Source organism: Callospermophilus lateralis, chromosome 3 (genome assembly GCF_048772815.1).
Source record: "Callospermophilus lateralis isolate mCalLat2 chromosome 3, mCalLat2.hap1, whole genome shotgun sequence".
Lineage (NCBI taxonomy): Eukaryota > Metazoa > Chordata > Mammalia > Rodentia > Sciuridae > Callospermophilus > Callospermophilus lateralis.
In genome coordinates, this window is record NC_135307.1 from 55345065 (window position 1) to 55489243 (window position 144179).

At 35.4% G+C, this 144179-nt stretch overlaps 2 protein-coding genes across 3 annotated transcripts; one reads left to right on the forward strand and one right to left on the reverse strand.

Moving 5' to 3' along the window:
• Window positions 1–853: 853 nt before the first annotated feature.
• On the forward strand, window positions 854–67653 carry Fancm (FA complementation group M). 2 transcript variants are annotated; one of them, XM_076848255.2, is made up of 23 exons: window positions 854–1355; window positions 2017–2189; window positions 4734–4811; window positions 14045–14203; window positions 17623–17754; window positions 20242–20374; window positions 21050–21175; window positions 21881–21967; window positions 24738–24922; window positions 26325–26531; window positions 29681–29894; window positions 33842–33996; window positions 35000–35152; window positions 36326–38216; window positions 43743–43834; window positions 43945–44007; window positions 45244–45372; window positions 45923–46079; window positions 48491–48597; window positions 49677–50234; window positions 63826–64195; window positions 65820–66111; window positions 67518–67653. In XM_076848255.2, the coding sequence occupies exons 1-23, from the start codon at window positions 854–856 to the stop codon at window positions 67651–67653; spliced, it is 6099 nt and encodes a 2032-aa protein (XP_076704370.2). The 2 variants fall into 2 exon arrangements, with proteins under 2 accessions (XP_076704370.2, XP_076704371.2); XM_076848256.2 differs by lacking the exon at window positions 4734–4811.
• A 3455-nt stretch (window positions 67654–71108) lies between these two features.
• On the reverse strand, window positions 71109–100512 carry Mis18bp1 (MIS18 binding protein 1). The gene is made up of 16 exons (XM_076849320.2): window positions 99972–100512; window positions 96180–96284; window positions 95430–95908; window positions 93100–93173; window positions 90652–90782; window positions 87694–87781; window positions 86834–86991; window positions 86454–86593; window positions 85446–85542; window positions 82230–83100; window positions 79301–79473; window positions 78499–78659; window positions 75409–75557; window positions 72930–73017; window positions 71369–71420; window positions 71109–71212 (listed from the first exon to the last, which is right to left on the reverse strand). Exons 1-16 carry the CDS (start codon window positions 100510–100512, stop codon window positions 71109–71111), a joined length of 3411 nt encoding a protein of 1136 aa, XP_076705435.2.
• Between the last annotated feature and the right edge of the window lie 43667 nt (window positions 100513–144179).

Here is a 144179-nt window from a genome sequence, read left to right on the forward strand (position 1 = left end):
AGAAATTTGAATAAAGAAGCTGTACTTTAGGCTGCGACTTACTGATGATGGGTGGCATTATTAATGCTTATAGCAGCTACGTGGTGTATTTGTACTTTTCATCAATACAAGAGGGAACAAATTTTGTAGATTAAGTTATTAGGTTTAAAGTAGAGAAGCCAGGAATTGCATCCAAGTCCAGGTAGGCTATAACTAACGGTAGAGTAATCGCAAATCTAAAGTCACTGCTCTAAATCTGTAGTAAAGATGAAATAGTGGAACTTCAGAATACCTTTTATTAATTTTCTAACGAATAACGGGACCAGCCTACATTCACTTTCCTCAATCCCTACACAGTGAAACAATCAAGCAATTTTCTTAGTCTAGAGAGAGGAATAAGATATATCTTTAATTTTATCCACGCTATTTTGATTTTCACCACATCACCTGATTTAAGTGCTCAATAACGTTAATTTCACAAAATTATGAGCATTCCATTGTCTCCGGGATCTCAAGGTCATTTATTTTAATCATTGTAAACGGTATCACGTTCGCAATGACTCGCAGACACCTAATCGAGGGAAACGGAACTCAAATTCAGAGTCTGCTAAAACTGTGAAGGGGACTAAATTTAGAGCAACTCCTTAGCAATGCGCATGCGTCTCCAGGAGGTCATGGAGTATTTCCGGGAAGCAAGCCAATCGTATTCCCAACGCAAACTCAGCGGCGGCATTTTCAACTGGATGCCTGGCAGTGGTTCCGCCCTCTGGTTCCTTAGCTTTGTGTGCAGGAAACTGATGGGGCTCGGAACTGAGCGGGTAAAACCGCTGTGGATCTCGGTTCCTGAACGAAGCTTTTGGTGGACGTCGGCCTCATGAGTGGACGGCAAAGAACGCTTTTCCAGACGTGGGGCTCAAGCATTTCCCGATCGGTTGGGACTCCTAGTTGCAGCTCCGGAACTGAACGGCCTCAGGCCGGCTCAGAGACGCGTTTACCTGCCGCGGCTGCGTCTCAGCCGGAGTCAGACGATGATGTGTTACTAGTCGCGGTGTACGAGGCTGAGCGGCAGCTGAGTCTAGAGAATGGCGGGTTCTGCACCTCAGCGGGTGCCCTGTGGATCTACCCCACTAATTACCCTGTGCGGGACTACCAGCTGCGCATCTCCAGGACCGCTCTCTTCTGCAACACTCTGGTGTGTCTTCCTACCGGGCTGGGAAAGACCTTTATTGCCGCCGTGGTCATGTACAATTTCTACCGCTGGTTTCCTTCCGGCAAGGTTGTTTTTATGGCCCCCACGAAACCCTTGGTGACACAGCAGATCGAGGCTTGCTACCAGGTGATGGGTATCCCGCAGTCCCACATGGCCGAAATGACAGGTATTTGAGAAAGGATGGGTTGATTTGAAAATAAGAGCTTTATTTCTAGGGATGAACATACGTTGTGGTGGAAATAGAGCTAAAGAAATTCCTGATGCATGTGGAATACTTACTAGATCCGAATATTCTCATCTTACATTCTTTCGGAATGTGGTAGGTCCAGCACTGATGAACAGGATTGTTTATTAAACCTTCAGAGAATCCCTGTGGTTTGTCAGTATTTTGAAGCATTCGTGTATTATATCCCTTGGGCATTCTTACTAAGAATGATTTCTCAATTGAAGAATTTGCTTCGCTTCTAACATTATGCCATTTTGCAGGAATTATAAGGACAGTCTATTTAAGTGATGCTCTTTGACATTTGGGGCAAATCAGAGATTTAACATGTAGCATTCCAATGAGTTGTCACATTGTTCTCCACTTAAGCACATTCCTAAAGCATGATTACATTTTGAAGATAGGCTAGACTGTTTTTGTTTTAAAAATATCAGTCTGGGGCTGGGGATATAGCTCATTTGGTAGAGTGCTTGCCTAGCATGCACAAGGCCCTGGGTTCAATCCCTAGCACCACAAAAAAAAAAAAAAAAAAAAAAAAAAAAAACAAACAAACAAACAAAAAACAGTCTGGAGTTTAAAATATAGACTTTCACTTTATTTACAGGTTCCACTCAAGCTTTCACCAGGAAGGAAATATGGTGCAGTAAGAGAGTTCTTTTTCTTACACCTCAGATCATGGTAAATGACCTTACTAGAGGAGCTTGTCCTGCTGCTGATATAAAGTGTCTAGTTGTTGATGAAGCTCATAAGGCTCTTGGAAACTTTGCTTATTGTCAGGTAATAATTTTGTAAAATTAATATTTAGTAGTTTACCCATATTGTTAAGGAATATTTTGGGGGATAGTTATTAGTAGTGGAACTTACTGATGGTACTTAGATTTATTTATCTCAACAAATGGTGATTGTAAATAATTTTCCTTCTCCACTCAAATAAATACCTCTACTCTGATTTTTTTTTTTTTTTTTTTTTTTTAACATTAACAAGACCACTAGCGTGAGATGTAGATTTTGAGAGCCTGGTTATGGTTGGGTTGGTGATTTAAAGTAGGAGATGGGTGATAAATTACATGCATGTATGATTACGTCAAAATGAACCCAACTTTTAGGCACAACTGTAACGCACTAGTTAAAAAGTAAATAGATAAAACATAAGGTAGAATCTGTATGGTGTTTGGAAACTCAGATAATCCAAAGATTGGTAGTAGATTTGTGGGGCCATTCTTTGGCAACTGGATAGGATAATACTTAACATCATTTTTCTAAGGATTAAAAAACATAACGTATGCAGAATGCCTAACAGTGCCTTCCACTTGAGTACTATAGGGATATAAAGTATAAAGGTGGAAATGGTGGAATATGGTTGTAAAAGTTATTCATCTCTTTCACTAAATGAAATTAACCTTCTGTTTACCTCTTTTATTGAGGAAACTTTGCTTCTTCTGTTCTGCTTAAGGACCACATTGTGAAGGCATTTGATAGTTTGAAAGCACTTAATAGGCCACTGGGGATATAAATGGTAGATACTCATTAAAAAATGTTTAGCTGAGGTGATATAATTTGTGAGATTGGAGGGGTGAAGGCTAAAGGCAGAGTATCTGATGTGAGATAAGAGGAAAGTAGGATAATTCCCAGGTTTCTGACTTGGAGAACTGAATATGTGAAAGTTCTGGAGGCAGAGCAGATTTAGGTGAGCATGGAAAGCTCTGGAGTGCCATCTTAAATGCATTGATTTGGAGGTGTCTCAGAAAAATCCAAGTATAGATATCCATTAGACAGTAGGTGATAATATGGATCTCAGTGGAGAGTTTTGAGCTAGAAGTATTTGGGAATTATCAGCATCTAGGTAGTAACTAAAATTTTTGTAATAGCTGCCAATATTAGGAAGAGGGTCTAGAGTAAGAATAACAAAGGGAAAAATTAGAGAAAGTTTACTTCATTTAATGTGAAAACGTGATTTCACCTGCTTTTGTGAATTTGTAGTTTCCTTGCAGACTTTATTATTGTACTCTATTTCTAATATCCTGAAGAAAACCCTCATCTTTCTTATATTTGATCTTTTAAAATATATCCAGGAAATGGATATGTCTTTTCTATTATATATTGAGATTTCCACTTTATAAGGATATTTTAAAAAATTGTTATAACTATATGGGATTCATTTTGTAAGTTATATTTGACTTATTTATTTTCAAAAAATTTCTAGGCATTAGGTGTTTTTTTCAAACTGCCAGCTTTATGATTTTATTGCATACAATCAAACGTGGATTTGAATTTGTTAATAACCAAATAGTCCTGAGTTTATGCTACGTGAAGATTCCAGAGTTAATTTGCAATAGGCACAACAGCTCCATGAAGCATGTAGCTTCCTATGTTGAGAAAACACAGCACCATTTCCTCTTTTCCAAGATGGCTTAAGAATCCCTCTTGATAAGAAGCAATGTATTTGGCCTATTTTTCATGTGTAACAATTTTGGAAAGTCTGTTGGTACATGTAGCATATTACAATAAAAGTATTTCATTCTGAACTGCCAGAACTGGTTTATAATCTGAAAGAACATTTTGAATTCTGGCTATCATACAAAAGGATTTTTATTTATTTATTTTTTTTTTAAAGAGAGAGTGAGAGAGGAGAGAGAGAGAGAGAATTTTTTGATATTTATTTTTTAGTTATCGGCGGACACAACATCTTTCTTTGTACGTGGTGCTGAGAATCGAACCCGGGCCGCACGCATGCCAGGCGAGCGCGCTACCACTCGAGCCACATCCCCAGCCCCAAAAGGATTTTTAAAAGACACTAATCCAACAAGTGATCTGTTTAGATCATCTTTCTTGTTGCATTTTTTATCCTTCAGTGATATCTGAGGACATCACTTATCACTTCTGGCACCAAGGATATTTGTGTTCCAACAGTTTTTTTTTTTTTTTTGGGGGGGGGGTCATGCTGGTGATTGAACCTAGGGCCTTACATATGCTAAACAAGTGCTCTGCTACTAAACTAAATCCCCAGACCTTACATCAGTTCTTAAGTAGAATATTTCTACTTAGGTCTCTGTTGAGTATAATGTTATTTCTTCATATGTAATCTGGGTTATGTTAAAAATTTCATAAATATTACTGAGTCTTAATCAGGATTCAGAATGAGTCTCATTAAACCTAAATCATTTGCTTTTCAGATAATAGACAAGTGGTAGTTCCACTCTGAACTATCACTGCCATTGGAATAATGATAATAGACTAGATAGAACAACTTTATTTAGCAGAACTACTATTATTTTTGCATTGGACTGATGAAATTAAAGAATTTTTTTTTTTTTTTTTTAGGTTGTAAGAGAACTGGTCAAGTACACAAATCACTTTAGAATCTTGGCTCTTAGTGCCACTCCAGGTAGTGATATGAAGGTAAGTAAAATGTTTTTCCATTTATTAACATTTAATAAGAATTTCTGTATAGGGCCAGATCATTTTTTCCATTCTAATATTTATATAGTCTGACTTTAGTGTCTCCTCTAACAGGCCTAACTTTTCTTCTATGTATTGCCACAGTCTGGCTGGGCACAATTCAGGAGCCACTTGTCAAAAGAAACTAACTTTATTTTTAGAACCACACACGATAAACAAAACAGCTCCTCAGGAAAAAACCCTCAGAGCCCAACTGCCACCACCGGCTTCCCACAAGCCACACACCCCAACAACCTCTTCCTCCCACAATCCTCCTGCTCTTGAGGCCGATTGGCTGGGTCGCATGGGTGGAGCCAAAAAAGTCCCCCAATGAGCAGCTCCGTGGTCTGAAAGGGCAGGGAAACAGCCCAATGAGCATCACCGCAGAGGAGCCAATCAGCTAGATGTTGCTGGGGCCGCTGTGAGCCAATCATCAGCTGGCAGTCTGAAAGTTTGCTGGGGCCCCTTCGGCTGTGGCTCTCAACATCTCCCCCTCTCTGTTTAAACAACAAGCATGTGGCTTAGGGACCGTGTCTGCCTTAGGTTGTCCAATAGTACATATGGTCCTTACCCATTATCGGATGAGCTGACCTCAAGGCGTCAGCCTCCTGTCTTAGGTTGGTACCATAGTAATTGGATCTTACCCGTCATTGATTACCAGTCCAGTATACAGCCACACCTGTGTAGAGGTCTTCGTACCAGTGATGGCTATTGCAGAAGCTGTAGATTGGTTTTATCTTTGTCTTCATGCACTGGGATGAAGATAGGAATTCTGGCAATAATGGCTAAAGAAAAAATTATGTAACATTCCAGAAGGCACTAAAAGAAAACAATTTTCTTAACAATTTACGTTGTCTTCACCGGCACTGGGATGAAGATAGGAATTTTGGCAATAATGGCTAAAGAAAAAATTATGTAACATTCCAGAAGGCATTAAAGCAAAACAATTTTCTTAACAATTTACATTGTCTTTAAGAGAATTATTAAATATAATGAAAAGGAAAGGTGAAAGTAAACAAACAGATCTGTTAACCTCCTTTTTTGTTCACATTTTAAAACAATCTTCAACAGCTGTTTACCCAATTTAAATTAAACCATTTAAATCACGTGAATAAAAAAAAATTATTTGGATCCATTTTTTCATGAGCGCTCATCATATATGACATATGGACATACGTACATTCAAACACAGAACACAAGTGTGCACACATAATACGTACGACACATAACATAATAGTAAAGGCCTTATAACTTTTTACAGGTGAAATCTCCATTGCAATGTTTAAAAACTCTATAGTCAAAAAATAGAACTGATCAGCAAAACATTAACCTAGGTCTGTATGAGCTCAAAAAAAAAAAAAAAAATATGGGAAAGGGCAATAATAAAATAGATATTGAAAAAAGCATTCTGGTTCTGTCGCAGATGTAAGAATAACCAAACTGGAGTTCTGGATATCACATCTTCTTTTTGGTCTGTAGAAATCGCTTTAGTTAATCTGTCTGGAATCCAAATCAGCTGCTGTTCTCCCTGTGGAAACACATAAACAGACCCCCGATTCCAGGCAATCACTGGGTCAGGACCTTAGTTAATCTCTCTGGAATCCAAATCGGCTGCTGTTCTCCCTGTGGAAACACACAAACAGACCCCCGACTCCAGACAATTACTGGGTCAGGACCTTTCCATTGTCCTGTTAGAATATCCTTCCAAAGTACCTTGGGCTTATATACATTTTTTGGACACATATGCCTTTCCGCAGCACTAAGCCCTGATGAATCCAAATTTAAAAAGTTTAGAGTAAAAAGGGTTATTTTAAGTTTATCTTTGGGGAATATATACCCCTTCCCAATTTCTTCTTTTTGCTTTAATAAGTACATTTTAATAGTTTGATGAGCTCTTTCAACTATGCCTTGTCCCTGTGGATTGTATGGGATTCCTGTTATATGAGTAATGCCAATTGATGAGCAAAATTGTTTAAAAGAGGTAGAAGTATAACCAGGGGCATTATCTGTTTTTAACTGTTTTGGAACGCCCTCAGTGGCAAAATTTTGTAAGCAATGAGTTTTTTCTCCGGCATGAAGGGAGCCCATCAAAAATCCAGAAGAAGTATCAACTGTAACATGCAAATATTTTAATTTTCCAAATTCTGGCAAGTGTGTGACGTCCATCTGCCAAATATGGTTAGGTATCAATCCTTTAGGATTGACTCCAAGATTAACTTGTGGTAAAAAGGTCACACAATTTTGACATTGTTTTATTATTTGTCTAGCTTGTTCCTTAGTTATTTTAAAACGCTTTTGTAAAGTATTAGCATTGACATGGAACTTTTTATGAAAATTTATAGCTTCTTCTAGTGTAGAGAAAATATGTATGTCATGTGTAGTTTTATCTGCTAAATCATTGCCCAAACTAAGGGCTCCAGGCAATCCTGTATGTGCCCTGATATGTCCTATAAAGAATGGATCTTTTCTGTCCCAGATTAGACTTTGTATAGTGGAAAGCAAAAAGAAAATAGTAGAGGAAGGGGAAATCCTACCAGCATCTTCAAGGGATACTATAGCATTAACTATATACTGACTATCGGAAAATAAATTAAATACAGAATTTTTAAACATCACAAAAGCCTGTAATACTGCCTTAAGCTCTACCTTTTGAGCTGATTGTTTGGGTACTAAAAATGTAAAAGTTTGATCAGGTGTAACTATTGCTGCTGTACCATTATTTGATCCATCAGTGAATATATTTGGAGCATTCCCGATAGGTGTTTTTCTTGTCATTTTTGGAAAAATTACAGGATGCGATGACCAAAAAGACAATAAAGGATTAGATGGTAAGTGGTTATCAAATGAAACATTAGATTTGCACATGATTATTGCCCAAGTATTTAACTCATTAGCTAACTCATCAATTTGATTCATAGTATATGGTATTATTAGTAACTGTGCTATTCTATCTCCTGGTGAAATTACTGATATACCATTTGGAGAACTGGCTATAATTTTTATTTCACCTTCATAATCGGGATCAATTACCCCAGGACTTATCATAAGTCCTTTTAGAGTAGAAGAGCTGCGTCCCAATAATAAGCCTACTGTTCCTTTGGGAAGAGGTCCTTTCACCCCTGTGGGAATGATTTGAACTCCCATCTCTGGAGTTAGTACTGATCTGGCGGAGGCACAGATGTCTAGCCCTGCGCTCCCTCTGGTTTGTCTGATGAGGGATCTGATGGACAATGTGTCCTGGGCACTACCCTGATGGGGTTGCTGGGTTCCTCCAATGCTCCGTATATTTGTGGTTTTGGGCCCAGGAGCATTGGGCCCCCCTGTCCATTTTTTGGCAATGGAGCCCAATGCCTTTCTCCACGATATCGTGGATAAACACTTGGTCCTTGTTCATTTTTTGATAATGGAGTACCCTCTATGGTGGTTTGAGAATGACATTCATTAGCCCAATGTCTCCCTCTACGGCATCGTGGGCAAATACCCGGTATTCTACTCCTTTGATACCTAGTTTTGTTAAACCCTCCTCCTATGGGGCAATTCCTTTTAAAATGTCCTGTTTGTTCACAATTGTAGCATGTTCTTGGCCTGGAATCTAAAGCCTGTTTTACTGCAGCTGCCACAATTTGCCCTTGTTCATTAATGTCTCTGGCATCTAAAGCCTATTTTACTGCAGCTGCCACAATTTTCCCTTGTTCATTAATGTCTCTGGCATCTAAAGCCTGTTTTACTGCAGCTGCCATGACTTGCTCTTGTTCATTAATGTCTCTACATAATTTAATATATGTGTTTAAATCTTCATGTTTCCATGGTCTAATGATATCTCTGCACCAACGATTCGCTTGGTCATAAGCCAGTTGTTTTATTAATGGCATTGCTTGTTCTGTATTCCCAAAAACTCTGGTAGCTGTTTGAATAAGCCTATCTACAAATTCAGCATAAGATTCATTAGTTCCTTGTATTATCTTAGATAATTGACCTTGTAAACCTCCATGTCCTTGTAAAGTCTTCCATGCCTTAACTGCATCTACAGCAATTTGTAAATATACACCAGGATCATATGCAATTTGTTGCTGCTGATCCTCATAAGGTCCCTTTCCTAACAACATATCTAGATTTCTCTGAGGATAACCAGCTGCTGCATTTCGCCTAGCCGTCTCCTTGCAAAATTCCTCATTGGCAACCTTCCATAACAGGTATTGTCCTCCATTTAGCACAGCTTTACACATATTAGCCCAATCTGCTGGCGTCATGTTCAAGTTGGTAATGGATTCGACCAAGCTTACAGTGAAGGGTGCTTGAGGACCATAGGTTGTTACAGCCTCTTTTAGCTGCTTCACTGTTTTGAAATTTAAAGTATGGTAAATTCGCTGCCCTCCTACCTCAAATACAGGGCATGTTAATACTTGAGATCCTGTCTCAGGATCTGAACTATCCACTGCGGGGGTTGGGGGCCTCTCAGCATGTGGAGGTGGCCTTGTCAGTTGGACACTTACGTCCTCTGGTGATAGAAAGATGTTAGTAGCAGTCTCCTGTAGAGGTGGTGCTGCTGGTTGGACACTTAAGCCCTCTGGTGATAGAAAGGTTTTAGTAGCAGTCTCCTTTTGTAACTTTCCCCCTGATGGCTTTTTCTGCTCTAAACTTTCTTTCTCTGTCTGATTAGCTCGAAAGACCTTCTCTTTTACTTGAATCTTTTCCTCTTTCTGACTAACTTGAGAGACCTCCTCTTTTACTTGAATCAATGTGTCTTCTCCTTCCTCTACCTTTGTCTGAACTGAAGGCTTTGGACTAAGAAAACCAGATACCAATGCCCACAATGCCAATGTGCCAGCTGGCAGAGTTCCTGGGCTGTTCTTTTCTATTCTTTTTAGATCTTCACCATGATGGTTCCATTGTGATATATTTAACAACTCCTCCTTAAAAAGCCATGGGCTACATTTTTGCATTGTATCAACGTATGCCCTGACTGTTCTTGATTTTACTGAGATGCCTTCTTCCTCTAACAATTTACTTAACACTCTTTCAGTTTGTTTTTTACTAGTTTCTGATCCCGTATTTCTACTATAATACAACCCAACAAGATAACACCAAACAAAACCGAGACAGAATGAAATAAAAATGGAACAACAAAAATTCATTATAGCCTTTCTCTCCTCCTTACATGTGCATCCGTCCTTTCTCCCTATCTGTTCCTCAGACGTAAATAGTTTTTCCTCAGAAGTGAGCAGTTTTTCTTCCGTCTCACTCATCTCCAGGGACAGGCAACTTAAAACAAAAATGAAGCAAAACAAAAGAGGAATCTTAAAATGGCTCCCCATCCTCTCACCCTGCCCTCAGGGGCGAGCGGTTTACTTACCCTCAGTCGCTCCCCGTGCGAGCCACCAAATGCCGCAGTCTGGCTGGGCACAATTCAGGAGCCACTTGTCAAAAGAAACTAACTTTATTTTTAGAACCACACACGATAAACAAAACAGCTCCTCAGGAAAAAACCCTCAGAGCCCAACTGCCACCACCGGCTTCCCACAAGCCACACACCCCAACAACCTCTTCCTCCCACAATCCTCCTGCTCTTGAGGCCGATTGGCTGGGTCGCATGGGTGGAGCCAAAAAAGTCCCCCAATGAGCAGCTCCGTGGTCTGAAAGGGCAGGGAAACAGCCCAATGAGCATCACCGCAGAGGAGCCAATCAGCTAGATGTTGCTGGGGCCGCTGTGAGCCAATCATCAGCTGGCAGTCTGAAAGTTTGCTGGGGCCCTTCAGCTCATCAGCTGGCAGTCTGAAAGTTTGCTGGGGCCCTTTCGGCTGTGGCTCTCAACAATGTATGTAGGTATTTCTTTAAATCAGTCTATTTATTTATTTATTTATTTTTGAGATGGGGTCTGGCTGTGTTGCTCAAGCTGGGCAACAAACAATCTTCCTGCTTTATCCTCTAGATCAACTGGTACTACTGGTATGTGCTACTGACCCTCCAGATTAGTACTTTTCTGAATTAAGTGTGCATAAGAATCACCTAAAGCTATTTGTTAAAAATACTGAATTTTTCAATAGTAGCATTTATTTGTTTTTGGTTTATTTTTTTGGTTCCAGGGATTGGACCCACTGAGCCACATCCCCATCTCTTTTTTTACATTTTATTAGAGACAAGGTCTTGCTAAGTTGCTCAGGGCCTCACTAAATTGCTGAGGTTGGCTTTGAACTTTGGATCCTCCTACCTCAGCTTCCTGAGTTGCTGGGATTACAGGTGTGTGCCACTGCACCTGGTTTAATAGTGTATTTAAAAAAATTGTTAGTGTTTTTAGTTCTTTTTAATTAAAGCATAACTTTGCAATGACTTCAGACGTCCAAAAAATTTGCCCAAATTGCAGTTTTTATATCTCCCTTAATTAGCCTCCCCTAATGTTAGCATTTATATAAGTATAGTACAGTTATCAAATAAAATTAACATTAATATGTTAGTAATTCATCTGCCAGTCTTATTCAAATTTTGGCCGTTTTTACAACCATTTCTTTTTCTACTCCAGCATACAGTCTAGGATCTCACATTACATTGGATTGTCATGTCTCCTTACTCCTTTCCAATCTTTTATAATTCTTTAGTCTTTTCTTGTCTTCCATGATCTCCATGCTGTTGTATAGTAGGTACTAGTTATTTTGTAGAATATTATTCAATTTGGGTTTGTCTGATATTTCTCCTGATGGAGTAAGGTTTTACATTTTTGTGAGAATATTCTAGAAGTGATGTTGTACTTTCTCAGTGTATAAGGGAACACATGATATTGATTTGTCTTATTAGTGATGCTGCTAATCCTGACTTGGGTAAGATGATGTTTTTGGGTTTCTCAATTGTAAAATTAATTTTCCCCTTTGTGATTAATAAATATCTTGTGGGGGAGATATTTCGAGACTATGTAAATATCCTGTTTTACATCTACCTAAGGTTTTCACTGCTAACGATTACTTCTGTGGTGTTTGCTTAATCATTGGTTCTTTTTTCCATGTCTTTTACATTCTTACTTTGAATTCTATAATGAAGAGTTGTATTTTTTCTCCTCCAATTATAATTATTTTAGTTCTTTATTTATATCCACAGAGACTAATGGATATTTATTTCTTCTATGTACTACAATCCAACACTATTTTAAAAAAATTTTTTGTGGGGTGGCTGGGGATGTGGCTCAAGCGGTAGCGTGCTCGTCTGGCATGCGTGCGGCCCGGGTTCGATCCTCAGCACCACATACAAAGATGTGTCTGCCGAAAACTAAAAAGTAAATATTTAAAAAATTCTCTCTTTCTCTCTCTCTCTCTCTCTCTCTCTCTCAAAAAAAAAAAAAAATTGTAGTTGTAGATGAACAACTTGTTTATTTTTATGTGCTGCTTAGGATTGAACCCAGTGCCTCATATATGCTAGGCAAGCACTCTGTGCTGAGCTATAGGCCCAGCCCCTACAATTCTACACTATTAATAGCAGTTTTGTTTTTCAGATTGTTTCAGCTTTGACTATTGGGAGCTCCTTCAAGATGGCTCCTGTGTCTTTTAGACATGCTCCTTTCCCACTAGTTAAAGTGCGTCCTAACTTTCTGGCATCACACGATATTTTATTATAGTATTTTTCCTGTCTCAGCCATGGAATCAACCATTTCTCTTGGGAGCTCTTGTTTCCTTTATTTGGAGAATGATAAAATTGCAGATTTTTCTTTAGTAGTGGGGTTGAACTAGGCCTTTGTACTTGTTAAGCACACATTTTACTCTGAGCCATATCTCAGCCCCTAAGATGCAGAATTTTGAGCCGTATTCTATATTATCTTGGTTGTAGTACTTCTAAATGGTCTTCTGTTGTACCCCTGCCATGCTGAAAGACTTTTCCTGCCCATAGCCTTGATAATGTTTTTAGAAATTTCTTTTACCCCTTGTTTAAACATGCTTAATTGTTTTTCAGTCAGATACTAAATCTCTGCTTAAATTTCATTCCTTTAAGAAAGATCCACTTTAAGTTATCAAAAATCAGTTTTCCCTATCTTGTTATTTTTTCTTAGGCATTTTTCATAGCCTGTCATTCTTTTGCCCATTTTTTTTGTGTTTGTGTATTCCACTAAAATGTCAGCTACATGAATGTAGTGGTTATGACTATTCTATTTTTAGTTCTATTACTAATTTAGTGGCTGGCCTGTGGGATTACTTGAACGTTGGTCGAATTAATGATTTATTGAAAATATTGAAATTTAATTTTGTGAAATAGTAATAAATGCACTCTAGATTTTGAATGTATTAGATCCTCAGTAACTGTAGTGTACTATTTTAGGCAGTGTGGTAGGTGTTGTGAATACAAAGGTGACTTGAAATATGATTCTTGTCCTAGGGTGGTTTTTACTTAAACTAAGCTCCTGAGGCATTCTAGTGTTTAAAAAAAAGTACCTAATTTCTAGACACTTTCAGGATCCCTTTTCTTTTGTTTGTTTCTTTTTTTATGACTTTTAAATCACATTTTCAATGTTATAGTCTTCTGATGTTGTAGTTGCTTATACGTAAACGTTATATCTTTTTTGCTCCAGTTCCCTGGTTTAATAATTGAGTTCCATTATATGCCCAGAAATATATTCACAGCACTTACATTAATTTAAATGAAAAATTTCTACTAATTTATTAAAAGTTGATATAGTACATGCCTTCCGTCTCAACAAGTCCATTTATAAACTATTCCTAAGATACATTGGTTTCCTTTAATAGTTCTCTCTGCTTTTCCCATAAAAATATCAGTAGAAAAAAAGAATTATGCCAGGTAATGAGGAAACCTGTGTTCTAATTCTGGCTCTGAAATTGACTGTGTTTTATAAGCTTTTGGGGATTTAGTTTGGTAATCTACAATTTTGGTTTTGTCTAAAACTTTTTTTTTTTTTTCCCCATTTGGAAAGTGCCAAAATACATTTGAGGAACTTGTTGGACATTTACTAATATTCTTATTTCTTGGATGCTTGGCTTGAAAGGTTGTGGGGGGAAAAGATGTTCAAAAGTATTTTCCCTTGTTGTGCTACTTGTGATATACTTGGTTAATAGGCTTGTCTTTTTTCTTTTCTCTTTGAAATTTAATGATATGAATTTCTAGTGCTTCTTTCAACATTTTATTGCTATTTTATTAGTAAGTTAAACCCCCCAAATTTAATATGATATAATTTATAATCATACTTCATTGGTTTTACATAGGCAGTGCAACAGGTTATTACCAACCTACTAATTGGTCAAATAGAGCTTCGTTCTGAAGATTCTCCAGATATTTTGCCATACTCTCATGAAAGGCGAGTAGAAAAGCTTGTTGTTCCCCTTGGTGAAAAACTTGTAGCCATTCAAAAGACATATATCCAGGTAAGCCGTTTTTAATCACAATTCGGGTTTTTTGTTTTGTTTTGTTTTTGGTTTTTTTTTGGGTGCCATGGATTGAGCTCAGAGGCATTCAACCACTGAGCCACATTTCCAGCCCTATTTTGTATTTTATTTAGAGACAGGGACTTACTGAGTTGCTTAGTGCCTAGCTTTTGCTGAGTCTGTCTTTGAACTCAGGATCCTCCTGCCTCAGCCTCCCAAGCCACTGGGATTACAGGCATGCGTCACTGTGCCCGGCTACAATTTGGGTTTTGATGGATGAACTGGTATTATAATTATTTCAGAATTTGGTTGTGAGATATACAGTGTCTCATTGTATATTATTAACATGTGAGAATTTTTTTTTGGAATGAGCACCATGTTTTATATGTGCTAACCAAGTATTATGTTAAAGGGAAACATAAGAGACCATTTCTAAAGCCAATTGTAGCTTTTTTTTTTTTCTCTTTTCTTTTTTTCTTGTTGTACTGAGGATTGAACTTGGGACCTCACACATGCTAGGCAAGTGCTCAACCACTGAACTACAATCTCAGCCTCCAGGTTTTTTTTTTTTTTTTTTTTTTTAATATTTATTTATTTTTTTAGTTGTACACAATATCTTTATTTTTTTTCTTTATTTTTATGTGGTGCTGAGGATAGAACCCAGGGCCTCACATGTGCTAGGCGAGTGCTCTACCAGTAAACTACAACTCCAGCCCCAGGTTTATTATTTTAAGTAAATATTTTAACTTTAGTATGAAACACAGACCTATCTACAGAGCAGTCTACACAAAACTTAAGTGAGTTGTTGAGTGAATTTTCACAAAGTGAACATACTCATAACATACACCCAAAATCAGCCAGAAGTTTCCTTGTAATGAGATATATTTTTAATATTTTTCTTCCTGATCCTTTGTATAACAGTTCTCAAGTGAAAATGATTTTGCCCATTTGGTGACATGGCAATGTCTTGACATGGATTGGGTTGTTTTGGGTTGTTATAACTGGAAGCCACTAAACATCCTATAATGGACAGGATAACCACCTTACAATGAAGAAATTTCTGGCCCAAGTATCAATATTGTAGCTGTTGAAAAGCTGCTTAGACAGTTGTTACTTTAAATAGGAGAAATCTGAGGTAAGGCATTGTTTTTCTGTAGTTCATAATTAGTCTCGTAGTAGGAGAACAACATTTTTTCACATCTACATAGGCAAGGATTAAAGGTGGCTGCAATTTATTTGCCACTTCTTGCCCTGAGAGACGAGATAAAATTTCCCTTCTCTTAAATCTAGGCTGGCCCTGTGACTGACCTATATAGAATGGGATGACCAAGTTAGCCATAACCAATCTCAAGTTAGTCATTTTGAGAGGAAAGCAGGAGCAAATCGTTAGGTAAAATCAAGAATCCAAATATATGGCTTCAGTCAAATTACTTCTTATTGCCAGTTGTCTGAGACACCAGACAGCAAGGAACTGAGACAAGTGTTCCCTATTATGCTGTCTCTAGGGTTTTTTTTTTTGTTGTTGTTGTTGTTTGTTTGTTTGTTTTGTTATCAGGGGTTAAACCCCAGAAAGGTTAATCACTAAGCCACATCCCCATTCCTTTTTTTTTTTTTTTTGGGAAGTTGTAGATGGACAGAACGCCTTTATTTTATTTATTTTTATTTTTATTTTTTAATATTTATTTTTTAGTTGCAGTTGGACACAATACCTTTATTTTATTTATATATTTTTATGTGGTGCCAAGGATCGAACTCAGGGCCTCAAACATGCTAGGCAGGTGCTCTACCGCTGAGCCACAACCCCAGCCCATTATTTATTTTTATGTGGTGCTGAGGATTGAACCCAGTGCCTCATGCCAAGTAGGCCAGAACTTTGCCGCTAAGCTACAGCCTCAGCCCCCCAGTCCTTTTTATTTTTTATTTTGAGAGAGGATATTACTAAGTTGTTTAGGGCCTTGCTGAGTTACTGAGCTGCCCTTGAACTTGTGATCCTCTATCTCAGCCTGCAGAATCACTGGGATTACAGGTGTGTACCACCTGCCTGGCTAGAGTACTTGTTTAGGCAATGTGATTAGAAATGCTGGAAGGGAAGAAGAGAAATCTACTAATATAACTATTTATGAAATAAAAATTAGGCAAAATTTAAACAATTACATATTGCTGTAGTAGGTCTTCATTTGAAAATCTCTTTTTTTCTTCAGTGTGCCATAAGCTTATTCCTGTCTCAGGACTCCTGGTCTGCTATTTCTTTTCTGGAATGCTCTATCTTGAAAACTCACAAGGTGGACATACCTCATTATTCACATGGCAACTCAAATATTTTGTATTCAAAGATTCTGGAGCATTATTGTGTTTTAGAGTCTTAAGAGCCTTTATCATTATCAATATTACCTACTTTAATTTTTCAGTTTTTTTTCCCTCTCTAGTATTGGGGATTCAACTTACAGCTTTGAGTATGTCAGGCAAGCACTCGACCACTGAACTATATCTCCAGACCTGTTTCTGTTTACTACTTCTTTTTTTTTAAATTTATTTTTTAGTTTTAGGTGGACACAATATCATTATTTTTTTTTTTAATGTGGTGCTGAGGATTGAACCCAATGCCTTATGCATGCCAGACGAGCACACTACCATTTGAGCCACATCCAGAGTCCTCTGTTTACTTCTTTATTTTTGCTTCCATCCATCCTTTACTTCTTTATTCTTTGCTTCCTTCCACTGAAATGTAAACTACATGGGAACAGCAACTTTTTTTCTTTTATATAGGGGGTTTAACACAGGGGTACTTTACCACAGAGCTACATCGACAGTCCTTTTAGTTTTAATTTTGTGACAGGGTCTCACTAACTTGCTGAGGTTGACCTTGAATTTATGATCCTTCTGCCTTAAGCTGAGTCACTGGGATTATAGGATTTGCCTGGCAGCAAATTAAGCACAATTTACAAGAATGCTTTTTATGTAATAAATGCTTAATAAATATTTTTGAAAGAGTAAATCAATGAGTGAAACTAAATATACTCAAGACATTTCAGTTTGTTTAGTAGGCTACAAATATTTTTTGAAAAGTTATGTGGTATACTTTGTTCTGGGCGCTGATGATGCAACAGTGAAGAAATCTAAGGCCCTCCTTTCGTGGTACTTAGAGTGTGTAGGTTGACAAGGAGATGAGTAAATAAATAAATATGTTCTTAAAATGTAGCTGACAAAGTAATTCCTTATGTTGACTTGTGGATATTATCTGGGGTTGCATGTCAGGTACTTCTAAATTTTGTTACCTTTGCTGGGTTTACTTAAAAATTCATTTAAAGACAAACTATTAAACTTATGATTCCTATTTTAATATATGGTGAAATGATTGTATTTGAAAAAGGACTTTAAAATAAGCTTAAACTAATTTTATTATCATTTTTAATTTATAGATTTTGGAAGCATTTGCCAGTTCTTTGATTCAGAAGAATGTTTTGATGAAAAGGGATATTCCCAATCTAACAAAATACCAGATAATTCTGGCAAGAGATCAATTTAGGAAAAATCCATCTCCAAATATTGTAGTAAGTATTTTAAAATAAATTTTGATGTTTGATTTAATTTTTGCTCAGAGCCAGGATAAAATGTAAATGATGATTTTTAAGCATAGAAGGACTTAGATATGATTTATATAGTCTGTAAAAGTCTAACAAGAATACAATTTAATGATTTGAATTAAGATAAATTTATCTTTTAACTTTTAATAAAAAATTGATCTTTAAGTCCATTTCTATTTTGTAAAGTCATACATCCTTGAGGTGGTATATGCTAACTAAACTTGAGACCCAGAGCATTTAGTCTTTACTCTTTTTTTTTTTTTTTTTAGTGGTGCTGGGGATTAAATCCAGGGCCTTGTGCCTGTGAGGCAAACACTCTACCAACTGAGCTATATCCCCAGCCCTAGTCTTATTCTTTTATTTATTTATTTATTTGTTTAGTTGGAGATGGATAGCATGCCTTTATTTTATTTGTTTATTTTTATGTGGTGCTAAGAATTGAACCCAGTGCCTCACATGTGCTGGGCAAGCACTCTGCCACTGAGCTACAGCCCCAGTCCCAGTCTTACTCTTAATACTAGTGTTGTAGGGACAAACAAGGCAAGGCACCGAAGATAGCAGGAAACAGTTTTATTTGGCTTCAGCCAGGTTCAGAGGGCACAGCTTTTGCTGTAATCAATCTCCTGAAACCCGAGTTCAGGGAGCTTCAGAGTTTTATACCCAGCATGTAAGGGGAAGGGCTCAGAAGTTCAAAGTCTGCAGAAGTTCACATAAAAGCAGCTTTATCTTTCACTGTTCTGGGCAAGTTAACTCTTCAAGGACAACACCTGAGAAGGGGAGAGCTTCTTCTCCCTTTCTATTTTTCCCCTGCCAGCTATTACCATGGAGCCCATTTGTAACTTATCTTAAAAATGCAGACATCTCTGTGAAGCCCAGCTCAAGGCCAGAGGCCTTGTTTGCACATTTCTTCAAAGTACTATACTGGATACATTTGTGAAAAACTAGTAAGGGGGTGTCCAGTACCTGGAATGCTGGTATCTTCTTAGCCAGTGGCCAAGTAAAACAGGGCGACACGAAAATAGGAAGTCTATCTGCATTGGACTCTTTCTCAGAGACTCTTTTGCTGACAGTCCTAAAATCAGCCATGGTAGAGAAAGGGGGTGCCACTTCACTAGCAGTTGGGGAAAATATCACAGCAAGTTTCTTTTTCCTAATCTTCATAGGAAAAAAAGTAGATGAATAGAAAAATATCCATCAAGCTAGGTTCATAGTCAGAGAGGCTGACCAGCCTAAGAAGGCAATGAGTCATTCTTGAACTGGGAGGTGATTCATGTACAAAAGAACAGAACCAATTAAAAGAAGGCAGTGATGTGTACCCGTAATCTCAGCAACTTGGGACACTGAGGCAGGAGGATCATAAATTTGAGGCAAGCCTGGGCCTTAACAAGACCCTCAGCAAACTAGTGAGATCCTGTTTCAAAGTTAAAATTAAAAAGTTCTCCTGGATTCAATCCCCAGTATCAAAAATAAAGGATCATTTTCTGTGAAATTTTAGTGTTATATAAAACTTTAATAAAAAGGTTTTAATTTCTGCTAGGATTTCAAAGTTCATTGAAATTTTAAATAATGCTTTTATAACTGTTGAACTTGATCTTATTGGTAAGGGTTTATATTTTATAGAAAGGTGGATTTGCTTTTTTTAGGTTAATTAGGGTGCCATTTTATTGCTGCCCTGGAAACATTTAAAATGACTGTCACTAATGTTAAATATTTCTAAAAATGTAAGGTAAAACAGTTTTCATCTTGAATAAAGTAAAATAACTAAAATATATTCTTAGTGGACTTCTTTTAAAACTCTCTTATGTGAGTACACCTGCTGCACACTCCCATGAAAGGAATGTAGGCTACATTTTTCCATAAGGGTAAGTACTGATTGAAGTACAAGGCCTATTGACCAAATTTCCTGGATTTAAGTACTAACTCTGCTACTTATCACTTTTTTGAGCTTTCCTTTTCTGTAAAATGAGTATAATAATAGTACCTACTTCCTAAATATTAAATTATTTTGTTTGGGTAATATACTTAGAACAGTGTTTAGTGCTCTGTGTCAGATATTATGATGACATGTATACCTGGTATTAAGCCTTGGTCTTCAACAGTCTGATAAATAGAAAGGACATGAATCTATAAAGGACTAGTAATTTATCTGTAAAGAGAAATAATACGATAAATGTTTTTCTCTCTGTTTTTCTTTAAAATGTAAAGTTTTCAGTTGAATTAAAGACAAAGTAAGGGGGCAGATATTATATGGAAACTTCAGATTTCATATGGAAAGTATACTTTTCTGTACAATGCTGTTTAATAGAACCAGTAAATGTTAGTCTAGCATGGAATAATTATTATGATCATTTAAATTTTATTATAAATGATATACTGACTGTTGGCCTGATAACTTAGGCTTGGAGGATATATCTTCATTTCTTTGTTTAAGTTGATATGTGCTTGTTTTTCTAGGGAAAACAACAAGGCATAATTGAGGGAGAGTTTGCCATTTGTATTAGTTTATATCACGGTTATGAATTATTGCAGCAAATGGGAATGAGATCATTATATTTCTTCCTTTGTGGAATTATGGATGGAACAAAAGGTAAATTATATGAAATTATTTAAAGAAATAATGCACGTGTCATTTTGGTTAAAGACAAATTAACCAATTTGAGTGTCTTAAAAATGCTTTATTAAAAGCAGGGGGCTAGTTATGTAATAAATGGCTGTATTTGTTTTTGAAAATTACTGAAAAAGGAAAGTAATTTATTAATATACATGTGAATATGGAGTTGGAAAAAATTGCTGACTTTCTTTTTCTTTTTCTTTTTTTTTTAGAGAGAGAGAGAATTTCAATATTTATTTTTAATTTTTTTTAGTTTTCGGCGGACACAACATCCCTGCCTACATGCGGTGCTGAGGATCGAACCCAGGCCGCATGCATGCCAGGCAAGCACGCTGCCGCTTGAGCCACATCCCCAGCCCAAAAGTTGCTGACTTTCATGTTTAAATTTGATAAGGTTGGGGCTGGGGGTTGTGGCTCAGAAGTAAAGTGCACGTGCGAGGCCCTGGGTTCGATCCTCAGCACCACATATAAATAATAAAAAATAAAAAGATATGTGTCCAACTACAACTAAAAAATAAATAAATAAATAAATTTGATGAGGTCATTGTTTTAAAATTTGCATTCAATGTTGAAGTTTAATTTTTTAATAAATAATAAATCTGACTAGATTGCTATTAAGTTTATTTGTAATTTTTTTTCTAAATTTTAAAGGAATGACACGGGCCAAAAATGAGCTTAGTCGAAATGAGGACTTCATGAAACTCTATAATCATCTAGAGAGCATATTTGCACATATGTGTGATACTTCAGCAAGTGATGTTTCTGCTATCCAAAAAGGTCTGATTTAAAACAAAAATTATATATTGGTTTACCAGGAGTGGTGGTACATGCCTGTAGTCCCAGCTACTTAAGAAACTGAGGCATGAGAATTGCATTAGCCCAGCTTATGTAACACAGCAAGACTATGTCTCGGTATAAAAAGCCAGTAATCATTCATATATATATATAAAATGTTTAAAATTAGTTTATAAATTAATAAATATATATTAAAATTAATTTTGAAATTTTGCTCTGTTGATGTAAACGTCTATTTGTATTTATGTAACAACAGGTTTAAAGATTTTATTCTGTTAGAATTAATGTAGTCAGCAGTATACATAGTAGATATTAGTAGTGGTTACTAATAGTGAAAATTCTCAGAACTGCCAAAAATTGATTTAGAGTTTGACTAAATATGTACTCTTTCCCCTTTTTCAATTTGGATTCTCTTTTAGAATATAAGTTTCATAAAAATTCCAATATTTTCTTCTGATATGCTTATGTGCTATGTAGATGCTACTTACTGTTTAAAATGAGAATGTAGCTCAGCAGTACAGAACTTAGATAGCATGCTTGATGCTCTGGGTTCAATCTCTGGTACCACTAAAAAAAAAAAAAAGGAAAATTTTAGCATATGTAATTTGAAAAGGATATCTTCATATATATTAGAATAATTAATATGGAAAAATACTAAGAGAATGTTGATTTTTTTTCCCCCCACAGGAGATAAAGATAAAAAGTTTTTCTATAGTCATCCAAAGTTAAAGAAATTAGAAGAAGTAGTAGTTGAACACTTCAGATCATGGAATGGTAGGTAATAATTTATGGTTCAAGGAAAGTTTTGAAAGAACTAAAACTAAATTTGAAGTTGTATTAACTTTTCTTGAAGAAGGTGGATTTTAATTATTCTGGATAATGAATATTAAAAGCTCTGAGAAAGTTTGGAAGGGTGGGAGTAAGGGAAATGATGGTAATGTTAATTAATTATTCTATGAAAAAATTCGGTTTGGTGCAACACAGGGGAAGAAGGCAATGAAACTTTGTATAATATAGTGGCAGGGAAATGTGAAGTAGGAAAGGAGAGAGAAAGAGAGGGAACATCATGGATGAGAGTTATTTTATAGGGCGACTAGAGAAGACCTGCCTCTAGAGTGATAGTGGAGCAAACCTTCAGAATTTCTGGGGGAGGATCATTCTAGGCAGAGTATAGCAGATTCAAAGATCTTGAGGCAGTAGGGTGCTTGGTATGATGATTAAGGACTAGTAAGCAGACCAATGTGGCTATAGTGGTGTGAATGAGGATGAGAATGGTATAGGTGAGAGGTAGCAAAGGCTAGATCATGCATGCATGGCTGGTAGGCCAACTCAAAACTTGGTTTTTTAATCTATGGCTGTTTATGGTTTTTGAAACCATCACTAGCAGCAAAGAACAGCAAGGATAAATATGTAAGGTAGCACATATGTTTATTAGCTTGATTTAACGGTTCAAAATGTATGTGTGTATGTATATATACGTATGTATATAAAGTGTATATCATAAATGTATTTTCACTTGTTAATTAAAAAATACAAGAACAACATAGAGAGGAAAGAGCAAACATGTTAAGATGGTTCTGAGTCATCCAAATAGAAATGTCAAGTAAGCACTGGACAAATAAATCTGGATTTCAGAAGAATGGTCTGGGCTATTTTTATGTCTTTGCATATATATGAATAAATTTTGGAGTCATCAGCATAAAGATAATATTTAAAGTTTCAGGAATGGATGTGATCACCAGGAAGATAGTTTGGAGACAGAAGAGGGTCCAGAATGGTGTCCTGAAGAATAACAGCATTTAGAGTTCAGAGAAAGAAAGCTACCAAGGATCTTGAGGAGGAAACCAAGTGAAGTATGATAGAAGCTGAGGGAAGAGACTATATTAGTAGGAAAGCGTGAATAATGTTCAATTTTGCTGAGAAATGTGGTAAAATGAACTGAAAAGTATTCATTGAATTTGGCAATATGAAAGTTGTGGATAGCTTTGGTACAAGGAGCTTCATTGAAATGAGGGTAGAAAGGCAAGCTCCAGTAAGTTGGAGATAGGCTTTGTGGTGAAAGTAGCAGTGTATCAGGAGTTAACAGATACAAAGGCTTGATGCAATGACAATTCAAAGGAGGTTTGTCTAAAATAATTTTACTTGTTACAGCTGCTTCCTGCAAGTCCTACTTTTTGCTTATTGTGTTTATTGCTTGTATGGATTCTGAACTTGGTTTGTTGCTTAAGTACTATAATTTATATGCATTAGATTAGTCTTTAGGGTTGTAGTGAAGATTAAATTAGTTAATATAAAATATGCGTACTATAGTCTTTGGTTAATATAAGTCATAAAAAACAAAAAAGGGCCAGACGTGTGGCACACCCCTGGATTCCCAGCAGCTTGGGAGGCTGAGGCAGGAGGATCAAGAGTTCAAAGCCAGCCTCAGCAAAAGCAAAGTGCTAAGCAACTTAATGAGACACTGTCTCTAAAGAAAGTACAAAATAGGGCTGGAGATGTGGCTCAGTGGTTTAGTGCCCCTGAGTTCAATCCCTACCACTTACAAGTTTTTTTTACTTATTTTTAAATATACTTCAGAGCGTAACTCCCCACCACAAAAAAAAAAAAAAAAAAAAAAGGATTGTAAAAGTCCTAACCAAATTCATAAACAAAAGAAATAATAATAAGCTGTGTGTGGTGTAATCCCAGCAGTTTACGAGGCTGAGGCAGGAGGATCACAAATTCAAGTTCAAGGGCTGGGGATATAGCTCAGTTGGTAGAGTGCTTGCCTCACAAGTTCAAGTTCAGCCCTAGCAATTTAGTGAGAACTTAAGCAACTTAATGAGACCATGTCTCAAAATAAAAATAAAAAGATTTGGGGATGTGGCTTAGTAGTAATATGCCTCTGGGTTCAATCCCCAGCATACTCTCTGCCACCGGGGGGAAAAAATTAGCCTTTATTGGACAAAAAGAAATAATCACCAAAACATCCACTCAAGTTGTAATTATGAATCAATTATTATGTGCAAAAAACTATTTTTTACTTCCTGTTAATCATCAATCTTTTTTAAATAAGAAGAAACTAAACCTCAAAGAAATTTAATACCTTTATTTACAATCACCCAGAAAGGAAGTGGCTCAGCCACAAAAATCATGTTCTCATTAGCTTATTTACTGTCTCCCAAGCGTAGAGACATTGGGAACAGCTTTGGAATTGACTGTAGAGTGAGTATATTCTGCATTTATGTTTAGGAATTTCAAGTATAGCAGATTTTGGGATGCATGGCCTATATTAAATTAGTCTTTAGTAAACAGAAGGGCTGGTCAAAAGTGATTCTGATAATTCTTGTGTGATTTATTTAGTATTGTGACAGCCAATGAGAAATAGGGCGCCAGCCTTATTAAAAATTACTAGAAAATATAATAAAGAATAGTTAAAATATAGTTAAATATTTTTTAAAAAGAATTATTGTTTATTAGTATATAGTTTCAGACTTGTATTTTGACTAGTTCTTATCTAAATGTTTTTCAGAAACTTTTAATTGAAATATTTTCTGTTATATAGCTCAAAACATCTCCGAAAAGAAATTTGGTGAGACCAGAGTTATGATCTTCTCTTCATTTCGAGATAGTGTTCAAGAAATTGCAGAAATGTTTTTACAGCATCAGCCAGTTATTAGGGTAATGACTTTTGTTGGCCATGCTTCAGGGAAAAGCATGAAAGGTTTTACTCAGAAGGAGCAACTGGAGGTAAGTATTTTTGGTGGTGATGAAATAAAAATAAAGGTGTCCTTTTTCACCGGAGAAGGGAAAAAATGGGCCACAGTGCAAGAGGTAGAAAAATGAAAGTGTTTAATATAGTCAATAAATTAATAAAGGATGTTAAGGGTCAAAATTTAAAGTATTACTTATTTGCTAGGATTGATCTGTCATTGAATATTCACTTCTGTGAACTTTTCCCATGCATTCAAGACATATATTCAATTGTATATTCAACATCACTACTGGATATTTAAAACAGTGCTACTCACAGTGTGATCAATGATCTGTTTATACTGTGCCAGCCTGTGAACTATTTATTACTGGTTGGCAACAAGTACAAAAATTGAAAGTAATGGTTTAGAAATTTGACAGAATAAGTTTTATATTTGCTGACTCTAACGAAAAAAGTAAAACAGACTATAGCTTTGGTTTTCATCAGGTTTACTTATCTAGCAATTCATTTTTATTATATTCTTCAAAAGTATCAGTTTGTGAAGCAAGTGGAAGGAAATAAAGTGGTCATTATCAGTTTTAGAAAAACATTAATCTAACAGGCCTGACACAATTAACATATCCAAAACTAAGCTCCAGATACTCTCTCCAAAACCTGTTTTTACTGCACTCTATCCATCTAAGTTGATAGTTATCTCAGCTGCTCAGACAAAAAAATCTGGAATCATCCTAGGAGTTACACTTAATATTCCTTTATCTCACATACTATTCTAATTTGTGGATAAATATTGTCAGTTTGACTTCTGAAATATACCTCAATTCATTCATTCATTCATTCATTCTTATACTATTGTGGTTTCATAAAATAATCAGAGAGAAAACCTGAAATGACATTATGAAAAGGTATGATATGAATTCTGGGAGTAATAATTTACCTAATCATACATTTAGGTCTAAGTTGTAACAAGTAGGGGTAATTTCTGTAGGCTATTTACTTCTCCTATGCCCCTTTTAGTGATGCTAAAAAATAAAATCAGGGGGCTGGGATTGTGGCTCAGCGGTGGAGTGCTTGCCTAGCACAGGTGGGACCTGGGTTCGATCCTCATCACCACATAAAAATAAAGGCATTGTGTTGTGTCCATTTACACCTAAAAAATAAATGTTTAAAAAAAATAAAACCAGAACCTTCTCCTTGAGTGAGAAACTGTTAAAATTGTTGACAATTCCTTATAGAATCATAATTGGGACTGCTCTTTCCATTTTATGAAAATTTCTTTTGCTTAGATTGCCATTTTATGCATTTTTTCATGTTCTGTGATATCATTAAAGTTGATTTTTAATCTGAATTCACCATTTTGTAATGAATGAGAACAATATGCCTTGATCTGCAATTCTCTTTCATTTGTATCTAGCAGTTTTTAAGTCATTTTTATTTTAGGTAGTGAAGCGGTTTCGTGATGGTGGTTACAACACATTGGTTTCTACCTGTGTTGGTGAAGAAGGTTTGGATATAGGAGAAGTTGATCTTATAATATGTTTTGATGCCCAGAAGAGCCCAATTCGTCTTATACAACGAATGGGTAGAACTGGCCGTAAACGTCAAGGCAGGATTGTTGTTATTCTTGCTGAAGGGCGAGAGGAACGTGTAAGTAGACATATAAAAACATGATTTGACATTAGAAATTTGATAAATACAGTTGAAAGACTATTGCCAATAATTTAGCATTCTAGGTCCAAATAATCTGTAGGTAATTGTAGTTTATTTTTTTCCCTTTGTGTTGGGTTTGAAATGTTCTTTTCTTATAATAAGAATTTCTAACTAGATTCAGTTTCCCATTTTTTTTGTGTGTGTGGTGCTGGGGATTGAACCCAGGGCCTTTGAAGCCAGCCTGGGCAACTTAGCAAGACCCTGTCTCAAAATCAAAAAGTACTGGGGCTGTGGAGGATCCTTGGGTTCAATCCTCAGTACTGCAGAACAAACAGCCAGCCTCCCACATTTTAGTATTTCAGCATTAATTCAGAGACAGCTAGATGTAATAACCAGGATATACTACTTTGTTTTACTATTTCCCTGTATTTCTAAGATTTGTTTGAATTTGTTTATCTTAGTTCTTTTTTTTAAACTTAAAAAATGGAGAATGGTTTTTGATAAAATAAATACCAAAGAATATGCACCAGAGACAGTATGTATGATCTGCAAAACCTGGCCTTTTATCAAAATTTATTGACGTGTATTCTAAGTGATAAAGAACTTGAGTTATATTCATACTTTGCTATAATGTTGGATAGAATTTCCTAAATATTATATATGATATCTTGCATTTGTTACACTAAAGTGTTAACAAACTTTCATTTTATTGGGGCAAGTTCAGTGTCAAGTATTTGGTTTCCTATTAAAGATATTCTCAGTTATGATAGTTTTTAAAATATGATTTTATTTTATTTAATTATTTTAGTACTGGAGATTTAACCAGGGGTACTTTACCACTTAGCTACATTTCTAGCCCCCCCTTTTTTTTTCCCAAATTGAGTCTCACTACGTTGTTGAGAGTGGCCTCATACTTGCTATTCTTGTCTCAGCCTCCTGAGTCGCTGGGATTACACGTGTGTGTCTCTGTACCCAGATAAAAATTGAATTGAAGTGTTTTATATTTTCTTTAAAATCAGACTAAACAATTAATTCTTTTCCCTTAAACTTTCCTTGTGATTATAACACCTTTGTTTATAACATTCAGTTTATCTTTAAAATGACCTTTATAAATTTAATGTTTGGTAGCTTGTAAAATGTCAGATATTATTAACAAATGGAACTGAGTTTTAATTGTGTCACCTTACACCTATGTGACCTTACATTTTTTTGTAATTATCTGCCTTATTCAAAAACAAACAAACAAAAAATAGATTTCCTTTGTGTAAGATTGTTGCTAAGATAGGCTTTTATAATAACAGTTTTTTTGGGGGGGAGGTGTGTACCAGGTGTTGAACACAGGGATGCTTAACCACTGATCCATATCCCCAGCCCTTTTAATTTCTGTTTTGAGATAGAGTCTCACGAAGTTACTTAGGGTCTCACTAAATTGTTGAGGCTGGCTTTGAACTTGCAATCCTCCTGCCTCAGCCTCCCAAGCTGCTGAGATTACAGGCATGGTCCACGAACTGTAATAATAGCTTTTGAAATGATTTTCATCAAGGATTCTTTTTTAAAATGTGTCCTTTTTAGTTATACATAACAGTAGAGTCTATTTTGACATATTGTACAAACATTGAGTATATCTTATTCTAATTAGTATCCCAGTCTTGTGGAGGTATGTGATATTGAGATTCACTGGTATATTCATAGGAAAGTGATGTCAGATTCATTCCACTGCCTTTCCTATTCTTAATAATCCCAGTTGAGGCTAATGCAGGAAGATGGCAAATTCAAAGCTAGCCTCAACAACTTGGTGAGGCCCTAAACAACTTAGCAGGACCCTATCTCAAAGTAAAACATAAAAAGGGCTAAAGTGTTAACAAACTTTTTTTGGTGTTCCCTTCCCTTCATTCCCTTTTGTATAATACAATGAATTTCTATTCACTCCCTCCCCCTTGTTGTGTTTTAGTATTTGCATATCAGAGGGACCTTTTGACCTTTGGTTTTGGGGGATTGGCTTATTTCATTTAGAATGGTAGTCTCCAGATCTTTCAGTTTAACATCAAATATCATTAGGTCATTATTCTTTTTTTTTTTTTTTTTTTTTTTTTACAATATCTTTATTTTATTTTTTTTATGTGGTGCTGAGGATCGAACCCAGTGCCTCACGCATGCCACATCCCAAGCCCCAAGGTTGTCATTATTCTTTATGACTGAGTAATGTTTTATATATATAAATTATATAACATTCATCTGTTTAAGGCACCTGAGTTGGCTTAGCTGTTGTGAATTGAGCTGCTATAAACATTGATGTGGCATGCTTTACTGTAGTATGCTGATTTTAACTCCTTTGTGTATATACTGAGGAGTGGTATAACTGGGTCAAATGGTAGTAGCTTCCTAGTTTTTTAATTAATCTCCATACTTTCCATTGTGGTTGTACCAATTTGCATTCCCATCTACAATGTATGAATGTATCTTTTTTTCTACATCCTCACCAACATTTATTGTTACTTGTATTCTTTTTTTTTTTTTTTGTGGGGGAGGTGGGTGTGGAGTGGAGTGTGGTACCATGATTGAACCCAGAGGCACTTAACCACTGAGCTAGTTCCCAGCCCTTTTTATGTTTTGAGACAGGGTCCTACTAAGTTGCTGAGACTGGCTTTGAACTTGCCATCTTCCTACCTCAGCCTCCGAGATGCTGGTATTACAGGCTTATGCCACTGGGCCCAAACGTTACTTGTATTGTTGATAATTGCCATTCTGACTGGAGTGAGGTGAAATCTCAGTGTAGTTTTGAGTTTCTCTAATTGCTAGAGATATTGAACATTTTTCCATATATTTGTTGATCGATTGTATTTCTTCTTCTGTGAAGTGTCTGTTTAGTTCCTTTCCCCATTTATTGGTTGGGTTATTTGTTTTTATGGTATTAAGCTTTTTGAGTTCTTTGTATATTCTGGAAATTAACACCTCATCAATGATTATTCTGCTATGTTTTAAAATTTGGGGCAATAGAAATTTTATTCTTTACACATTTAAGTGAATCAGGATTTAGTTTAATATTTATAATAAGCCCCAACTAATAGAATAATTGCTTATTTTGGCTGAGTGGTTATAATAAAAATAATGTGATTTGACATTTTATATATATATATTTTTTTCAGACTTACAACCAGAGTCAGTCCAACAAAAGAAATATTTATAAAGCTATTTCAGGTAATAGACATGTCCTTCATTTTTACCAAGGAAGTCCACGAATGGTTCCTGATGGAATCAATCCAGAATTACATAAAATGTTCATCACACATGGGGTGTATAAACCAAAGAAGCCCTCTCGGAAGGTACAGCGGAACTCATCTCTGTTTTCCTGTAGAAATGGTAAATGAAGTTTCCCATTTGACACATGCTTCATTCACCCCCTTATTTTTATCTTGATAAGATAGGTCATATCTTGATATAGTATTTCTTTGAAAATCTCAGTATATCTTCTAAGATGTTTTGAGTGTTCTCTTTGGAAGAATAAGAAATTGTTCATGTGGCGAGGGAAAGACATATTGTCCTTACCGAGTGATAGAAATGCAGCGCTGGGGAAAATTGAAAATAATATCACCGACCCAGAGAATCCTCTCCACAAAGTATTGAAAAGAAAATCATTTTTTATATTGAATAAGCATTAAATTAGATTACAGTGTGAATTATGGGCATCTACTAAGATAATACGAAGACAGAAATTCTCCCTGTGTATATCACTGAGTGATTATAATCCTTTACATATGTTCTTAAGATTAACAGTAACTTGTCCTCATATACTATACATTCTTTCCTAGTTTATCCTAAATTTACCTGGTAATTGAGATAACTGTTTGTGTTAGTAATTGCCTTTATTCAGAGGAATAATAAAACTTCTCTTACTTCTATGACAATGAGAGGTAGACAACTTCCAGAAAGGTGCCTAAGCTAAACTCTTATGGTGATTAAAAGGTAGGGACACTGTCGGTTCCTTGATGTTTGCATTTTAAAGAGATAGCGCCTCAATTCTTAAGATGAACATTTTTTATTTGAAAAGCTGTGTAGCAGCTCCTTTATCCTTTATAAATATTTCCATATATGTCAAAGGGTTAAAGAAGGACTTGGAAACATTAAGTGCCTCTGGAAATGTTCTAAGAAAGGGAGAGGGAACACCTTTCCTTTATTCAGAGGGAAGAAACCTAAATATTTACCCTTAGAACAGATAGTGGTTAAATTTAGACAGTTACTGGTAATATTGAGAGAGTAAAAAACAAATAATGTTTTGAAAAAAATATTTTTGCCAAGAACACAGTAATGAGAATCACTAGCTTAGAAACTGTGGAGACTTTGCTGATACCAAGAAAATTACCCGCCCCCACCCTAGAGATTGAAATTAGGGCCTTCCACATGCTAGGCAAGTGCTCTACTACTGAGCCATATCCCCAGCATCCCCCCAAAATATCTTGAAATATTTGCACTATGAAAATTAGAAATAAAAAAGTTTATTTCTTGGATTTTATTAATCTTAAAGGGACTTTTAAAGAATCATAAATACATAATAGTAATTTAAGATTTGGAAGGAATCTTAGGGATCATCATTATTATCAAGGTAGGAATGTTTATTACAACATCTTTTTAAAATGCATACCCTGCCTTAACTTGAATATTTCTGTTAATAGAAATTTTACTTCTTCCCTGTGCCTGGTAGCCTGTGCCTATCATCCCACTATCCAGGAGTCTGGGTTAGGAAGATTCCTTGAGCCCAGGAATTTGAGGCTAGCGTTTGTAATATAGATCCTATCTCTTTAAGAAAAAAAGAAAAATAGATTTTTATTCCTTTATGAGAATTCTTTTTTTAAAAAAAAATTTATACATTACAGCAGAATCTAGTTTGATGTATTTAAACAAACATGGAATATATCGTATTCTAATGAGGATTCTTTTCATTGTTGAACAACTGTATGTAATTGTGGAATATTATACCTTATGTTGAAAAATCTGTCTCTGTATGTTTTTCCAGATGACTTGATTTTGTCTTCTAGATAAAAAGTATAGCTTTTCACAGAGAGAATAGATGTTTCGCAATCTCAATCATACATGGAAACTAAAAAAGTTTTATGTATCTCAGATGTAGAAGGTACAATAGTGGTTACCAGAAGCTTGAGGAGGGATGTGGATGGGAAGAGGTTGGTCAGTGGGTAAAAAGTTGCAGTTAGGAAGAATAAATTTTGGACAACTATTGCATGATAAGATAGATAACAAAAATGTATAATCATCTCTTTGTGTTTGTTGGGGATTGAGCTCAGGACCCCACCAGGTATGTTCAAGTTTCTTAAATACAATGACATAACATATGTATATATCTTAGGGACATCCTTTCATATACTTTAAAAAAAAAAAAACAACATTTTTAGTTGTAGATGGACACAACACCTCTATTTTATTTATTTCTTTATTTATTTTTATTTGGTGCTGAGGATAGAACCTAGTGTTTCACACGTGCTAGGCAAGCACTCTACCACTGGGCCACAACCTCAGACCCCTTTCGTATACCTTAAATCATTTCTACTTTGCTTATAGTACTTAATACAATATAAATGTTATGGTAATTGTTGTCATATCGTATTGTTTAGAGAATAATAGCAAGAAAATAAAGTCTACATGTTTGTACAGGTATAATCCCCCTCACCCCGAATATTTCCAGTCTGAGGTTGTTTGAATCTACAGATGCATTCTCATGCATAGCTTCTTTTGGACTTTTTTTGTTATCTAAAGTCTGGATGAAATATAGTATGAAAACTTACAAGTGAAAACTAGTGTGATTGTATTGTAGCAGTTTTAGAAAGTTTGAAATTTGAGGTAGGGATAAAAGCTAAAACTAAAAAGGTTGTAGGCTTAAACTTTTAAATAGGCAGTGGGAAAAGAGAAGTAAAGTGCAGGGGGAATAGGCCTGGTACTTCCAAAAATGACATAATAACACTAACTAAAATTAAAAAAAAAAAACACCTATAATAGAAAGATCAGGAGGATAGAAGGAAGGATGTATGGAGAGGGGAAGGGAGGGAGGGAAAGGGGAAGTACTGGGTACTGAATTATCAAATTTCATACTTTTATAATTATGTCAAAATGAATTCTAATTATGTATAACTAAAAAGAACCAATAAAAAGAAAAAAAATGACATGATAAGTTGGGCGTGGTGCACACTTGTAATTTCAGCAACTTGGAGGCTGTGGCAAGAGAACTGCAAGTTAGATCACCCTCAACAATTTAGGGAGACCCTATCTCAAAAAAGAAATAAAAGGACATGGGATGTGGTTTAGCAGTAAAGTATTCAATCCCCATACCGGAAAACAACAACAAAAATGAAAAACTGACATTACAAAAAATAAATTAAAAAGCTTTTAAAAAGCTGCATAATAGGTTGGGCAGGTAGCAAGGCCTGTAATCCCAGAAATTCAGGAAACTGAGGCAGTTCCAGGTCAGTCTCAGCAACTTACCAAGATGCAATAGGTTTTGAGCATAAAAACAGAGTTGAGCTGGGTGCATTCCTGGTTCCCTGTGATTTGGGAGGCTGAGGCAGGAGGATCACAAGTTTGAGGCTGGCTTGGGCAACTTAATAAAACCCTGTTTCAAAATAAAAAATAAAAGGGCTAGACATATAGCTCAGGGTAGAGTGCCCCTGGGACAATCCCTAGGACTAAAATAAATAAGGAATTGCTGCATAGAAAATTAATTGTTCTTGGCTTCTGTAATCTCTAAAGGAGAATAATGAAGTCATTGCTAAAGGTTAGTTCCTAGACAGAGTACTTTAAAAGAGATGAGAGAAGTTTAGAAGATATGTAGAAGCAGAAAGTGATAAACAGATTGCATTCCTATAATAAATTATAGTTTTAAGAAATTGAGGGCTGGGGATGTGGCTCAAGCGGTAGCGCGCTCGCCTGGCATGCGTGTGACCTGGGTTCGATTCTCAGCACCACATACAAACAAAAGATGTTGTGTCCGCCAAAAACTGAAAAATAAATTAAAAAAAAAAAAAGGAATTGAATTACTTAGAGGAGGGCTAGGGATGTGGCTCAAGTGGTAGCGTGCTCGTCTGGCATGCGTGCGGCCCGGGTTCGATCTTCAGCACCACATACCAACAAAGATGTGTCTGCCGATAACTAAAAAATAAATAAATAAATATTCAAAAAAAAAGAAAAAAAGAATTACTTAGAGGATGTGAGTAGACAAAACAGTTTAAGTTGATATTTATATATTTTGTGTTTGCCTTTGCAGATTTTTAAAAATTGTTTTTCAATAATTTTTTCATTTACAGGAATAAGGCAAAATAATTCAAATAACTGGTTTTTATCAGAGGAAGAATTTAAGTTATGGAACAGGGTCTATAGATTAAGAGACAGCGATGAAATTAAGGAAATAACACTACCTGAAGTACAGTTTGTATCTTTACAGGATGGAGAAAACACATCAGTAAGTTGATCATGGTTTCAGATATTCCTTATAATGATTATGCAGTAGATTTGTGAGTAATGAGTGATGTGATTGGAGTTATCAACTTACTTTAAAAAGTAAGAATGTAATCAGTTTAAAAAGAAAACCTAGACTGTCTTTTAAAAATTACTAATTTTCCTATTTATTATATATATGTAAATGTAACTGATATTTTTGCATAAGTTCTGTTTTTTCTTCCATTTTTTACCCCACCATATAATTGTTTCAAAATAGGCACATATTTGTCATTTTACTCTGTAATACATGTAGTTTGCTCTGCTTTTGTTTCCTTTTGTGTTTTGGGATTTTTTAAATATTTAACATAAGTGTTGTTGTCATGTACATTTTTATTTTTACAAATTATTTTGATTTTTGTTTTTAAAGTATAGTTAAAACTTTAAATTGGGTGTTACTTGTTTTTTTCATGTATTATGAACACATTGATAAGCTTAATGAAAGTCAAAAGAACTGATCAAAGTTTGCATATATGTAATTGCTATAGCTGGAAAAACAACCTCAGAAATGATTTCTTTCAGAAGATTTATAAAGCCTATAAGATACAGCTGTTAGAATTTATTTTATTCATTAAAAGGAAGAGTAAGGAATGGAAGCAGGCATGAAAAGTTGGGATCAGTATCACGAAAAGATTATGAATGTTTCCTTGTTAGATTATAATATAGACCGAGCAAAATAATAATTTTGAAGCCAAAAATATTTGCTTAAATATTTGCTCTTAACATGAAACTATATAAATAGGACTATGGTCAAATTGTAACTCATATAACAATTATTTAAAAATATGTTTAAAGGAGCAAATTTATATTAAATCATTTTCCTTGAGATTTTAGTTGACAAAGACTAAATGAATTCAAATTATTTGTTAGGCTTTTTTGCATATTAAGTGTGTTTTTTTAAATTAGTTTGAAATCTCACTGTGTGTCTGTTTTTATCATTTTTATTATTATTTGAATCATTAATCAAGACTCTACCAACTCTTGGGATTCATCAACTCTCTCTCTCTGAATGGAGAGTGTGGCAGGATCATCCTTTTCCTATACATCAAGTTGACCATTCAGATCGATGCCACCATTTTGTAAGCATTATGCAAATGATAGAAGGAATGAGACATGAAGAGGTAGTGTTTTATATAACTTTCTTTTGTTACTGTGATAAAATAAAGTACCCTTTATTTTTCTTAACTTGAAGTTATAATGATAAGAAAAAGTATTATTTATATTTATTGAGTAATAAGTATTATCATTTTATCTGCCTCAGTTTCATCTATGTAATAGGAATAATGATAATGGATACTTCATAGGGTTATTGTGAAGATTAAATGACAATACATGTAAGATACTTAAAATAGTAATTGGCATATAATAGGCACTCAATAAATTGTGGCTGCTATTTTTATTATAGTTATTGTTTGAGAATATTTGTAAATAAAGTAATTAGTTGTTTATTCCAGAAAAACAATGTCATCAAATTAACATGTGTTTACAGAGTTCCAGCCATATGCCAAATTCTGTTCCAGGCCTTGTGGCCACATCAGTGAATGAACTAAATAAAACATTCTGTGTGGAGCATATCTATTGGCAGGGAAACAGACTGCTTATTTTAGTATTTATTGTATTTATTATTCAAAAAAGTGGGGCGTTAACTGCTCAAATCTGTGAGTAGGGGAGGAATCCTGAGTAAGTAGCATTTGGGAAAAGAAGAGGGATGGTGAAAATTGTAATTTTAGCTTAATGGCTGAGAGAGAAGTAAAGCTCCTTCCTAAATTCACTTTACAAGTTCTTGTTTGGGGATTTTGTTAAAAATAGAAATATATTCAAAGCTATAGTTTAATAGACATACATGTACCATTTTTTTAAGAGTTTCTAAACGCTGTCCTTAATTTACTATTGTTGAGAGAATAAATTTAACATATGTATGTGATTTTCACTAATGTATATTAATTTCTTAACTTTTAGGAAGTTAGAACATTATTAAATTAAATGTTAGAAGTGGAAAAAGTCAATATTTTTATTTTTATATATTCATTAAATTTGTTATTTGTATAACTAGCTATCATGGGTCCTTTGTTTATTAAATGTGAGGAATAAAAGAATATAATGATTAAAGATAATTTGATTATTTCAGTCATGTCATTTATTGTTTTGATTTATAAGAGTAATTTTTAAGACTTAAGATAATCATTTAAATAATGAAATATTGTTTACAATGTGTTTAATATAGAGTGAAATATTTCATAGAATTATAATTTTGTTTTGTTTTTCTGTGACTTTCTTATGTTCCTTATTTACAGGATGAATGCAGCTATGAATTGGAAATGAAATCTTATTTACAAATGGAAGATGTTAGCTTGGCATTTAGCATTCCCAGGAATGACTGTAATAATCTTGCCAATGATACCTTAACTACTCACAAGAAATCTTCATTTATAAAGAATATAAATCAAGGCAGTTCATTTTTAATGACAGAATCTGATGAGAAATATGCTGAAATTTTTAAAAAAACTCATATCAAACCTACTAAAATTGTTTCTGCAAATAAAAAAACTTCTAAAGAAACGAAGAAAGACTGGCCTAATAAAGAAAATTGTGATGATATTAATTCTTTAGATACTGACAGAAATTCTACTGTTGAAACTGTTTTTCAGGTAGACTTAATAAATGGTAAAAAGACAGATGGAATTTCTGCCACATGTACTATTAATGAAAATGGTGTCAATGAGCCAGGTGTCTTAGTAACAGAGGGTCAGTTTACAAATAAATCTAGTTCTTTTGCTGGAAATTTTTTAGATTCTGGTTATAATAGTTTTAGTGATGAGAAATCTCTTTCATCTAATTTGTTTCTTCCATTTGAAGAAGAGCTTTATATAGATAGAACAGATGATCAATTTTATAATTGTCGCTCATTGACAAAAGAGGTACTTGCTAATGTGGAGAGATTTTTATCTCATTCTCCTCCACCTCTCAGTGGATTCTCAGACTTGGAATGTGAAACTGCTAAGGGTTTTACATTTGAGAATTTGCTTTCCCTACCCTATGCAGAGCACATACTAAATTGTAAGTCCACCTCTTTGATGTCATGTTCAGCTATGAATTCTCAACAAAAATTAGGATTGGATTTACTTAAACTTATCAATCATTCTTCGGAAAAAAGTTGTCTCTTTGATGCACCTAATGATAAGATTTCTGATGAGTCATGCTTCCGTGGCTTTGATGATAAAGTACATAAAAATATTAAAAATGAAAATATAGTGACTAACAAACATGTTCAAATATACATAGATCCTGCGAAGAACTTAGTTGATGGAAATAACTGTGATATTGTTAAAAATGACCTTCCAGTGTTAACTAATCAGGATGAGAGTTTATCATTATTTGAAGAAGGTAATGAAGAGTTTAATGACGTGAGCCTTTCTCCTTTGAAGAGTGATTGCAAATCTTTATGTGTGTCAAAAAAAACTGTTATAAGTGAAATGGCTCCTATCTCGCAGTTTTTAATTTCTGATGAACATTTATGTGATAATTCTCAATCCCAAGATCAAATTATTAGTAGTACTAATAGCTGGAAATCTCATGAAGATTTGAAAGATATCCATGAGGAAAAACGGAAGAGTGATCAATATGCTTTTGATTGCTCTGGGGATTTATTTTCCATTACCTTTGATTTAGGATTTTGTAGTTCAGATTCTGATGATGAAATATCAGAACAGCCATCAGATACAAATAACAGTAGACTTCAAGATGATATGTCTGGAAGAAATGTATGTATTAAGGAGGCAAAGGATACACATTATGTCTCAAATCAACCAAGAGATCATGTTGGAAAATTTACCAGTGGAGCCATACCTATCCCATCAAGTGAAGATATACACAGTCCAAATTTTGTACTTTTTCCACTGACTGCAGCAAAGGGTAAAGAATTTGTATCTCCTGGATTTTCTGAGTTTTCTTTGCCAGTACGAGAAAAAGTTATGAGTACACCCCTTTCTAAAAACACATTGAGCTCACTTTCTAAGATAAGAGAGGATATGCTTAAGACGCCAGATTCTAATAAGGAAGAAGTAAATCTACAACATTTCAAAGAAACATTGGATTCAGTTTTTGATGGTTCAAAATTTTCTCCAGAAAAGGCTAAAAGCAGTGATCAAATTTCTCTGCATCAATTCTGTGATTATTCTGCTGAAGGTAAGATTCTATATTTAGGGTCTGCAATTGTGGCTCAGTGGTAGAGCACTTGTGTAGCATGTGTGAGGCACTGAGTTCAATCCTCAGTACCACATAAAAATAAATAAAGGTATTGTGTCCATCTACAACTGAAAAATAAAAAAAGATTCCATCTTTATAAAAACCTATGACTCTAGAATAGTCTAGAAATATGCCTGTAATTTTTCCACATGTAACTTTTCAGTATAAAGGGTATGTGTGTGTGTGTATATATACATGTATATTTGTCAAATTATATTTTTCTTAAGATGATGCTTACTAATATAAGATTTTTATATGCATGCCATGGGAAAAGTATTATGCTAGGGACTGTAAAATATACAAATAAATATAAAGTTTTGGTTGTAAAACACATTTATATAGCATACGTTTGATGATGTCAGTAAAATGTGGAAATTACCATAATAACATAGTGGCTGTTTAGGAGGTTCAGGAGATGACAAACTTTTGAGTTATATTGGAAAGCCTTCATATGTATGTTGATTGTCATTTTATCTCCTCAGAATTTCTTAAATTTAGATTTATTGAAAATAATAAAGAATTTATGTGCAATAAGATGATGAAACAAAGGAAAAGAAGGAAGGTAAAGAATTTTGTGGGATAGTTTGAAGTAAAAGGATTTATCCAAAAATATTTGAGACTTTGACCATATTTAGAGGATAGAGGGTAGACCATAGAGTATCCAGAAAATTTCTGTGATCTGAGTTAATAGCTACAGAAAAACTAGAGAATATACTGCTAAATATTTGGTATTAAAATGACTTAAGTATTTTTTAAATTCTATAGATCACAACTATAATTTATTTACAAATTATTTTACCATTTATGAATTTTATTCCTTATAACTAAAGAAAAAGAATAGTTGTAGGATAAAATGAGAGTTTCCTCTGTAAAATATTTTCGTTATGTTATTCTCATTAGTATTGAAGGCATCATTCATGAATATTCTATGTAGGATGAAAGCATTTTTGAGGTGAGTTCTGGAAATAGGTTTAATTTTCAAAACATGACTGTTCTACATAGTTTGAGGTGTGTCCTGACATATGTATTTTCACTAAGTGTATCTTGCCCCTGAGCTTTCGATATTTGCTTTAATGTGACTGTATTAAGTCTTTGTTAATGGGTGAGGTTATTTTACTGTTTCTGTGTTAGATTTATGCTAAAATTTTTTTTAGCATTGTACTTAACTACAATGATGAGCAATATAATCTTGCATATATATATATATATAATTTATTAGGGACTATGTCTTTATTCCCTAATATACTTTATTTCCTAATATATACTTTTCATTTCATCTATTGAAGGATTTAAGATCACTTACCATATTATATATATTAAAAAATAGCTCATTTAAACAATACTAAGGTAGTTAAAAAGGAATCCTTCTATAATTAGTTCTTTACTGTAGCCTAGCCCTTCATTTAACTCTGACTTCCTTACAAGGTAATGAAAAAAGGAAAAAAACAGATTATGTAGTGCCCTTCCCCCAGTAATTTCATCATTAGTTTATTAAATCATTTTCTATATTTTGGTCACAAATATGTGGTTTGTTCATAGAAGTTTTTTTGTTTTTCTTTTTTAGTGCTTCTTTGCAAAAAGGAATCATTCAGGTTTATCTGTCTGGGTAGATGTTCCCTAGCACAGAATGTGAGGAGAAGCTTATTGTGTGGATTTGTATTATCTATTGCTGTGTTACAGAATACCACAAAATTCGTGGGGTAAATGTTAGAATAACATTTATCTCAGTTTTCATAGGTCAGGAATTCAAGAATTGCTTAGCTAGGTGACTTTCTGGCATAGGATTTCTCATTAAATTGTTAATAGTCAGGATTTTTTCTGGTTGCAGACATCTGAAGGCTTGAATAGGCATGGAGAATCTACTTCCAAGATGACCTGTTCAAAAAGGAAGCTAGGCACAGGGGCACATGCCTGTAATCTTAGCTGCTCTGGAGGCTGAGACAGGAGGATCGCAAATTTATCCCCAGCCTCAATAAGAGTTAAGTTGCTATGCAACTTGGATCCTGTTTCTAAATGAAATACAGGGTGGGGCTGGGGGTGTTGCTCAGTGGTTGAGTACTCATGAATTAAATCCCCAGTACCAAAAAAAAAAAATAAAAATAAAAAAGGGTAAGGGAGCAATGGAAGGTACACAGGAGTTATTAGTCCATAGCGACTGAAATCCAGCAGGGCTAAAACTGGAAATTCCTTGATTAGGGCTCAAAATATGGGAATATTCTCTGATTCTTGGCTCCATCCTCTGAATATTTGATTTTTTTCTTTAAACAGGTAACTCCTGCCTGCTGCTTTTTGTTATAAATTTGGAGTCAGAGTTGCCTTTTCAATTTATACTGTTTATCCCTTTCAATTGCAGCTGGCTATCTATCTTCCAATATTATTTCTTTTAAGTCTTGATGAGCATCTTATAAATCTTCTTGGAGTCCATTCCATTATATATTGTCAATTATCTATGCCCACAAATCTTTTTGGGGAAGAAAAATGTCTTTCTTTACCTTAGACTTTGTGTGTGTGTGTGTGTGTGTGTGTGTGTGTGTGTGTTGCTGGTGATTGAACCCAGGGCCTTTTGCATGCAAGGCAGGAATTGTACCAATTGAGTTATATCTTCAGCCCCATACCTTAGACTTTTGCTGAGATATCTAGAAGATAATTTCTTAAGCTTCTTAAAAAGTCTTGTTATTTGAGAGAATCTCTGAGGCGCATCCTTAAAATATTTAAGGGACCTTTTGTCTGACTGAACAGTATTCTGAGGCATCACCTTATTTTAGTTTGTTTTATTTTTACCTACTGGGTATTGAACCCAAGGGGGTTTTACCATTGAGCTACATCTCCAGCCCTTGCCTTCCTAAATTGCCCAGGTTGACCTTGAATTTGTAATCCTCCTGTGTCAGCCTCCTGAGTTGCTGGTATTACATGCATTTACCATTGCATCAGCTTGAGGCACCACCTTTGATTTCACTGGGCCAGTGAGAGTATTGGAAATAAGACACACACACACAAATATAGAGAAAATGGGACTTGGTGGACCAACTAAACTCCTGATGGGAAAGAGACTGATCACCTGCAGGTTCTACATCAAAAGGATTCACTTTGAGAAAGCTTCTTCAGGATAAACAAAGTTGTGAGTGGAAACAGCCTAATTGGGGCTTATCAGCTTACACCCTTCTCTCTTCTACCTCCAGGCAGTTTCTGTTTGAACACAAGTCCATGAACCATTAAGTTCTGTGAGTTTTACAGAACCCCCTTTGAACAGATGTCACCAGTGACTAAGAAATCTCAATCAGTGCCTTTCCACTGAGAGTTCTGAGAAGGGCATTGCTTCTGCGTTGGGACTTTCCGAGAAACCTGTAATTCATTCATTGCTCCCAACAGTTTGATTAGAAAATTTACTAATTTTAGTATTGTCTGCCACCTGAGGATGCCTGGAATTTTCAGAAGCAGCATGTTCCACCCATTTTATGTTTTGTTTTGTTAAATATATTTTTAGTTGTCAATGGATCTTTATTTTTTTTACATTTATTTATATGTGGTGCTGAGAATGGAACCCAGTGCCTCCTACATGCTAGGCAAGCACTCTACCACTGAGGCACAACCCCAGCACCCGCATGCGCCCCCCCCACTCCCCGTTTCATGTTTAATAGTTCTTTTTTTAGTTTATTTTCTCTCTTGTTTTTTACTTTAACAGCAAGAAGCAATAAGTGATATTGTAAACATTTGTCTAGAAGTCTGTTTAGTGAGATCACCTCAGTCAGTAGGTACATATTCTACTTTCCATGTTAATTACAGTGTTTCCACACTTTCTGGCAATGTTTATAAAAGATTTTCTTTCATCCTATTTCCAATAAGTTCTTACCTGTGGACTCCTCAAGTGGCATTAATATTCTTATGAACAATGTCTCTGAGGCTCTTCAAGGCTTCAAGAAAACTTAAATCCTCTCAGTTTCTGCCCACTATCTAATTCCAAAGTTGCTTCCCCATTTTAGGTTTTTCTTATGTCAATTCCCTTTTGAGGTACCAAAATCTCTATTAGTTATCTATTGCTGCCTAATTAGCTACTCTCAGAATATAATGACTTAAAAGAGAACTGTTTATTTTCTCAAACTTTTTATGAATTAGAAGTTTAGGGTAGTTTAGAAAGGTTCTGGCTCAGGATAGTTTAGAGGTTGTAATTTAGATATTGACCATGGCTCTGGTTATCTGAAAGCTTGAATAGGTTTGGAGGATCTGCTTTTAAGTTGATTTACATTACTACTGGTAGGAAACCTCAGTTTGATGTGTGGATTTCTCCATAGGGTCCTAGATATGTCCTTAAAACAAAGCATGTGGTAGCTGGGGATGGTGATGTATGTCTGTAGTCCCAGCTACTCAGGAAGTGGAGGTGAGAGGATTGCTTGAGCCTAGGAGTTAGAGATTAGCCTGGGCATCAGAGCAAAACAAACAGCATCTGGCTTCTCCTCATGCAGGTAATACAAGAGAAAGAGCAAGGATGTAAACATAATTCCTCTTATGATTTATACTTGTAAATAATATGCCTGCAAAAGAACTTGCAAACATATCTTAAAACTCCCACAGGGCTATTGTAGAAGGTTTCATGAAGAATCAAAGGGTGTTTTCAATCAAAATTTTTTCAAAATGTAGAAACAGAACTTTAATTAAGTACTTAAAAATGTGAAGTAGTTGATTTTGCGTATGAGGACTTTGTTTTTGTTTTCTTTTGGTGCTGGGCAGTGAACCCAGAACATTGTTCATGCAAAGTATGCGTTTTTACAACTGAGCTACGCCACAAGCCTGAGGGTTTTCATTTTCACGTTCCTTCTGACCTTGAATATGTAATGCTAGTTACATTTTGGTGAATATCTTACCTTTTTTTTTTAAATTAAGATGTTGAGGGACCTTTATTTTATTCATTTATTTATATGTGGTGCTAAGAATCAAACCCAGTGCCTCACACATGCTAGACAAGTGCTCTACTACTGAGCCACAACCCCAGCCTGCATTTTTAAAATCTTCTGCTTAAACGTACATGTTCATGTACACATATGTATACAGAGAAATAAAAAAGAATCTTTTAATACATAATTTTGTAGACTGTATTTTAATGATTTCATTCATTCACGAAAGAGGATAATAAGTGCAAGGGACAAAAAGACCATAATTGGTTTAGAGATGAATTCTAGACTAAAATTACATCTTGCTTTCTCTTGTTCTCATTTCATGCAATGTATAAAGCTGAATCTCGTTCAGGATTTATTATCAAAGTTATTGTCCCTATTTTCCCCATTGGCACTGTTTATTTTTCTCTCTCTTTCCAGGCTGATTTTTTTTAGCCAAACTTTTGAAAAACTTTTTTAAAAAGTAAATAAATGTTGAGATTGCCAGAAATATTCATTATTGTAACCATTTGTAAGGTATGTAGTTATGATTGGGTAAACTCAAATCTCTGACTGGATTTTTTTAAATAAATTACAGATGAACCATTACTAGTAAGCAATGAAAGTGAAGATGATGAGATTTTCCTAAGAAGTAAAAAACGAAAAGGAAATGTTTTAGAATCACCTGAAGTGAGTCATTCAGTAATTACAATAATGTAATCATTAAAGAATATTTTCTTCCCTTGAGGATTTTGTATAACCTTTCTCAGTTTGTTTATCCATTTGCTTACTTTACCTAGGATCAGAAAAATAGTGAAGTTGATTCTCCAATTCATGCTGCCAAAAAGCGCAGGTTTCTTAGAGTAAGTAAATAGATAATGTATAATAATTTAGATTCTTTTAGAATAAATCTTAAATGTATGTATAGGTAAATATAGTTATATTTTCTCTATAGGTATATGGGTAACAGGAAAATTGATACTATATCTGATGTGATTAAAATTTCTACCTTTGTTGGGTGCGGTGGTACATGCCTGTAATCCCAGTGGCTTGGGAGGCTGAGACAGGAGGATCACGAGTTCAAAGCCAGCCTCAGCAAAAGCCGTGTGCTAAGCAACTCAGTGAGACCCTATCTCTAAATAAAATACAAAATAGGGCTGGGGATGTGGCTCAGTGGTTGAGTGCCCCTGAGTTTAATCCCCTATACCAAAAAAAAAAGAAGAAGAAGAAGAAGAATTTCTACCTTTTAGTTTTCAGAGCTGTATTTATTGTAGACTTTTCTAAGCATAGTACTATGTTAAGATGCTGGGGATATTATCAAGAATATATTCTGTTAGGCATGGTAGAATGTGCCTATAATTCCAGTGGCATGGGAGGCTGAGGTAGGAGGATCCTGAGTTCAAAACCAGCCTCAGCAATTTAGTGAGGCTCTAAGTAACTCAGTGAGACCCTGTTTCTAAATAAAATACAGAAAAAGGCTGGGGATGTGGCTCTGGGTGAACACCCATGGGTTCAATCCCTGGTACCAAAAAAGAAAAAAAAGCTAAGTACTGAATGCTAATGATCAATCTGTTTTAAGTTAAAAATTGTTTCTGTGAATTGAAATTATTTTGATAAACTATTGATTCTTTTGATGGGCTTTATATTATAAGAGATGTAGTGGTAGGTCTTGGAGTCAAACTTTGTTATTGTTATATTGATTTCTTGGTTTCAGAGGATTCCTGTATTTTCTAACAGATTTGATTAGTTTTGGGGAAACTCTCAAGGATATTTAAAGGAAATTAAACTGAAAATAAGAGTTTATTAAATAATTTGATGTGATACTAAATTGAATAAATATATATGCTAGTATTATTTACATAACCTGGTTTGGTAATTAGCATGTAGTATTATTTAACTTATTGGTTTTAAAATTCTTCAGTATTATGTGTTTATAACAATAATCTGAGTTGTGAGATCAATTTTATTTTCCTAAGAGAATATTGGGCCAACTACTTAAAAAGAAAAATATGAAAATGAAAGCAACAGTCCTTGAAAAATGTAAGATAAAACAATTCAAATATTTTTGCTTATGTCAAAATTTTGTTGCATTTTTATAGTCAGAATTATCATCTAGTGATGAGGGTGAGAATTTTCACAGACCACATTCACAATTAGAAGATTTCAAGGACTGTAACAGGAATGCCAGAAGAGGCACCAAAGTCCAAAAGACACAGAGTCACCTAAAGGTAATCTTTTCTTTATTTTACATATACATATTTTATTAGTAAGGATCATTGGCTTCTATATCAAAGTAAGTAAATTTTTTTTAATAGAAAGATGCCACAGTTTCTTTTTCTTTTCTTTTCTTTTTGTACTAGGGATTAAACCAGGGGAATTCGACCACTGAGCTACACCCCCCAGTCCTTTTTATTTTTTATTGTTTCACATTTTGACAATATCTAATTAAGTTGCACTTGCTGGTGCCTCAGCTTTCTGAGTCACTGGGATTACAGGCGCATACCACCATGCCCCACAGAAAAATCACACAATTTTTTAAAAAGTATTTTGCTACCAATCTTCTTTTTGTTTTTTTCCCTGGAATTAAAATCTCCAAATGTGATATATTTTTTCTCCTTTGTGTTGGTACTTTGTCTTCCAGTGTTGCATTACTTTAAATTTAGTACAAGGCCCTGGGTTTGATCCCCAACAAACCCCTCCAAATTAAAAATCTATTTTTCAGAAATTAAACCATGAAAAGAAACTATTTTCTCAAGGGTGTTTTCTAATTTATTTTAGCATATAGCTAGGAAGTTTTTCGATGATGAAGCAGAACTTTCCGAAGAAGATGCAGAATGTGTTTCATCAGATGAAAATGATGAGTCAGAAAATGAACAAGATTCCTCATTACTAGGCTTCTTAAATGATGAAACTCAACTTTCACAGGCTATAAATGGTAAGTGTTATAATGATGCTTTTTAAAAAATGGTCTTTTAGCCAGGTGTAGCGTGGTGCATACCTGTAATCCCAGCGGCTTGGGAGGCCAAGACAGGAGGATGGAGAGTTCAAAGCCAGCCTCAGCAACAGTGAGGCACTAAGCAACTCAGTGAGACACTAAATTAAATACAAAATAGGGCTGGGTATGTGGCTTAGTGGTTGAGTGCCCCTGAGTGCAATTCCCAGTACCAAAAAAAAAAAAAAAAAATCTTTCAATGTTTCTAATATCATTTAAATACTTTAATTCATTTTCAAAGAAACTAGACATTAAAGGGAATTAAATTTGGTATGTGCGTAGTATTGGTCATTTTAATTTAAATTCTGTTAGTACTTGCTTTATTTTAGACTTGTTTGTTTATAGGCTTCTGCCTATTTAGAATAATTCTCCCCGGATTGATCTTGATGGCCTGTGTGTCAAAGGTTCATTTACCTAATATTTAATGTTTGGTAATATGAGGCACTTGGGAAAGATGGCAGTGAACAAGGGGACAAAAAATTTTCTGTATTAAACATATTTGAATGGAAGGAGATAGAATATACATAACAACTAAATTACTCAGTGTATTGTAAGATGAAAAATTTACATAAAAATAAAAATATAGGAAATTGGACTGGCTGGGGTTGAAGTTGTTAATAATGGACAAGTTGCCATTTTAAATAAAATGATGAGGAGTAGGCCTTATTGAGAAGATGACATTCGGTTAGTGACTAGAGAAGAGGGATTGGGTCTGGAGAATATAGCTCATTTGGTAGAGGGCTTGCCTAGTATGCACAAATCCCTGGGTTCAATCCCCAGCACCACCAAAAAAAAAAAAAAAAAAAAAAGAGGGATTTAGCAATGTGGATTAATAAAATCATCTGAGAAAAAAAAAAGCTAAACTTTACTGAATTTGCCAAGTAAGGGAGATTTGGTTTCAGAAAACATGTCTTCAAGCAGTGCCTTGAGCATATTTTGTATATCAGACATTTTGAGTTAACGATTAAAACTGGCTATAACAGAAGTGAGAAATACTCTGATACGCTCTTCAGTATTCTGGTCTTTCACAGATGTTGTCCTTTATTCTGCTCATGCAATCTTTGCTAATGATTTACAAAAGCAAAGTTTCCCAAGTTTAAAGAGAAAGAAGTATAAAGTTCTGATTATCCTTAATACTAATATGATTTACAAAATAAGATTTTATGCCTTTCATGCTCATTAATCTTAACCAATGTGGTTTTTGTAGGTTTACACCATAATCTTGGTGGTAGAATGTTGATTCAAAGATAAGAAGCCAATTCCCTGAGGCATGTGTATGCCTAGCATTGTGACTGGTATTAGGTGGAAGGCAAGAAGTAGCAGTGAGATCAGAGACAGATCTCACTGTAGTCAGATCATCATCTGACATATTTGAGTTAAAATCTCTCTAGGTTCTATATTGAGAATGGCCTACAGGGCAGTAAAAGTAGGGAACCATCTAGGATGCTGTTGTAGTAAACCAAGCCCAACTGAAGAATAATAGTGACTTCTGCAAAGATAGTATTGAAGAAGTTGAGAAAGATTAGATTTTGGATAGGTAAAGCTGACAGGATTTTCTGATGGGTTAGAAAGAGAAGAGTCAGTGGGCTAGAGCAACAGCATGGGTATAGTTGTTATTTGATATTGAGAAGAGTGCAGATGGAGAAATTTGAATGGAGAATGGGGAGAATCTCCATTTTAGACATAGTATATTTTATTTTATTTATTTTTTTAAAGATAGAGAGAGAGAGAATTTTTTAATATTGATTTTTCAATTTTCGGTGGACACAACATCTTAATTTTATTTTTATGTGGTGCCCTGCGCATGCCAGGTGAGCGCGTTACCGCTTAAGCTACATCCCAGCCCAGTGTATTTTAAATATATGTGATTTCAAAACTTAAAAAAATATATGTGATTTCAAAACTTAAAAAAAAAAGGTATTCATTGCTATAACTTTTAAAACTGATGAGCATAAAAACTTGTATTTCCTAATTTTTACTTAACTGTAGATCATAAAAATTGGCTGTAGCTTTTAATGTTTCTAAATCCAAGTTTTCTTTTCTACCTGAATTTCATTGTGTTTTTTAGAATAATTATATAAATCAGATACAGTCCTAAAGTCTTTGTATCCATTTGTTTTGAATAGAAAAGCACTGTCTAAATCATGTTCACCCAACTAGATGTCTGATTTCAGAAGCAAAAGTCCTGAATTTGCATTTTTGAGTAACTATTTTTCAACATATTTTGTTATGTATTACTATCATTTGAATAAAATGTTTTCACATTGTTTGAATCATTAAATTTGAAGTCAAAGTTAAATACCAGTTTTTATTTAAAATAATTCTATTTTATCTTAAATTCTTACCTTTTACAGATTCTGAAATGAGAGCTATTTATGTGAAATCTTTGCGTAGTCCATTGATGAGCAATAAGTACAAAATGATCCATAAGAAACATAGTAATGTAAACATTTTCTCACAGGTATGAACTATAGAAATAATAATGGAGAATTTCTTGATGCTGATGTTGAAATAAATTCCTGTTAATGATCCCTTAATTTTGTTCCTAAAGCTGGGCTATTAAGGCTATTCAAGATTTCTGCTTAGAGACAGGAAGGTGGACTAAATTAGTTCTCAAGGTCCCTTTTAGGCCTTATTAAAGAATAATTTGATCCAATTAGAATATACTTTGAAGTGGCCTGGGGATATAGCTCAGTTGGTAGAATGCTTGCCTCGCATGCACAAGGCCCTGGGTTCAATCTCCAGCACCATTAAATAAAACAAAACAAACAAACAAACAAAAACCAACAAGCTGGTTGTGGTGGTGCACACTGTAATCCTAGCGGCTCAGGAGGCTGATGCAGGAGGATCATGAGTTCGAAGTCAGCCTCAGCAACTTAGCAAGCTGCTAAGCAACTCAATGAGGCCCTGTCTCTAAATAAAATACAAAATAGGGCTGAGGATGTGGCTCAGTGGTCGAGTGCCCCTGAATTCAATCCTCGGTACAAAGAAAAAAAACCCAAAGAATATATTATGAAAATTTTTTCTAATTAGGAGAATGTTTAAGGGAAGTGAGTAGAAATGTATCATCTGCTATTTAAAATTTTGATTCTCATATATCATGTTTCTCTTAAAATATTAATTTTTTTCATAAAATATATTCTAAAATCTATAGGTCATCTTTGACTTATGGATAACATTTCTGTATTCATAAATTGTCATATTTGGTATGATAATATGATTATTCATATCTCTATACTTACCATGTGAGTATACATACATTTATCTCTATGCACACATTTATGGTATAGCACTCATTACATTTTTATTATTGGTTACTTTTCTGGCCACCCTCCCTAGACTATAAATTTCTAGAGGGTAAATCAGTTTTTTATACCCCAAGTTCTTATTTTCCTTTATAAAGAATGTATGAGTATGTGTTAGTTGAATAAATTACTGAGTTAAGGAATATGTGAAATGAACATTCATGTTTAAAAGAATATGTAAATACGTGCTGATTATATGAAATAAATTTTATTTTTATTTGTGTTTTTCTTGTAGATTCCTGAGCAAGATGAAACCTATTTAGAGGACAGTTTTTGTGTTGATGAAGAAGAGTCTTGTAAAAGCCAGTCAAGTGGAGAAGAAGTTTGTGTTGATTTTAACTTAATAACTGATGATTATTTTGCAAATGGGACTAAAAAATATAAAACCAGACGTGCAGTAATGCTAAAGCAAATGAAGATGAAACAAAATTGTGCACGCTCAGAAAAGAAATTATCCAGAATTATTTTACCAGATGATTCAAGTGAAGAGGAAAACAATGTAAATGATAAAAGAGAATCTAGTGTTGTGGGTAACTCAAGCACTGTTAACAAGAATAAACAGGATTTGAATTTAGAGCCTTCTGGATCTTCATTGCAGCTCCAAGTTCTTCATAATACTATAGTAAATCAATCACCAAAGCAGAAACAAAGGACATCACTTAATTCAAAGGATACAGTTTCTGAAATATTGGACTTCAGACCTCAGAGCCAGAATCAAATCAAATCTACCTCACCACCATGCACTACTGTTGCATCACAGAAAGAATGTAGATCATTTCCAACTCAGTTAAAGGTATGGATCAAATTAAAGGAAAAAACCTTCATATGTTTGCCAGAAATGTTTTTCTTGGGTTTATCTTAGTTTTGTTGTTTTTCTGGTTTTTTTTTTTTTTCTTTTTCTCTGTTTTGTTTTAAATAATTAGGTCAAGAAAAATTATCAACAATATTTTGAAGAAAAAAATTTCAAATTAGCAAATCAGATATTAAATTATATTAATAATTCAGAGAATGCTTAAGTTTTAATTTTTAAGTATATTAATAGTTTTCTTAATAGTACTCTGCCAGAAAACTTGATAATTTTATTAAAAAACATGTAGAAAAATAGGGCTTCCTATAAGGTGAAATGAATAGAAATTATGTGTTCAGAACTTGTTACAAGTTTAACTTTTCCCCAAAAGACTGTGGGTACAGAACTTTTTATTAGGCAGAGGGGTGTACAGTCAGTACCTGGTTTCTCCCCTTTATGTTTCTTTTCTTTTTCTTTTTTTTTATTGTTCAAAACATTACAAAGCTCTTGACATATTATATTTCATACATTTGATTCAAATGGATTATGAACTCCCATTTTTACCCCGTATACATATTGCAGAATCACATTGGTTACACATCCACTTTTTTACATACTGCCATACTAGTGTATGTTGTATTCTGCTGCCTTTCCTATCTTCTACTATCCCCCTCCCCTCTCCTCCCCTCCCCTCCACTCCCATCTTCTCTCTCTAACCCATCTACTGTAATTCATTTCTCTCCCTTGTTTTTTTTTCCCCCTTTCCCCTCACTTCCTCTTATATGAAATTTTGTATAACCATGAAGGTCTCCTTCCATTTCCATGCAATTTCCCTTCACTCTCCCTTTCCCTCCTCCCTCTCATCCCTGTTTAATGGTGATCTTCTTCTCATGCTTTTCCTCCCTATTCTGTTCCTAGTTGCTCTCCTTATATCAAAGATGACATTTGGCATTTGTTTTTTAGGGATTGGCTAGCTTCACTTAGCATAACCTGCTCTAGTGCCATCCATTTCCCTGCAAATTCCATGATTTTGTCATTTTATATTGCAGAGTAATACTCCATTGTGTATAAATGCCACATTGTTTTTATCCATTCATCTATTGAAGGGCATCTGGGTTGGTTCCACATTCTAGCTATTGTGAATTGTGCTGCTATGAACATCATTGTAGCAGTATCCCTATAATATGTTCTTTTAAGGTCTTTAGGGAATAGTCCAAGAAGGGGAATAGCTGGGTCAAATGGTGGTTCCATTTCCAGCTTTCCAAGGAATCTCCATACTGCTTTCCAAATTGGCCGCACCAATTTGCAGCCCCACCAGCAATATACAAGTGTACCCTTTTCTCCACATCCTCTCCAGCACTTGTTGTTGTTTGACTTCATAATGGCTGCCAATCTTACTGGAGTGAGATGGTATCTTAGGGTGCATTTGATTTGCATTTCTCTGACTGCTAGAGATGATGAGCATTTTTTCATATATTTGTTGATTGATTGTATTTCCTCCTCTGAGAAGTGTCTGTTCAGGTTCTTGGCCCATTTGTTAATTGGGTTATTTGTCATCTTATTGTTTAATTTTTTGAGTTCTTTGTATACTCTGGATATTAGGGCTCTATCTGAAGTGTGAGGAGTAAAATTTGTTCCCAGGATGTAGGCTCCCTATTTACTTCTCTTATTGTTTCTCTTGCTGAGTAAAAAACTTTTTAGTTTGAGTAAGTCCCAATTGTTGATTCTTGTTGTTAACTCTTGTGCTGTGGGTGTCCTATTAAGGAATTTGGAGCCCAACCCCACAATATGTCGATTGGAGCCAACTTTTTTTTCTATCAGACGCAGAGTCTCTGATTTGATATCAAGCTCCTTGATCCATTTTGAGTTAACTTTTGTGCATGGCGAGAGAAGGGGATTCAGTTACATTTTGTTGCATATGGATTTCCAGTTTTCCCAGCACCATTTGTTGAAGATGCTATCCTTCCTCCATTGCATGCTTTTAGCCCCTTTATCAAATATAAGATAGTTGTAACTTTATGGATTAGTCTCTGTGTCCTCTGTTCTGTACCATTGGTCCACCCGCCTGTTTTGGTACCAGTACCATGCTTTTTTTGTTACTATTGCTCTGTAGTATAGTTTGAAATCTGGTATCGCTATACCGCCTGATTCACATTTTCTGCTTAGAGTTTCTTTTGCTATTCTGGGTCTTTTATTTTTCCATATGAATTTCATGATTGCTTTATCTATTTCTACAAGAAATGCCATTGGAATTTTGATTGGCATTGCATTAAACCTATAGAGTACTTTTGGTAATATCGCCATTTTGATGATGTTAATTATGCCTATCCACGAACAGGGTATATATTTCCATCTTCTAAGATCTTCTTCTATTTCTCTCTTTAGGGTTCTGTAGTTTTCATTGTATAAGTCTTTCACTTCTTTTGTTAGGTTGATTCCCAAGTATTTTATTTTTTTTGAGGATATTGTGAATGGAGTGTTTTCCTCATTTCCATTTCAGAAATTTTGTCACTGATATACAGGAATGCCTTTGATTTATGCGTGTTGATTTTATATCCTGCCACTTTGCTGAATTCATTTATTAGTTCTAGTAGTTTTTTTGTAGACCCTTTTGAGTCTTCTAGGTATAGAATCATGTCTTCCGCAAATAGTGATAATTTAAGTTCTTCTTTTCCTATTTTATGCCTTTAATTTCTTTTGTCTGTCTAATTGCTCTGGCCAGTATTTTGAGAACTATATTGAATAGAAGTGGTGATAGAGGGCATCCCTGTCTTTTTCCAGATTTTAGAGGGAATGCCTTCAATTTTTCTCCATTCAGAATGATGCTAGCCTGAGGCTTAGCATAGATAGCTTTTACAATGTTAAGGTAAGTTCCTGTTATCCCTAGTTTTTCTAGTGTTTTGAACATAAAAGGATGCTGTACTTTGTCGAATGCTTTTTCTGCGTCTATCGAGATGATCATATGGTTCTTATCTTTAAGTCTATTGATATGGTGAATAACATTTATTGATTTCCGCATATTGAACCATCCTTGCATCCCTGGAATGAATCCTACTTGATCATGGTGCACAATTTTTTTGATGTGTTCTTGTATCCGATTTGCCAGAATTTTATTGAGGATTTTTGCATCTAGGTTCATTAGAGATTGGTCTGTAGTTTTCTTTTTTTGAAGTGTCTTTGTCTGGTTTCGGAATCAGGGTGATGTTGGCCTCATAGAATGAATTTGGAAGAGCTCCCTCTTTTTCTATTTCCTGAAATAACTTGAAAAGTATTGGTATTAATTCTTCTTTAAAGGTTTTGTAAAACTCTGCTGTATACCCATTCGGTCCTGGGCTTTTCTTGGTTGGTAGTCTTTTGATTGCTTTTTCTATTTCATCCATTGATATTGGTTTGTTCAAATTGTTCGTATCCGTCTGATTCAGTCTGGGCAAATCATATGACTTAAGAAATTTATCGATGTCTTCACTATCATCTATTTTATTGGAATATAGGTTTTCAAAATAATTTCTAATTGTCTTCTGTATTTCTGTAGCATCCGTTGTGATATTGCCTTTTTCATCCAATATGTTAGTAATTTGAGTTCTCTCTCTTCTTCTCCTTGTTAGCATGGCTAAGGGTCTGTTGATCTTATTTATTTTTTTGAAGAACCAACTTTTAGTTTTGTCAATTTTTTCAGTAGTTTCTTTTATTTCAATTTCGTTGATTTCCGCTCTCATTTTAATTATTTCTTGCCTTCTGCTACATTTGCTGTTGTTTTGCTCTTCCTTTTCTAGGGCTTTGAGATGAAGTGTGAGCTCATTTATTTGTTGTTGTTTTTTTTTTTCTTTTTTTTTTTTGAAGAATGATCTCCAGGCGTTGAATTTTTCTCTTAAAACTGCTTTCATTGTGTCCCATAGATTCCGATATGTTGTGTCTGTATTTTCATTTATCTCTAAGAATTTTTTGATTTCCTCCTTTATGTCTTCTGTAACCCATTGATCATTCAGTAACATATTGTTCATTTTCCATGTGATGTAGGATTTTTCCTTCCTTCTTTTATCATTGATTTCCAGTTTCATTCCATTATGATCAGATAAAATTCATGGTATTATCTCCAACCTTTTATATTTACTGAGGGTTGCCCTATGGCATAATATATGATCTATTTTTGAGAAGGATCCATGTGCTGCTGAGAAAAAGGTATATCCACTTGATGATGGTTGATATATTCTATATATGTCAGTTAAGTCTAGGTTATTGATTGTGTTATTGAGTTCTATAGTTTCTTTATTCAACTTTTGTTTGGAGGATCTGTCCAATGGTGAGAGAGGTGTGTTGAAGTTACCCATAATTATTGTGTTGTGGTCTATTTGATTCTTGAACTTGAGGAGAGTGTGTTTTATGAACGGTCACAGCACCATTATTTGGTGCATAAATATTGATAATTGTTATGTCTTGTTGGTGAATGGTTCCTTTTAACAGTATATAATGTCCTTCCTTATCCCTTTTGATTAACTTAGTCTTGAAGTCGATTTTATTTGATATGAGGATGGCCACCCCTGCTTGCTTACGAGGACTGTGTGCGTGGTATGTTTTTTCCCAACCTTTCACCTTCAGCCTGTGTATGTCTTTTCCAATCAGATGTGTCTCCTGGAGGCAGCATATTGTTGGATTTGTTTTTTTTAATCCATGTTACCAGCCTATGTCGCTTTATTGGTGAGTTTAAGCCATAAATGTTTAGAGTTACTATTGAAATATGGTTTGTACTTCCAGCCATGTTTGATTATTTATCTTTTTTTTAATTTTAATTTGGTTTGTTTTCTCCATGATTAGCTTTCCCCCCAGCCCTCTTGCTTTACTGAGGTACTTCCCACTGTTGGTTTTGGTTATTGTTTTTCATTTCTTCCCTTATATAGTGTTTTGCTCAAGATGCTTTGCAATGCTGGTTTTCTGGCTGCTAATTCTTTTAACTTTTGTTTATCATGAAAGATTTTTATTTTGTTGTCGTACCTGAAGCTTAATTTTGCTGGATACAAAATTCTTGGTTGGCATCCATTGTCTTTCAGTGTTTGAAATACATTGTTCCAGGATCTTCTTGCTTTCAGCGTCTGTGATGAAAAATCCATTGTTAACCTTATTGGTTTACCCCTGAATGTAATCTGCCTCCTTTCTCTTGTAGCTTTTAATATTTTCTCTTTTTTCTGTATATTGGATATCTTCATAACAATGTATCTTGGTGTTGGTCTACTGTGATTTTGTATGCTTGGTATCCTGTATGCATCTACAATTTGTACATCCATTTCCTTTTTTATATCTGGAAAGTTTTCTATAATTATTTCATTCAACAGGTTGCTCATTCCCTTGGTTTGAACCTCTATACCTTCCTCTATCCCGGTTTTTTTATGTTATCCCATATCTCTTGGATTTTTTTCTCATGATTTTTTATCAGCCTTTCTGAATTGGCTGTCCTGCATTGTTTGTACTCCTTTTCTTCCTTGCTTTTTCATGCTGCTCATGTTACTTCTTGTTCTGTTTGACTGCTGAGTTACTATTTACCCTTATAAATTTATTTGGTTTTGTGTGTCTCTGGAGTCTCTCTTTTGTGATGGGAGACTATGACTAGAGATGATGAGTTTTGTTGCACTTTAATGCAGATTCATTCATTTCCTAAACTGTGTACGGATTCTGATGGCATATAGCAGTCTGCGATTTGGTCTTGGGACTTATATTTAGGTCGAATGATATAATGGTATTGAGGTTGGTATCTCTTGGCAACCTTGGAAGGTTGCTCTACTGACGAGGGATAGTAACAGGAGAATGGTCTGGAGTAATTGCGGGTAGCTAGGGACTTGGTAGCACTATATAACGCCTCAGAACATTTACCTATTCATATTTAGTAAATTACACATAAACAGCGTGATGCTTGGGAGGAAAGGTATTAGAAGGGAAGGGAATAAGTCACTAAAGAGAATGAGAGTAAACAGGTAAAATTCAAGGAAAGGGGAATAACGAAATTGAAAAGACAAAAGAAAAAATAGAAAATAAAAAAAGAAAAAAATTTTAAAAAATTATCCAGAAAAATAAAAAATAGAAAAAAATAAAAATAAATAAAAAATAAAAATAAAAGAATTTTTAAAAAACCAAATAATAAAAAAAATTTTTAAAAGTGCAGTCTTCAAGTTCAATTAACTTCTCTTCCAGTAGGTGGAGCTGTGCCCACCGGTACAAGCTTCTTCTCTCAATACGTGGGGATCAATCACTGTGCATCAGCTCCTCCTCCCTGACTGGGCTGGTCTCCAATCCTGAGTGCCTAGGGCCCTTTCTTGTGTCTAGGCACTTCCCCACTTTTCCTCCAGCCAGGCCCTGCTCATCGGTGACACCACAATACTGGCTACATGCCAGGTCTGCTGCTCCCGGGAGTCCTGTTTTCTTGAACAACTGGGCACACTCTCCCTGTTTGCCAGTCCCTCAGACCCTAAGGTTGTGGAGCTTGGGGCTGAGAATCCTCAGCGTATTTTGCTTGCCCTCCGGTAACCACGCCCCCGGTAGCTGGTGCAGGAGACCTCAATTGTCAGCGCTGGTGGGAGCGGTAGCCGGGGGTCCCGCAGTGCTTTTCCCTCAGTCTGATTATCGCGCTCACGGGAGAGCTGGGAGGGGCTCTTGAGGTTTCCCCTCTGTGTGTGGGGGGGGCTAGGGGGTTACACACCTGCCGCTGCTGGTTTCAATGAAGTTATCTCCTCCGCAACATTCTGGTGATGTCAGTTCTCTGCCATGGTGATATCCCATGCGAATGGCGATAGTTCGTTCCCTTTTCCAGGTGACTGATGCAACGGGTGTGTCCTGACCGGCTCTCCCAAGCCCCGTCTCAATCCTGTGGCCACTGCCTATGGAGGCTAGGTTGGTAATAACCTCTGCAGGATCAGGAAAAGCCGACAAGTTGTCTTAGCGGGATTGAGATCGTTTAGTGCTGAGTCACAGCGGTTTGTCTGCAAGATGCAGGCGAATGGGAGCCTGAATTCAGCCGCTCCAGGCTCAGTGTGTGTTCTGAAGGCGCAGATTGTTCACCCCAGATCCACGTCAGCTCAGCATTGCCTAGCACTCCTGGGCAAACAGCATTTCGAAGGTTTAAGACTCCCTATGCCCGTGCAGCTGTAGAGGTCAGAGACTTGATCTCTCCGCACCCGCCACCATGTTTGATCTCCCCCTTTATGTTTCTTTACAGATTGTTGATAAATAGTCCAGTTTTATCTTTTTCCCATCTTTCTTTACTAAAAGAAATACTAAAATCATTTTCAGTTTTTTAGAGTTTATAGTTACAGTATTTTTGCTAAATAGGGGTTGATCATAGTAATAGGAATCCCTTAACTAAGTATTTATTTATTTTTGTATCACCTAGGAATGAGATTGAATGTTGGCTTTTTAAAAAATTAAATTTTTAATTGGCATAAATAGTTTATATTCATTGTGTATAATGTGTTTAGAAATATGTATACATTGTGGAATGGCCAGATTAAACTACTTAAAATTATTTATAATGTTTGTAGTGAGAATAGATATGCAACATATTGTTATTTACTATAGTCACCATCTTATGTAATAGGTATCTTGAACATGTCTTCCTAGGTAGCTAAAATTTTGTATTATTTGGTCTACATCAGGATCTACATCCTTGCCCCACTGCCCTGGTAAATAACATTGTACTCCGTACTTCTTATCAGGATGTTCTAGTCCATTCTAGGCCTTCGCAGCAACATGTCCCATAGTGTCCACATAATTGTTCCCAATCCATAATTGCTTCCAGTTCCAGTTGTGCCCTGCTTTTTTTTTTTACAAAATTATTTCTTGAAGGCATAATTAAGATTAAATTGACTAGATTAAATCCTTGGACTAGACTGGGGAACAAGAAAGTGCTTAGCTTCTTTGAGCTTCAATGTGTTCATTTGTAGTAATAATATAGGAATAGATTGGGTAATGTGTTCACAATACTTTAGGAATCAGGAAGCACTGTCATTTTAGAAAACATTTCAACTTTGTTGTATCCTAACTGAAAATTAGATGTAGGCTAGTAAAACCTTAAGGACTATGAAAAAGTAAAAGTAGATTTTGACAGAAACTTGTTTTAAATTCTTTTCTATTATTTAATAGACATGCATATAGTAGGATGCTTCTTACTTGAAATTAGGAGGGGAAGGAATTCAAGGTAAATTTGAGAAAATGGCAAAAACCTTCAGATATTAAAATATTAACATTTGCTTTCTTACATATTGCAAACAGTATTCCTTGTCTGCATTTGCCTTTTGTTTTTAGTGTTTTTTTGCCATATGAAAACACTTTTTTAATGTAGTTCCTATTGTTTTTTTCTTTATACTTCATGTCTTCAGTCATTTTTAGAAAGCCATACTTACTCTAAGATAATTAAATACTTCCAATATTTTCTTTCAGTTCTCTAGAGGCCAATTCTTCATTACATTTATTTTTATACTTTCTGAAATTAAATATTAAACATATTTTAAAGATTATTTCTGAGTGATTAAGATGTCTATCTTAGTTGAGGATATAAAAAGCCAGAAAGAGTGTTGCTCTCCCACCCTTACACTGACAACAAAAAGCCATATGAACTACAAAATCATAATTTTTCTTGAAACCAGTACAAAGCTGTAAGACAACCATTTTAGGCTGATATATGAGAAAGGACAGCTAGACCTTAAGACAGACTTGCAGGTTTGGGGCAATTATGGAATACCATTAAATATAGTAAGAATTCAGCTAACAAATTAATGAATTGCAAAAGGCAAGGCATTTGCATTAGCATTTAGAATTTCTGTGAGGTGTAAACACAAGGAGGATTTGCAACCACTTTTTAATTCCATAGACTTATCAGTTGGGAATCCTTCCTGGTGCAGGCCTTCGGGAAGTGAGCAGCAGTTACTGTGGAAGAGGCACCAAACCAAACCAACCTTTAAGCCACTGGAGGATACTCTTTGGGGTTTTCTATACATAAGATGATGTCACTACGTAAAGTCATGTGATTAGAGGTAGTTTACATGTTATTTTCCAATTTGGATTTTTTTTTTTTTTTTAAAGATAGAGAGAGGAGAGAGAGAGAGAGAATTTTTTAATATTTATTTTTTAGTTTTTGGCGGACACAACATCTTTGTATGTGGTGCTGAGGATCGAACCCAGGCCGCACGCATGCCAGGCGAGCGCGCTACCGCTTGAGCCACATCCCCAGCCCTGGATTTTTTTTTTTTTTTTTTTCCCTTGCTTGATTGCTTTGGCTAGACTACCAGTTCCATGTTAATAGAAATGTCTAGAGTGGGCATCCTTGTCTTGTTAGCTATAAGAGAAAAGCTGCATGACGTTTGGTTTGGGCTTATCATAAGTCGCCATAATATTTATGTGTGGAAGTTACCTTCTATTCCTGGTTTTGAGTGTTTTTATCATGAAAAGATGTTAGATATTGCCAAAGACTTGTAATGTATCAATTGAGATGATTGTGGGTGTGTTCTTCATTCTATTAATGTGGTGTATTGATTTTCATATATTGAACTACCTTTGCCTTCCTAGTATAAATCTCCCTTGGTCATGGAGTATAATTCTTTTAAAAAGCTTCTGAATTTGATTTGATAGTATTTTGATGAGGATTTTGCATTAATATTCTGAAGAGATTCTGATCTGTGGTTTCATATAGTATCTTTGTCTGGCTTCCGTATTAGGATCGTGCTGACTTAATAGAATAAATTAAGAAGTCCTTTCTCTTATTTTTTGGGAAGGGCTTAAAAAGGTTGGTGTTGATTCTTCTTTAAATGTTTGGTAGAATTAATCAACAAAGCCATCTGCTTCTAGACTTTTCTTTGTTGAGAAGTTTTTTAAATTACTAATTTAATCTCTCCTTCTATTGATCCAATCAGGTGCTCTGTTTATTCTTTTTTTTCCCCCCTCTGTTCTTGCATCAGTTCCATCAATGTATGTGTTTCTAGGAGTTTGTCCATTATCATATAAATCATCCAGTTTGTTGGCATATGTTATTTTCTTTTTTAAAATATTTTATTTTATTTTTTTAGTTTTAGGTGGACACAATATCTTTATTTTTACATGGTGCTGAGAATCGAACCCAGTGCCTTACGCATGCTGGGCGAGCGCACTACCACTTGAGCCACATCCCTGGCTCCAGTTGGCATATGTTATTTTCATTGTATTCTTTTATAATCCTTTTTAGTTCTATAAAACTTGAAGTAATATCCCCGTTTGTTGCTACTTTTAGTAATTTGAGTCTTCTGTTTGGCCTTGTAGTATAGTTTGTAAAGGAAAGGAAGGCTCAGTACTAGATACTTCCCCTTCAGTATTAGAACAATAGTTTCTTTACCAGCATCTCTCAGTAGTTTATGTATTTTTTTAACATTATAGACTCATGAACTTTCAACCATTAGAGGTTGTTTTGATGTCCCAAATTTGGCCATTGAGACCCTTCTTCCACATATCTCCTACGTGCTTTGATAGGGCCCTGGTAGTCTTTGATCTTTTTTTTTTTTTTCTTTTGTATTTGGGAGTTGAACCCCAGGGGCATTTTATTGCAGAGTTCCATCACTAGTCATTTTTTATTTTGAGAAAGCATATACAAAGAAGTCTTGCTTGTGCTTGTGTGCCTTTCACCCTGTTTTCTCCCTTGTACAACTGTAATATTTAAGTATGTATATTAAATATACATATTTAAAAATTTTTTTAGTTGTAGATGGACATACTACATTTATTTTAATTATTATGTGGTGCTAAGGATCAAACCCAGTGCCTTACACATGCCAGGTAAGCATTCCACCATTGAGCCACAGCCCCACCTCAAACATAAATATTTTTTTATTTTATATATATATATATATATATATATATATATATATATATATATATAATATAATATATATTTATAATATAATATAATAATATATATATTTATAATATAATATAACATTTATTTATAATATTTTAGTTTTTCCATTTTTTGAAATATTATATATGAATCTCCTTTAAATAGATGATAGCATTCATTTTTCTCCACCTTGTTTTTTCACTTAAATATATATATCCTAGGATTTACTTTATAGTAATATATAGATATATTTCCTTATTACTCTATATACTTGCATATACAATTATTCTATATACTTGCATATACCTAAATATACAGTTCATATTTAGGTTGTTTCTAATCTTTCACTCTTGTAAATACTCCTGTATCAAATAGCTGTGTGTATATCTTCTTGTATTCTGACAGTACTGCTTTGGGGTGGATTCTTGGAAATGAGGTTTCTGAAAAGGTAAATGCAGATATAATGGTGCCAGATATTGCTAACTTCTCCATTGGGGTTTTACTGTTGTTTTTTTTTTTTTTTTTTTTCCTTTCCACCAGCAATGTAAAAGAATTCCTGATTCTTCCAGATCCTCATTAATAGAGAATGTTATCAATATAGTGAGAAATGGTGTTTTCATGTGTCATTTCAAGTTGTCATTTTTCTTATTATAGCACCATTTTCATAGTATGTGTATTTATTTATTTGATGTGGTGCTGAGGATCAAACCCAGTGCCTCTCATGTGCTAGGCAAGTACTGTACCACAGAGTTACCACCCCAGCCCTCATTTTTCATTTTTTTAAAATTTGAGACAGGGTCTTGGTGAATTAGCTAGGTGCTTGCTAAATTGCTAAAGGCTTTGAACTTGCAATCTTTCCTGTCTCAGTCTCCCGAGTTTCTGGGATTACAGGCATGCATCACTACACCCAGCCCTTTATTTTATTTATTTTTATATGGTGCTAAGGATAGAACCAGAGCCTCACCAGTGCTAGGCAAGTGACATACCACTGAGCTACAACCTCAGCCCCTGCATTTCTTTTCTGAGCGCGTTTTAAATTGTTTGAGGTTTGTGTGTATTGTGTACAGGATTTTGGTACAGGCTTACAGGACTGAAGGGCTAGTTTGTGACTACTGGTTCTGATAGGATTTTCCCCTCCTTTTCAGATGTCAAGATTGACTGTTTTTTTCTTTCTGCTTTTGTGGAATAGATTTTATTTCTTACTAAGCATTTATACTGTTTAACTGTGTTTTGGGTAGGTGTTTGGACAGCTAGTACTATGCATCTTTTTCATGTAGTGTCTCTGAAAAGAAAAGGTAATGGTCCACAGGATTTGGTAGAATTTTTCTAAGGGAATCTGGGTTTGTTCTGCCTTAATCAACTTGTAGAACTCTTTTTTTTTTTTTTTGGTATTGGGGATTGAACTTGGGCATTCCACCACTGAACCATGTTCGCAGTCCTGTTTTGTATTTTATTTAAAGACAAGGTCTCACTGAGTTGCTTAGCGCCTCACCATTGCTGAGACTGGCTTTGAACTTGGGATCCGGGCTGGGGATGTGGCTCAAGCTGTAGCGCGCTCATCTGGCATGCATGCGGCCCGGGTTTGATCCTCAGCATCACATACCAACAAAGATGTTGTGTCCGCCGATAACTAAAAAATAAATATTAAAATTCGATAACTAAAAAGTAAACATTAAAATTCTCTCTCTCTCTCTCTTTAAAAAAAAAAAGAAAAAAAGAACTTGGGATCCTCCTGCCTGAGCATCCCCAGCTGCTGGGATTAGAGGTGTGTGCCACTGTGCCCAGCCTAACTTTTGTTTTTCACTTCTGTGCGTTCCTTACTTGCTTTTCAGCCAGTTAAGCATTTTAATTTTTTCTTCCCCCCAGTGCTGGGGATTGAACCCAGGACCTCAAGCACGCTATGCATGTGCTCTACCAAAGAGCCTTCATCTCTAGCCCTTAATTATCTTTTAAAATATGTTATTTAGAATTTAGCTCAGTGGCATTGTACTTGCCTAGCATACATGAAGTCTTGGATTCTTTACCCAGCACAGCACTATAACAAAACAATGTTATTTAGGAGATTTAATTGTTTTCAGATAAGACACTTTTTGGTTATCAAAATCTCCCAGTTATTTTTCAATGATCTCTTGTCTAATTTTCTTATTATTTGAGATAAACTCAAATCTGCTTTCAGGTTATTATTTAATCTTTTTTTTTTTTTTAAATCTCTAGCTAGGCTAAAATTTAGAACAACTTTACTTTTAAAAACTTATTTTCCTTTCCTATTCATTGTTTAGACTTTCTCCTACTTTAATTAGATCTTATTGCTCTTGGCTTTTGTTTTTAATTATAGCCTTACGATGTTTTTTGAGTTGTAAAAATGATGGGAGGGGAGGGGAGGGGAGGGGGCATAGTAGAGGATAGGAAAGGTAGCAGAATACAACAGTTACTAATATGGCATTATGTAAAAATGTGGATGTGTAACCGATGTGATTCTGCAATCTGTATTTGGGGTAAAAATGGGAGTTCATAACCCACTTGAATCTAATGTATGAAATATGATATGTCAAGAGCTTTGTAATGTTTTGAACAACCAATAAAAAATAAATAAATAAGTAAAAATGGGGACTTGTTCTTTAATTAGTCACATTAGACTTGTTGAAGGAAAAGACCTGAACATTATCAGTAAGAAGAATCAGCATGAGGTGTGAAAAGTATGTGACACTAATACATATTTAACCAGATTGTGATCAGTGTTTTCTCTTCTTTCAGGTTTGTAGTACTTTGCAGGATTCTAGAATTTCATATGGTTTCAGTTCAAGACCACATTTGACTGAGATGCATAGTTCTCTTAAAATTCCACAGGAAGGAAAAAGAACTTGTATTCTTGTAGACAGTCGTGAAATCACTTCTGGTGTAGAAGTTATTTCTTCCTTAAGAGCAATCCATGGGTTTCAAGTAGAGGTATGTCCTCTTAATGGCTGTGATTACATTGTGAGTAATCGCATGGTGGTGGAAAGGAAGTCTCAATCTGAGATGTTAAATACTGTCAATAAGAACAAGCTCATCGAGCAGATCCAACACCTACAGAACATGTTTGAAAGAATATGTGTGATTGTGGAAAAAGACAGAGAAAAAACAGGTTTGTATTTTAAAATATTTGTTTAGGAGCCTGAATAGGAACTTGACTATTTATTATTCTACTGTCAAGCAATAGAAAACTATTAAAATATAAATACTTAACTCGATGAATGTCATTTCACATTTTAATGCCATTATGTTTATCATCAGTTGTTGTAATTAAATGAAACCTATGAGAACTGAAGGCAAGTAAAGTCAATCATGACTTCAAGAATCTGAGAGAGGAGGGCCTTAAATAAAGCAGCAGTGGAGAACAGAAGTAGGATCAAAGAGATGCTTAAGAGTCAGGATTTGTAGGAGTTGGTTGGAAGAGTTGAGAATTACTCTTACTTGACCAACTTCTTGGTTACTGGCCAGTTAGGTAATGGTGCTGTTTATTGCAATATGATTATAAGAAAAGCAGCAGATTTAACTGCTCAAGAACTCAACTTTGAATGAACATGAAGATTAACTTTGCAATTGGTCATTGAAATGGGTGCTAAGATAAATTTGGAAATGTCAAATTGGAGTTACAAATTAGGGAATTTCTGTGGTTATTATTTAATTGTATGGGGAGTTCCAGAGAATAGTGAAAAGATCAAAGGAAATGGAATCCAGATGTATTGATTTCAAGTTTCTTGATGGGGATGTGGCTCAGTAGTGGAGCATTTGCTTGGCATTCCTGAGGCACTGGGTTTGATCACCAGCACTGCTAAAAAAAAAAACAAACAAATGAAATCCAGCTTCTTTATAGCTATGTGATGTTTGTTACCTTGATAGATCACTCCCTCTGATGAGTAAGTATTAACCATATACTTGTAACACTCATTTTATCATATTATGAGCATTAAGTGAAATCATGTAGGCAAAAGCCATTATGGACAAATTGAAGACTTACACATAAAACGAAATAGTATAGTTTATGTAAAACATTGATTTGAGAATTAGGCAACTTTTTCACTGGTGAACCATGTGACCTTGGATAAGTAAATTTTATCTTTCAGTTAAATTAAGGTTTTTTTTTTTTTCTTTTTAATTCAACAAGTGAGGGATAAAGGAATTAGATTTAGAACAGAGAGAAAGTAACAGAAAAAAATTACATAACCAGCTTCTTGGTTAACTGGCCTGTTACAAAATGGTATAAATGGGGTGGGCATAAGTGGGGAATGCCAAAAACAGGTTGTAACTAGAATATGGAAAAGAAAATGAACAGGAATGTTAGGCTAATAAATTAATGATGAAGTAACATTAAAATGGGCATGCAGGATATTTCTGTAGTTTACCTTTGGAATAAGTACATGAAATAATTTTTTTATATTAGTTAAACCAATAATTAAGGAGCCCTTCATCTATGCCAGCAATAAGAAATTAATAATATAGCCTTGGTCTTCAAAAGTGAATTATCTAGAAATATAAATTCTCCCTTATATTTTCACCTTCCTATGTTGATTTCAGTTGAAGTTCTCCTTAATATCTCTTAGATATTAGAGAGTCACTTTAAAACGTTTGCTGTCAGTTTCTCAGTAGTAGAATGTTGCACTAGTTTGTTCAGTGCTATAGATCTTGGTATTTAAAAAATATAAATTAATGATTCTACTTAGTGTTAGTTACTAAAGTTTATATTTTCCTAAACATGAAATATTTAGGAGACACATCAAGGATGTTCAAGAGAACAAAGAGTTATGACAGTCTGCTGACCACCTTAATTGGTGCTGGAATTCGAATTCTTTTCAGTTCCTGCCAAGAAGAAACTGCAGATTTGCTAAAGGAATTGTCTTTAGTGGAACAAAGAAAGAATGTTGGTATTCATGTTCCAACAGTGGTAAACAGTAGTAAATGTGAGGCACTTCAATTTTATTTAAGTATTCCCAATATAAGTTATATAACTGCATTAAATATGTGTCACCAGTTTACATCTGTGCAAGAGATGGCTAACAGGTATGTCTATTTTTGTAACATTTTATAATGATTACTTTTAAATGATTCTTAGAAGCATTTCATAGAATTTTAATATTTTCAAAAAAGACTCAGTGACCATTAATAAACTGTTTTGTTTTGTTTTGTTTTGTTTTTGCCTGTTAACTGGTACCAAGTATTGGTTAATTCATGAAGATGAGACACTAATTGGGGGCAGGGGGGAGTAGGCCTTGCCTTCAAGTTGCTTAGAGCTCTATGGGGAGATAGACAACAGTTTGACCTTGCATTCTAACATTTTTGGGCCATTCAGTTCTGTAACTAGAACATTCAAGTTGAGAATTATACTAGTTTTGCTTGTTTTAAAGTGCCAAGGATCAATCCCAGGACTTTGTGCATGCTAGACAAGTACTTTTTCATTGAACCATACCCCTAGCCTGGTTTTTGATTATTATATTGCTTGCAGAAGGATATATTAGAACGTAAGTTTATTTTAATTAAAGGTCCATAAAAGGTATGGTGTCTTAGTTAATTTGGGCTGCTATAATCCCATACACTGGTTGGCTGACTTATAAAGAGTTCTAGAGGCTAGAAGTCTGAAGTCTAGGTGGCAACATGGTTGGGTTTTGGCAAAGGCCCTCTCTTCTGGGTTGCAGACTACTGACTTCCTCCTGTATTCTCTCGGGGTAGAAGCAGAGTTAGCTGGGGCCTCTTTTTAAAGGGTGCTGAGGACTCTTACCCTTATGATCAACTTACCTCCCATAGTCCCCACCTCCAAATATCATCTGTGTTAAGTCATCCCACTGTTATGCTAATGAAGTAACTGGCACAGAAAGGTTTGTTTAGCCCATTTTGGAGATTGAAAGTTCAACAAGCACAGCAAAGGCTCTGTAGTGATTCTGTGTTACCTCATGGAGTGGATAGCAAAGGCAGGAGCACTTGATTTTATCAAACCAGGTACAGGGAGAGAAACAGGGATCCTACAATCCCTGCCAAAGGCAGTGCTGCCTCCAGGAATCTAAACTTCTCCCACTAGGCCCCACCTCTTAAAGGTCCTTACCATCTTCCAGAACTGCTGCCTGGAGGACCAAGTTCTCTACACATGAACCTTTTTTGGGGGTGGTAGTAGTAGGAGGAGACAGAAACCAGCACCATCAATTTGGGATCAGAGTTCCAACACATGAATTTTGGGGAGATATCAAATATTCAGTTGATTACACATATTGAAATCATTAAAGCAGATGATTTTTATATAAATGAAATGTTTTTGTTTTATTTAACTAATGCTAAAGACTTATCAGCTGCATGTGTAATGCTCAGGAAGAGGTGATTTATCTTAAATGCTATTTGGTGTTCTTTAGGTAAGAATATTAAATTTTATAAAAACCAAAAGTTAATAGTATAATGTTTTTGTCCCATTTATTTTTCAGCTCACCTCAAGAAATCTCCACCTGTGCACAAGTGACTCATCAAAAAGCTGAGGAGATCTATAGATATGTTCACTACATATTTGATACGGAAATGTTACCAAATGACCTTAAAGATAGATTGAAATCTGATACATGATCAGGGACTACTCAAGATGCAGTTATTGTACTCTCAGAATTCTAAATGCACTTCAGTAATCATTGCTGTGGTTTGTGCCAGTTTAAAATATGTAACAGAATATTTCCTTATCATTGAAAGATATTTTGTACATTTTTATTTATGTAGATTATACAAATTATTTTAAAAGAAATTCTTTAATGCTTAGTAAACATTTTGACTAGATTATGAGATTAATTTCTTTATTTAATAAATCAATGTTTTGTTACAGGTACTATTGAGGAGAAAATAAAAGCTGAGATGTGTTCTGGGATTTTCCCTGCAAGATGTATTATCATTGTTATTTCTTAGCATGAATAGTATCCATGCCTACTGCCAACTTAGTGGTTACAAACCATTATTCCTATATATGAACTATAATATTGCCAATATTTTAAATGTACTGAATCTAAACATATATATTGATAAGGTTTAAGTAGTAGGTGTCTTGTCAGATCAATGACCCAGTCACTAGGAAAGTAGAAAATTTAGATAGGGCAAGGGGATGGAGGGGAAGGGAAGGGGAATCGGGATAGGAAAGACAGTGGAATGAGATGGACATCATTATCTTAACTAAATGTATGAAGACACAAATGGTGTGGCTCTACTTTGTGTACAATCAGACATGAAAAATTGTGTCTATATAGTGTACCATGAATTGAATCACATTATTCTGTCGTATATAACAAATTAGAATAAATTTAAAAAATTTTAACTGAATGTCACCTCCACCAAAGGTATACAAGTCAAGTATATTCAAGTCCTAATAATATGGACTCCAAACTATTACTTTTGTTGTTGAAATATAGTCTAAGTGGCATAAGAGCTTAGAACTTACTATTTCTTGTGTGTGTGAGGGGAGTGGATTTCCCTAGGGATTGAACCCAGGGCTACTTTACCACTGAGCTAAATCCCCTACCCCCGTTATTTTGAGACAAGTTTTCACCAGATTGCTTAGGGAGGTTTATCTTTAATCAAAGTAGATTTATTTATATAGAATAGAAAAAAGCGGCACTTTTTTTCCCCATGTATGTGTGGTACTAGGGATCGATCAACTTAGGAACATTCAACCACTGAGCTACATCCCTGTCCTTTTTATTTAGACAGTATCTCAAACATGCAATTCTCCTGACTCAGCCTCTCCTCCCAAGTCCATGGGATTACAGGTGTATGTCATAGTACCTGGCTGGAAAAAGTTTTTTGAACAAGTTATTGAATGTATTTGGTTTTCACCCATTATGTTTGTGATGTTATTAATTTAACATGACTTTGTTTTTATTTTGAATATAAATTAGACTCTTTTTAAAAGTCAGTCTAGAAGAACTAATAAGCAGCAGCCTCATTTGTGTCCCTTTACTATTTATCTTTTTGATTACTAATCTAATTATTTTAATACTTGAGCCTTTTAAAGTCTTTTGCATTTTTGCTTTTTCTTCTTCAGAGGTTACTTATCTTACCTTAAACATTATTAATTTACTTTATGACCTAATAGAAATGGGACTACCAGGAACCTGGCAGGGTAGGATACCACCAAAGTAGAAAAGGACACTGAAGGAGTTTAGACTGGACAGAGGGAATATGAGCACTGAGAGTAAGACTTGTGTTCTGAGTCAAGTGTATGCCATTCCAAAATTTTTTGTTATTAGATTTGACTTAATGTTATAAAATACTTTTGTGTCATGGATTTCTTAACTTCTAATATACTACCGTAAATTTAAGCAGCAGAATGTAATGTCAAATATTGGCACCTAAGTTGTAAATGGTATTTTTTTAGGGCCACTCTAAAATAAACCTTTTATATTTTTCCTTTGCTTTATTCCATCCTACATCTACTAAGGGTTGTGGGAATGGAAATAATCATAGTAGTTTAAAGAAGAAGGGTAGTCTTGCTGGGAGCCATCAGCCAAGTAGGTATGACAAATTCCTTGCCAGCTTACTCCCATGCTGTCTAGTGGAAGGACTTCTGAAAGGTGACCTTGCTCAAGGACCAGGGCAGGATCCGTGTTTAGGGTGTTCCCCCTTTAGAATAGGGCGGTTTAGCATAATAGGAGATTAGGGTGTTCCCCCTTTAGAATAGGGCAGTTTAGCATAATAGGAGATTAGGGTGTTCCCCCTTTAGAATAGGGCGTATCCTGCTGCTGAGTTCCTCTTGAGTGCTTAGGGTCAGACAGTATATTTTGGGAGACAGAAGCCCCTGCGGTGTGGATTTGGGCAGAGAGTGATTTTGGGAGAAGTGGATTTGAGCAGAGAACGTGAATTCCCCCAGAACGTGTTTGTAGACGGCCGGTGTGAGTTCGGGAATAAAGAATTGCTGTTTGAATCTACAAGCTGTGTAGAGACTCGTGATTTGTGCCCAGCCAGAGACTGCGGCATAGTCTAATCATGCTATTTTTAAGTAATCTTTTAAAATTTTTTTTAGACGTTGATGGGCCTTTACTTTATTCATTTATTTATATGTGGAGCTGAAAATCGAACCCAGTTGCCTCATGTATGCTAGGGAAGTGCTCTACCACTAAGCCACAACCCCAGCCCCCAAGTAAACTTTTTAGAAATGCTCAAGTAGAAAAACTTCTACTAAGAAACTATCAGCACCCTTAACAAAATGTGTATTTGTTTTCTTTCTCTGATCAGTCAATAAAGCAAAAATAAAAACAACCTGGAAACAAATATTATAAAGACTAACTTTATTTGAACAGTTAGGAATGAATGTGTACTATAACCAGAAAGAAAATATTTTTATGTCAAATTCCGAAACATAATGACAGAATTACACTAAAATGTTATTTCTAAAGAGCTGTAAGTAAAAGAAAGAATGTTTACTATGACATAATATTCATTAACTTGGCTCCTTATAATGGTGGATCTATTAACTTGTATGTCTGCAAATGAAAGCAGGGTGGTAGAATGCAGCAGCATCTGTTCTCCAGTAAAATATTTAAAAATCAATAAATTAAAGTTACATTGGTTTCATAGGGAGATCATGAGAAATGAGAGAAACGTTAAATAGTTTCAACAATGCATAATTTAAACATTAAATCAACTATGGTGGTGACAAATGCTGTAATTTTTCATGAATTCAGAAGTCATTAATCCAACTTCTTTCATCTCCTCACCTCCCCTTTTTAGGGTAGCAAGACTTTAAAAAGTGTTATTTGGGACATGATTTTATTAAATCATTAAAGTAAACAGACTTAGATGCTTATAAGAAACTTAACTATATTTTAATATTACAAAACACACAAATATATAGCTGTGTAAACAAGCTGCAGCAATGAGGAATATTCGACAGGATATTTTAATACAAACATGAAACCTTTGGGAAAAAAATCCATATTTTCATATGAAGCTACATTATGAAAAAATACTTATTCACCCAATGGAGATACAAATATACTGTCTGATTTATGATAAAAATCATTAAATCATTCTCATTTTTACTATTCAGAATCAGAATTTGAAAAATAATCATCTATCTCTTCTTCATCTGAAGGTTCCATAGCATTAGTTAAAAGTTTTCCAATACCAGATGTGTCTCCTAAGTCTGTAAGGAGATATTTAATAAAAAGGATTAATACATATCCAAGTAATTTTAGTGAAAATTGAAAAAGTGTAAGGAACTAACAACAATTTCAGGATTGTTTAAATAAATATTACCAAATAATAGATGCCTTATTTACAAAATAGATAAATAAATTACCTTGGTTAAAAAGGGTTTTTCTTGATGTTGGAGTTGAGAAATTAGTTTCAACCTATAAAAGAGTTCACATTTATAGGTAAGTGGTACCTACTTTGATGACTCCTCAAGCCTAGACAAAATTAAGTATGCTTAATACACAGTATAACAGTTAAATTGCTTGATAGTTATTTGTCAAGAGCCTAATTTTATTTTGCATTCATCCAGGGCAAAAATCACAACTTGTTTGATGTTGTTTCTCATTGTTGTCAAACATTACTATAAGAAAACATTACAAACTAATGCTACAATGGCTAAAGGATAGTCTATATGCTTCTAAAAGCCAATATTGAAGTATTTATTTCATTTAAATAATTAAAATCCTTGGCTAGTAAAAATATATTTTATCATAATCAAATAACTGACTTTAGCAAAAAAAAAAAAAAGTTCATATTTGGAAAACATTATACTATCAAAGTATTAGTTCCCCTACCTCAAAGTCTTGGCTTAAAATGTTGGTAACATATGCAAAATTTTAAGTGCATTTCATATACAAGGTTTTTCAAAATACTAGCCACAATTGGCACTCTTTGTGCACACATTTGAGAAGCACTGGACTGGGGAACTTAGCAAGAACCAGTTTACTGGAAAAAAAGACAAATCTTACACTTAACCATTGAGCCACATCCCAGCCCTATTTTGTATTTTATTTAGAGACAGGGTCTCATTGAGTTGCTTAGCAGCTCACTAAGTTGCTGAGGCTGGCTTTGAACTCATGATCCTCGTAAGCCACTGGAATCACAGGTGTGTGCCACAATGCCTGGTTGAGTCAAATCTTTAGACTCCCATTCATTCCATGGCTTTCTCCCCCTAAGAATTGTGGGACTGTAGAAAGGGAATCTTAAGGATCACTAAGGAGTCTATCTAGTTCATTTATGGTATTCAAATTTCTTTGGAAGAACAAGAGTCCCCAGACTGATTTTAAAGCAAGGTCCTAGTGAAATACTTACTATTTCCTGTGTATAAGTGAAGCCCAGGAACATGTATGTGATTACGTAATGCCAATATTTAGAGACTCTGAGAGAGGAATTATATTCTAGCCAGTATGCAGCATAAACATTTCAAATTAAGTTAGGGAAGAAAAGGAGTACTTTTAGGGTATGAATTTCCTGTCCCCATAAATTATTCTGCAAGATTAGCTTTGAGGAAATTTGAGGTTAATTAGCTTTTCTAAAATCTTGCTACTTATGTCTGGTTATCATTAAGTAGATGAATCTGAAAACCATCTGAAAATTATTCTAAAGCTGCATGGAAGCTGATGAAATGTCTTCTATAAAAATCATGATTTAATTAGTCTGATTATTCCCTGGTAACTGAATAGACACTCTTTTTACTCATTCTTACCTTGCTCAAATGTTTGGTCTACGAGCTTCCATCTGTAATCTTACAGTAGTTATTTAGTTATCATGGCCACATATTAGAATTTAAGTATCTGTAGGGCATGGACTATTATATAGCTATTATAATATGTCATATCTTCAGGGTTCTATAGATAAATGTTGGATAAAATAATAAAAATACTTACCCTTTTTTTCTTAACATTGCCCCAGACAATGCCACCGTTACTTTTATGATTTTTTTGCATACGATAAACATACTTATCACAATCATTCCTGTTTAAATACAAAATAATTTCAAGTCAAAATTAACTATAATACTTTTACCTTCAGGCTGAAAAGTAATTGTTAAAATCTAAAATCTATTCAATCTTTAAAAAAACCTAGATTTTCACCAGGTGTGTTGGCACACACACAACTGTTAATCTTAGAAGCTTGAGAAGCTGAGGCAAGGTGGATTTGCAAGTTCAAAGCCAGCCTTGGCAACTTAGGGAGACCCTGTCTCAAAAAAAGAAAAAAAAAAGGTTGGAAATGTGGCTCATGGGTGGTTCAGAGCCCCTGGGTTCAGTCCCAAGTACCAAAAAAAAAAAAAAAAAAACAGTAGTTCACTACTGAGAATGTACATGTCTTTAAGGTTATGTCTGGCAATGCATACTCTGTATTTTTATCTTCCAATTATGTCTGATTTTCAATCAGCTCAGCTTTTATTTCTCCATAATTATATATTTCTTGTATTCCCCATACCAATGATGAAGGTTTTGTTTTTTCATTTCTTTTTACCTCATCTCTACTCCAGCTCATTCTCAGAAAATAGGACTGCCCTACAATTTACAGATGAAAACTGAAGCCAAACATAATGGTTGTTTTCAATTCCCTATCTCGCTTCGCATGCACAAGGCCATGGGTTCAATTCCTAGCACGACAACAACAAAAGTTAAGCCAACTTTTATTAGAGCTGGTGAAGTAAAGAGACAGTGAACGTTTAGAAAACTCAATTTCTTAAAGTAAAAAAGTTTTTAGGAAAGAAAATCTATTGGGTATTTGCGCTCTAAGAAAAAAAGAAGTCCTGTATTATTATAAACGCAGTATAAACAGGAAATATCCTCCCCTTGAAGACCAAACAGAAACTAACAGACTCATATCAGTGTTATCCCACACAGCCTATAGATAATAGCTATTGATGTTTTAGTTTAAAAAATTTCCTTTCTCTATGAATTTATGTTGTATAAAATTTGGATCATGCTATATATGTTGTTTTATTTAATTTTTAAAAACAATTATTGTCTGAACATTATTCCATGTCAACAATTTTTGAAGACATAATTTTTTTTTTTTTTTTGGTACCAGGGATTGAACTCTGAGGCACTCAACCACTGAGCTGCACACACACCCCTTTTTTGTATTTTATCTAGAGATAGGGTCTCACTGAGTTGCTTAGTGCCTTACTATTGCTGAGGATGGCTTTGAACCTCCTGTCTCAGCCTCCTGAGCCACTGGGATTACACGCGTGCATGATCACACCCAGCAAGATCAGCATTTTTAATTGCCAAATGGAATAGCCCTCTTTGTGACATCAAACTGTTGGTCACTCCTATTCTTTCCTGTTAATTTCATTTATATTTCAAATAGTTCTTATATACACATAGTTCAAGATTCAAGTCACACTTTCATTCATCCCTAGGTCCCATCACTAAAGATTTTTACTGTCTCGTCAAGAGATATTTAAATAAAAGCAATTATACACATATATATGCACATAACACATTATTCACTGCATCTTGCAATTTTCAATTAATATATCTTGGGCATTTGACCATAATAGTAATAAAAAATTTCTTCATTAATTTGTATGACATATATCAGAATTCATTGAGATTCCCTACTGATAAACATTTGAATTCTGCCATTTTAACAATGCTACAATAAATTAGGTGTACATTCACAATTCTAAAAACAGAATTCCTGGTTCAAAGGCCATGTATGGTTTATACATATTGACAGATCCTGACAAATTGTTGCTACAGATTCTACTTATTTTTTTTAATATTTTTTAGTACTAGGGATTGAATCAAGGGGAACTCTACCACCTAACTATCCTCCCAAGTCCTTTTTATTTTTTATTTTGAGACAAGATCTTGCTAAGCTGCTGGCTTGCCTCAAACTTGGGATCATCCTACCTCATCCTTCTGAGTGTCTGGGATTACAGGTATGTGCCATAGCACCTGGAAGATTGTACTGATTTACATTTTTATTAACATATGCATGAGAAAAGCTTGTTTTCTTGCTGATCTGTAGGAAACATATTAGGGAAATTATTAGCCTTTGCCTGTGACAAATTGCAGTAAGTTCTTTTGTGAGAACTTATCTTTTCAATGTTTGCAGTAGTTAATACCAGGTGAAACATATACAATTTTTTCATATGGCTGACTTTATTTATCATTTGTGGCTTCTGGATTTTTGCATCACACTTAGAAAGACCTTCTTCCATACCATCATCCTACCTTAGCTTCCTGAGTGGCAGGAATCACAGGTGTGCATCATGCTTAGCCCATCATTCTTTAAATAATAATTCTTCCCATTACTACATCTTTGTTTCTCAACTCACGAAATATTTAAATGTTCCTCAATGATGCAGAATATTAAAATAGCACATGCTAAATTATTCACCTGTTTATAGAGATCAGCATGCCAGGAGTGACATGCCGACACTGAGGAGTTTCTGCCAGTGGAAAGATAACAGATGATGGAGTTGTTGGATTTCTGTCCATATTTGGCAGAATATCATCAGCATCTTGACTGTCCTGGAAACTTGGTAACTAGAAAACAAATATTTTCAGCAGGCACACATAAAAATAAATACTTTTTTCGTTATCATAAGATGATTTTTAGTGAACTGGTGTTTTTCTCCTCATAATTTTCCAAATTAGATAATTAAAAACAGTAGTAGATTGATGACAGAATCACTAAAGACAAAAGAAATTGTTTGCATGTAAAATGGATTCAGTAACACCTATTTCTAAAGGCTGTGCAGACTAGAAGTATGCAAATGATTTCTGCAGAGTCAGATGGTAAATACTTTAGGATTTATGGCCTACACAGTCTTTGTCCCACCTACTCAAAATGTGTCACTACTATGAAAGCAGATGCACATAATATGCAAACAAATCGGCACCTCTGTGAAACAGATGACAAACTGAATTTGACCAAAAGGCCCACAGCTTGCTGACTTTAGGTGTAGAAAAAACAAAATGAAAATGAAAATGAACTGTGCTTGGCTCTTAGTAGGGACTCATGCAGTGTTAAAGATCTTTATACTGAAATTGTAGAAAAAGTAGACCTATACCATGGAAAACGAGCTAATTCACTTTCCATTTCTATCTTTTTAATGTTGTTACTCTTGTATTTAGTCCTAAACATACGTATTTAGAGCATGAAATGATGGTGGGATAACAAAGGGTACAACCTCTATTGGACCATGATATTGTGAAGGGAACACAGTATTGGCTTCAGATGGCACCCTTAAAATGTGCCCTATAATTTGTGTAAGCAAAAAAGAGGCAGAAATGATGTTTTAACTAGATTCTGCAAATCACCGAGTACTAGTCTTGTTAAATTTTAGAAGATGATTTGAAAACAATATGAAGAAACTGGTAGCTGAAAAAATTACACAGTAATGACATTATTCAATTCAATTGTCCATATCCACGTATTTGTACATTAATCTTTATACACTTAACATTTAGATTCTAAAATACTCTTAAACTAGCACTTCATATTTGTACTGTATTTCATTGCTTATGAAAAACATTTACTGTATATTCATTTCCAGGTTTTTGCTATACAGTTAAACCTGGAATGAGTATTTGCAAAGATTTTAAGCTTCTGAATTTCTTAGGATGAATTCTGAAGAATAGAATTTATCTTTATAGCTTTTGTAATATATTACCACAATATGCTTTCTGAAAGTTATGAATCCATTGATGTATCTACCGATATATGACTGTTAATATCAGACTTTCTTTTGTTAGCAGTGAACATTTTAACTTATTTTTTAAAAAAGACTATAACACAGAAGGTATATAGATATACACATCTATATACCTATACATATTTTATATTAATTTATTTACTTACTTATTTGCTTATTTATTTATTTCTGCATTGCTGGGGACTGAACTGGGCGGCGGGGATAGGGGGTGAGTGGGGAGGTGGTGCTTTATCACTTAACCTAGCCCCTTGTTTTTAAAATATTTGAGACCAGATCTCACTAAGTTTCCCAGGCTGGCCTCAAAACTTGGGATCTTCCTTCCTCAGCCTTCTGAGTTTGCTGGGATTATAGGTGTGTGCCACAGTACCTAGAAAAACAAAGCAAAACAAAACAAAAATCTACTCAGCTGTTCATTACATTGATCTTTTGCATTTCTTTTTTAGTCTCTACTTTAGTAAATTTTGCTCTGATGTTTACTATTATTTTTCTATTAATTTTGGGTTTGGTTTGCTCTTATTTTTCTAGTTTCTTGAGTTATAGTGTTAGACTATTTATTTGGTAGCTTTCTCATTTTCAATATAGGTGCTTATTGCTAATTTTCTCCGTAGTATGAATTTTGCTGTATTCCATAGGTTTTGGCATGTTGTTTTTATTAGTTTGTTCCAAGAAATTGTTTAATTTACTTTTATATTTCCTCATTGGCCAATGGTAATTCAAGAGTATGTTTAGTTTTCATGTATAATTGCTAAGTTCCTCTTGTTGAATTCTTCGGCACCACTGGTGTGAACTCCACTGTTGGAGGGGTGTAGAGTAGTGCCAGCTCTAGCAATGCTGGCGCATTGAGTATGTATACTTAGCAGAGGCAGTCTGGGGTATGCGCTCTCAGGCCTGGTGCTGAAAATGGTATGACAGGTAGCCAATGGGGTAGCTAGTTCTATTGGGAAGTGAAAAGGCAGGGTCCTGGGGGTGTCCTATACTGCTGAGCTTAGCCACCTACTGTAACATAAGGCATTGTGCAGGCCTGCATGGTGCAGTCAATTTCACTCTGGGTCTAGTTGTGTTTGTGAGATTGAAGCCCTCTGTCCTAGTACAGTAGAATATCTATAGGGCCTAGGAGATGGGGATATACAGAGGCTTATGGCCCCTAGGGAAGTCTGAATTCCAACTGTGACTGTTCTCAAGATGATGTCAAGCTACAACAGTCTTGACTCTTGGAATGCAGTTTTCCTTCCACCTGTTGCTCTGGTCTTCTTTGTGAAGGAGGAGAAGGTGAGCACCCAGAACCTCTTTTTGGTCATCTTGAAATCTCCTTACATTTTAAACATATTTATTTGTTTCCTATTTGGTTTTACAATATTAAGTTTGAACCACTAAAGGGCAGACTCTGGAAACTGGTGAAAATGGCATACAGATTATTTCCTATCCTACTCTTTGGTCATATCTATAAAAGCTATCCACCCTTGGGCTGAAATATTAGTAATGAACACTACCATAAGTAAAAATGAAAGATATAAAATATAGTCAATATAAGAAGCTGGGTGTGGTGGCACATACTTCTAATCCCAGTGATTTGGAGGGCAGAAGCAGGAGGATCAAAGTTCAAAGCCAGCCTCAGCAACTTAGCAAGACTCTGTTCCAAAATAAAAAATAAAAGGACTAGGGATTCAGTGGTAAAGTGCCCCTGTATTCAATCCCTGGTACTCCCCTCCCCCCAAAAAAGGTCAGTATAGGTTAAGAAAACAATGATTTCATACATTTGAGACTCTTACCAATACTCTTTTTTGATTTTGTAAAGGTGTTGTACTGAAAAAATCGTCATGGTCATCTTTTGGCAACTGTTCCAGAAAATCCCTCATTTGTTGTTTCCTTTTAAGAGTTCCCACTTTGGCAGTTATCTTAATATTCTGCTTTTTATCATTCTCTCTCTCACCTTAAGAGTCATCAAGACATTTTGATAAAGATTTAGTTATATATTAACTGCTTTATATAGTTAACAACTTCTATTATTTTAAGTCTCTTATATAACAAATGATTATTTCTACATTGACATCTATGCAGTATGATTAGCCTACATAAACTCATTAAACTAAGATTAGGCAAGGTGAGGTTTAAGAGGTTGTTACTCTGTGAGAAAGGCTATGTCCCATACCCCTGCTGCTAAATGCCTGATTTAGTTATTTAGCTAAAATGTAAAACCTTAATGAATTAATTATCTCTCTAAATCTTATAGGATTTCTCTCGAATAAAACACCTTTTACTAGCAACCACGGACCTAAGCATGTAATCCTGGGACTGTGAAAATTAAATTTATTCTCATCGTTTTCTTGTTTGTGAATCACTAGTGAGCCCTAATCAAGCGGCCTCAAATCAAATTAGATAATCAGAATAATAATTTGGGTACCGAATCTCTGTATCTAACTTACGATTTCCTAGAAAAAATTCAAAGCACAAGGCTACAAAGCTACTACTGACAGAAGTAGGTATACAGGATAACACTTTTAAAAATATAAAATATAATTGGTGAGTGATTAGAAGTCTACACTGAGCACTAGGAAAAATTACAAAGGTTACCATTTTGGCCTTTGGGATTGACTTGCTTTTTCTTAATCACATGTTTCTGGGGTCCTTTTCCTCGAGGATCTTCCAGGTATTTCTTCTGGCATTCCTTAGCAGTTCGAGAACCTACTGCCTTAGCTACATCTGACCAGAAACCAGGTTTGTACTTTGGTAGAGATGCAAAAGCACTGTGGAAGACCAAAACCAGTCAAACAAGAAGAAAGTCAAGGGCTGGGGATGTGGCTCAAGCAGAAGCGCGCTCGCCTGCCATCTGTGCGGCCCGGGTTCGATCCTCAGCACTACATACAAATAAAGATGTTGTGTCTGCCGAAAACTAAAAAAATTAATTTTTTTTCCCAAAGTTCATCTAATCAATGATTTGGGAAAACTTTGGCATAAATGACTTCTATATACTGTTTTGTAAATCTTATTAGTGCCGACTATGCCAGAAGATAAACCTTTTTTTGTTGTTTTTGTTTTGGTGGTATTAGAGATTGAACCTGGGGTTGTTCTACTACCTAACTATATTCGCAGGCCCCTCCCCTATAAAAAAGTCTTATGCTTAGTTTCATTCCACTGTAATTTGAAGATCTTCGTATTTTAGAACAAAATGCCCTTTTAATTGAGGGAACCAAAATTTGAAAAAAAAAAAAAAAAAAGTAGAAACATAAGGTAATTCCTAACTCATTCTAAAAGTTCCTTTGTAAATTTGTTTAGAACCTGGTATACATATTACCTCCCATAATAAAAAGACTTTATATATTGTACTTAAGCTGACCATTCAGGCAGAAAATTTATCTTATTATCTCACCAATTAGTTTAAAAATGGTGTAGGATGAGTATCCCTTATCCAAAATGTTTGGGATAGGATCAGAAGTACTTCAGATTTTCATTGTCTTTGAAGACTTTGGAGTATTTGTATGTAATGTGGATGGAACCCAAGTCTGAATGTGAAATTTCTTTTATAAACCACATATATACACATAAACCAAAAGTAGTAATTATTGTTTTTTAAATATATGTATATTTTTAGTTGTAATTGGACACAATAGCTTCATTTTATTTATTCATTTTTATGTGGTGCTGAGGATCTAACCCAGAGCCTCGCGCATGCTAAGTAAGTGCTCTACCACTGAGCCACAACCCCAGCCCCAGTAATTATTATTTTTTGGAAATGTTAGGTTTTGAGCCCAGGGCCTCCTATATGCTAGGCAAGCATTCCACCACTGAGCTATATCCCTTACCTGAAGGTAATTTTGTACAACATTTTTAGTGTGCCTGTGTTTTGACTATGATCAATCATGTAAGATTAGGTATGGAATTTCCCACTTGTAGCATTTGTCAGCACTCAACAAGTTTTAGATTTTGGAACATTTCAGATTAGGGATGCTAGTGTTATATCAACTATATCATGTCTTTACTTCAAATACTGTTTCTTTGACAAAATTTGCAGCAGCCCTCTATCTCTGTGGTTCCACCTCTGTAGATTTATTTGACTAAAATATTCAGGAAAAAAAAATCTGAATGTGTACAGACATGATCAGAATATTCAGGAAAAATAAAATACATCTCTACTGAACACATACACTTTTTTCTTCTCATTCTTTAATGATAACTGTTTATATAGAATTTACATTGTATTAGGTATTAGAAATAATCTAGAGATGATTTAAAATATATGGGAGGATGTATAATAGGTAATATGCAAATACTATTCAATTTATTTAAGAGACTTGAACATCCACAGATTTTGGTATCCCCGAGGGGTCGTGGAATCAATCCTTATGGGCATGAGATTTTAAAGAAATAATGACAAAGAATTTAAACCTAGCTTTGGAAGAATTACATTTCCAGAAGTTGAAATGGGCAGGCAAAGTAGGTAGAGGATTTGGGAAGTCTGTTTTATCAATGGAAAATAAACCTCTCAACCTTAATTGTATTAAGTCAAACCTTATAAAGTGATATCCAGGCAACATCTAAATACAAGAATTCAGAACCAGATAGATAGATTTGAAAATCTATTTGAGAGGACATAAGATCACTAAGGGGGATACCATAGCACAAAAGCAGCCTAGAATAAGAATCTGAAGAGTAAGAAGGAAAATTACCTTCTCTGTCTGAAAATAAGCAGAGGCCATGCTTGGAAGTGCATACCTATAATCTAAGCAACTTGGGAGGCCGAGGCAGGAGGACTGCAAATTTGAGTCCAGCATTAGCTGGACCTAAACTTAGTGAGACCCTATCTCAAAAATAAAAAAGGGTTGGTGATGTAGCTCAGTGGTAAAGCACCCCTGGGTTCAATCCCCAGGGATAATGGATAAGTAAATTAGTGAATAAAATAAGTTAGAGGAGGAATATTTAGGAATTGGAAGAGTACAATGCCCTGGAAGTGCCTGAGGAAAAATATTTCAAGAAAGTAGATTTGACCAAATGTTATAAGGTTAGAGGGATACAAAGGAAACAGAATGTTCCCGTTATTCTTCTCTCCTTTAATCAATCACTTTTTCCTTTTTGCCACTAGATCATTTCCATCAGCATACCATTATACCCTGGCAGCAGCCATCTTACAAATAAGCAGGTTAGCAACCAAATAGCTTCCCTTATCTTCACACTTGCTTTTGGTCCCGAATTTTTCTATTCCCCATCATTGCCAAATTTCTTGGGTTGTCCATGTAGGTTGTCTTTATGTCTTTACCCTCATATTCATTCTTGATTACTCAGTTGTTACCCAGTTTTGTACTACCACATTACCCAAACTGTGAAATTTATGTAGACAAATCCAATTCTTATCATACCTGAGTTACCAGCAACAGAAACAACAGATCAATCTCACTCTGTTGAAAACTCACTATTGGCATCTTAAAGTAATAATGGTTACAAGTCACTAAAGCAGCCCCTTACTGATGTATTTTATGTCTTTAACACTTTTGTAGCCACTACTTACCAATGAAGTTTCTCTGATTCCTTTTCATTCCATTCATCATCCTGAATTAATGAAGGTAAACATTCTAAGGGATGCCTGTTAGTTTCATCGGATCTCATTCCCTCAATAATTGGAAGCTTATTCCTAACACTGGATTTCAGAAGAGTTTCTTTAGCAGAAGATCTAGCTTTCTTTTGTTTAATATGAAATTCATTTTCACTTTCCTCAGTTTCAGATTCTGAAATCACCGAGATAGTTCTTGTGGAATTTCTTGTGCTTTTTCTCAGCTGAACCATTGTTTCTTTGGTATTTCTTGCTCTGGTTTTCTCGGCCTCTACTTTCCTTCTAATTTCCTTTTTTATTTTACTCTCTTCACTTGACAAATTTAGTGATGACTGATGATTGTAAAAACACATAGCTTCTTGATTTTCAGTTTTCTTCAATTTTGATAGTGACCCGGCATTTTTCTTAAAGTCATAAGCGACCATTTGTTCATTTTTAGGGCTAGGCGTTTTTATTTTCTGGTTGACAGTGAGTAAAAGACATTCATCACAATTTTCCTTGTTTTCACTATTATGACGCTCACTACATTCAAATGTATTTTCCAGAGTCTCAGTGGATATACTCATGGGACTTACAGTTTTGTTTAAGTCTGACTTGTAAGTTTCTTCTTGATGCTTTGGCACTACAGAATTTGTAATTGCTTTAATGGTTCCAAAGGACAGATTATACTTCATGCATCTTTGCTCTATCAATGTTTTAGTTTTCAGTGGTGTTACTAAAACATAAGCTTCCTTCTGCTTGACAGCCATGGATTTTCTTTCTTTATCTAAGAAAAACTGTTCTCTTGAGGTTAGAATATCAATGGGTACATCCAATTCTTCAGTTCTCTCTTTAATTTCACAAGACAAAAACAGAAACAAAAATCTCAAATTAGGTCTAAATAAATTTTAGTATAGAAAAAAATTTTAACATAAAATATACAATATTTTTTACCAAGTTCCATTGTATATCCTACTGTCCTATTAATCTTCCTGAAGCACAGGTAAATTTAAATCATTCCTCTTTCAATTTAAGCATACCAGATTATTTATACAAACCTACCAATGACTTCTCAGTCTACTGGTACACATACAAGCTCCTCTGAGAGGCCTTCAATAAAGTTCCAGTCTTTCACTGTCCTCAAATCTGAACCATATTCTATCAGACCATTGGCTATTTCTCACATCTGTTTGGTTCTTGGCTTTAATGCTTTTCACTCTACATGTAAAGTTTCCTCACTCTTCTACAAACCAAATTAATACCTGTTTTGGTTTTATTCTCTAACCCAGTTAATCTACAAACTTTCTTTTGAATGAAAGCTATTCTTTTAAGCTTCCAACATACACTTAAAGTCATACTACGTTTGAAAATGAGTCCTGCATTATAATTGCATATTAATCTTTTAATTAGACTGGGAAAAAAACATTAATAATAAGAACTTTATTTTCATGTTCAGACATTTTTGCTATTGTTAGTACCAATGTGTATGTATACTGTAGACACTAAACAAATATTTGTTACATTAACTCTCTGGAACTAAAATATTTAGAAGATATTAAGAAAACCACTAAGGTCACTAAACTTGACTAGACATGTAAAATATGAAATAATAGTTGTGCTAGTTAAGGATGGAATTAGGAGAACATGGAACTCTAATCTTTATAGCTCTACCTCAACCCAGAAGGTAGTCAGAGACAAACCTTCACTGAATCTCTGCCAACTCCATGAATTATCATGGGAAAGTAACCAAAATTAAATAACTGAAAATTCCAAAGAAAATATGTTGAGTGCAGTGCTCTAATTTGAAACTTGAGAAACCAGAAGCTAAACTAAGTGAAATTTGAAATTTAAATTTCCCATTATAATTATAAATACATATAAATTTCAAATCATCATACCAATCATAAAACAACAGACTATACATTTTATATGCTACTGTTTACAAGATCAACAACAAAATGAAAGACTAATACATAATAATGAATCTGTGGGCTGGGGTTGTAGCTCAGTGGTAGAGCACTCACATGTGTAAGACACTGGGTTTGATCCTTAGCACCACATAAAAATAAATGAATAAATAAAGATGTGGTGTCCATCTAAAAAAATTTTAAAATAATAATAATATTGAATATGGGAAGAAAAGCCTCTAAAATATAATTTGTGAAGAAGTAGTACTAATTCAAAGTAACCCAAAAAATTTCTGTAAGATTTTTCACTGGCATCATAGATCTTCAAATCATGAAGAAATTATTTTCTCCTAATTCCTCATATAATTCAAGTGTTCAACTGAAAATTGGAAAATTCTGAAATTATAATTTTGAAAAAAACATTTCTATTCAGAATATTTTAAATCATTTTATTAAATAATCTTGACAAAGATTCTGCCTATTTTGAATACTTTAACCTAATATGTATGAACTCGGCAATCTAAGCAGTATTGCTTTCCTCACCACATTTATAAATGTTCTTCATTTTCATATACAGGAATAAAAAACATAAAAAGAAAAAAAAATGCTATTAGGCTGATGGATTTAAATAAATGTTCAATTTTGAACTCGCTAATATTTGGAGAAAGGCTCTTTAAATTCTGATACATAGGATTTTAATTAAATCACTCTAAAAATGCATACAACACAAAACTAATTTATAGTATTCATTTAATGAAAGGATTCAGTCTTTGAACATTTCTATAAGTATACTTAAGATCATGAATAATTTTGTAATCTAAATAAAATTATTTAGTACCAAGACTTGAGAAGGTAGGCCTGTGCATAACATAGTATTTAAAGTAACTGATTATTTTATTATACAAATCATTTCATGTAAAAAAAATTTAAAGCCATTAAAACAGTTTATTGTTTTCTTTTCTTTTTTTAAAAAATAACTTTATTTTACATTTATTTGGTGCTGAGGATCGAACCCAGTGCCTCGGGAATGCTAGGCAAGCACTCTACTACTGAGCCACAACCCCAGCCCCCAGTTTATTGTTTTCAATTAAAAAATTTTGGGGCTGGGTTGTGGCTCAGCGGTGGAGCACCTGCCTAGCACGTGCAAAGCACTGGGTTTGATCCTCAGCATCACAAAACACTAAACAAACAAATAAAGGTATTAAAAAAATTTTATAAGATCACATTTAACATATTAAAAACATTTCAACAGTAGCGTCTTATTAGAAAATCATTAAAAATACATTACCTTGCTTCTGATTTTTAATTATCCTTTTATTTATCTCTTCACAATTTTTATGTTTCTTTGAAGACAATTTTTTATATTCTTTATTTCCAATCAATTCCTTCAAAAAAAGAGATAATTTGCTTTTATTTCAACAACTACCATTTAAACAGGATTTTAAGCATATTTTTTTGGGGGGGGGGGGTACCAGGGATTGAACTCAGAGGGTGTTTAACCACTGAGCCAATCCCCAAGCCTTTTTGTTTTTTATTTTGAGATAGGATCTCACTAAGTTGCTTAGGGCCTAGATAAGTTGCTGAGGCAGGCCTCAAACTTGAGATCCTCCTGCCTTAGCCTCCCAAGTCGCTGGGATTATAGGCATGCACCTCCACACCCAGCTCTAAATTTCACTTTTCAACTAAAGACTGGGGAAAATAAATATCAATACATTTACCTAGAGTTCCAAAGTTAATGAAAAGTTATGAGAATTATAGCAAAGTCACAACAAAAACAATATTAAAAGAGCTTTTCAAAATGGATTCAGGAGGCTTTCAAGTGAAGACTTGTACAATTAGATTCCAACTATGACCTAGGATTGTGGATTTTGGTTGACTTCTGACTTCAGGCAGCTAGAATGGATAATTACACTGTGCCCAGAGAGTTAAGATGCATAACCAAGTTAGTGGATTCTTATTTTACGGATATTTTTACTACATATATTTTTTTTTCTTTTTTCTCTTGGTTACATGGCCCTATTGCTAGTACCTGTTCAACACTAAAAGCAGTTTCTTCACAAAATTTGTTATTATTGTCTTATAGTAGATTAACAACATTTGTCCAATATAAGTTCTCACTTTTCCCAGCCTTCTATGGAACACTTTTTTTAAGATCCAAATAAAGTCCCTTTTACTTTTAGTTTCTGAGGTTGGACTGACCCACAAAACTGATACTGGTACTTACAACACTTGTGTCTTTTAAACCTTTTCAAGTACATTACCCCTCTAAACAAGTAGTGTACAGTAAATAACTTACCTGCTTAGAAAAGTAAGATCCTCCTGTATTTTGACTAGTATTATTTACTTGGTCAATTGGTGATTTATTTTGACAATTATTATAGCCATTGTTTATTTCTGTAGGTCCTGGCAATCCACTACACTTAATATTCTTCATTTCTGTAAGTACAATAATGGACAGTTCAATAAATGATTATAGCAAAGGTAAGCTGCTTTTCTACATTAAAGAACCTATTTTGAAAAAAAAAAAAAAAAAACTTACTTAGAAAGGGCTATAAATTAATGTTCATACTTTTTTGGTGGTAAGTGGTGCATATAAGGCAGACTATTATAGTTTGGCAAAAGGATGAAACAGAAATCTGTCAGCTACCCCATACCAAGAGAAAAGACCAAACGTACCCAAATTATCACAATCAAGGTCATAAGTGGTGCTGGCCTTTTGGACGACATATGTCTGGTTTTCTTCTGCATCATTTTTCTTTGATTTTCGTATGTCAGAGTCAAACCCTGCAGTTTTCTGTTCTTCTCTGGCCTCTTCCCTGTTCTTTTCATTAGCCCTAAAGACAATTATATTATTTTTTTCTCTAATATTATTCTCAAGAAAACAAACAAACAAACAAACAAAATCAACTAAACCTAAAAATAAAGGAAACCCCTCAGATAAAGTTCCCCCTGCCCCAGCCAACTGTACATTTTAATGTTACATTTTGATTTTTTCCAGATTTCCATCCCTATTCCACAAAGAACTCAAGTTCAACATATTGAATCAGAGGATTCATAAAAACATAACTGATTCCTACTGTATGCTCTTAATTCCTACTTAAGCTGATATTATAAGAAAACTATGGGGCAAGTCCTGTCAATTGACTGTTTTGTAAATAAAGTTCATTGAAATGCTAACTAAAGTGTCTGTTAAGTAGCTGAGAGTGAATAACTACTGAGAATTAATGAAAAGAAAAAAGGTATTAAAGAGCATTATGTCCTTCAAAGGGAAGGTGAATGAAGAATAATTTCTAGAAATATGCTGAAAGTTTTATTTCCCTTTTAGATTTATTCAACATGACAGAAATACTTATAAAGTATTATTTTTTCCTGAAACTCTTCTGAGATCAAAAAGAACTTCAAAACTGGTACCATCCCAAAAAACAAGTACATGTATGTGAAGTTCATTATATTTTACATCTAAAATGCATACATTTATTAAACGTAAATTATACTTTATTAATGTTCATTTTTTAAAATTTAAAAGAATACTTTACCTTAATTGCTCTAGAAAATTATCAATGTATTCTTTCCAATTTTCTGGAAATCCAAACATAAATTTCCTTATGAGATAATATGGATATCCTATTTAAGGACAAATGACAAAAACAATTATCTAAAAGCCTAGAATTTTGAAGAGATATCATTAATTTACTAAATCAGTCAAGAAGCATGTACTTTTGTTTATTATGTGCAGCATTTTTAGTGAGGATTCAGCAGTTAACAAGGTAAATAAAAATCTCTGACCTCGTAGAACTGGTCTTCTAGTATATACAGTTAAGCACACTAACAAGTAAAATGTCCTGTTTGCTAGATGTTCTGCAGGGAAGGGGGAAAGATGTTCATGGGAGAACAGCAATTTTAAAAATGGATAGTTAGGGAAGACCTCACTGAAATGCTAAGCAAAAGTTCTAAAGAATCAGAGGGAATGAACCATGTAGCAATGTGGAAGGGCAGAGGAAAGTAAAAAGCCATGAGGCAAGAGGATACCTGGTCTGACTATGAAATAATAAAATCAGTGTAGTTGCTAGGGTTGTGGGTCAATGGAATAGAGCCTAGCATGTATGAGGCCCTGGGTTCAATTCTCAGCACTACATAAAGATAAATAAATAAAGGATTGTGTCCATCTACAACTAAAAGATAAATACATAAAAAATAAAAAAATCAGTGTAGTTCCAGTGATATGAGGGGTTAGTATTAGAAGGTTACACAAATGGATAACAGATGCAGTGCATAGGAGATAATAATTTGAAGTTTTGTGGTCATTTTATGGACCTGGACATTTATTTAGAGTAAGATGGGCAGCTATGGAAAGATTTTGAGCAAAGAAGCTACAAGATCTGGCTTACTTTAATAGAACTGTATTAGCTGCTATTCTAAGACGACTCTGTGTGAGTGGAAAAAGAATGAGACTAATTAAGAGACAATTATTATATTAATTGAGACAAAAGGCTGGGTGTGGTGGTACCCACCTATAATCCAGTGACTTAGGAAGCTAAGATACAAGGATTGCAAGTACAAGACCCGTCTCAGAACTTAGCGAGAATCTAAACAATTTAGTGAGCACCCTTGGATTCAATCCCAGTATTAAACAAACAAAAAATTGAAACAAAATATGAGGTAGGTCTAGATTACAGTGGTGCAATAGAGATCAGTGTTTTAAAGGTGTTTTGGGAGATACTGCCAACAAGTTGTACTGATAAACTAGACGTGGGTATGAGAGAAACTAAGAGGTTTAAAAATGCCTCTAAGGAGCTAGGCATGATGGCATATGTCTATAATCCCAGTGACTCAGGAGGCTGAAATGGAAGGATTGCAGGTTCAAGTCAGCTTCAGTAATTCAGATAGACCCCATCTCAAAACAAAAAAAATTAAAAAGTGCCAAGGATATAGCTCAGTACTATATTACCCCAGGGTTGAATCCCTAGTACTCTGCCATCCTAAAATGTCTCCAAGGATTTAGGCTATTCAGTAGAAGCATGGAAAAGTGGGGAAGAGTATTGGCCAAGCAGATTTAAGGAAGATCAGATATTAAATCTGAGATAATTATAAACATCTCAATGGAGATGTCAAATAGATAGAAAATGAACTGGATACTTAGAGGAGGTCTTGGTTTGAAAAATAACATTGGGGGCTGGGGTTGTAGCTCAGTGGTAGAGCACCTGCATATATGTGTGATTCGATTCTCAGCACTGAATATAAATAAAATAAGGGCCCACTGACAACTGAAAAAAAATTATTATAACATTGGCATTTGGCACTTCAAATCTAAAACGATTCAGCACATAAATGAGTGTACAAAGAGCCCTAAGTTACCCCATTACTTGAAGGTAAAGAAGAGAAAAATACACAAATAAATTTAAAAAGAACAGGCAGTGAAGACGCATGAAAATTGAGATATGGTATTCCAGAAGTCAAATTAAAAAAGTATCTCAAGGAAGTAGGTAGATTAAATCCAGTACAAGTGTGTACTGGATCTATCAATGTAGAGGCCACTGGTGACTTTCACATAAGATGTTTTGCTTAAGAAATGGGGGTTAAGGCATGATTAAAGAGAATTCTAGAAAAAAGGGGGAGAGAACTCAAGAAAAATCTGATATAGTAAATCTTCTGAGAGTTATTTTTATGTAAACGAGAGCAGTGGCTCGAAGAGGTATGCTTAAAAGAGCAGTGTTTTGCTTTTGAAACAGGAGAAGAGAAAATTACTGGAGTGATGTCCTCAAGTAAAAGAAGAAAAATGGAGCTAGTATTTAAATGGAAAGACTAATACATAGGAACATGGATAATACATTCACAATGAAAGTAGGTATGGATGTAAACAGGTAAGTAAATGCAGTGGGGAAATTCTCTTCTGAATGTTCCTATTGTTCAGGTACTCCCCTCTTGTTCTATCCTCTTTACCTGAGAATGTATGAGGGAGAAGGTAGTGGAGATTTAAAAAAACGTGAAATAGTAATCAGGAAGGATGGAAAAGTAAATAAATTAGGGAAATATAGTAGGTTGCCAAGCATCACCAAGGGACCACTAAAGAACTGGACTATAACTTGTTGCTGGTAATCAAAAATTTAAAGTAGAATATTTGGGTATGTTTTTTGACCTACATTCGGCTGTATGCAAGGAATATGAAAATTAGATTATACCCGGAGAGGGTTATGTCAGGAAGGTTTAATAGAGACAGAAACCAAGGAGCTCAATTATATTCTTATAAAGCAGTTCCTTGTAAATAGGAAATTTTGAATTTTTAAATCACAAAAACTTAAACTGTAACAATTATGAAACTCAAGAAAATGATTTTGTAAAATTCTTATGTAAATTTTACAAAATCTAATCAATTGCTTTAATTTATTCATAATTTTAAAAAAGCACATATACACACATATATATTACTGTTAGAAACATGGCTAATTGCTTCACTTACTAAAATAACTTATCAATTAACAATAATACTTATTTACCTGCTTCTTTCATGGAAATCTTGTCTATCAATCCTTTTAATATATAAATGTTGCCTGATACAGTCCTAAGTTCATTGTGCTTAATCCGCTCTATAATTACATTACTGTGCCAATATATGGTAGTCATGTCTCTAAAAACAAAAAAAAACAAAAAAAACTTAGTGAAGGCCAAAATATTCACATTTTATCAGGAGTCACAAAGTACATATATACGTCTACATTCTAGCTACAGTAACAATACCAATATTGTTAATATTTGAGTGACAAACACTACAGTAGAACTTAACTGCTTCACTAATGTGGTCCTCAGAGTATGTGCTAAGAAACTTACTGTGGCTAAACCATGTCCCCGATATAAAATACATCATTAGGATGGAGGCAGAGCTTTCTCTATCTTGTGCTGGTGATATTTGCAACTTCAGCTTAACTGATACTAAGCTTCCAAAGAACATTTTCTATGACCCTTTCCCTCAGATTTTAATGTTTCGAATTTTGTGCAGAAATGTAGTTTTTTTTTTAAGATGTGGTCTTGCTATGTTGTCTAGGCTATCCTGAACTGGTGATCCTCCTCCTTGGTCTTCCAAGTAGCTAGGATTATTACAGAAACATAATTAAATTTTACAAAATCTAATCAATTGTTTTAATTTATTCATAATAAATTATGAATCACAACAGAAACAGATCAGAACCATCTAATCTTCTGTGTATGTGTGTGTTTTCCCACAGTACATAGCCAGATGTTTTTATCTCCATTTTGGAAAAGTACTAAAAAGAAATGTCAGTTTGGAAAAAACAAACTATAGTAGCAAATCACTGGCCATAAATCTTCATATTTCTTTAAATAAGCTAAGAATAAATGTAAAACAGAAAAAAAATAAGAAGATATGTTAGATGAATACTGAACATTCTCACTCATTAGATAATAACATGCTATTTACAAACATAATAAGGAAGTTATTTTAACTCAGCCAATGGGATAAAACTCATATATTATACTTAAATACACTATTCTCTCCTTGCCTTCTTTTTTGCTTTATTTAACATTTAAACGATACTCTAAAAGCACTCTTCTTTTGTATTACAAATATTAACTCACTTAATTCTTAAATCCATCTACAGGGCTGGGTGTGATGGCTCACACCTGTAATCCCAGAAACTTTGAAGGCTGAGGCTGGAGGATAGTATGTTCGAGGCTAGCCGGGGTAACACAGCAAGACCACATCTTAAAAATAAAAATGAAATGACAGTAAGAGCCTGTCTCAAAATAAAAAATGAAAAGGGCTGGGGATATATCTCAGTGGTAGAGTACCCATAGGGTACAGTCTCTGTACTGCAAAAAAAAAGTATGTAATACTAAATTCTTATTGTACAGATAAAGAAACTTGAGCCTGAAAGAGGGTAAATAAATAACCCAAGTCATTCTGGTGTAAGCATGAATAATAGGATTCCTAAGGACAATCTATACTTCATCTTGGATATTAAGAAAATGGGCACAAGGCAAGCAAAGTGAATAACACATACTTTATAAAATTCCATGTACAAACCTTAAATACTGAAATCCTATACTATTTTATTACAAAATTTGTTTTACCACCAAGAATAGGTTTTGAAAATAAAAATTGGTGCTGACAGAGTGGCAGAATTAGACAAAACCCACATACCTAGATGAATCTCTTATTTTAGGGTGAACCAGAAAGTGACAATTACTTAATATGTAGCTATATGGCAAAGTTTTCAATAATTTAAATTTATTTTCTGGATCAGTAATTTATATCTGGTTGTCCCAATTTAGATTTGAGAATCTGGACTAAAATGCAAGTAGTAAATATTAAGTGATCTACATAATTAAGCAGATAATACCAGTCTACTTATTAGCACCTCAGAAAAAAAATAAAGTACCATATAAAATTGAGCTCTCACTATTTAAAGAACAATTGGAGAAAACAGGCAAAAACTAAGAAAGCTGGTACCAATCAATATGGTGAGTATCTGCATAACCATTGTACATTTTTGCCTTTATAACCTCCTGACAAAATTTTTATAGCTTTATAGAACGATACTATTTCTTACTTTTTTTTTTTTTGTACTGGGGATTGAACTCAAGGATGCTTTGCCACTAAGTTATATTGGTTCTAAATTGCTGAAGTTGGCCTGGAACTTGAAATCCTCCTGCATCAACCTTCCAAATCACTGGGATTACAGGCATGTATCACTGTGCTTGGTTCCACTATTATTTATTTATTTTTTAAAAATATTTTTTTAAGTTGCAAATGGGTCTTTTATTTATTTATTTATTTGCGGTGCTGAGGATTGAACCCAGGGCCTCACACATGCCAGGCTAGTACTCTACCACTAGGTCACAACACCAGCCCTCTTGTATTACTTATAAGCTTTTAGACAAATGTCCTCTTAAATTTTATTACAAGAATATTTAAATGTTATACTTACATCAGTTTTCCTTCTACACATATAGCAGTATTATTATTGATGACTTTAATCATCCATTCTTGAAGCTGGATTACCTAATCAAGCATTAAGCAAAGAACATGTCTTATACTACTTCCAGAATAGACATTACAAATTAAATTATAAAGAAAAAACTTAGATCTAAGTAATCCTAGCAATTCCTTATACTCATCTATATAAGAGTGTTAATCTATTAAAACACCAATTATCATAAGGGACCTAATAATTTAGAAGAAAAAAGAGTTACAGACCATCAGCTTTGTCCCTTAAACAATTAGACCATTTTTTTTATAAAGCTGATGTACAGGTGCATTTCAATTTTCTATAAACTCTGGTGACTGCTGGTAATATACATTTAGTAGTATTTTATTTCAAAGTGAAAGTATTTGAATAGCTCAGAAAACTAATTTTTTAGTGTGAGTAGAATCCCATTCAAGCGGAAAAATTTCTATGAATATCTGTGCAAAAAAACCTGTTTATATTTCATAGTAATTTAAGATTGAACTCTCTCTGATGAGAACAAACCCAAAATTTATAAGATAACTAATTTGAATTATCATTTACATTATATGATATTATACATTTACATACAAAGACAAATTCTCCAGTGGTGGTTTTATACTGCAGCAGAAAATGTTAAAATGGGAAGATAGTCTTTGTTACCGCTCAATTATATTCATTTTAAATATTATAGGTAAGACTTGGGCAAAGTAAAATAAAAAACATTCCTTTTTTCCCCTACTCCCCACATTTGCAACTACCTGAGATACATCAAAGCATTGGTCAGATGAAGATAATATTACAGTAAAAACTAATACTAACACTGTTCCAAGTACCTTAGCTGTATTAACACATGCTATCTTCACAACACTTGGAGGCAGGTACTATAACCTTCATTTTACAGATAAAGAAACTGTAAAATCTAGTTAAATAACTTGTTCATGTCAAACACATCTAATTAATGGCACAAAAGGGTCACAAACTGCAGAATTCTGCTGCCTCTAGAATCCATTCATTGTTTATTCGGTAAATATTTGTTGAGTTCTATACACTGTTCTAGACAATGGGGATGCAGCAAAAACCAAAATGGCTGCCCTCGTTGGGGGGAGGGGGAGGGGGAGGCGGGGGTGGAGGCGGGAGGGGAGGGGTTTGGTGGAAGCAAGAGGCAAGTAATGTGGTGGTATCCAAAAAGATAAAGATTAAGATGTCAGCAGACAATAATTACTAATAGAAATAAGTTTAAGATGTGAGAAAATTGGAATGATTCTTCAGATATGATATGGAAAGTCTTGGAGCATGGAAATGAACAAAACTGACAGATGAGCTATATGAACAAAAAAGGCTGGGGGCGCTGGGATTGTGGCTCAGCTGTAGAGTGCTTGCAAGGCCCTGGGTTTGATCCTTAGCACCACATAAAAACAAATAAAGAAAATAAAGGTATTGTGTCCAACTACAACTAAAACATATTAAAACAGCAACAACCACAAAAGGCTGGGGATGTATCTCAGTGGTTAAGCACCCCTGGGGGTCAATTACTGGTACCTCAGAAAATAAATAAAATTCAGATGAAATTTGAATACATCTATTTTGAAATAAATAAGTAAACTTATACCCTTCTTTTTTTATATTTTTAAAATTTTTCAGTTGACACAACACCTTTATTTCACTTGTTTATTTTTGTATGTGGATCAAACCCAGGGTCTCGCACATGCGAGGTGAGTGCTCTACCGCTGAGCCGCAACCCCAGCCCCATATACCCTTCTTCTTAAACCTGTATTTCCATTCCAATTCCTTCAGAGAATTTATCCTAATGTAACAGAGTTTGATGTTCTAAAAAACTCTTTTATGAATCACTCTACATCGTAAATCTTCAAATCCTTAGATGCTATAATTCCTTTTTTTTTTCCCAATTATTCTCTTTGTACCCCAAAATCAGGCAAGAAAATTTCAGAGCAGGAATGAATTCAATGTTCATCCTTAAAGTCCATAAGTAAATTGTTGAAGGATGTGTAACTAGAAATAGAGAAATATAAACATTAACACCTGGGTCTTCTTACTTTCAGTTCACTGTTCTTTTTATCATGCCACACTATTGCTACAGTAAATAATAATATAATATGAAATGAGCATTAGAGTTCAAACTCTTAAAGAAAGAGGAGTAACAGTTCTGGGGATAGCTCAGTTGTAGTGTACTTGCTTAGCATGCGCAAGGCCCTGGGTTCCATCCCTAGAATCACAAAAACAAACAAAAAAACACAGCTAAGAACAATTGGTACAGACAGAAATAAATATCTGCTTAAAAAATTTCCTACCTGACTTCTTTTAACTTCATTTGTAATAGTTTGAATTACACTTTGAGGAGAAAGCTTTGAAATATTTCTTTTTGAATTCCGAGGTAGTGTTAAATGTAATCTTGGACTTGCAAGTACAATTTTACATGTATCATTCATGGAACCTGGAAGGCAAGTCATTACAGATACTGACTTTTCATTTTGTTCCTTAATTTCTTCTTGTGAAGTCCCATCTTTTATCACTTCACTATCAGAAACCATTAATTGATTACCATTTTTAATAGGAACACAATTAGTATTAAGAATCTCAACATTAGTATCTTGGAGTTTTTCATAAGCAGAATCATTGCCTTCTAAAATAAACGTGTCCTTTTTGGAATTGGTGGTTCCAGTTGTATTCTCTTTTGAGTGCAGAATTTGTTTAGTTAGTTGAGCTCTAATTAATGCCTTATTTGATACTTCTGCAACTGAAACATTTTCTTGGTTTAGAATTGGAAGTTCTGCAAAAAAACACAAAATAAATTTAAAGAAGAATCACATGAAATTAAAAGAAATAACAATTTAAAACTCTTATATTAAAAAAAAGACTTCACATTAGGAATGTACCTCCCTTCTACCCAGTATTTCTCTGAGTATCTCTGGGTTTTATAATCCAACCTTTTGTCCACAGTCAATATTTATTGCCTACAATAGGAAAATAATTATCTACAACATTTAACAATACATTGAACTAACAAACTAAAAAAGAGACAAAATAAGAAAACAGTTTACCATAAGTTAAATTGTGCAGTTGTGCTTTCTTTTCCTTCTGGTCTTGAATCTTTTGTTTAATGGGAAGAATATTTGACGATTCTAGAGGAACTGCTTGAACTGAGGCTGTTTTTTTTAAAAACAAGTTGAATTGTATTAGTTATGCTTAAGAAAAAAATGCCTATTTATATTCTTGAAATAAAGACATTTAGGTTCAATAATGATCAAACTAGTATGGTGCACTTTTGCAAAACATGACCGTCATATAAATTTTCCTTTTATTATTTTTTCATGCCTTTACTCCATTATATATGTATAAATATAAATATAATATATATATATATATATATATATACGTATATATATATATATATATATATATATATAAAAATTTCTCTAAGGTCTAATCTGCCCAATATAGACAAAGCTATACTTACTATTTCTTTCAGTATCTTGGGCCCTAGCCCTACCTCATGCAAGGGGTAACAAGGCTCCTGGTTCAGGCACCTAGGACAGGCTTGACCTCCATATAGCAACACACACCAACCATCTGCACTGGATACCAAGGCCCCATGTAGCTGGGCATAAGCCCTGCTTCAGAACCTGACTAAAGGACAGATGGACAGTCTCACACAGTGGCCTACAGGCTGATTCACACTTCCAGCCAAGAACTCTGGGAGTGAAGGAGAAGGGGACCAAATAATATACTACTAGACTTAGAAACCTAAAATATGGAATAAAATTCTGGTGCTGCCACAAACTGGGTATGTTAAGATTACGCATGAAATACCACCCAGGCTTGAAATTTCTGCTTCTGTTTTCTATAAATTTCTAAAACATGAAAGAACAGTTGAAGAGCGGTTACTTATTCTTTAAAAATTTTATGTTGAGAATCTAATAGCAGACTTAACCATAATTTATATGGCTTTGAAATCTCTTTTGTAGGCCTTCAAAGGCACAGAAGTCTATTGACATCTACGATAAATAAGGACTTCTGGTATTGCTTGCACTTTATTCTGATTTACATACTAGATCTTTTGTTTTTGGATACCAGGGATTGAACTCAGGGGCACTCAACCACTGAGCCACATCCTAGCCCTATTTTGTATTTTATTTAGAGACAGGGTCTCACTGAGTTACTTAGTGCCTTGCTTTTACTGAGGCTGGCTTTGAACGTGTGATCCTCCTGCCTCAGTCTCCCAAGCCACTGGGATTGGAGTTGTGCGCCACCGCACCCAGCATACAACCTAGGTCTTGAATGTTTCTTGTGTATAGAGATTCTTTCACTCATGAACGGGATGATTATAGATTTAAATTTGTAATAGAGAAAGAAAAACTGGGTTTATTTAATGTCAAATATTATACTTGAAAAAAATAAGAAATGACTATGCTTTAATATGTATACCACTTTGGACTTATAAATCTTAATATAAATATTTTATTATAATGATGTCATAAAAAGAAGCTTAAATTTCATGGCTAATTGTTATACTCTTGTACTCCTCCTTAACTCTTTTGTCCTTCTGTCACTACATCTTACTTGGCAAAATTATAACTCAGATAATATTTAACTCCCTGCCTATTCCACACCAGCATCTATGCAGTTAAACAGGCTAGAGGAAAACTTACAACCATATTTATTGGTCCCCCTTTAAATTCATGCCCACAAATTTCAAGTAGCTCTTTAATGTCACCCAGAAACTCAAATTTAAGCCTAGATAATTAACTATCCTCCTCTCCTATACTATTCAAACCTCCACCTCCTCAAATTTCAATACTGTATAATATTTAAAGCTGTGAGATTAGATGGGATCATCAAGAAGTTAAGTCTAGAAAGAGAAAATGTTCAAGGTCTGAGCCTTGAACATTCCACCAAAACTGCCCTCATTCAAGTCATCAGTGACCTCTAAATCACTAAATCCAAGTGATCCTCACTCGGTTGATGATCTTATTTCATATTTCAGACTATGTGTGAAATTTTACAATGACCCACCAGCATCTGTATTTACATGCTGCCTTCGTTTTTGTTAACAATTTTGTGTCCTAGCTAAGGTCAAATCTCTACTTATGCATTAGATTCTATTTCCTTTCAACTATTCAAGGATATCATACAAGCAATCCATTCATCTCTTCCCACTGAATTATTCCCAAAAGCATATAAAAATATTATTATTTCACCAAATATTAAAAACTACAATATACTCTTTAACAATTCTCATTACCTCTTTGTTCCCTCAGAAACACTTTATCTATGTCACCATGCCAATTTCTCTACTTACATTCTCTCTTGAACCCTTTCATAACATTTTTATTCCTACCATTCCACCAAAACTGCCCTCATTCAAGTCATCAGTGACCTCTAAATCACTAAATCCAAGGATCAAATCTTAGCCTACTTGACCTACTAGCAGAATCAGACATTGTTGCTGTCTCCTTCCATTTTTTCTTTAAATTTTCTTTGTAGTTGTAGATGGATAGCATGCTTTTAATTTATTTGCTTATTTTTGTGTGTCATGCTGAGGATCAAACCCAGTGCCTCACACGTGCTAGGCAAGTGCTCTGCCAGTGAGCCACAGCCCCAGGCCTGATTCCTTCCATTTTTAAGCATTTTGTTCTTTCAGCTTCTTCCGCTTCATTCTCCTGGTTCTTCCTAATCACCTTTCTCAGTGGCCTTCTACCCTTTATTCTAACTTCTAAATGTTAGAGTATACAGGCTCAGACCTTGAACATTTTCTTTCTACACTTAACTCCTTGATGATCCCATCTAATCTCACAGCTTTAAATATTATTTGGTGCTAATAATTCCCAAATGTCCTTCTCTGCCCTTTATAATTTCCTTAAATCCCAACTAAAAATTCCCAACAGTCTAACTGACTTATATGCTAATTTCTAATAGTCATACCAAAATTAACCTGATGAAAGATTAACAAGGTCCTCACACCATTCTTCCTTCAATCTACACCAGTTCAGTTAAATTATCCTTCCAGTTGGTCAGGCTAAAACCCCAAACCAACCAATCAACTAACTAACCTGGAATTATTCTTTATATTGCTTTTTCTCTTTTATATTCCACACCCAGCCTATGAATCAAATCTATTGATTCCACCTTCAAAATATACCCAGACTCTAACCACTTTTTAATTCAATCACACCTACCTCCTGGACCAAGTTAATATTGTCACATGCATAATTGTAGTGTCTCTATTTCAAATCAACAGCCAGAGTGATATTTCAAAAACGTAATTAGATCTTGCCATTCCTCTGCTCAAAGCCTTCCAATGGCTTCTTATTTTGCTTACAGTAAAAAACAAGCTCCTATATATATATTTTTTAAACCAATAAGGTTCTATATTATCTGACCCTCTCTTATCCCCTCCTCTTTGGGCAGTCTATTACTCCATGGCACAATAACTTCATAGTTAATCCTTGAATTTTCCAGGCATGTTCAGCTGTTACTTAGGTGTCTGGATCATGCTCCATTTCTCAAAATACCTGTATCTATCACTTCCTTCAAATTTTGGGGCTCAACTGCCACCTCACTGATGTTTATCCTCACCATTCCACCGAAAATTACAACACCCTCCAACTCTCCCCATCATCCTTATTCTGCCTTTCCTTTCTTTCCTTCTTTCTGCTTTTCCTCTTCAACTATACCATAAAAAATACTCTTTGAATTTACCTGAATGTGACCTATGCTCACAGAGGCAGAGATTTTGAAGCATTCTGTTCATAGCTGTATCCCAAGCGCCTAAGATATCTGACACATTAAAACACAACTTTACAGCTGTTTAGCCAACACATGATAAAACTAACCTCTTAGTGAATTGTTATCTGATAAGAACGAGTTGTTTTCCTTTTCTTCATAGAAGCAGGTATGCTGCAATAGTCTTTTCTCATTTTTGTTAGGAGTAAAGATTTTATAATTTTCACTTTTCGGTGATTCCAACAAACTATTGTTTCTTGATGCTTGTTCTTGCTTATTGCGCAGTACTTTTTCTTTCATTCTTTGAAATATTTTTCCTGGTGATTCATAGTTTGCTTTACTTTTTAATGCATCCATGTTGGACTTGATAGCACTGATATCAAGACAACTGTTAGATGTAGTAACCTCTGTTAGCATGGTAGATTGAAATATATTTTTATTCTTAGGAGTTGTCATTTCTAAAGACTGATTCTTTTTGTGGTCATTAGATTTTAAAGAGGAATTCTGATATTTGATCAAATCTTTTATAGGAGTAAGTGTGCCTGAAGGAATGTTGTCAAAAAAGATTGCATCCATGGACATATTTCTTTTTTGAGATGAGGTCTCTGAAGACAAATGAATTCCTGGATGTTTTAAAGGTGTTGTAATCATCTTGATAAGGACAGTAGCAACAAAATCCCTCTAACAGAAAATCCAGTCAAGCACAATTTTCAGGATAGTGTGTCCGCAGCGGTCCAGAGAAACCTGCAGTTCGATGGGAAACCAATCATCATCATGGGTTAGTGCAGAAAGTTTTATTTATTTGCTTTCCATAACAATATCTCAATTAAAAGGTTCAACTACTCATAAAAACACTAGATATTCTATACAGCTCACAAATCTGACTAGGATTTTATTTATTTAAAGTCTCATTTTTATTATTTTTCAATAGATGAGCAACTTGGTCTTTAATTTTACTTCTTTACAAAAAACAATATTCACCAAATAATATATCCAATAGCTCTACTGAGTTTTGAATATCTGTTTTGAAATTTATTTGAATATTAAGTTTTAGATGTTTCAATCTAAAATCTGCATCAAAAAGCAATGACATAGGCAGTCAGTATTAATTATATTGTTATAAAAGATTAAGTTTTGGGGCTGGGGTTGGGACTCAAAGGTAGAATGCTCGCCTAGCATGTGTGAGGATCTGGGTTCGATCCTCAGTACTACATAAAAATATATAAATAAAATAAAGTATTGTGTCCAACTACAACTCAAAACAAAACATATTTAAAAAAAAGATTAAGTTTCACAAATGTGGCATTTCCCTTTATGCACTTAAATTTTAAGGCAGCACCTAAAATGTCCAAAAACAAGGGCTGAAAATTCTATTCAATTATTTAAATAATCTCCAATGCTGACTTTTATGCTCCAGAACACTTAGATTATGAGGTCCTAATCGAAAACCTTCAAACAGAAAGTAAATTATATTTATTCTAAATTTTTTTGAAAAAAAGAATGCTATTTAGAATTTTTGGAGAAAATCATATACTTGAACATACCAGTTCTTAGACTTGTTTTACACTTGATCTTAGCCAAAAGGCCAAGAAGCAGTTTCTTTTTTAAAAAAAAATCTTTATTTCATTTACTTATTCATTTTTATGTGGTGCTAGGGATTGAACCCAGTGCCTCATATGTGCGAGGCAAATGCTCTACCACTGAGCTACTACCCCACCCTTTAGACGTTTTTAACTTGATTCTTACGTATGAGTTTTATTTCCCATACCTAGAAATTAAGATTCTAGGTGAGGAACCACAAGTTGCGTAAAGTAATTCTTGGGAATATAAACAAAACATTTCAATCCAAGAGGCCTGAAACTGACTGATCAAAATCAAAAAAGACATCAAGCATATTATCTACATAACTTCTATGTTAAATAAATAAGCAACCTAAAAATTCATATAAAGTATTTTATATAATAATTTATAACTGAAAAGGGAAACAAAAGAGTATTACTCAATATATAATGAGGAGGGGGTTCTTGGAAGTTTGATCCTGTGACAGGAAAACCATTGTAATTCTTTCATAAAATACATGTTAATGCATTTATTTGTATGTCTGTCATTGTGCTAAGTGTCAGAAGTACTGGGAGTTATGATAATCACTATTGTTCATTTTAAAGGGTATCAATAATGCTATACTATTTCTCATAACCAAAAATGTTCATGGACAAATACAGGGGAAAATATTAGAGTATGTTCAAGATTTCCCAGTCTCAGTTCCTCAAACCCTTATCAAACACTTAACACTAGTAGCACTGAAAACAGGCCCATTCTGTACTGACATAAAGAACTGCTTTAATTTAAAGGCAGATATTTGTGGGTACGTAATAATCAGTAGCACAGAGCTTCTTCCAACAACCTACCCTTTCTCCAACCAATTCAAACAAGTAGCAGGATGAAGGTGAACAATCAAGACTGAAAAAAATCCTCAAATTCTATTCTCTCCCCAAAAGACACAAGAAGTTCCTCTAGAGTTATTCTTTCCCACTATGTGATAAACAGAAACTCTAAAGAAGCTAAACATATGCTAACAGCAGTTAGTGGAAGAGAAGACGCAGTGAAAAAAAAATTACCTAGGATTTTCTGACCATAGAGTCTCTGCAGAATACCTATAGAAGAAAAACAAACCTGGATAATCACCCAAGAAAGATCTGAAGCCCCAATCCCTAGTTAAAAGCGCAGAACAAAGAAAACAGATCATTATCAATGTTCAACCTTTGATGAAACAGAGGTTATAAAATGGGAAAATAGGGTCAGTGGTTGAGTGCCCCGGAGTTCAATCCCTGGTACCCCCCACATCAAAAGTACATTGAGATACCCACTCACTCTAGTTAGAATGGCTATTATCTATAAATTACAAAAGAAAACAACTGTTGGCAAGGATGTGGAGAAAAGGGAACCCTTCTACACATTGTAATGTAAATTAGTACAGCCATTGTTGAGAACAGTATGGAATTTCCTCAAAAAATTAAAATGGAGTTATTATATGATCCAGTAATCCCTATGTCAGAGTAATCTGTACACTCATGTTCATTGAAGACTATTCACAATAGCCAAGAGGGAAACAACCCAAATGTTCAATAACAGATGAATAAAGAAAATGTGGTATATCTATACAATAGAATACTACTCAGCTATAAAAAAAAATGATATATCTTGTCATCTGAGACAACATGGACGAAGCTGGAGGAAATCATGTTAAGTGAAACAAGCCCCACACAGAAAGACAAACAGTGCATGATCTCACTCATGTAGAATTTATAAAAAGCTGACATTATAAAAGTAGAGCTGGGCGCAGTGGCTCCTACCTGTAATCCCAGCAGCTTTGGAGGCTAAGCCAGGAGGATCCCGAGTTCAAAGCCAGCCTCAGCAATGGCAAAGTGTTAAGCAACTCAGTGAGAGCCTGTCTCTAAGTAAAATATAAAATAGGGCTGGGAATATGGGTCAGTGGTTGAGTGCCCCAAATACCCTGCCAAAAAAAAAAAAAAAGAGAGAGGATAGAAAGGTAGCTACCAGAGAATGGGGAGAGAGTTGGAAAAGAGGAGATGAAAAAGGAATCGCGAAGAGGGAATATGAGGAGATTGGGAAGAAATGGTGGTCAAGTGGCACAAGATAGGAGGAATAAGTTCTGAAGTTTTAGTGCTAAGGGATTATATTTTTCAAAATAGCTAGAAGAAAGTTTCTGTTCTCACCACAAAGAAATGATAAAACTGATGAGGTGACAGATATGCTAACTATCCTGATACACAATGTATACATGTATCCAAACATCAAATTATAGCCCATAAGGGCTGAGGTTGTAGAGCGGTAGAGCGCATGCATGAGGCACTGGATTTGATTCTCAGCACCACATAAAAATAAAGGGCTGGGATTGTAGCTCAGTGGTAGAGCGTGTGCCTAGCATGTGCGAGGTACTGGGTTCAATTCTCAGAACTGCATATAAATAAATTAAATAAAGACCCATCAACAACTAAAAATAATTTTAAAAAATAAATAAAGTTACTGTGTCCACTTAAAGCTAAAAAATAAATATTTTAAAATATTGTAGCCCACAAGAAAAAGAATCACAGATATGAAAATAAAAGTAGAGTAGCATAAGGGAGTATAAATATGGTGGAAAATAATAACAACTATGAACAATAGAAATGAAACAAGAAGATGAAATTATAGTTTTAAAGTTAGTTATAAAGAAACTGAAGATGGACAGTGGTGATCCAACAGCACATAAATGGAATTCCTAAAGAAAAGCAAAACAATGGAACTGAACAAACAGTGCAAGCAAATATTCCTGAAATAAAAGCAACTTGACACTTTTTAGCAGTAAAAAATGACAAAAAAAGTCACTGCCTAGACATATATGTGAAGTTATTATAAGTAAAAATAATATCTCTTCAAAAATAATTGTATTCTTCAAGTTGAAGAAGGAATAGAACATACTGAAGGTCAAGCAGACTGGATCTAATAGATGAAAGTTGTTAGGGGACAGACAGATGAGGATGGTGTGACTACAAGGTTAACTGACATTCTATAAAATGGGCCACTGTGCCGATCCCCCACACTCTTTGCTAAAAAACAATTTACATGCAGCCCTGCCTGGCCTAAGTAGAGAGGTTTTGTCAATTCCTCAGCAAACTACCTGTTATTTGCAAGGAAATGCAAACAAGAAATAACCTTGATAACAGGAACCCACGTTTCAACCCAAGTTTATAGTAGAGATTTTTGTGACCCTTTTCACAGATTAGATTCCAGAAGGGTAATTCCTCCTGACCATAAAACCTGTAATTATTAAGAATCATTAAAATTATTAAGAATCCAATTAGAACTGCTCAGCATGGGTCAAGGATACTGAAATAGCAATGAGGCCAACCTCAGCAAATTTGCAAGGCCCTAAGCAACTTAGTGAGACCCTGTCTTAAAACCGGAAAAAAAAAAAAAAAAAAGTAAAAAGGGGCTGGAGATGTGGCTCAGTGGTAAAATTCCCCTGGCTAAAGTCTCCTCTACCGTCCTCGCCAACACACAAACCAAAAAACTGGAGGGGTCCATTATCTATATATCCCTGTGAGTCCTGGGCTTTTTTTTTTTTCCTACCTGATAATTATTCTAGCCAAAGATTCTCTCCCTAGAATTGACTCTTGAGCAAACGCGTGGTGCGCTCGCCACCCAAATCAACGCGTGAGGATTCGACCACCGACAACCGCATGGACAGGCAACACCGAGTGAGTGCGCAGTCGTGAGACCACTGCCCCCGTCAGAAGCTTATAAAAGCTCGCGTGAGTCCAGAACGCGGAAGGGCCGGCAGTATAGGGAGGGGGCGCCCGCGCGGCTGGAGAGGAGGGCAGAGGTGCTCGTACCTTGGGTGAACGGCCCGGCAGGGCGAGAGTGCGGCAGCCCCAGCTCCGCTCCTCGCCGAGGGCACCCGGAGCACAGAGCTCGCGCCTCAGGAGCAAGGCGGACCCCGGCGGCAGCAGCTGGGCGCCGCTTCTCACCCAAAACAGTCTGGGATTTCAAATCTGAAAGGCCCGCCCTCAAACTAGCACGGGATTGGCACATTCAGGAATTGCGTCACGGTGCGTCGCACGGGGATCCCGCGAGGACAACGCTGTGTTTATAAAATTTGTGTAACTTCAGGCTGCCGCGGTTCGGGGCGGGCGCGTTCTCTGCAGCAGAGTTAGGTCCCTCTTTATAGGAAGCACGCTCATCTCTTATTCCGCTGCACCCCCATAAAGCTCCTCGTCGGAGAGGCAGACTACAGACCCCGCCGGCGTGCTCCACGAAGGCCTGACTAAGTTTGGCCCTTCCCGGCCACCGCCTACCTGCTCCTGTACCAGCCCCATTCGCTAGGTGGCATTTGTTATCCTTTCCTTCCATCTCTGAGGAGCACGGGTTGCTGAGTATATTAGGGATAACTTAATTTTTCTCAGTGCTCCACATATTTGAGGCCGAGAAAGAACGTTTAGTTCTTGGGGCATGGTAGACAGAATTCAAAATCGCATGCATAATTTTTTAGTTTGGGCTTTTTTTTTTTTTTTTAACTCGAGCATCTCAGATTCTAAAAGCATTATTTTTTTTAACTGAATCATTTTGTTTATTTTGTGTTCTCTTGTTTTATAGACTTAAAAATCTTGATTGTATTTTTAAGCTTCGTTTTTACTATTGCTTTGGAAAAAATGCTACCTTTTAAAAGTAGTATTTTAATTTTACTACTATGCCACATCCCCAGCCCTGTTTCACAATTTTTGTTTTTTTAAATTTTAAGACAGGGTCTCAGTAAGTTGTTTAGGGTCTCTCAAATTTGCTTTTAAAGGTGTTTCAGATTTACATAAATTTTAAAGGAAACGCGGACATTATCACTCAACATCCCTTCTCCACCCCCACCCCTACAGCTTCCCCTAATATTTGTTTGTTTGTTTGTTTATTCATCTATTTACTTATTGGTAAAGCACTTCTGGAATCCAACCCAGAAGTGGTTTACCATTGCGCTACATCCTCAGTTCTTTTTTATTTTTCATTTTGAGACACGTTCTTACTAAATATTAGAGGCCCTCGGTTAATTGCTGAGGCTGGCCTCAGACTTCCCATCCTCAGGATTCTCTGGGATCCGGTGCCAGCTCCACCATTGCCAGGCAGTTTCCCTTATTAACATCTTGCACTCAAGTGGTACATTTGTTACAGTTAAAGAACCAATATCAATGAGTTATTGGTAATTAAAAGCCTTAGTTCATTCATATTTCAGATTTCCCTCGGTTTGGGCTGGGGATGTAGTAAAAGGATTAATTTTGGCAGCTGTAGGTTGCAATGCATTTCGTGACAGTGTTACGGTTTACTGGTGATGAGTCCTTGCTTCCCCAATGCTGAAGTATAACACCAGAGAAGCAGCCCAGGCAAGTTTAGAGTGGAAAGTAGAAGCTTTATTAAAGGACAGCAGAAAAGACTTCTTCCCCGCCCCCCCCCCCCCCAGGAAGAAGGGGACCCAACAGGTGGAATCCATGGAAGGGCAAGATCTTCCCTCTTTTATATCTAAGGTCTTTAGTCAGCTTTCCTGCATTTCTGTCAGCATTCCGGCCCATTCCGGTTCTGTTATCTTGTAGTAAGAGAATGTAGGTAGGAAGACCCAAAAGGTGAGAGGCAGGTGGGCTAGAGGAGTAATCTGGGCAGGAAGGGCCTGGGGCCTGCTTTTGATTAGCACCTCCCTGTTTCCTGGGAGCTGCTTCATTAACATTTCTTTAGAACGGGGTCTGGGCCTTGGGAACTGTTGAGAGCCACGGCCAGGTCAAGATGGTGCCTGGCATTTTGCCAGAAGGAGGGATTCCTGCTGCCTCAGGTGCCCGCTGTTTTTGAGCTCTGGCGGAGTTTGCGTGGGTTGGTTGAGTTTCAGTGGAGCTAGTGGGGAGTTCCTGGAGGGTCATGTGGGTGGCATTTGCGTGAGTTCGAAAATAAAGTGAATCTACAAGTGGCTCAACCTCCCGGTTATTAGTGCCCAGCCAGACTGCAGCAGGGAACATTAACATTTCAATTTCCCCAAGTGCTGCTCTGCTTTCACGGGCTCCATTCTCAACATGGCCTTCATTTTCGATTTTACTCGATTTTAGACCCAATTTACCTAACTACACTAACTATCTTTAAATCTGGCTTCAACAGTGTTCTGTAGAGTGTACCCCGCCTTACATTGCAGCCAGTTACGGTCTGCTGTCAACTGTGCAAGACGTCTTCCCTGGCTGGAAACATTTTGTAGGACCCCTAGTTTCAGTCCTAAAGCCATTTAACTCCAAACCTGTATCATGTCTCCATGAACTGCTACCTTGTTTTCTGCAGTCAGCAGTTGGGACAGGAAAGTTTTTTTGTTTTTTAATTTTTAAAATTTTATTTATATATGAATAAGTTTTTTTTTTTTTTAATTTTGTGTTTTATTTAAGAAAGTTCCTCCCATGTGCAGTGGCGCACCCCTGTAATCCCAGAGGCTGGGGAGCCTGAGGCAGGTGGATCATGAGTTCAAAGCCAGAGCCAGCCTCAGCAATTTAGCAAGGTCTTATGGAACTTATGGAGACTGCTGTCTCAAAATAAAAAATAAAAAGGGCTGGGGATGTGCTTCAGTGGTTAAGTGCCTTAGGTTGAACCCTGATTTAAAAAAAAAAAAAAATCTCTTCAACTTCCCTGTTGAGTATTGGACTGAAAAGGTTATTATGGTTTAAATTTTAGAAGTGGCTTTTGCAATTCCCTTTTTGATATTCTGTGTGAAAGGAAAAGCTACAGGCAGACCAGTGGGAAATAAAGATCGGAGACCAGGCAGAGATACACACAAGGTTTTTTTGTCAAAGGTGACAAAGGCCATCTCTCTATAAAGTGGAGAAAGCAGCGTGAAATAATATTTGGGTGTTCAGCTTTTGTGGGGGAGGGGTTTGGAGTTGTAGCTGTGACGCTGGGGGATAGGCTTGGGGGGGGGGGTGCCAGCTTGCATCAGAGATAGGCAGGTGGATAATAGCATGGGATTGGTTTAGGCCCATCGCACCAGGGGCTTCCAGAGTCAAGGGGTTATGTCCTTCTGGGATTGGCCTAGGGTTATGGTACCATGGGGTAGGTCTCTAATGGGAGTGGAGGGAGTTCCTGTAAGAGGAAGTACAGGAAAGCAAAACTTATCTCATAGAATTGTGGTTAACATTTAAGATGGCTGCTCAGATGTTAAATCAAGACCCTATACTGTGTCTGCTAAATTTTGTGCCCACCAAGTACTTTGAATCTAAAATATAAAATTTAAAAAAAAAATTGTTTTCAGTTGTAGTTGGACACAATACCTTTATTTTATTTATTTATTTTTATGTAGTGCTGAGGATCAAACCCAGCGCCTTGCAGGTGCTAGGCAAGCTCTACCACTGAGCCACAATCCCCAGCCCCTAAAATATAAATTTAAAACATACGAATGAAAGCAAGTAAGGAAAATAAACTAGGTGGGTGTTAGGTCGGTGGTGGTGACTTAGAACAAAGCAGCCCGCGCGGGAAAGAAAAATCAATCAGATGCTGGCGGAAACGCCTGTCAATCAGCAAGATCTCCTGACTAATGCCTGTCAATCAGCAGGACCCCCTGGCCAACTCCCCTGACCAACTCCAAAGGGACAAGGGACCCTAAAAACACCTTTTCCTGTCCCAAGTCCTTCCCTTTCTGCTGTAAGTCCCATAAAAGTCTAGTACAGTTGAGCTTCCACATGGTTTCTCCTCACACCCTTCTCCTGTCCACTCTGTCGGTCTGAGTTCCTCCTGGGAGTGATATCTCAATAAAGTTCGGCGGCCCTTTTAAAATCTGCCTCCTTTGGTCGTAACTGAAATCTCAGTCCTTGTCTCCAGTGCCAATTAATGCCAATTTAATAATGAGGGCACAGTTTTGAGGAAAAGGAAAAAGAAGTTTTATTGCTTTGCTAGTAAAGGAGAAACAGTGGGGACTCCTAAGGATGTGATTCTGCCCATTAAGGAAAACAGAGGGCTTTAAAGGAAGTTGTTTGAAGCTGGGGATATAGTTCGGTTGGTAGAGTGCTTGCCTTGCATACACAAGGGTTTCATCCTCAGTACCACACACACAAAGCCTATTAAGGACTACATTCCAGGTGTGCCCTCGGAGGGTCACCTCTTAGAGCCTCTGGACAGATATCCACCTCCTGTGGTGGGTCCTTTCAAGGACAATTAAATAGGGGAAGAAGAAAGAAAAGAACAAGTCGTTTTAAAAGTAAGCCTCAAAGCCAGGAGGGCTATGTTCAAAAGTCATGGCTCAGTGATACAGCGCTTGCCTAGCACAGGTGAGGCACTAGATTCCATCCCTAGCACCACATAAAACAATTAAGTAAACAAAGTAAAGGTACTGTATCCATCTACAACTAAAAAATATACATTGAAAAAAAAAAAAGGTAAAGTGGACCACTGTTACAGGGGGTAGGGAAACAAATCTACAGGAATAAAATGAAGTTTCTTTCTTTACAGAATAATCAAAAAATGGTTGGGGCTGGGGTTGGGGCTCAGTGGTAGAGCACTTGCCTAGCATGCATGAGGCACTGGGTTTGATCCTAAGCACCACATAAAAAAATAAATAAATAAAGATATGTGTCCACCTAAAAATAAAAAATGAAATGTTTAGAAAAGAAAAAGAAAATTGTTGGTCATGGATTTGCACCAAATTTGGGAAACACCAGACTTTAATTGTAGATTAAGCGAAACCTATGAAACACATTTTGTGGGATAGAGGGACTTTAAAGAGGTAGACATTTAACCGCCAAAGTGTCTGCAATTTAGGTGTGAGAGGTTTTTAAATCTGCAATGGAAATCGTCATGGCTCACACAATTGGGAAAAATAGGAATTCTTGAAATATTAAGAGCAAACACTCAGAATTTCAGACTTTTATTTTTTTAATGAGTTACTTATGTGAAAAAAATAAGTATGTAGCATACTCCAGTGCAAACAGCAATAAGAACTTACATCAGTGATGCCTAATGATTTTCCAAGAGAAAGTAGATAAAACAACTGTGAATAACAAAATTTGATAAGAAGGCATAGAGGCTAAGGGCCAATGTTTACAGGTCCATTGGAATGTCAGGAGGCTGGCCCTGGGTGGGCCCTCTTACATTTCTGTCTGCCTGCAGGAAAGAGCATCTCCTAGCTCATAGCCTCCTGGAATAATCTGTCCCATCTTAGGCCTGTTACTCATGGGAACACATACAGACCCTACTAAGGTTCAAAGAAAAGATAAGAGGAAGACACTGGAAGCTTCACATTGTGTCAGAGTTGCTGCCGAGTCATCTGGGACTGTTAACCTGGAGGAATATTCCCAGGACCATAATGAGTTCTAGTAGGACTGAGTATGACACTTTTATTGATTAATTTTGGCACTGGGTGTGGTTAAGTTCATGTTCTACCACTGATCTACACTTTTAGGGGAATTAGAAAAATGTTCTTCCTTCAAGACCAGTGATTATCAACCAGGAACAATCTCCCCTAAGGAACAGTTGACAATATCCAGACACATTTATGATTGTCACAACTAAGGAAAGTGCTACTGGCATCTAGTGGGTGGAAGACATCCTATAAACATCCTAGAATGCACAGGATAGCTCCTCCACTATACACAATTATTCAGTTTAAAACATCAGCAGTGCCAAGGTTGAGAAATCCTACTATTGGCATATGTAGCCCTGAAATAGGATTTTAGCTTCTTCACCCTCTCTCAACTAGGTGCCCTTAGTTAAGGCACAACTGCATAACCACTACTGCCCTGTAGTGTTTATCCCTAGAGGAGGGATGAAGATGAAGTCAACAGGTTCTTTCTTTGGAAAAAGATTTCAGAGATTGCTGTGTGATGAGGTGATATACACACAATCATATAAACATTATAAATGGTGAAAAGTGCTATTAAGATATATCACTTCAGAGGCTGGGGTTGTGGCTCAGTGGTAGAGCATGAGAGCACTTGCCTAGCATACAGGAGGCACTGGGTTCAATCCTCAGCAACACATAAATGTAAAATAAAGATATTGTGTCCACCTAAAACTAAAATAAATAAATAAATATTTTAAAAAATATATATCACTTCAGATTCTCCAGTGAAGCTAAGGCAGAGTTAGGAGTACAAGCAATTTACTGTGGAATAGGTACTGAAAAAGATTAAAGGGGAGAGAGCACTGGGCCTTGTCAATTTTCATGTCTTAATGAAGATCTGACATTTTTAATAGGAATGATTGAAAGAAGCTGAATAGGGAGATTTGTGGAAGTCCATCAGAGGGATCTTGGAGAGGGCAGAAATGGCCCAGACCCTGGTATTGACAAACTCAGCCTAATTCCATCTTACGATTGGGAGTCATCTCATCACAAAGTCATGAAAAGTTCATTTCTGTTTTGCTATAAAATACTAAGATTTTTATTTGGTCTGACCATAGTTTGATGTTCTAAAAACTTGTTTGAAATTCCTGCCCATGCTCTGAACTCACCCATACCTGGCTCTCCTTGACCAGATAACAACCCTCCCCAAAACCTTAGCAGCCCCTCATAAATTCTGATGTTGGAATCTCAATTTATTCCCTACCTTGAAATGTCAAATCATGTAGATCATTAACCTGCTATCTGCCTTTGTATTACACTTGCCAGGACCCTGTTAGCTGGATGTTCCCAAGACACCCCCCTTTGTAACTTTTTGTGTTATAAAAACTTTTTTTTTTTTTTCCCCAGAGAGCTGTGGCTGTTCTCTAGCCTGGCTTTGGGTGAGACAGCTTCTGACCAGCTCTCTTGTGTACACTATATAAACTTGCTTTAATTTGATTTAAAATTGGAGTCGGTGGTCTTTTCTTTTCAACAGTATCTGCCTGCTGGAGGTTTCCTGGGAAGAACAAGGCCTCAATTCAAAGGCTTTTACATACTCAAAGGTATTGAGGTTACCTGCATTCCTCACAGCTCAATAACATTCTTCTACAAGAGGAGATCACCATTGCACACTTCCATATGCTGCCATAAAAGGATAATTAAAAGATCACAGGAGAAGGACTTTATTTCTAGTAGTTACTGTGAGAAGTGCAGGTAGATATAATACCGTTGCAAAGGACTGTGGGAGTTAAGAATAGGGAATGACTGCTTAGTGTGTATGGAATTTCCTTTTAAGTAATAGAAATGTTTTGTAAGGTGGTGGTACAGAACATTGTAAATGTACTAAATGTCACTGAATTGAACATTTATAAGTGATTGTTATATATCATGTGAATTTTATCATATTTTTCGCAATTCACAGAAGAAATATGTTGTACATTTTAATCTAGTAAGTAAAACAAAAATCCACTTAGCAAAGAATTTTAAAAAAACATTACTTACCATTACTCTATGCAATGCATGTTGTTATTTTCTAACATTTATTTTTTAAAAATGCATGTTGTACACTATTGTAGTATATTGTGCATATTTTAATCTACATGGTCAGCTTCTCATTTTTTATTTGATTTTTATTTTTTGTTATTGGGATTGAACCCATGGATGCTTTATCACTAAGCCACATCCCAGTCCTTATTTATGGCTTCTTTTTTCTTTCTTTCTTTCTTTCTTTCTTTTTTTTTTTTTTGTTTGTTTTTTTTGTTTTGAGATAGTCTTGCTAAATTGCTGAGGATGTCTTGAAACTCGGAATTCTCTTGCTTTCAACCTTCCAGGTTCCTGGGATTACAGGTATGTACCACTGTGCCTGGTTGGCTTTTCATTTAAAAAAAAAATTCACATGACATAAAATAACCATTTAGGAATATTCAATTCAGTGACACTTAGTATATTTGCAATTTCTATACCATCAACTACTAAACTTTTTTTTTTTTTTGGTACCAGGAATTGAACTCAGGGATTGTACTTGACCATTGAGCCACTTCCCCAGCCCTATTTTGTATTTTATTTAGAGACAGGGTCTCACTGAGTTGTTTAGTGCCTCACTTTTGCTGAGGCTGGCTTTGAACTCACAATCTTCCTGTTTTAGCTTCCCGAGCTGCTGGGATTACAGGCATAAGCCATCACACCCGGTAATAAAACATTTTTATTACTTAAAAGAAAATCTTATACCCATTAAGTAGTATAGGGTCTTGATTTAACATCTGAGAAGCCATCTTAAATGCTAATCACCATCTTATAACTTTGCTTTCCTGTACTTCCTCTTACCAGAACTCCCCCACCCCCATTAGTGATCTACCTCATGGTACCATAACCCTAAGCCAATCCCAGAAGAACAGGATCCCTTTGCTCTGGAAAGCCCCATGGTGCCATCGACCTAAGTCAATCCATGCTATTCCCACCTGCCTAGCTCTGACGCAAGCATGCCAGAGCCTATCCCCCAGCGCCACAGTTACAACTTCAAACCCCTACCTCACAGAAGTTCAACAGCGGAACATCTTGGGGCCTCTCTTTCCTATAGAGAGATGGCCTTTATTTGTCAGCTCTGACAAATAAACTCTGGTGTGTATCTCTGCCTGGTCTCCAAACTTCATTTCTCACTTACCCGTCTCTCATTCCTCATTTTCCCTTCAAGTAGTCATTGCCCAGTCTCTCTTCCCACAGCCCGTAGCAAAGACCAATTTGTTTTATGTTTCTATGAATATATTTAAACAGATATTTCATATAAAATATTTGTTAGCTTCCTCCTGTAATGTAATTTTTTGAGGTTCATATACATTGCAGCATGAATCAGTGTTTCACTCTGTTGAGTGTGGGAGAATCCCCACTGAAGTTAAGTTTCAGGCTCTGCAGAGGCACTGAAGGATTTAAATGTTTTAAATTTGAGCTTCAGATCAATCATACTGAAACAAAAATGAAAATAAAATTTATATAGATACGACGAGACAATGAAAGACATGAATACATGATAGAATAAAACAACTGCAATGGTGAATAGCCCTTCCTTGCTAACAAAATCCACAACCTCAGTTGATGGCTTTGTGGCCCTGAGGTTGATTGAGGCTGTTCTGTAGCTTAGCTCTGATGCCACCTTGTGGTTGAATGGATACCTGCACTAAGGAGCCTTATATAGCAGTTTTGCTCTGTATTTTTTTTATTTTTTTTTTTTTTGCCCCCTGTGAATCTGGATCTGGTTGGCCTTCTTGTGGAGAGAAGAAAATCCAAGAGTTTAATGTCCACCACACTGAGAAGGTTCATCCCAGGAACAATTTCTGGGGTGAACCAGAAATTGAACTCAGGGGCACTCGACCACTGAGTCACATCCCTAGCCCGTTTTTTTTTTTTTTTTTTTTTTTTTTAATTTTATTTTATTTTATTCACCTCACTTTTGCTAAGGCTGGCTTTGAACTCGGCAATCCTACTGTCTCAGTCTCCTGAGCTGCTGGGATTACAGGTGTGCACCACTGCACCTGGCTTAATTCTTTCTACTCTTTATGTCTGTGAAAGGCTAAGTCAGAGCCTGAAGAGCCATTCTGCATTTTTTCCTCTTTCTCCTTTCCCCTGTTCTCCTCCCCAATTCCAAATAATCAGTAATTTTTTTTATTCCTCTATTACTGTCTGAGTCATGACCTTCAGAATTTCTTATTGAAACCATTGCAGTTGTTTTATTCTATCATGTATTCATGTCTTTCATCATCTCATCTATATAAATTTTATTTTCATTTTTGTTTCAGCATGATTGATTTGAAGCTCAAATTTAAATCCTTCAGTGCTTCTGCAGAGTCTTCAGGGTAAATCCAAGATTCTTGCAGTGGCTTACAAAGTATCATTTGAGTTGACATCTGTCTGATTCTGGGCCTGCTATCTGGTATTATGACTTTAAACAGTTAGATGACTTAGAGATGAGCAACAGGAATATGGCTGAGCATCAAAAAACCCCAAAACATTAGTTTTAGAGCATTTTCATGTTCACTACAAACTTGAGAGAAAGAGACAATAATGTCTCATATGCTGCCTGCCCTCACACATGCAATAGTCTCTCATTATCAGCATCTGCCACCAGGGGTAATATGATAAATTTTCTGATGCAGAGTGCATGGCCTGAGCTACTTTCTTTTTTTCTATTGTAAGTCTCTCAGCCTTCCTTATCCATTCATTGAGGAATATATGGATCCTGTGTGTATAAACGACTGGCCAAAAGAAACCAGGGTGTTGCCCCAGGTTAATTATCCATTTACACCTGCCTACAGTTGCTGTTACACTTTCCCCAATGCCATGTTGAAAGTAGTCATATGCAGAAAATCACTTGGGCATGTGGGTAGAAATGTATCCCAATTTCTAAGTTTTTAAAATTTTATTTTGTGAATTAAAAGTATTCTGAGAACAGATCTACAAACCTTATCAGAATTCCCAAATTGATCCATGGCACAAAAACTGTAAGAATTCTTGTTTTCAGTTGGTTTCTAATATGGGTTTCGATATTCTTGAATTTCCCATACCTATCTAGATATTTCTAAGCTCAATGTTTGCACAGAAACACTAGGGCATAGGGAGAGATAGATATTAGAATTCAAGTATCCAACTTGTTGGCTCTAACTTTGTCTTCTTTCTTCCTTCTATAAAACTTTGGTCTGGAAGGGATACACTTTCCATGTCTATCATATTAATGATTATGATAATCATTAATGATAGTCATATTAATGACTCTCAAACCTCTTGATTTTGTGACCCGTTCATACTTTTAAGAAATATTGGGGGCCGCCTGCGCCTGCAAGATAGGCAGACCTGCGACCAACACATCACCCCCCCTGGTTGGGGGAGGGGCAGAGCCGCTGCCCATGCCTGCAAGGTAGGCGGACCTGCGACCTACCGGCAGAACAGGTCCAGCGGCCCACGGAGGGGCAGAGCCGCCGCCCGGGCCTACGAGGGAGACTTTGCAACTATACAAGAGCAATATAAATATATAGGGGGAAAATTCAATAACACAACAGTTTCACCAAGCAGAAAGAAATGTGAGCAGTATGAAAAGACAAGGAAAGAAAGGACCACAAGCAATGCAGATCAACTCAACGTTAGAAGAGGTAATATCTGCAGCAGATGGAATGTCAGATAAAGAATTCAGGATATACATGCTTCAGATGATCTGGAGTCTCAAGGAAGACATTAGACAGCAAAATCAGACAATGAAAGATCATTTCGACAATGAATTACATAAACAAATCCAAGAAGCAAAAGATCAACTATACAGGGAGATAGAGGTTGTAAAAAACAAACAAACAGAAATCCTAGAAATGCAGGAAGCAATAAACCAACTTAAAAACTCAATTGAGAATACTACCAGCAGAGTAGAACACCTAGAAGATAGAACATCAGACAATGAAGACAAAGTATTTCAACTTGAAAAGAACATAGACAGCTCAGCAAGACTGTTAAGAAACCATGAGCAGAACATCCAAGAAATATGGGATAACATAAAGAGACCAAACTTAAGAATCACTGGGATACAGGAAGGTACAGAGGTCCAAACCAATGGAATGAGCAATCTGTTCAACAAAATAATTCGAGAAAACTTCCCAGACTTGAAGAATGAGACAGAATCCCAAATCCTAGAAGCCTACAGGACGCCGAATGTGCAAAATCATAAGAGATCCACACCTAGACACATTATAATGAAGATGCCCAACATACAGAATAAGGAGAGAATTTTAAAAGCTACAAGAGAAAGGAAGCAGATTACATTTAGGGGTAAACCAATCAGGATAACAGCTGATCTTTCAACACAGACTCTGAAAGCTAGAAGATCCTGGAATAACATATTTCAAACGCTGAAAGAAAATGGGTTCCAACCAAGAATTGTGTATCCAGCGAAATTAAGCATCAGGATGGAGGATGAAATTAAAACCTTCCAGAATAAACAAAAGTTAAAAGAATTTGCAGCTAGAAAACCATCTCTTTAAAACATCCTCGGCAAAACATTACAGGAAGAGGAAATGGAAAATAACAATGAAAACCAACAGTGGGAGGTAGTACAGTAAAGGGGGAAAAATAATCAAAGAGGAAAAACAAACCATGTTAAGTAACATAAATAAACAAATATGGCTGGAAGACCAATGCATATCTCAATAATAACCCTAAATGTTAATGGCTTAAACTCACCAATTAAGAGACACAGGCTAGTAGAATGATTCAAAAAAAAAAAAAAAAAAAAAAAAGACCCAACAATATGCTGCCTACAGGAGACGCATTTGATAGGAAAAGACATACATAGACTGAAGGTGAAAGGTTGGGAAAAATCATATCACTCATATGGACTTCGGAAACAAGCAGGAGTGTCCATACTCATATCAAATAAAATAGATTTCAAGCCAAAGTTAATCAAAAGGAATAAAAAGGGACACTACATACTGCTCAAGGGAACCATACACCAACAAGACATAACAATCATAAATATATATGCCCCAAACAATGGTGCAGCTATGTTCATCAAACAAACTCTTCTCAAGTTCAAGAGTCTAATAGACCACCATACAATAATTATGGGAGACTTCAACACACCTCTCTCACCACTGGAAAGATCCTCCAAACAAAAGCTGAATAAAGAAACTATAGAACTCAATAACACAATTAATAACGTAGACTTAATTGACATATATAGAATATACCACGCAACATCAAGAAGTTACACATTTTTCTCAGCAGCACATGGATTCTTCTCAAAAATAGATCATATATTATGTCACAGGGCAACTCTTAGACAGTATAAAGGAGTAGAGATAATACCATGCATCTTATCTGATCGTAAAGGAATGAAATTGGAAATCAATGATAAAAGAAGGAAGGAAAAATCATGCATCACTTGGAGAATGAACAATAGGTTACTGAATGAACAATGGATTGTAGAAGACATCAAGGAGGAAATTAAAAAATTCTTAGAGATAAATGAAAACACAGACACAACATATTGGAATCTATGGGACACATTGAAATCAGTTCTAAGAGGAAAATTCATTGCTTGGAGTTGATTCCTTAAAAAAAGAAAAAAACCAACAAATAAATGATCTCATACTTCATCTCAAAATCCTAGAAAAAGATGAGCAAAACAACAGCAAAAGAAGTAGAAGGCAAGAAATAATTAAAATCAGAGCTGAAATTAATGAAATCGAAACAAAAGAAACAATTGAAAAAATTGACAAAACTAAAAGTTGGTTCTTTGAAAAAATAAATAAGATCGACAGACCCTTAGCCATGCTAACAAAGAGAAGAAGAGAGAGAACTCAAACTACTAGCATACGGGATGAAAAAGGCAATATCACAACAGACACTTTAGAAATACAGAAGATAATCAGAAACTATTTTGAATCCTTATACTCCAATAAAATAGAAGATAGTGAAGGCATCGATAAATTTCTTAAGTCATATGATCTGCCCAGATTGAGTCAGGAGGATATTGACAACCTAAACAGACCAATATCAATTGAGGAAATAGAAGAAACCATCAAAAGACTACCAACTAAGAAAAGCCCAGGACTGGATGGGTATACAGCAGAGTTTTACAAAACCTTTAAAGAAGAGCTAATACCAATACTTTTCAAGCTATTTCAGGAATTAGAAAAAGAGGGAGAACTTCCAAATTCATTCTACGAGGCCAACATCACCCTGATTCCTAAACCAGACAAAGACACTTCAAAGAAAGAAAATTATAGACCAATATCTCTAATGAACCTAGATGCAAAAATCCTCAATAAAATTCTGGTGAATCGGATACAAAAACATATCAAAAAAATTGTGCACCATGATCAAGTGGGATTCATCCCTGGGATGCAAGGCTGGTTCAATATACGGAAATCAATAAATGTTATTCACCACATCAATAGACTTAAAGATAAGAACCATATGATCATCTCGATAGATGCAGAAAAAGCATTCGACAAAGTACAGCATCCCTTTATGTTCAAAACTCTAGAAAAACTAGGGATAACAGGAACATACCTCAATATTGTAAAAGCAATCTATGCCAAGCCTCAGGCTAGCATCATTCTGAATGAAGAAAAACTGAAGGCATTCCCTCTAAAATCTGGAACAAGACAGGGATGCCCTCTCTCCCCACTTCTGTTCAACATAGTTCTCGAAACACTGGCCAGAGCAATTAGGCAGATGAAAGAAATTAAAGGCATAAAAATAGGAAAAGAAGAACTTAAATTATCACTATTTGCAGATGACATGATTCTATACCTAGCAGACCCAAAAGGGTCTACAAAGAAATTATTAGAGCTAATAAATGAATTCAGCAAAGTGGCAGGATATAAAATCAACACGCATAAATCAAAGGCATTCCTGTATATCAGTGACAAATCCTCTGAAATGGAAATGAGGACAACCACTCCATTCACAATGTCCTCAAAAAAAATAAAATACTTGGGAATCAACCTAACAAAAGAGGTGAAAGACTTATACAATGAAAACTACAGAACCCTAAAGAAAGAAATAGAAGAAGATCTTAGAAGATGGAAAAATATACCCTGTTCATGGATAGGCAGAACTAACATCATCAAAATGGCGATATTACCAAAAGTTCTCTATAGGTTTAATGCAATGCCAATCAAAATCCCAACAGCATTTCTTGTAGAAATAGATAAAGCAATCATGAAATTCATATGGAAAAATAAAAGACCCAGAATAGCAAAAGAAACTCTAAGCAGGAAGTGTGAATTAGACAGTATAGCGATACCAGATTTCAAACTATACTACAGAGCAATAGTAACAAAAACAGCATGGTACTGGTACCAAAACTGGTGGGTGGACCAATGGTACAGAGGACACAGAGACTAATCCATAAAGTTACAACTATCTTAAATTTGATAAAGGGGCTAAAAGCATGCAATGGAGGAAGGATAGCATCTTCAACAAATGGTGCTGGGAAAACTGGAAATCCATATGCAACAAAATGAAACTGAATCCCTTTCTCTCGCCATGCACAAAAGTTAACTCAAAATGGATCAAGGAGCTTGATATCAAATCAGAGACTCTATGTCTGATAGAAGAAAAAGTTGGCTACGATCTACATACTGTGGGGTCGGGCTCCAAATTCCTCAATAGGATACCCATAGCACAAGAGTTAATAACTAGAATCAACAAATGGGACTTACTCAAACTAAAAAGTTTTTTTCTCAGCAAAAGAAACAATAAGAGAGGTAAATAGGGAGCCTACATCCTGGGAAAAATCTTTACTCCTCACACTTCAGATAGAGCCCTAATATCCAGAGTATACAAAGAACTCAAAAAATTAAACAATAAGATAACAAATAACCCAATCAACAAATGGGCCAAGGACCTGAAGAGACACTTCTCAGAGGAGGACATACAATCAGTCACCAAGTACATGAAATGCTCACCATCTCTAGCAGTCAGAGAAATGCAAATCAAAACCACCCTAAGATACCATCTCACTCCAGTAAGATTGGCAGCCATTATGAAGTCAAACAACAACAAGTGCTGGCGAGGATGTCGGGGAAAGTGTACACTTGTGCATTGCTGGTGGGACTGCAAATTGGTGCAGCCAATTTGGAAAGCAGTATGGAGATTTCTTGGAAAGCTGGGAATGGAACCACAATTTGACCCAGCTATTCCCCTTCTTGGTCTATTCCCTAAAGACCTAAAAAGAGCACACTATAGGGAAACTGCTACATCCATGTTCATAGCAGCACAATTCACAATAGCAAGACTGTGGAACCAACCTAGATGCCCTTCAATAGACGAATGGATAAAAAAAAAATGTGGCATTTACACACAATGGAGTATTACTCGGCATTAAAAAATGACAAAATCATAGACTTGCAGGGAAATGGATGGCATTAGAGCAGATTATGCTAAGTGAAGCTAGCCAATCCTAAAAAACAAATGCCAAATGTTTTCTTTGATATAAGGAGAGTAACTAAGAACAGAGTTGAGAGGAAGAGCATGAGAAGAAGATTAAGTTTAAACAGGGACTAGAGGTGGGAGGGAAAGGGAGAGAGAAGGGAAATTGCATGGAAATGGAAGGAGACCCTCATGGTTATACAAAATTACATACAAGAGGAAGTGAGGGGAAAGGGGAAAAAAAAAACAAGGGGGAGAAATGAATTACAGTAGATGGGGTAGAGAGAGAAGATGGGAGGGGAGGGGAGGGGAGGGGGGATAGTAGGATAGGAAAGGCAACAGAATACAACAGACACTAGTATGGCAATATGTAAAACAGTGGATATGTAACCGATGTGATGCTGCAATCTGTATACGGGGTAAAGATGGGAGTTCATAACCCAGTTGAATCTAAGTGTGAAATATGATATGTCAAGAACTATGTAATGTTTTGAACAACCAACAATAAAAATATTAAAAAATAAATAAATAAATAAAAAGACCATATCTCAAAAAAAAAAAAAAAAAAAGAAAGAAATATTGGGGACTCCAAAAAGCTCTGGTTTGTTTGGGTTATATCCATCAATATTTGCCAAGTTAGACATTAAAATGATTTTTAATGAGATTTATTTATTCATTAATTATATGTATTATATAAATACTCTGTAAAATGTAACTATTTTCCAAAGTAAAATACAATTAAAAAGAAGAATGGCTTCATTTTATATTTTTGCAATCCCCTTTGATGTCTGATAAAATAGAGAATGGTTTACTAGAAGCTCATATCTGCTTCTGCATTCAATTTGTTGCAATTCACACATGATATAGCCATTGGAAAACCTCTCTACTCTCTGGAGATAATGAGCAAAAAAAAGTGCATAATGTTTTAATGTATTATTAAAATAGTTTCAACCTAAGAGAACTCCCAAATTGATCCTGGGGATCTCTAGGGGGTTTCTGGTTCACATTTTGAGAATTGCTATTCTGTGTTTAATAGAACAAGACTCAAGTCTTCGCATTTTTGCCAAAAGGATGCCATCCTCTGATCTCTCTGCCAAATTGTCCTTATATATCTAGTTTTGTCCTGAAATGCTCTTGAGAGTGAATCAATTTAGAAATTGCTAAACCTTGACTTCAAGACTGGCTTGAAAATCTTATTTTGATTCCCAGAAGCTGATTATTAGCTTTTCCTTTCATTTGCATTACTGCTGCAATTCACATTAGTGTTCTTAAGACATGGATATTCCTTCAGAATACAGGGAGATTTATCACAAAGAAATGCAAAAACCAGAAAATAGAAAAATTAAAATTCCTGTTATCTTATTATGATAAAAGAGTTTAGCTTGTTTTGCTTGCTTTTTCTCCAATTTGCTTCTTTGGGCTCACTTGGTGCTCCTGCCTCTTTTTATTTTAAAGTAATCTTAAGGTTATAGAGAAGTTGCAAGTATAATACAAAACCCTTTAAAAAAAAACACACCAAAACCCAGCTATTTGAATGCTATATACCTTAATACTTTAGTATATATTTCCTACGAATGAAAGCATTCTCCTATATAACTTCAAAATAATCATGAAAACCAGAAAATTTACATTGATATGTTCATTATTCCCCTCTAATTTCAGACCCTAATTTTGAGTGCCATTGTGCCTGGCATATTATGTATAGTTAGTCATAGTTTTTTTTTTTTTTTTTTTTTTTTTTTTTTTGCAGTACTGGCTATTGAACACAAGGGTGTTCCATCACTGAGCTATACCCCCAGCCCTTTTTAATTTCTTTCTGAGACACAGTCTTAAGTTGCCCAGGCTGGCCTCAAACTTGCCATCCTCCTGCCTCAGCTTTTTGAGCAGCTAGAATTACAGATGTGCCACCTTGCCTGGTTCCAATATTATATTTTGAAAGCATGTATGTAACTTGTCAGGTTTCACAGTTTCATAGCTGGACAGGAAGTTTGTTTCAGGATAAATTGTAGCTAGAATTTCACCCACACCTGATTTAGATGGTATTTAGATGAGACTTTGGATTTTAGACTTTAAACTTGATGCTGGAATAAATTAAGTATTTTGAGGCTTTTAGATTAAAATAAATATGTCTTGCGTATAATAAACACATGAAAATTTTGGTGGGGTTGGCCTTTAAGGAGATAATTAGGTTAAATGATTTAATAAGGGTAGGATCCTAATAGGATTGGTAGCCTTATAAGAAGAGGAAGATCTCTCTTTTTCTTCCCCTCTCTACACTACCTCCTTACCTTTCTTACCTCCCTCCCTCTTTTTCTCTCTGCGCTACCTTCTTGGAGCCCATCAGAGGAAAGTCCATTTGTGGGTACAGCAAGAGAGCTACAAGGGAAAAAAGCCCCTATCAGGAACTGAATTGGCTAGTACCTTGATCTGGAACATCTAGTCTCGAGAACTGTGAGAAAATAAATCTCTGTTGTTTAAGCCACCCAGTCTGTGGTACTTTGTTAAGGCAGCCAAGCAGGCTAATATAAAAGAGAATGGAGGGAAAGAGAAGAGGAAGAGGAAAAAGAGAAAGTTTGCAACAGGGGACATAAAAACTTTTGGGGGTGATGGATATATTTATATATTGCTCTCAATCAACCTATAGATCAATTTGGGGTGAATTGACAACATTGCTTCCAATACATGAATATCATATATGCTGACACTTATCTAGATCTCTTTGATTCTTAAATTCTCAATTAGGGCTCTAGATTGACGTATTTATGTTGTCTATCCTCCACCAATAGTAACCTGAAGAGAAAATAGACAGTTTTGTCATATTTCCGGGAAGAGACTTGGAGGCCATGGCTTTATTTCCTTTGTGAAAAAGAATGCTGTTTTTTTTTTAAATTGTTCTCATTAGTTATACATGACAACAGAATGCATTTTGACACATTGTACACAAATGGAACACAACTTCTCATTCCTCTGGCTGTACACAGTGCAGAGTCACAACACTAGTGTAGTCATACCTGTATACAGGATAATAATGTCTGTCTCATTCCCTTGTCCTTCCCACCCTCAAGCCTCCCCTTTCCTCACTGCCCTTTGCCCAATCCAAAGTTTCTTCATTATTACCTGCACTCTCTGCCCTAGCCCCCCATTATGATCATCATCCATTTATCAGAGAAAACTGGACTTTGTTTTTTGGGGGTTGGCTTATTTCACTTAGCATGATAGTCTCCAGCTCCATCCATTTACCTGCAAATGCCATAATTTCTTCTCTAAGGCTGAGTAAAATCCCACTGTGTATATGTATCACATTTTTTCTCCATTCATCTGTTGAAGAGTGTCTAGGTTGGTTCCATAATTTAGATATTGTGAGTTGAACAGCTGTAAACATTGATGTGGCTGCATCGCTGTAGTATGCTGACTTTAAGTTCTTTGGGTATAAACCCAGAAGTGGGATAACTGGGTCAAATGGTGGTTCCATTATAAGTTTTCTGAGGAATCTCCATACTGCTTTCCATGGTGGTTGTACCAATTTTCAGTCCCACCAGCAATGTATGAGTATACCTTTACCCAGCATCCTGGCCAACACTTACTACTGCTTGTATTCTTGATAATTGCCACAAATGCTGGTTTGATGGACATTTCATTTAGTCAGTAGTAAATGTGACCATCTGTAGTTGTCATTTGCTGCTTGTTCTGTAGTATCTTCTCACCCTCTTTTTGGTAACAGTATCAGATATTGTATCTAGAATCCATCCTCTTCTAGCCTTAGTCCTAGATGGTTTTGATGGTGCTTCACTTCTGGCCCTAGGAATGGAATAGGTGATCCAGGCTTTAATCAGTTAGCACATGACACTACTTGCTAACAGTGTTTGATTCAGGGTGGGTGAATGATTGAGGTGAGTCCACTCAAAGATGATACTAGGCAATTTATTACCAGAAAAGTAGGATTTCTTTTTTTGTTATGGTCTTGAGTGAGAGCAGGTGGGCAGTTTCTGTGTTTTTTTGTGCCATCACATGAGAAGAGGATCAACACAGAATAAAGAGGCAGCCCCAAAGATATGAAGACAAGCCAGGTACTGGATCAAGCTGTATCTGAACCTAATAATAACTCATAGCTTTTTAGTTATGTAAACTAAGTGTTCTTTTTCTGCTCAGGTCAGCTCAGGTTGGATTTTGTCACTAATATCAAAAAAAGTTTCAATTGTCAGGACATTGAAAACACTTATAATATCTGACAGCATCCCAGAAATATTCAGAATACATGAGGTGGTCAATATCCCTACTCTGCTCTGGTATATTGGTCCTAGAGTATTATGTTTGTTATCGGGTGCAATTCTCAGAAAAAGAAGGGAGAATAGAAGAGGATGAAGAAAAGGAGAAAAGAAAGGAATATGAATGTGAATGTTAATTGAAGTGAAGTGATGATCAATCTTTCAATTAAATAAGTGAAAATGAAAACAGCAATGAGACAGCACATTGAGTACTATATTGGCAAAGATTAAACTATACAGTGGTAAATGTCCAGTGGTAGGGAGTGTAAAGTGGCAGACTCTTTCCCATGCAGTTGCTGCAAATATAAATGTTTACAACTTCCCTAGAGGGAAATTTGATAGTAACTCTCAAAATTTTAAGTGGGCATATCTTTGAATCTAACAATTCCACTTTTAGAAATTTATTCTAATAAATGCACAAATATAGAATGATATATGCACAAGAATAAGTGCAGTTACTATTGTTTCTACTAAAGAAACGAAAATTGATCTAAATCATTATCAATAGGGTAAGATTATAAGTAAAAAATAGTACCTTATTCAAATGAATGCTATGCAGTCATTAAAACTGATCAGAGAGATGTGAAGCCTTTGCCATAGAAAGAAGTCCGTTATTATTTCAAGAAGCAAAACAAGTTTAAAAAATGGTAATCATGTATCTTTCCTTTGTGAAATAAATATTTCCTCTTATTTGAATGGATTTTTGATGCATTTTAAAAGCCTGAACAAGTATTGGTTGATTTGGTTAAGAATTCCTTTGATGGCAAATCCAACTCAAATTAGTTTACATACCTGCTACTATAAAATGAAATAAATTCATGAACCAGAGTTTTACAAAATTTCAGAGATTATAGTATAAACTATGAACACTGTTAACATTTCCCGCCCCCCCCTCTGTCTTTATCTTATTTCAGCTTCATCTTCCTTTACTGCAGATGGGATTTCTCCATATTGTGAGGAATACGGCCAGATACTTCTTCAGATACACATTCGATTACCCCAAAACCAGGGTGGAAACAGTTTTCTCTCTTTTAGCTTCTCATTCTGAAACTCTCAGGGCAAGATTCTGATTAGCCTTGTGTCATACGCTCATACTTTTGACCAATCTCTGTTATTAGGGGGTTGAGATTCTGTGATTGGTCCTGGGTGTTTTCAAGGGAGTGGACTATGTCCAGAAGAGGGCAGTATAGATATGGCCACTGAGGCATAGTTCTGAAGTGGATGGCCATCCCAGTGGTGTCTACTGTGTACATTGAAACGTTAACTATGGTGTGTTAAGGAAATGAGAATAGATGAGAGGCTTTTAATTTATATTTTATATATGTTGTATTTTAAAAAAATTTACAGCAAGACTTTATTTATTTATTTATTTTTAATTTATTAATTTTTAAATTTATTTTTTTAAAAAAGCTGTTCTTTTTTTTTTGAGAGAGAGAGAGCGAGCGAGAGAACTTTTTAATATTTATTTTTTAGTTTTCGGCAGACACAACATCTTTGTTTGTATGTGGTGCTGAGGATTGAACCCGGGCCGCACGCATGCCAGGTGAGTGCACTACCGCTTGAGCCACATCCCCAGCCCCAATTTTTAATTTATTTTTAAGTTTTAGGTGGACACTGAGGATCAAACCCAGTGCCCCATGCATGCTAGGCAAGAACTCTACTACTGGGCCACAACCCCAGCCCCCAAACTTACTTTATATTGAGTAAAATAAAGTTATTCCTATTTTGAGACAAAAAAAAAAAAAGGATGAAATCTTATTATTAAAGTCAACAGAAAAGAAGATTCAGAGGAACATGGTAGTTCTAATTAAATATTTACTGGCTACTTTGTAGAAAAGTGTAGGTTATGCATGACTCTGGGTTAGAATTGAAACTAGTATAGAAGGTATAGAGGAAGGTATAGAGGGATGTTGGCTGAAAATAAGAACTTTTAAAGTCAGAATTTTCTAAGGATGAAGCATGCAATCTCAAGGAAATATTAAAAAATTTCACATGGATTAAAAAAAAAGGCTAGGGGGCTAGGGATGTAGCTCAGTGGTAGAGCACCTACCTAGTCTTATGCTATACCATTTTTTATTTTGAGACTGGGTCTTGCTAGGTTGCTGAGGCTGGCCTTCAATTTGTAATCCTCCTGCCTCAGCCTCCTGAGTAACTGGGATTACAGTCATGCACCATCATACCCAGATCTTTTTCTATCATATTTTAAAGGGTAAATGTGTTTTTAGGTTTGTTTGGTTTATGGATTATCAAAAAGACAGTATTTACTTTTTTAGGCCAGAAAATATCTTTTGCTTAAAATATACATGAAATCAAGAGAAAAAAATGTTCTTTTTTAAAAAATATTTTATTTTTACATTTTAAGTGGACACAATCTTTTTATTTTATATTTATGTGGTGCTGAGAATTGAACCCCAGTGCCTCATGCATGCTAGGCGAGCACTCTACCACTGAGCCACAGCCCCAGCATGAGAAAAATGTTCTTATTTGCATTTTATTCTCCCTTTTTGTTCCTTTGGCATATGCCTAAACATCAAATAAGCTTTACTGTAGTTGCCTCTTTATTATGTATATAGATTTATCATCATTATAATTCTGAGAGCTATTTCTTGCTGTCCACTTGCCTTTTTGATTAGAGAAATGGAATCTCATAACTCTTAATTCTTGAAGCAAAGAAACGGAACTCAAGTTTTTTTTTTTTCTTTTTGAGTAACAAGACAGCCAGCTAAAATATTTTATTTTCCAACTCTATTTACAGGCATATGTGATCGGCTGACTCAGTTTAATTGAATTGTAGTATAGGATTTCTGTGAAGATATTTTAAAAATATTTTATTTTTAACTGATACACAAAAACATAGTAATTAATAGGGTACCATGTAATGTTTTAATATGTGTGTATATTGTGTAATGTTTAAATCAGGTAAAGCATGTTTAACTCCTCAAACATTTATCTTTTTTTTTTTATTAGAAACTTCCCAAATCCTTTCTTTTAACTTCTTAAAATGGTAGCACATTATTGTTGTCTTTAGTCACCTTACTGTGCAGTAGCACTCTAAACTTCTTACTCCTATTGAATTGCAGCTTAGTTTTCATTGATCAACCTTTCCCATACCACCTCCTCTCCCCTTCCTTTGGTAATACCATATTATTCTGAATTTTTATGACATCAACATTTTTGGATTCCAAGTCTGAATGAGATGTAGTGCTTGTCTTTCTGTACCTGGCTTATTTCATTTGCCATAATGATCTCTACTTCAATCAAAGTTGCAGCCATTTACAGAAACTTTATAGTTGAATAGTATGCCATTGTGTATGCATACCACCTTTTGGTTGGTCCAGTCATCAGCTGATGGTTATTTAGGTTGTTTCCATTTCTTGGATATTGTGCAGAGTTCTGAAATGAACACAGGAGTGCAGGTGTCATTTTGACATACTGGTTTCATTTCCTCTGGATATATTAATTTTTTGAGGAATCTCCATAGTGTTTTCCCTAAAGGTTTTTCTAATTTACATTCCCATAATAGTGTACGGGGCTCCCTTTTCTCTGCATTTTCACTAGCACTTGTTATCTTTGGTCCTTTTGATAATAGCCATTCTTATTGTGTGGAAAAATTATTAATAGGAACCGATTTGGTTGAGAGAGAACTCATTTTCTGCTATTTGGAATGTGAATATGATACCTAGAGCTCAGCAGTCATCCTGGTTTATGAGATGACTTTGACAATGAAAGCCTCTTATTAAGTTGAGAGGATAGAATGAGCAGGGTCCCTGGTGCTTTTGTGGAGCCACTCTGCAGGTCCTGATGCAGTGAGTGTTTCTGTTTAGCATCATTTGTGATCTCCTTTGAAACCAACGATAGTATTGAGAGTAAGGGGGATTTAGAGTGAAGGAATGAGAATTGGGCACGAGAGATCCTCTTGAGTGCTCTTCACTTGCTCATAGGGAATAGTCTGTGGCTTGAGGGAAAGAGAACCAGAATAACAATAGCTAATATGTATTCTATGTTGTAGACAAATTAAAGATAAAAAATTTGAGTTGTTAATGTCAATAAATGTGTGTCCCAGAATGTACAATTTCAGCGATTATTACATGAAGAGTAAAACAATACCAATGTTTGGTGTTTCTTAAATGGCATTGAATTCATTGACTTTACATTTTTATCATCTTTTGCATATTATAAAAATGTTATTTTTTATAATGTGTATGCCATCAAATATATTACTTCATTTTCTTATCAAAGAGCTCTTCTCTTTCTTTCTTTCTTTTTTTATGTACCAGAGATGGAACCCAGGACATTACACATTAATCAAGTGCTCTAACTCTAAGCAACATTTCCAGCCTTTGTTTACTCTTTAATTATTTTTTTGTTGATGTTGATGGACCTGTATTTTATTTACTTTTATGTGGTGCTGAGGATTGAACCCAGTACCTCATACATGCTAGGCAAGCGCTCTACCACTGAGCCACAACTCCAGCCCTTGTTGACTCTTTTGTTTCAAGTGACATGAGATGTTTATATTTGGTAAAACTGATTTTTTAAAAACTGATTATATTTTTAAACTCATAATTTTGTAACACATGTGTATATTTATCTCTGGTTAATATGTGATCACATTTGAGTTAGTTTCCTTCCTAATATCCTAATACATGTAATGGATCTTTTCCAAAACTCATAATTACTAGAAAATATTATGACATACAACAGAGTATAAAGTTAAAATGTAATATTCAAAGTAATGTGGAAATTCAGAGAATAGTTGTTTGTGGCTTGCTGTTTAAATGAAGCAGAATAGATAGGGCATTGGTAGTTGACTAAAGTAAGGGTACAAAAATGTTTTGGCAGCTCAGTCCCATGTCTCATGTCTGGCCAACACCATTGAATCTGGGAGATGACACTCTCCAGGGACATATATCTTAGGAGGCTCAGGTAAACAGGATATAGGTTGCTTTACACTTGTTATTAATCATCAATGGGTAAGGTATTTGAATTCCATGCCTGATTATTCTGATTCCACCTAATTTCTCCAGATATATTTTCTACACTTCTCTGCTCCACTATTTTCCCCTGGAGAGAGATCCTGGTAAACTGTATTATGTAGACTTCCTTGTCCTCTGGCTTCTTGTTGGTTCAGGCAATGGGAGAAACCAGAAAGGCGTTTGAGGTGTGTGAAGAGGGTGTAAGGAGGCATCAGGGAATTTCTTTTCTCCTTCCCTGTTTTGGGGCTGTGTTCTGGCTGTAGCTGCAGCTATACAACTGGTTTACATTTCTCCCGCCCCACCATCACTCCACCTTGAACTTGTCCCTTCAGGATATGGGTCATACAGTCCTAGAGTGCTCAAACTCCCTTCTGGGTCTCATAAACCTATTCACACATCTGTAGATGATGTCATTATCTTCAAACCTCAGCTGAACGTTCTTTCTTTATCCTGCTGAGACCGTATTCTGGGAATGCACTAAGGCAGGAGAGTATACCTTTTCCTAGTGGCAGGAGTGGATACTCTTCTTAAAAAAAGAAAGCTTTTAACAGATGACATGAAGCATCTGGTTTTTTTTTTTTTTTTTTTTTTTTTTTGTGTGTGTGTGTGTATGAAATACCTTTTCTTTTGATTGATTTATGCCTGTTTAATAGATGAGTTAGAGTATTAATGAGTGTCATGTTTCTGCATGATCATATAGCTGGTTAGCACAGTTCTGCTCTGTGCAGTTAAAAATATTACAGGGCTGGGGATGTGGCTCAAGCGGTAGCGCGCTTGCCTGGCATGCGTGCTGCCCAGGTTCGATCCTCAGCACCACATACAAACAAAGATGTTGTGTCCACTAAAAAGTAAATATTAAAAATTCTCTCTGTCTCTCTCTCTCACCTCTCTCTTTAAAAAAAAAAATTACAACTCAGCTTGTCTTTTGCTGTTTTATTTTCTAAGCTCCTCTAACATCCTTCCTTTCCTCCCCTCCTCCATTTATTTTCCCCACCTGAATCATCTTAAAGAAGAGTCTTTAGAAAGTGTTTGTTTAGGTTTTCTTTATAATTATCTAATCTTGGGAGCTGGAAATAAAATTTTATTTTTTGGTACTAGATATTAAACCCAGGGGTGCTTAACCACCCAGCCCTTTCTTTTTTTCTTTTCTTTTTTTTTTTAAATTTTGAGACAAGATCTTACTAAGTTGCTGAGGGCTTTGCTAAGTTGCTGAGGCTGGCTTTGAATTTGTGATCCTATTGCCTCAGCCTCCTGAGTTGCTGTGATTACAGGTATGCACCATCACACTGGGCCCTGAGATAGAATTTTAAAAATGTAAAACTTATTTACTTGGACTTTGAAATTTTTCTTCTGCAGACATTTGTCTTCCCTTGAAAAACAGAAACCAAGATCATACTGATGATCAGGGTTCAAACATTGAGAATGTTTTGGTTCCAAGTGTATCATAAAGATAATTTCATTTTTCTTGACATGAACAGAGATAAATGTACTGATTTATTAAACTGGCAATTGAACCAATATTAGTTTTATCTCACATTTCTGCCTCTATCTTAGAAGATGAAGTGAGAGATGATCCCTTTGCCTCTGATGAAATAGTCTTAAACGTTTTCCCCTCCTTTGGCATGAGTTAGGTGGTAAGTAATGAAAAGCTAAAAATTTGTATCATAGTCTGGGGTTTTTATAATTGGCATGATAGCTATTCTCTTAGGTTGACTTCCCCAGAGCCAAACTTATTTTTTTTCTGAAGTTCTTTTGAGGATGAAAAAGATGAGAATTAGCAGAATAAGAGAAGGAACATGAGTATTTGCTACTTAGAAGAGTTTTTTGGTCTTTTCTTTCTACATTTGCAACTTTTTTTTTTTTTGGTGATAAAAGTGTTTTTATCTAGGTTTGATGATAAAATCAGTCATTGAATACATTTTTAAAATAGAACATGAAAACCAATCGACTTTATTCCAATTTATATATTATCATTTATGATTAATGGTAAAAACTCACACAAGAAAACTGTAATTGTTGTATATTTTTACTACATCATATATATTCAATATCTTGTAATGTCTTAAGAGAAAGTAATGCTATAGAAGGTCCCCCAAATCAGGGAAATAATAATTGAAAAAATACACTTGGTGGTTGACTTCTTATTTAGTTGGTTTGAATTAATTTTTGAATGACTGTGTTTATTGATTTCTAACAAAGATAAACTAATTAACATATGTGGACTATGAAAAAAGATCAAGTTCCAGACTTTCCTAACAACAACAAACATAAAATAATTTAAAAAAATACAAAGTGATGAAAAAAACTGTATTTTTCAAAGGCTGAGAAAATACATTGACTATCTTAAACCCTTCTAAAACATTAATCTAAATGGAGAGGGGAATCCTTGAGGAGTCACAAATGTTGAACGATGTAAAATGGTGTGCAGTGATGAGGGTCTTACCTTAAATGTAACAGGTATAAAAAATGTTATTTGAAAACATATTGCATTCAGCTAAAGATACATATTATAAGCCCTCAGCAATCACACACAATGTACACACGCACACACACACACACACACTCACACACACTCAAATAGATTTATTCTATAAGCACATTTAACTTAAAGCAGAGAAAGAATTCACTAAAAACAAAGAACATAAGAACATACTAGACAAACACAAAACAAATAGCAAGGTGGCATGTTTAAACTCAAGTATAGCTAACAATTCCATTAAAACAAAGTAAACACACCTATTATCAGTTGTATATTGTCAACTATATATTGCATACAAGAAATACATTTTAAACATAAAGATATATTAAGTTTAAAATAAAAGACTGGAAAAATAATTTATTTTACAAAGACTAATTTGAGAAAATTCTGGACAGGCTAAATTAATATTAAATAAAATAAATGTTGGAAAGAGAAATAACACCAGAGATAAAACGGGATATATTACATTATAAAAGGATCAAATATTCAAGGAGATACAAAAAATTAAAATGATGCTTGCAAATAGAAAGGCTCCAACTATATGGAATAAAACCATATAGAAAAGGAACCTAAAAATGAATTTCAACAGGACTTTCTCATTATTTATTAGTAAAAGAATACAAAACTATTTAAAAAATAAATTTAGGGAATGAGCTAATATAAACATTTCTAAATAATAGAATGTAAACTTTTCTAAATTCATATAGAACATTCAAATATGTCTCAGCAGTATTAAAAGAAGGAAATTCTACAGAATATGTTCTTTGGCCTCATCCACATTCGTAACTTTAATATGACTTGACACTAGTTTCTCTCAGGGAACCAGGACTTCATTAAACTTGGTTACCAACCTATTGATAAAATCTCTGTATTTTATTTTTTTAGACCAATGTCTCCTAAATACACAGGGCATGGCAGAATGAGCCTTGAGGAATTCCACTGATGAACTTGTACAGCTGCCATCTTACAGAATACCCCATTCTCATGATTATACAAGTCTTTGGCAGCTATTTCCTGGTTTAGTGTTCCTTGAAGCCTAAGGCAAAGGATCTTTAGATTATTTCATCAATAGGTGATATTTACGAATGACACCTAGTCTTTCATCTCCCCGTAATAGCTTAGATAGACTCTAGTGTCTAATCTGGTTTCAAGTGGAGTTCCTGCTATTTGAATCTATCTACTACTGCCAAGACCAACATTGTCCTCAGTCTCCAGGTAATCACTAGTACCCCTTGCCAATAAATGTGATTCAGATTCCTCATGACTTACAGAGTATATTTAATCTCATGGAATCATATTTCCTCATCCTTCCTTTTCTTTCTTCCAATAAGGTGAGTTCTGGGGCACAAGTGTCATAGTGGAGCTTATCTGTCTCCTTTAAGACCCAGAGACAGAGACTTTATGGCTAAATGTGGTGTAGTGAACAAGGACATATATCAGCCAGATTTATGGCTATAATAATTTCCAATGACTTCTGTAACAAATTACCACAAACTTTTTGATTTAAAGGAACAAAAATTTGTTTCTTTTTATTGGTCTGGAGCATGGAAGTTTCAAGATCAGTTTCTCTGGGCTAAAAGTAAGATATTAGCAGGACTGGTTCCTTCTGGAAGCTCTGAGGGAAGATTCTTATTCCTTGCTTTTTCAGCTTCTAGTGGCTGTGTGTGTTCCCTGGCTTGTGGTCCCTCGCTCCGTCTTCAAAGTACATCACTCCAGTCTTTGCTTCCATCATTGTATTGCCTTCTCCTTTAATTCTGATTTATCTTCCTTCCTAATAACCCAAGATATTCTCCCCCTTTAAGATTTTAAGTTAATCATATCTGAAAAGCTTTTATTTTCTACATAGGGTAACATTTACATTTTCCAGAAATGAGGGTGGTAAGGACTTTGCAGAGTTTGCCTCAGCTGTAGAGAACCTCTACACCCGGAATCTCACCCTGTTTTACTCAGTTTTTTTTTTTTCATTTCTGAGACCAAAAGCATGATAAAAACAATGCAAAGGAGGAAGAGTTTATTTGGGGCTCACAGTTTCAGAGGTCTCTGTCTAGGTCAGCTAACTCCATTGCTGTGTGCCAGAAAGGAGGCAGAACATTGGGGTGGAAGAGCATGATGGAGGAAAGCAGATCAGAACGTGGCACCAGGAAGCAGGGACAGAGCTCTGCAGACCAGGAACAAATTATGTACCCCGAAGGCGAGCCCACAACAACCTAATTCTTTCAGGCACACCCTACCTGGCTACAATTACCACCCAGTTAATCCCTATCAGAGATTCATGCATTGATTAGGTTAAAGCTCTTATAACCTGATCATTTCCTCTCTGAACTTTCTTGCATTGTCTCATGCATGAGCTTTTGGGGGACAACTAATATCTCAACCATAACACACCCTCTCTGGGCAGGTGACTGAGTGAAGCAAAGGCATAAAGGCCTAGTCATCTGGGCCCAGCCCAGTACATTTTTAACGGACAATGCTTACTCCAGAGCTTTCTGCTGTATAGACCAAGGCCTTTTGGACCTACATCACAGTTCCATTTTTCCCCCTCTGTCCTACTTTGCTTTCCTTTTCTTTCATAGGTGTTGATCCCTAATAAATGTTTTGGACCTCAAACTCACTATCTTCATCTGCTTCTAGAGAATCCAGACTTGTGACAGTTGGTACTTGGAGTGGGATGAAAAAGGAGTTGATCAGATGGATCATTCAAGCTGGATCAAGCTGGATCATTCAAATGGGCACGGTGGCACACGTTTCTATTCTTAGCTACTTGTGAGGTTTAGGCAGTAGGACCACAAGTTTGAGGCTTCTTGAACAATTTAGTGAGATCCTGTCTCAAAGTAAACTAAAAAGGCTGGAAGTGTAACTCAGTGGTAGAGGGCTTGCCTCCTTTGATCGTTAGTACTAGGAAAACAACAACAACAACAACAACAACAACAACAAAAACTAACCCAAACTGAATCCTTCACTGTCTAAGCAGACAATGATGATCCCAAAAGCTGCTGAAAAAGTTGGTGACTCATTGGTAAGATTTTACTCTTAGTGATTTGGGAGGGTAAACCAGTAGAGGGGAATGCACTAGTAGGTAAAAAGTATTAGACATTTGAGACTTACGGAGTATGGAGTGGGTACATACAAATAACAAGATTGGATAGCTTTTGCCATCTAATGGCATAATCCAATGATCTAGTTTAATATCTATCTTTGTAAATAAAAATTATTTTGGAACACAGCCATGCCCATTTATTTATGTATTCCTATGCTTTTGTGCTACAATGGCAGAGATGAGTAGTTGCCACAGAGACTGTATGGCCTAAAAAGTCAAAAATAGATGCTGTTTTGTCATTTATAGTACAAGTATGTCAACTCCTGGTTTGATGCTGGAGTGGTTGTTCCTATCATATCTTATTATTTACTTGGTGTCTGTAGAATCCAGTGGATTTTGGGGAATGGCTATCAACTATCACAAGCATAGCAAAACAATATCCATGATAGCACTTACTGTATCTGATGAGAAATATTTGCTTGTATAAATTACGTTGGCTTAAAGTATGTGGTATGGGGCTATTGAGTTATAAAATATATTCTATTCTATCCAATTAGATAAAAGAATAGGAAACATCTCATATTCACACGGAATGGAGAATAATATTCACTTGCAGGTATGTGCCAGGGCTGTTTTAGCTCTCCTTCTTTCTGTTATAATATTGTCTGAAGATATTTGTACCATTTTGAAATTTGGTATTACACTGGTCTGTTACTTTGATGACATTTTATTGATTAGGTTGAATCTGCAAGGAATAGCTAGCACAATGCAGGTACTGGTAAGACATGTCCTCCAGAGTGTGGAAAATTATCACTACCCATGTGACATTTCCTTAGTTTCCTGGACTAGGGCTGATGAGGGGATTGGAAATAAGAGATATAAGAAATAAAGACAAAGACTCAATTATAAGTGGAAGCAGGACTTGGTGGGTGAACCAGCCCTGGTGGGGTTTGATCTCTAACAAGAAGTGAAACTCTACGTATTTTATTATACAGGCAAAAACATCAAAAGGATCAACTGTGAGAAAGCTTCTTCAAGGTAAACAAAAGCGAGATTGAGCAGGAATTGCTTGCACAGTATCTTCTCCAGCTTCAGGCAGCTAGAGAAGGCTATTGAGTGTACCCTTATTTCTTCTACCCCCAGGTAGCCGGTGTTTGAACTCAAAGCGATGGAACTCATAAATTCCATGCCAAACATGGAATCTACCCCATTAACATGGCCACCTGCAAATGAGCATTTCTCTCAGCACCATTGCCCTGAAATATTCCCAGAAGTGGTGTCTCGCTGTCCAGGGCTAGGGAGTTCAAAGCAATGATTTACCCGACAGAAAGTAAACCTTATGAAGATTTAAGTGCTTGCACAACTATAAATAGTTTAAAGGTCCATCGATCAGGGATGTGCTTAAATATATCCTCAAAGTAAAAGACATTAAAAAGAAGTGCAATACCTGGTGGGGATTTGAGTTGTACTGGCAGCAGAGCACAATAAGTTGGGATACTTCTCTAGCCTTTATACTGGGTGACACAAAAGGCTTCCACCTTTAAGTGGGATCCAGAGTAGGAAGAACTCAGCAATAGGTATATGATGCGGTATAAGAAGTTTCCCACTTGAATCCTACAATTTGTAGAATCTAGGATATTAAAGATATTTGTGAGATAAGATGCTGTGGGGAGTTTGTGGCAAGTGTCAGCAGGCAAATCATGTTAACCCCTTAGGTTCAGTAGAGATCACATATTTTTTGATGTGTTCCTGGGTCCTGATGGAAAGAGGATGCCTGGCCATGAAGCAACAAATGACTATGAATATAGAAATATCTATCATGAGCTGAGTCCTGTCAGAGTCACCAAATGATAGGGTTAGACACGCCCAGCCACTGTGCACTGCAAAACGGAAGGGGTACCTCTGGGAGCAAGTACGAGCATGACAAAAACAGTCTTCATGAGTAGGTATCATAGACCCACCGTGGCACTTTTAACTGTTTAATCACACCCTCTTCTCATTTAATGTCTGTGGTTTTATGAAGGATTCTACCTGAAAGATAAAGGAAAAAAAAAATAAAAAAGCAAGCTTTGTTATAGATCAGCTTCATCCAGAGGTTTTTCTTGATAGACACAGTGTCCTGGGATACACTGTCTCCTACGTTCTTTGCACAAGTATTTCTCCTTTGTTTCACTGGCACATTCTTTTCCACCCCTAACCACAGCTCTTATCCCATTATATTAAAACCATTATCCTTTCAAATAATTTTATAAAATCCACTTACTATCCTCTCTTAAGAATTATCACCCATAACTTTGTCAAGTTTCCTCCCATTTAGAGCAGGGACCTTCTTCAACTTGTAGAACGTAGATTTGTTAACCTTGTGACCCAAGAATTCTGCCCATCATTGCCACAGATCATGACCCTATCAGTAGAATTTGTTTCTTGAGATATGGATATAATTTGTTTCTCTGTCTACTTCAGAGTTTTTAGATCTATGGTGATTAAAGGAATATTAAACCAAAACCAAGCAAGACTTGTCAAACATGATAATCTGATAAGAAAAAAAGAAAATTATTTAGGGCTCTTTTTTTTTCCTTTTTTCTTTTTTTTTTTTTAATCCTGGGGCACCGTATCGCTGAGCTACATCTCTGGCCCTTTTTACTATTTATTTATTTTATAGTACAATGCATTTTGATGTATTGTATATAAATGGAGCACAGCTTCTCACTCCTCTGGCTGTACATGGTGCAGAGTTACTCCGATGGTGTAATCATACATGTATATAGAGTGATAATGTCTGTCTCATTCTACCATCCTTCCCATCTCTATAGCCCCACCATCCACTCACTCCCCTCTACACAAACCAAAGTTCCTTCATTCTTCCCTGTCCCCCAGCCCCACTATGGGTCAACATCCACTTATCAGAGAAAACATTCATCTTTTTTGGGGGGATTGGCTTATTTTATTTTGCATGCTATTCTCTAGTTCCATCCATTTACCTGCAAATGCCATAATTTATTTCTTATTTAAGGCTGAGTAATATTTCATTGTGTATATGTACCACATTTTCTTTATCCATTCATCTGTTGAAGGGCATCTAGTTTGGTTTCACAGTTTATCTATTGTGAATTGAACTGCCATAAACATTGATGTGACTGCCTCACTGTGGTATGTTGATTTTAAGTTCTTTGGGATAGCTGGGTCAAATGGTGGATCCATTCCAAGTTTTCTGAGGTATTTCCATGCTGCTTTCCATTAAGTTGCATTAACTTTCAGTCCCACCAGCAATGTATGAATGTACCTTTACCCTGCATCCTGGCCAACACTTATTATGTTTGTATTCTTGATAATTGCCATTTTGACTGGAGTGAGATGAAATCTTAGAGTAATTTTGATTTACATTTCTCTAATTGCTAAAGCTGATGAACCTTTTTTCCTATGTTTGTTGATTGATCATATTTTTTCTTCTGTGGATTATCTGTTCAATTCCTTAGCCCATTTATTGATTGGGTTTAATTTTTTTTTTTTTTTTTGGTTTGAGTTTTCTAAGATCTTTATATATCCTGTAGATTAGTGTTCTACCTGAGGTGCATGTGGTAAAGATTTCTTTCTTATTCTGTAGATTCTCTCATCATGTTATTGATTGTTTCCTTTGCTGAGAAGAACCTTTTAGTTTGCTTTTTTACTTTTTATTTATTTATTTTTAAGAATTTAATACTTATTTATTTATTTTGGTACTAGGGATTGAACTCAGGGGCACTTGACCACTGAGCCACATCCCCAGCTCTTTTTTTTTTTTTTCTTGTATTTTATTTAGAGACAGGGTCTCACTGAGTTGCTTAGTGCCTCGCTTAAGCTGAGGCTGGCTTTGAACTCATAATCCTCCTGCCTCAGCCTCCTGAGATTACAGGCATGAGCACTGTGCCCAGCTCCTTTATTTATTTTTACTTATTTGTTTTTATGTGATTCTGAGGATTGAATCCAGTGTCCCACTGGTGCTAGGCAAGCACTCTAACACTGAGATACAACTGCAGCCCCTTACTTTTTTATTTTGAGATAGTATCTTACTAAGTTGCTTAGGGTTTCACTGAGTCGCTGAGGCTCCCTTCAAACTTGTGGTCCTCCTGCCTCAGCCTCTCGAGTTGCTGAGATTACAGAAATGCTCCATTAATGCCTGGCTAAGTGTGTGTCTCTTGGAATTTTTTTTTTTTGAAATTCTCTTTTAAACCAGACTTGAAGATACCATGATATATGTTATCCTGTAAAGCAAATTTTGTTTGCTCAAAGGATAATAGTTTACTATTTTGTTGTACTACAGAACATGTACCCCTTATAAATATACACAAGAAGGTATGTAGTTTTTAAATAAGATTTCATTAAAAAATTAAAAAAATTTTACAAAATGAATAGTTAACTTTAATTCAGGAGTTTGCCAGAACTCAGAAGAGTTATTGGAATTCACAGATTTCCACTAGGTGGCAAGCATCATCTTTCAATTTCTTAGTGTCATCATGCTAAAATATTGCTACTCTTTAAAACTTACATCTTTACTTGAGAACAAATAACTGAATGCGGTGGCATGAATGAAGATTACATGAAAATTATAATTAATCAGGAAAACAAATCTGGTGGGTATAACACATCCTTTCAGTGTGTTTACCTCTTTAACAGTTGAAAAAGATACTACTACTTAAGACAAAATGAAGCAGCTCTACAGAAATCAAAGAAGAGCATCCAAGATAAAGGCAAGAAAGAAATCATAGTGCCAAAGCAAAGTCTCACTTGAATAGGAAACAGAACTGTCATGCAGAAGAACATTCAGGCACGACAGTGTCAAAGAGCTAAATGAGACAGGTCTCTCCCTCCCTTTTGACTTCATGGCCCACCCTATTTGTAGGTTGAGGAGGAAAGCCTAAGTCCTATCTCTGGGCAAAATCGTTGCTAAACAACCTCACACAACTGACCACATAATAATTTTGTGTCAATTTCTTGAATCTTCTTAAGCTATTACCAGGGGGGATTTTAAAGTTTTAATGAGGTAAAACTGAAATACCAAATAAGCAAAAATAAAAACCTGTATCTGTGTAATTTATAAAATCTACGAGTTCCAACATATGCATGTACTCATGATTCCCTCGTCACAACCACAGTATAAACACATCCATGACCTCCCAAAGTTTGTGTCCTTTTCTGTGCTGTGGTTCATAATAAGAATACTTACTTTGAGATCTTCCCTCCCAAAAGAATTTTATGTGCACGATACTGTATTACCTATAGAATCACTAGAATTTATTCATCTTCCATAATTGGAAACTTTATACCAACAGAGCAATAACTCCCTATTTCCTCCTCCTTCACTCCAGCCCCTAGCAACCAATTTTTTAATGCATAAATTAGTTATTTCCCAGATTAAACCCTTCAAATAGGATTAAGACAAATTCCTTTCATGAGCTGCTTAAGATTTTCCATGCTCCTCTCCTGCCACTTCCACGTGCCCCACCACAGTCATTCTATCCTGCCAAGTCAAATCCCAAAGCCTTTGCATATTGCTCCTCCTTTGGTCCTGTTAGCTCCCTCCTATCTTTTGGGTGCTCCCCTTTCAAATCTCAGGTTTTAAGTACCTTGTGTAGAATCACTCCTTCCTCTGTACTACTGATGTAGTAGCACTTACATCTGTGTAATCAGACTGAGAGATATCTCTGAATTTTCCATGCTAAATTCCCTGAGGATAGAAGTGCCTTACTCATCTCTTTAACTGCAGCTTCTAGTACACAGTGAAGGACTTATCACTATTCTCACTAGATATGTGTCTCCATTTCTGGATTCTCTAGTTTTTAATTAATTTCTTGATTAGCTGAACTTTATTTGTTAGGAGCTTGATTGGATTTTTTCCCTCTTTTCTCTTAAAAACAACTCTTAAATGTTTATTCCCTGAATCCTTTTATTTGAATGATAACATGGGTGGATATAATATTTTGTCTAAGAATATGGTAACTATTTCTATTTCTTCCAGCACTGCATGTATCTGTAAAAAGTCTTATACAAGGGCTGGGGTTGTGGCTCAGAGGTTGAGTGCTTGCCTCGCATGTGTGAGGCACTGGGTTAGATCCTCAGCACCACATAAAAAATAAATAAACAAAATAAAGATATTGTGTCCATCCACAACTAAAATAAAATATTTTTTTTAAAAAAAAGTCTGATACAAGCTTGAATTTCCCTCCCTTTAAATAGCTTTTTTTCCCTGCTTTGTCTCTAAAGAATTTTTAAAATTCATAATAACAAAAAAGCCATTTTTCAATCTTGATAATTCAGTATCAATTTTTCCTGTTAAATGTATGCACTTTCTTATTAAAAAATTTTTCCAGTACTATATCTCTGAACACTTTTCCTCACCATCTGTTATCTACTTTGGAGATAACATTTGTTTTGTCAATTTGCTTCATCTCCCTCTTGTTTTCATTTAACTGTGATTTTCTTCAATCACATTAATTTGAATTTTCACTGACTCTTCTGTTCCTTTTTCTTTAACGTATTTATTAGATTTAAAAGACTGTTTAGGGCTGGGGTTGTGGCTCACTGGCAGAGCGCTTGCCTAGCATGTGTGAGGCACTGGGTTTAATCTCCAGCACCACATAAAAATAAATAAATAAAATAGAGGTATTGGGTCCATTTATATAGCTAAAACAAAAATTTAAAAAAAAAGACTGTTTTACATCTGAGGGTGTTTCCTTGACTGCATTTACCTTTTCTCCCCCATCTTTTGTTTTATATTCTTGCCTTTAAACTTTCATTTTATTGAATTTGTATTTGTACAAAATTCTTCCTCAGAAGGAAGCACTCGCAGAGAAAGTTTTTGTTACTTGAATTATGATTTCTTACAGAAAGTTTCCTCATGTGTCTTCATATGTACATTTCTCTTATTCTCTTGTTTATACATTTGCTTCCTCTGTAGTATATTTGCAGAGTTTTATGCCGTTTCTTCTCATCTTTCATATGCTGGAGAAGCAACATTTTACAGATACTATGGGCTCTAATAAAAGTGCATTTTGCAATCATTTTTATTTCTTTTTTTTTTCAATTTTTTTTTTAGTTATACGTGGACACAATATCTTTATTTTGTTTATTTATTTTTTTGTGGTGCCGAGGATTGAACCCAGTGCCTCACATGTGCGAGGCAAGCACTCTGCCACTGAGCAACAACCCCAGCCCTCGTTTTTATTTCTTTATACACAGACTTTCACAAAGGTAATGCAAGAACATTTAACCCTGTTAAGATCTGCAGTGGCACACAACTATAATCCCAGGCTCAGGAGGATAGGATAGGAGGATCACAAATTCAAAGCCAGCCTCAGCAATGGTGAGGCGCTAAGCAACTCAGTGAGACCCTGTCTCTAAATAAAATACAAAATAGGGCTGTGGATGTGGCTCAGTGGTCAAGTGCCCCTGAGTTCAATCCCTGGTAAAAAACAAAAACAAAAACAAAAAAACAAATCTGCAACAAGAAGAAATCATAACTGATAACTTTTAAATACTATTATTTAATATACTGTGATAAAAACTTCTAAGTTGATTTTTTTTTTTTTTTTTTTTTTTTGGTGGTGCTGGTGATTGAACCCAGGGCCTTGTGCACCTTGTGCATACTAGGCAAGCCCTCCATCAACTGAGCTATATCCCCAGCCCTTAAACTGATTTATTATAATTTATTTATGATAAGCAGCAAAACGTAGAGGGAAGGAGAAAGGGCTCTGGGACAACTTTTGTAGTTAAAGTTTTTACCTGTTTATATTGGGTGAAAAAATTATTTAATTTCTGTAAACCTGTTTTGCAATCTCTAAAATGAGAGTAATAAAAACACCTTCACTGGTGGTGAAACTGAATTAAACAAAGTATAATAACATAGGTATTTGGTGTTTATCAAATGAACAAATGAGTGAATATATATTCTTCAAATAAAACTGTTAACTATCAATATATTTTTCACTTTCATCATTATTTGACAAGTTCATAAATTTTTTATGTTTATTTAAAAGGAACACAGGGCTCAATAATACTTTTTTTATTAATGTGTTTTAGTTATTTAAATGGAAATACAGAATTCTGGCTGTGGAAGATCAGAGCTAGAAGAGACCTTAAAGTCTATGCTGAAAGTGTTTTTTAAGCTTTAATGTGAATAGGAATTAATCCACTGGTGTTTGATTTAAAATGCAGATTCTGGGCTGGAGTTGTGGCTCAGTGGTAGAGTGGGAGAGCGCTTGCCTAGCATGTGTGAGGCACTGGGTTCAATTCTCAGCAC

Coding starts and splice junctions, on each gene's coding strand:
- Fancm (XM_076848255.2), top strand. CDS start 854: ATGAGTGGACGGCAAAGAACGCTTTTCCAGACGTGGGGCTCAAGCATT. Junction 44,008..45,243: donor AAAAGCGCAGGTTTCTTAGA/GTAAGTAAATAG, acceptor GCATTTTTATAG/TCAGAATTATCATCTAGTGA. Junction 66,112..67,517: donor GTGCAAGAGATGGCTAACAG/GTATGTCTATTT, acceptor TTTATTTTTCAG/CTCACCTCAAGAAATCTCCA.
- Mis18bp1 (XM_076849320.2), bottom strand. CDS start 100,512: ATGATTACAACACCTTTAAAACATCCAGGAATTCATTTGTCTTCAGAG. Junction 93,174..95,429: donor ATGAAGTTAAAAGAAGTCAG/GTAGGAAATTTT, acceptor ATGCTTGATTAG/GTAATCCAGCTTCAAGAATG. Junction 87,782..90,651: donor GATTTCCATGAAAGAAGCAG/GTAAATAAGTAT, acceptor GTCCTTAAATAG/GATATCCATATTATCTCATA.